The sequence below is a fragment of the Lithobates pipiens genome, unplaced genomic scaffold (assembly GCF_037356315.1).
Source record: "Lithobates pipiens isolate NorthernLeopardFrog02 unplaced genomic scaffold, aLitPip1_a1.2 Scaffold_8, whole genome shotgun sequence".
Taxonomy (NCBI): Eukaryota; Metazoa; Chordata; class Amphibia; order Anura; family Ranidae; genus Lithobates; species Lithobates pipiens.
The window spans coordinates 71,215,644-71,359,822 of record NW_027507903.1 but is presented as its reverse complement, the minus strand read 5'-3'; positions in this window follow the sequence as shown (position 1 = coordinate 71,359,822).

Genomic DNA, 144,179 nt, shown 5'->3' with positions numbered 1-144,179 from the left:
CTCTTGCTTTAGCTGGCTTCTTCCAGCGCTGAATGGTTCCCTACAGAGCTTGTGTATGTTTTACTGACTATGGTGTGCTTTTATGAAGCAGTGAAATCTATTCACTGCTTCATTCTCCGGAATTCACAGAGGAGATCTTTCTCCTCTGTATGCCAGTTTATAAAGCGGAGTAGATCGCTTCACCCTTGGAGGAGTGAAGCCATCTACAAACGCTTCTAACACTGGAGAACGGCCCCTAATACTGCAATCTCGTGAGACTTTACGAGATTACAGTACTAGAAATTCACCAATACACAAAGATGTCAATTTATTAAGCAGTGATAAATTATCACAGCTCAATACACTGACACATGGTGTGATTAATGTTAGTAAAATAAAGAGTCCCCCTACATAATATATACATGTATACACACACACATTACATATATATACATATACACATTATATATATATATATATATATATATATATATATATATATATATATATATATATATATATAATGTATACACATAAATATGACAGGGGGACATGGTCACAGTGTTGGGGGGTCTGAACGAGGCATAAGGAAGTTAATTATCTTCCTCTCTCTTCCTCAGATCCCCCCACATTCCCTCTTCACTCCCCGATTCTCCACCACTGAGATGGTGAATCGGGGAGTGTGAATTCTGACACAGATCGTCAGTGAAGCGCTCAGATCGCAGCTTCATAAACTGGCCGTTACTGTGTCATTCAATGAGTATTCTCAGTGTGTGGAGATAATCGGCGGGAGAACAAGTTCAAACACTTCTCCCCCGATTATCTCTGGTTCATAAACTGTTTATGGGAGTGATCAGCGGTGCTCCTCTGGATCACTGCTGATCACTGCTTCATAAACGGACATCTAAACCCAGTTGCTCACACTTCAGCCCTCCTGCAATGTGATGAGGCTGAGGTTTGGTGGAGGAAGAGGGCTCTGTAGCTGGCTGGAGCATGGAAACAGGTAAGTGAAAGAGTGTATTCCCCCCCCCCCCCACACACACACCCACACACTGCAAGGTTGGACTTTATTTCATTTCCTGGAGATGGGCTGTATTATATATATATGTATACACTTTCTTTGCTGTTAATACTCAACTTTATGAATATGTTAGGAATATACTGGGACTTTTCAGGTGCTATATAAATATATTCAACATACACATATATTAAAATAATGATTTTGTGAAATGCATCTGTGTGTAGTACCTGAAAAATCCCATTATTTTACTAACATATTCATGAATTTAGCTTTCACTTCCACCAGACCTGTCCTGCTGAGGTACGGGGCAAGTTTACAGCACAGATTTGTACAGAGGCAGAACAACGGTGATCACAGGAGAAGAATGCAATCTGTCACCTGTTATCTTGCCTTGAGGAGAGCTCTGGTGTTCTGTCCTTCCCGAGGAGGGGGGAGGGAGGCTTGGGTGCTGATAGGAATACATGTCCGCTCTTCTCTTATCCATAGACCCCTGTTATCTGAGAGTTGGTGATATCCAGGCTCCTGGGGTGATGCTCTCCGCCTTCCTCAGTCAGCCCTGTGCAGTCAGACTTTTTTTTTTTTATTATTCTAAATTCTGTTAAGATTGCTCGCCCCCCCCCCCCCCCCGCTGGCCGGGCCCGGTACAACAGGGTCAGTTGTACTGGCTTATCAGCGGTCCTGGTTATATTTCTCACGCTATGCCAAAACCTATGCAGATAATGTTTTCATTTCAACAGACATTTCTATAGAGTAACTGTCAAACCCACAACATTTCTTCTGTAAATTTTCATCCTCTTGCCTGATTTCAACTTTTGCTTTGTTTAATTGATCTGTCAATTCACAAATTACTTAAAGGAACTCCGGCCAAGATGTCCATATTAGTAATTCTTTATCCCTCATTGTAGTGGCTCGGCCCATAAGAAGGAAATAATTTGTTACCCATGATTCCTCAGACCAGATATCATTTACATAATTTTCAACCCTACTCTGTATTTCAATTTCCCATTCATTGATCTTCTTTTTAATTTCCAATTTTTCCTTGACATAAGACATCACTTGGTATTTTACCAATTCTCTGATATTTCTGTTATGCAGACCAGTTTCATTTTCTGTATTAACATCAGGACCAGCTACATTAGAAACACCTTCAACCATTTCCAATATTGCAACCAATAATAGCAATAACCAAAAAAGTTTTTTTTATATAATTAAAAAAAAAGACAACAAAATTATATAATTTCAATAATTATATTCCTTGTTTCAAACTCTGTCATATCTCGGTGGGACCTCCAAATATGTCAGGGTATTTATACTGAAATATTAAACAATATTATGGAAATATGCAAAATTTATTATTTGGAGATTTCCATGTATTTCCACAAATCAACCCAATGACTCAAATTTGTTTATCTGCGCTAAGTTGAACAGGAAGGAATACAATATTGTGCAAAAAGATATATATTTATTGCTAAAATCAGTGCAAAATAATATCACAATATAACTGGTGATAAACACAAAATTGAATTTCAAATATCAAAACTATGGGTATTACAGGTGACGAGACAACAACCATAAACTCTCTAGTTTTAAAATGCCAATATCTTAAAACTTAGCAACTGCTTTGTAAATGGTTAACAGTTTCTCAATGACACCGCAGCCTAAGAAAACAAACAAGTGTTGAAATTGACAGATCTGCAAGCTCAAACATTTTGGCCTGTCTGACTATCTGTTCTGGTTCCTGAACTCTGGCTATGTTTTGACTACATTTACTCTGTTTATCTTTTTTTATTACTATTAAACAAGTGTGATTTAACTGTACTTTTGTCTCAGTCTGATTCATGGTTTCTGACATTAGGTGAAGGCCATGAATTCAGAAGATTCAGTCAATCCACTTGCTGGTAATATTTTTTTCCAGATTGGATGAACAGGATCACCCCATGGATCAGTTTTCCATGGCGTTACCAATGCTCCTGAGTGGCATGGCTCATCTGGGAACTCCCACTGTGGCTGCTCTGGTACAACCTATAATGCAGGCGTCCCTGCTGCTGCTCCAGTCTCTGTGCAGGCACCCACCTCGAGAATTACCTCTATAAGAGGTATGTCTGGTTCCATTCCACTTCCCCAGCAATTTGGGGGTTATCCAGTCCAATGCAGAGGGTTTCTCAACCAGGTTGAGATAAACTTTGAGATGCTGCCCCAGGCATTTCCCACAGACAGAAGCAAAGTAGGTTTTGTGATATCTTTGCTTTCTGAGAGAGCCTTGGTCTGGGTAAACCCTCTATGGGAGAAGCAAAAACCTGTTGTCTTGAGATACCCTGAGTTTGTAGCTTCTTTTAAAATGGTATTTGACATTCCTGCATGCTCTGTTTCTGCTACCAAGTGCCTCATGTCCATCAAACAGAGTACGAGAACTGTTGCTGATTACGCCATTGAATTACGTACTCTGGCAGCAGAGATTGCGTGGAACAATGAGGCCCTCATGGCTGCTTTTTCTCATGGTCTCTCGGATAACATCAAGGATAAGATAGCAGCCCGAGATATACCCACTGAGCTGGAGAAGTTGATCACATTTGCCATCCTCATTGACTCCAGACTCCACGACAGATTCTCTTTTAAGAAACGCTTGCTGAAGACTTCTGTACGTTTGCCTCTGAGCTTTGCAGTCCCACCCATGCCTCCCTCAACTCCTATGCCTCCTGGTACCAAGTCCCTTTCTTGGGCTGAGTCATCCGTCGAATTACAGGCTCTAATTGACTCTGGGGCTGCGGGCCTGTTCAGTGATGCTGCCTTTGTATCGAAGCACTTGATTCTGCTGCAGTTGCATGACACTCCACTCGCCATTAAGGCTCTTGACAGGAGACCCCTACAGCCAGCCCATGTGACTCATGAGACGGTTCCATTGTCCATGGCCGTAGGGGCTCTTTACCATGAGATAATCCAATTCCAAGTTATTTCCTCACCTAAGTTTCCGCTGGTTATTGTTATCATTGGTTACAGAAGCACATCTTCTTTTGATTGGCTCCATGCTGAGGTTCTCTCCTGGTCGCCACAATGCAATAAGATATGCTTCCAGAAGGTAGCCAAGGTCCTGTATACCTCTTCACTCTCCTCCCTGCCAGAAGAGTACCGTGATTTTAACGATGTCTGTGACAAAGGTCAAGCCAGTAGTTCCCACACTGCTGTATGATTGCGCAATTGATCTTCAACCTGGTGCCATACTCCCTCCTTGCTGCATTTACACTTTGTCGGTCTTGGAGGATAAGGCCATGGAGGAGTATGTTGCAGACACACATTCTTGAGATTTTATCCGCAAATCCTCATCTCCTGTTGGTGCTGGCTTCTTCTTTGTGAGAAGAGTGGTGAACTGATACTTGTATTGATTATAGGGTTTCAATCGTTTCACTATTAAGAATGCCTATCCGATTGCATTGATTAGGGAGTTATTCAACCGCCTCAGGGGAGCAATGGTTTTCACAAAGCTTGATTTGAGAGGGGCATACAATCTCGTAAGGATTAAGGAGGGCGGCAAGTGGAAAACTGTGTTTAATACCAGAACGGGCCATTATGAGTACCTTGCTTTTTGGCCTTTGTAACTAGGGATGAGCCTGATGTTCAAGTTGAAAGTAAGTTCGACTCGAACATTGGGTGTTCGTGGAACAGCAAACAATATGCGGTGTTCGAGGCAAATTCAAAAGCTGCCGGAACACCGTTAAAGTCTATGGGACACTTACATGAAAACTCAAAAGTGTTAATTTTAAAGGCAAAAAATGCAAGTTATTGTCATAAAAAGTGTTAGGGGACCTGGGTCCTGAGCCCAGCCCTGACACCCCGCCCCCCTCTGATTCCTTCAGGGAAGCCACGGGGAAGCCCTCCGTTAGATAAGAACTGTCACAGAGAAGATGCGTCAGTCAGCGGGAGCCTCCCATGGATGTGGATCGGTTGCAGCTTTTTTTTTTTCTTTTTCGGTCCATCGGGTGGTGTGAACTTACATCGCGGAACATTTATGTTTATTATTTAATAAATGACTTGTCTTAAACTGTCTCTTTTCTAATTTTTTTTACACTTTTTTTGTCAAATGATAGGGGTACGATGTACCCCATTAGCAATTCACACAGGGGGGAGGCTGAAATCTGGGGGTCTCCTTGTTAAAGGGGGCTTCCAGATTTAGATAACCCCTGTCCGCATACCCCCACAACCACTGGGCAAGGGTTGTGGGGATGAGGCCCTTGTCCCCATCAACATGGGGACAAGGAGCTTTGGGGTTAAGAACAATTGGTGTGAAGCGTTGTTCCTTTTCCAGCAGGTGGAGCATCGGATACCCAGGTAATAATAAATTGTTATAACTATTGTTATATTGTATATTGTGGGGTTATCCTTTATTGTTAGCTTCACACCAACATTGCACAACAGCTGTGTCAAGGGGATTGAGCCAAGTCATTGGGGGTATAGTAGCAGAGTGCAGGCCCCATCAAATACTAGCAGCTCCTTCGAGGGGTCAGTGTTACATGTGGGGGCTCATCCAGGATCCTGTCACTCTGCAAGAAAACCCACCCTCTTGGCACCAGCATGGACCCCGCCGCCATACTTCAGTGGTGCAAAGAAGAAATCACCCGTAGAAAGGCGAGTTGTGACCATTGAGCTCCCTGGAGAGGTCTGGGAGAAAGGATGTCAGTCCAGTGTCCTGAGAGCAACCGCTGACACAATATCTTGGTCTCCACCCATCCAACAAAGCAGGAGGAGCAACCCTGAGCTGGAAGAGTTGACGCTCCAGCTGCAAAGAAAGATGTCCCAGATGGCCGAGATGGTGAACAGATTGATGGCAGAACATACTGGGTTGTCCACCCAGAAGTCCACGAGTCAAGACATCTGTCAAAATTGTGGAGGTTTAGGTCACCACCAGCGAGTTTGTCCTAGTCCACGAAGAAGAACTGAAGACTGGCGGAGACCCCAGAGAAGTGACCCAAGGATGGAGAGAAGATCCGGGCCCTCAAAAAGAATTTTCCCTGAGTCCAAACGGGAATCATGGAGAACACCTGCTGTTTATACTGTTTTGTGGGAAATGCCTATCAGTCTCTAACCGACGACGGAATCGGTGTGCCCGGCGCCAGAAGCTGAAGAGACCACGAGTCCAAATATGTCAATCTGCTGTTACAGATGTTTCTGACAAGACTCCTACCCAGTTGGTAAGCCCTCTGCCTGTAGTGCCTGTTCTGGTTGAAGGAATCTGTACCAGAGCCATCCTTGATACAGGTACTCAGGTTACCCTGATGACCAGAGACTTTTACAAGAAGAAAATGTCAAACCTGCCCCTGAAAAAGTTGTGAGGCACCAGGATTCAGGGTATCCAAGCAGAAGAGTATTCTTGTAAAGGATGTTTGTGGATCAAGTTGTCGTGTGATCCATTGAGGGCTGGGAAGCCTCAGAACTTTGAGACACTGGCCATTGTCTGTCCTTGACTACCAGGGTCCTCCAGAAGTTTGTTGATCATTGGGACCAATACAGATCTGGTGAAGCGGCTGTAAGCCTCTGTTGTACCCAGATGTGACCCTCTACCCTCACTGCCAGAAGAAGCATCTACTTTTCCCACAATGGATGGAGAAGTATCCAAAATAGAAGCAAGAGAAACCGATCTGCAGGAGGCAGAAGTGGTTGAAAAGAAAGAGAAGACTGGTCAGCTTATCGAGTCAGTGAATCAGAGGAAACAAAGAGTCATTTCCAGATTCAAGAGACCGACTTGTGATGTGCTGGGTGAATGTCCTAAAAAAAGTCAGAGTTGCCGCAGAGAGAAACTCTGAAGTGCCTGGTCCTTCTACTGTTGACACAGGAAGGAGCAACCCCATCTCACCCTTGACACATCTGTACCAGACACCACGGTGTCTGCTGTGAGTTCACAGAACAGCTCCCCATCACATGAGAATTGGTGTTTGTATTGTGCAATCGCCTAAAGGCAAAATACAGAATAGAGCTAAGATTTTGAATATCTTTGGGGGCCAAAGAGTCAAAGCAGGGGGAGTATGTAGCGCTGCTATTTTTGCCTGTTAATTTTATATAATGCTAATCTATGGACAAGTGTTATAAATTGGCAATAATTTGGCACCATCTAGTGGCCTAAGCGTTAAATGGACTTCATTTATATTTTCCTTTTCAAGAACATGAAGAAATGTTACAGGAAGTGACTGTTGTTTACATTATACAAGTGACCTACCTACTCAGAATGCCAAGCGACCTACCCATGAACACTCAGTACTGAATTGCATGCTGGGTAGGATATAAAAGGGCCCACGCGCCCATTTTATTTCTCTTCTGGATGCATGGCCTGCCTGCAAGGAGCTGTGGGTGTGTGTGTCCCACAGCACTGTGGCCTAGAGCTCCTGAAAGCTCCTAGTGACCTTGTGAAACAGAACAGCGTGAAAGTGTGGTCGCAGTAAATAGACTGAGATCTTGTGGAGCGGAGACATCCATCTGTTTGGACCCAGTTTGGTGAGAGGGCTGCCGCCCATAGTTATTAACACACTTTTTTACACTTAGACCCTAAGCATGGTGTTGCTGGGACCTGTAGTCCCATAGAGGAGATCATATCTAAAGGACTGAGTTTAAGCAGGCCTCAAGCCTACAATCCATTGATTACTGACACTGTGTGGTTCAGAACGAAATGCACTGGAGGCAGTTATAAGTGTTCTGCACTACAAGAACAGTTCTAACACTCACCCTACAATAATCCTTGTTTGTTCAACTGTTTGGATTACAATTTCTACAACACAAATAGCTAGCAGAAGACAGAAGACCAAAGACTTCATCTTTCATTGCAACTCCTTGCATTTTATTAATGCTAAGAGGGATTGCATTATAAAGTAGGGGGAGATCCCTAGTAATTGTGTTGTACTTCATTGAATAACTTTGCATTTCTTTGGTCACCAGAGAGTGCTGGATGTGGGAAGGTGGCCAGAGTTAAGGCGTTGTCACTCTGAGCCCTAGTCCCAATTGGGGACGCATTCTCAGGGATCATCTAAGAAAACTTCAAATGTACAAACTGTTGTGAATACCTATTGTGCTGATGCATTACGTTTGTGCGACAGTGCTAATACTGTAATTACTGTTTTATATCAGTTCCAGTAAAAACACGTTTCTGGTTAAGTACAATTGGTGTGAAGCGTTGTTCCTTTTCCAGCAGGTGGAGCATCGAATACCCAGGTAATAACAAAGGTATACTATGGTTATATTGTATATTGTGGGGTTATCCTTTATTGTTAGCTTCACACCAACATTGCACCACAGCTGTGTCAAGGGGATTGAGCCAAGTCACTAGGGGTACAGTAGCAGAGTGCAGGCCCAATCAAATACTAGCAGCTCCTTCAGGGGTCAGTGCTACATAAGTATTGCTATATTAAATATTGGGCTGCATGTGACCATGTGACTATATGTATTTCTATGTAAATATATATACTTCTTTTCAGTGAGATCTTTATTCTGTGGCCATGTCTAGCCCATTTTAATTTTAGTAAGCACTAAAGTCTTTCTTTATTTCTCCTTTTCAATGCTCCAAGGTATTGGGTAGGTGGGTGGGCATGGGTGGTGTATTGGGGTTACAAGTGAATATACTAATGCACAAACCAAATAACTAATAAATATAAATAAAGCTGACTAGCTGCCAACATGAAAAGGTGTTCCCACACAGTGATAATTGAATAAAGGTATATGTGGCGCTCACTTAATGGGCAATGACATCTAAATAATTTTCAATTGATCATAAAGTGCAAAATACAAAATGCAAAAGTGACAGCGCAACAAATGTCCACTAACGTAATCTTCATGCACCATAAGATGCTACAGTGTTTAAAGTGGCAATGCAATATATTAAAGGTGCTTCAATCAGAAAAAAAGTTCATACATAAAAGTGATTGTGTGAAGAAAAATAGAATCCAATATATCCAGATCATATACAACTTCCACCATCTTTAGTGCACCAGTGGTTTGCCCCAGCCTCTTACCTCAGGTCAAGACCTACAGGTCTAGTTTATATTATAATAGCCAGGTCAGGCTTATTATAATAGCCAGCTTAGCAGTCTGTTGGACTTTTATGCCCCACTTAAAACGAGAGCTGTTACTTTTACTCACTCAACCCCGTGGTATACAGATGAGCTTCGTAAGATGAAGGCAGTGGGACGGGTTCTTGAACGGCGTTTTCGAGCCTCTGGCCTCACTGTCCATAAACAAATTTACCGGGAGCATCAACATCTATATGCACAGTCCCTTAAGGAGGCTAGGTCGCAGTTCTATTCTAAAGTTATACAAAATAGTTCAGGAAATTCTAAGCAGCTCTTTTCAACTATAAATCAATTGCTTAAGCCAAATTCGCCATCGACTACTGCTATTTCGGAAGAGCGGTGTAATGAATTTATGGATTTTTTTAGATCCAAGATTGATCATATCCGTTCCTCTCTGTCTGGTCCTTTGGCTCAAACTGTCCATTTAAACTGTTTTGTGCCACGACAAATGGATCATTTACCAGAGGTGTCATTGGAAGAGGTACAGGGTATTGTTAAGCGAATGAAGCCCACAACCTGTTCCTTGGATCCTTTTCCAACTCCACTGGTAAAAACGTATGTTTTAGTTTTAAGTCCATTGATTACTGCTGTTGTTAATTACTCTTTTCGAACTGGCCATGTTCCTTCCATTTTAAAAAGTGCTGTTATTAGACCACTGCTTAAAAAATCCACTTTTGATCTGGAAGTCCTTTCTAATTATAGGCCTATTTCTAATCTTCCCTTTTTATCTAAGGTACTTGAGAAAGCAGTTGCAAGTCATCTCCAGGATCATCTCAAGCATAACAGCCTTTTTGAAAAATTTCAATCAGGCTTTCGTTTTGCTCATAGTACGGAGACCGCTCTTGTTCGGGTTACAAATGATCTTCTTATGTCATCTGATGCCGGTTCTCCGTCTTTACTTATTATGTTGGATTTGTCAGCTGCGTTCGACACTGTCGATCATGGCATTCTTTTAGATAGTCTTCGTGATAATGTTGGACTAAAAAATTTTGCCTTTAGTTGGTTCGAGTCATATCTTACAGATAGGATTGAACAAACTACATTGGGTCATTTTAAATCTAAACCGCATATGGTTACCTGCGGAGTTCCCCAAGGGTCAGTGCTTGGCCCGATTTTATTTATTCTATATCTTACTCCCTTGGGCCATATTATAAATCGTTATAATATTTCTTTCCATTGTTATGCTGATGATACACAGCTTTATGTAAAAGCTGCAGCTGAAACTCCTTCAGTGCAGTCACCCCTATCAGTCCTTACCGCCTGTCTGGAGGAGATAAAGGAGTGGATGGAACAACATTTCTTGCAACTAAATAGCTCCAAAACTGAGTTTATTATGATTGGAACATCTCACCAGATTAAATCATCGCTGATAACAAGTATTGCCTTTTCAGGCTCTAAAATTCCAGTTTCGTCTGTTGTCACTAATCTTGGTGTAAAAATGGATTCCCAACTCACTTTTGAAGCTCATATAAATCAAGTATGCAAGACTTCTTTCTACCACCTTCGTAATATCTCTAAACTTCGTCCTATCCTTTCTTTTTCCGATGCTGAAAGATTGATTCATGCCTTTGTCTCCTCCAGGCTGGATTATTGCAACGCACTTCTCATTGGGATTCCGAGAAAGAGCATGCAGAGGTTGCAATACGTTCAAAACTCTGCAGCGAGGATCCTAATGAGAGTGCGGAAGCATGAGCATATCACTCCAATTTTAAAATCTCTTCATTGGCTGCCGGTCTCTACAAGGATTGAGTATAAGGTCTCTCTTCTTGTGCATCAATGCATACATGGACAAGCTCCACCTTATCTTAAGGAACTTCTTAGATTGCAAAATCTACCGCGTTCCCTTCGCTCAACTAATTTGAATTGTTTAGAGGTTCCAAAAACTAGGTTGAAAACCATGGGAGATAGGGCTTTTTGTGCTGCTGCCCCACGTCTGTGGAATGCTTTGCCTGATAGTCTGAGAGTTTCTCAGTCTACTGAAAATTTTAAAAAGGGGTTGAAGACTTTTCTTTTTAGCAAATGTTTTGTAAATTAAGCGGTTTGTTTGTTTTTATTGTAATTATGTAGCACTTTGAGGTCTTTTGATGGAAAGTGCATTATAAATAAAATTTATTATTATTATTATTATTATTATAGTTGGGCTTCTATGTAATATGTGTCTCCAGGATTCAAACACTGAATTTCTACTCCTGGGATCTCCAATCAGACAGGAAAAGATTTCCACGGATACCAACGATATCTTTAGACAGGTCCTCAATTCCCTCCATATACAGTTCACATGTAACATAAAGGAATCTCCATGGTATAGTAGTACAATTAATTGTTAATTAAAATGTTTAAACAGCCCTGCTACACAGCACAACCCTGCCTATCAGGGCAGAAGTCCTGGATTTTCTCTGTTGCCACTCATAGGTCTTGTCTGTCTCCAAGCATGTGACTGGACAGTGAGAAGAAAAGCTGGAAACGAATAAGTTCATCCCTATGCCACTCTGTTCTCCTATACTAACATTTATTCTCTTTATTCGCTTGTGAATACTACAAATGATCCTTGTGCTGATTCTCCTTCCCCCAGACTGATCTGTGCTGTACAATTGACCACAAGAGGCTGATAATAAGTCAAATTCTAAGTGCTTCCAGTTAAAAAAGAAATTAAAAATAATGATGGATTAATTAATAATTTATACAACGTTTCTGTAATTTTTTACTTTTTTTGGCTGGAGATCAACTTTAAACATTACTAATGAAAGCTTAATGCTATATGCAACCAGTGGAGATTAGACATGTGTGCCTTCAATAAATTAGTTTTGTTTCGTTCTGTTCCATTTCGTATTAGCCGTTAATTCGTGTCTGAAATTCAATTTGGATTCGTATGAAATACGAATTTTTGTTAGGTTTGTTAACTTTTCATAACGATTACAAGCATTTGTTATGATGAATTTATCATTATGAGGGGCTCCCAGCATCCCTGCACTGTGCTCATTATGAGGGGATCCCACCATCCCTGTGCTGTGCTGACTTCCTGGGGTTTTAACTTCATCATAACGAATAATCATAATTAACAAACATTCTTATTTTGTCCAATTCTGAATCTCCCATTGACTACCAGTACCAGTCTCCCACTCATTAAAAAGGGTAATTTTCCCAACCCTCACTTAGCAGCGGAAGAAAACCTCTGATTGATCAACAAAACACCAGTCACGTTTCCCTTATAATAGAATTTGGATCCAAAATTCGTAAACGAAATTTCGTATTTCGTACAAAATTCGGAAGCATAGCAATTCGTATTTCAGATCCTTCTGAATGTACGAATTTACGGAAATTCTTACAAATTTTTGATTTGTGCGAAACGAATCACACATGTCTAGTGGAGATTAGCCATGCTCTTATAACCCCCACAAGTGTCATCAAAACATAAATAAACATACAACTAAAGAGTCCATAAGTAAAGTTCAATTAAAGTGCTCAGTGCAAAGAAATTCCAAAAATAAAAAGGTGGCACCAAGATAGAATGAAATTGTGATCTTCCTCTCCAACCAATAGGTACACAGTGCACTCACCAGAGATCCATGACCCCTTTTTTCACAAGTCACACAACTCTTAACAGATCCCCAACTGGCGGTCTCTCATACCAAGCAGTTCATCTCTCTGTTCCATCTAGTAGAGAATCCAGTACATATGGATAAATGGGTACCAGCATACATTTATTGGCACTCTTGCACCTTTAAAAGACTCTATAAGTAGTTCAGTAACATGCAGAAGAAGGTAAAAAAAGGCTTCTCATAGTGAAGTACTTTCAGTTTATTAAATAAAAGGTTAAAATTGCACTAAGATTCAAGACCCAGACATTGAAAATGAAACTGAAAACGCCAGTTTGCGTTCCTTCTGCCTTCCAAATACTGAACAGTCTTGGAAAGTCCTACACAACACATTTCGGCAGGTATATCTGACACCATCTGGGGTCACATGCCCAGACAGGTTTCATCCTTTTATACACTGCCGACATATTGCACCACCCAATCTAATCAAGATCTTAACCATTCTTCATCTAACATTAACCTATTCTAAATAAAACCTAAATATAATCAATATACTTAATATCATACTTCATTTTTGTATTTTGCTGTTTGAATATCAAACAAAATGATAAGTTTTAAAATAGGCATTTCCAAATAGGAAATCAGGAAAGGGGACATCTAGTGGCCAAATAGAAAAAGGCATAAACTAAACAACTGTAACACCGGCTCCTGAAGAACACGCGCTATATGTTTTCTCATTTAAATTAACCCTTAAATCGCAGTTTGGTTTTGGGTTTAATTGTTCTAAATTTTGACTTCAGCACCAGTCTGACTGGACTGCAGGATGTTCTGCCCAGCCATAGGTGGTGCTGTCACTTTTGGCAGGTATTGAAACACAGTCTAGTTGGGTGTATTGAGATTATTCTCTCTCGGGACCAGCCCAGTGGGAGTGTCAATCTTGCTGTGTTTCCTGGGAGAGGGTACTTAAGGTGTGGATGTCACGTGTATCAGGGTTTCCGGTCCAGAAGTGTTTCTGGCTGATGGTCCTGGCACTCCCGACCAGCCCCCAGGACTTCCATGGCCTTAGGTGCGGATCCGCCTGATTTTATGTCTTGGGGCTGGCTGGCCTGAAGCGAGGAAACAGAAGGAAGGATTCAGAGGTCGTCCGGTACCGTCTCGGTTATTGGAGAGGCCCAGCAACTGTAAAGGTATCCAGGGGAGAACTCTTTGGGAGAAGGCCATGCAAAGGTTGGCTTCTCAACAAGAGCCTGGACAAGTTGAAAGACCCAAGTGAATCTGATCTTGTGTGGTATCATCGGACCAGCTGCAAGATACTGGTACCATATGAGGGCTCTACAAATTTTCAGTTTACCAAGGCGACCTACATAAAGTCTGTGGCAGAGACTTGTTCTTGATGTGAGCACCCTGTTGGTTTCTAGGACTGGTGAGAGAAGGACTATCCACAAGGGTGAAATTCCAGCTGCGAATGGCCATTCTCTGGATTTGCTGATACGAGAGACTTTTTTTACACTAGCACTAAATTAAAACTCACGTGCTACTTATTTAATACCTTGGAATGCCTACTTTCTAAAAAGGGGTCATTTGGGGGGTATTTGTATTTTCCTGACTTGTTAGTGTCTCAAGAAATGAGATACACCTGATGTACTGAAGGCCTGATTAGATGTGATACATTTTCAGTGATTGGCACCATAGATTGTAGACTCTATAACTTTCACAAAGACCAAATAATATACACTAATTTTTTTTTTTTTTTTACCAAAGATATGTAGCAGTATAAGTTTTGGCTACTAATTAGCAAAATTTTATGACAGAAACAAAGAAAAAGGCAATTTTTTCACAAAATTAATTTTTTTTTAAATTCATAGCACAAAAAAATAAAAAACTCACTAGTGATTAAATACCACTAAAAGAAAGCTCTATTTATGTGGAAAAAAGGACGCAAGTTTCATATGGGTACAGTGTTGCATGACTGAGTAATTGTCATTCAAACTGTGAGAGCGCTGAAAACGTGAAAATTGGTCTGGTCAGGAAGGGGGTGTAATTGCACTGTATTGAGGTAGTTAAACAAGCGGGTGACATCGGAGTATGGGTTTGAGTTCCCTTATGTGCCTAGAGATGTGATGGACATTATTGAAAAACACAGTGAGGAATGGTATGCGGAGGATGTTTGGAACTACTTAAAAGTCCTGAAAAAGATTTTCTCTCTTGACATGTATGAGAGATTCACAGGATGCCTCCAGCAGTGGAGCTATGGAAGGCATGTGTACTCGGACAAAGTGGTGATCTGCAGACCAGGGAGAGACAATGTTGTTTATTTTATGAACGACAATAGACGCCCAAGGAAAGTCTGTAACTTTGCCGGATCCCAGATTTTACTGGTGAGGACAACTGCCGGAACTGTGTTGCTAAAAAAAAACTTTTGCTCCCCCTAATTTTTTTTTGCGTGAGATCAAAAGACTGTGGGTAGATAGCTAGACAGTAGGTTCTGGAAAGACTACGGGTCAAGCTTGATACAGCACAGCAAGCAAGGAAAGGAGAGTTAATTTTGTGGAGTAGCACTTATGCCTTTCACCACTAGGTGGTGTAGGTTTGCAAGAGCACGTTCTAGTATTCTAATCTTTTAAGCGTTTGGTACAGTCAAGAAGGAAGAGAGGGACTCATTCATTTCTGATGAGGACTTATCTTCCTACAATAATGGTTTATTGTGTTTTATGTGTTTTTTCCTCTGCAGGGAGATCTCCTATCAAGCTACCGGAGAGTGGGTGGTTTAGGTAGACAGGTTTTGGGATGCATTGTGTGTAAGAATGATCCTATGTTGCTAAAAAATGTTTTATAATGTTTAAAGTTTTACTGTTTTCCCCCTTTTCCCCATTCCTACCCTAAAGTTCAGGTATTCCATTTTGATAGAGTTAGATTTTTGTTTCTGTTTTTTTTTTTCTGTCTTTGCCAGATGATGGGGACATTGTCTAAATTGGCAGGTGAGTATGTATCACCGGCTTCTGAAGAGCACGCACTATGTGTTTTGTCATTTACATTTACCTTTAAACCGCAGTTTGGTTTTGGGTTTAATTATTCTAAATTTTGACCTCAGCACCAGTCTGACTGGACTGCAGGATGTTCTGCCTGGCCATAGGTGGTGTTGTCACTTTTGGCAGGTATTGAAACACAGTCTAGTTGGGTGTATTGAGATTATTCTCTCTCGGAAACCAGCCCAGTGGAAGTGTCACTCTTGCTGTGCTTCCTGACGTATCGGGGTTCCGGTCAAAAAGTGTTTCTGGCTGATGGTCCTGGTCCTCCTGACCAGCCCCCAGGACTTCCATGGCCTGGGGTGAGGATCTGCCTGATTTTATGTCTCGGGGCTTGCTGGCCCGAGGCGAGGAAACAGAAGGAAGGATTTGGAGGTGGTCCGGCGCTGTCTCGGTTATTGGAGAGGCCTAGCAACTGTGAAGGTATCCAGGGGAGGACTCTTTGGGAGAACGCCATGCAAAGGTTGGCTTCTCAACAAGAGCCTGGACAAGTTGAAAGACCCAAGTGAATCCGATCTCATGTGGTATCACCATACCGGCTGCAAGATACTGGTACCATACGAGGGCTCTACAAATTTTCAGTTTACCAAGGTGACCTACATAAAGTCTGTGGCAGAGACTTGTTCTTGATGTGAGCACCCTGTTGGTTGCCAGGCCTAGTGAGAGGAGGACTATCCATAAGGGTGAAAATCCAGCTGTGAATGGTTATTCTCTGGATTTGCTGATATGAGAAACTTTTTTTACACTAGCACTAAGAGTACCTGTATTTCCTTTACCTAACCCTCTAACCCTATGTTGAGAGACTGTGTTCTTAACAAATTTTCGCAAATAAAAATCCCTTCAAGTGGATCTGGCGTCAGTCTCTACAGTTCTTGGGCCATCTACCTCGGGAAACCCCTAGATGCACACAAGGTGAAGAAGGTAACGGTAATCCCAATAAAATCAGCCGCTCTTTTGGGAGTCAGTGCTACACAACAGTCAAAGGAAAAAAACAAACACTAATGATCAGACGGATCAAATACATTACACATCCAGTAAATTTAAAGAGTGACAGGTTGTGTTGAAAAAATATGCTTGTTGTATGCACCTCTGCTGGTTTGTTCCAACCTCTGAAACTTACTAAATGTAAATGTAGATAAAATAAATAAAGGCATGGACAAAAGATATGTATAGAAAAAGGCTAATGGTCATATTCATATAAATAATAGAGGGGTGCCACATCCCAGTTAAAGATTATTTAAGAAAAAGGGGAAATTGAGAAAAGGGACTGGAGGGTAACCAACCCCCGGGACTTTTTTAACGGCACCAAATATGTTTAAACAATAAGTAAAATCAATGAAATTTTTATTTTATTTTTATTTAGTGTACAAAAAACATTTTTCAGACAAAATAGACAATTACATCCATTTACATACAAAGTAAAAGGTACGAGTATACAAAAGTTGGTATATGAGCCTACAAGACTCCATGAGTTACCACATTCATATAGGATTTAAACTGCATTGTTTCTTTCCTACATGTTTCGCTCTTCAGAGCTTCCTCAGGACAATAGCAGCATACAGCAATCAATAGAAAACTGAAATTATACAAAAAAATTGTTTGAAAATGCAAATAAAACACTTCGTACCAAACAGGTAACACATTATTGTGGATGTTTGATAACTGGCGGACTGTGGTGAGAGCTCCATGTTTGAAAGGGACCCTCCAAATATCCTTGGGCCCCTTGGGTCTGTACGGGCACCCCGGGGGCGGGTCCGACCTATAACCCTTTCTAACCAGTTAGGGGTTTGATCAGCCCGCCCCGTTTCTAAATGTGAGGTTCCCCTTCCTTTTTTGCCGATCTGTTGCAAATAATTTTTCTTTTTTTCCATCTTTTGAAACCAGGGATGCATGGTGATTGACATTTTTGTCGGCCCATTTTCATCCCTGTTTATTTGCACTTTGATCTATCTGAGAGGAAGACCAGGGCATATTGCCCTTAACCATCATGGTCGCCTGTCTCTGACTAAATGTCAGGCAATTGTCAGAGTACAGGCATCGATGGATCATTACTGGCAAATTTCCTGACTTTGGCCAGATTCCAAAATGGCCGACGCGCTGTATGGACGTGATTCACGTCCTCCGCGCATGCGCATTCGACATCTGTACGCACACGAAGGGGATCCTCCCTATAGGTGTGCCCGCAGCCCGGCGGTGACGTCAGACGCCGCCGGGCTGGAGGCACGAGTTATAACGTGGGTCCCGGTCAGTGTCATCTAAACAAGCGATGGAAGCTGACACATGGAGCTGCTAAATGGACGGAGAAGCACTTAAATCTTCCTGACCATATTACATTGCTCTATTTAACAGGTAGGAATTGAATGGATCTGATGGGACTAGACGGATGTTCCTGTAGTCCAAGTTCAGAGCTATGCATTCTATACTTTTGGGATGGATATATAATATTGATGGAGATATGGCTTTTCTTTTTACTCTTTTGTTTCATAGACCAGCACAGAGAAATCTCTCGTGTTCAGAAACATATTTTTTTCAATTTCCATCTGACAATACATGGTATTCGCTGGTACCGGGCATGTTTAACTGGTTCTAGTTCAGTCACCGTCTTGGTATCACCAGGTATGTCTGTAACATTGATTGTGCCATTTTGAAATTATATTTAAATGGCCTAGATATATTATATATATGTTTCTCGTGCCTCTGCAGATCCTTGGGGGGAGGAATGGGGGATCCCTAATGGTGCTCTCGCCGCGATCCGCCTGCTTGATGATAAAGGAGGAGAAGACAATTTGTCCTCACTTAAGCACTAATTGATGCATATAATATGTGAAAACAATGATAGATAATTATATTAACTTACCAGATATATGGGGGTAAGGTGTTTTTCCTGTTTTTGTCTGTTTTATTTTTTTATATTTTATTTTTTATTATATATATATTTTTCTTGTTTTTTGGTTTTGATTTTTCACAATTCTATCCGCAATCTCCATGAAGGAGAATTATATTTCATATTCTGTGTACTTAATCTTGGGATGCCATTCATAGGAATGGTTTGGTTGTTCCCTTTTTAAGAATCAATATGTTACTCAATATCGATATGTAAATTATGCCCTTGTGTTCTAATACTTTAAGGGTGATGGTTTCGCTCCTCTCCAACCAATATGTTGGACATGAGTGAATCCACCACCAGATTTACTTAATTGGATGTGCCAACCTATGTGGGTAGACACCTCTTGTGCCCCTTCGGGGTTCTGTGTGTACAGAATAATCTGTGTATTTGCATTTTCAAACAATTTTTTTTGTATAATTTCAGTTTTCTATTGATTGCTGTATGCTGCTATTGTCCTGAGGAAGCTTTGAAGAGCGAAACATGTAGGAAAGAAACAATGCAGTTTAAATCCTATATGAATGTGGTAACTCATGGAGTCTTGTAGGCTCATATACCAACTTTTGTATACTCGTACCTTTTACTTTGTATGTAAATGGATGTAATTGTCTATTTTGTCTGAAAAATGTTTTTTGTACACTAAATAAAAATTTCATTGATTTTACTTATTGTTTAAACATATTTGGTGCCGTTAAAAAAGTCCCGGGGGTTGGTTACCCTCCAGTCCCTTTTCTCAATTTCCCCTTCTTCTTAAATAAATAAAGGCATGTAAACTAAAAATAAAAATTGAATTCATATTCCAAATACTATCATTACAGGCAGTGACACCACAATGTAAACAATATGTGTTACTATAGTAGACCTTTAAAGCTGAACTCTGGGGAAAAGCCCAAGGAGACACTCCAAGGTAGGTGTAAGTGGAAGTATCTAAGAATGTATCAGTATGAGGACCCCTTTCTCAAGTCAGATCCCACCTATAAAAGTGTGCGACCATAGGTCTTTAACCACTTGCCGCCCGCCCTATAGGCAATTGACGGTGGCAAAGTGGTTGCATAATCCTGACCGGGGGCGCGCATCGCGGCGATCTTTGTTGCAGGGTGTCAGTCTGACACCCGGCAACTACGATCTCGGTAAAGAGTCTCCGACGGAGACTATTTACCACGTGATCAGCCGTGTCCAATCACAGCTGATCACAGTGTAAATAGGAAGAGCCGGTGATCGGCTTTTCCTCACTCGCGTCTGTCAGACGTGAGTAGAGGGGAGCCGATCGGCTGCTCCTCTGACAGGGGGGTCTGTGCTGATCGATTATCAGCACAGCCCCCCCGAGGATGCCCACACTGGACCACCAGGGACGCCACCAGACCACCAGGGATGCCCAGCAAAAGGTAATCCTCCCTAGACCACCAGGGATGCCAGTCAGTGCCACAATGGATGCCAATCTTTGCCCATAATGGATGCCAATCAGTGCCCACAATGGGCATCACTGATTGGCATGCATTATTGTTTGGCACTGATTGGCATCCATTAGTACAGTATAACATAATACAATGCCGCCTATGAGTGTCCACCTGTGCCGCCTATCAGTGCCCACCTGTGCCGCCTATCAGTGCCCATCCGTGCCGCCTATCAGTGCCCACCCATGCCCATCTGTGCCGCCTATCCATGACCATCTGTGCCGCCTATCCATGCCCATCTGTGCCGCCCACCCATGCCAATCCGTGCCAGCTATCAGTGCCAATTTGTGCCACCTATCAGTGCCCATCCGTGTCGCCCATCAGTGCCACCCATCAGTGCCACATATCAGTGTCCATCAATGCCACCTCATCAGTGCCACTTCATTGGTGCCACATCATCGGTGCCCATCAGTGCCCATCAGTGCCGCCTTATCAGTGCCCATCAGTGTAGCCCCATCAGTGCCCATCAGTGAAGGAGAAAACTTACTTATTTACAAAGTTTTTTTTCAAAATTGTCCGTATTTTTTTATTTGTAGCGCAAAAAATAAAAACCGTAGATGTGATAAAATACCACCAAAAAAAGCTCTATTTGTGGGAATAAAATGATAAAAATTTCATTTGGGTACAGTGTAGCATGACCGCGCAATTGTCATTCAAAGTGCGACAGCGCTGAAAGCTCAAAAATGGTCTGGGCAGGAAAGTGTTTAAGTGCCCGGTATTGAAGTGATTAAATGCATCATATTAGAACCTTACACAGTCTTAGTCATGCCATGCTATTGTTATGCCAGGCCACCTTGTGTTCACCAACTGATAAGTTCTCCTTTACCAGCAATAACCTCCATCAAACTTTTTTCATAGGTTATGATCAGCATTGTACAATGTTTGGGAAGAATTTCATATCAGTACTGCTTATGAAACAGTTTTTGTCCGTTGATATTTCTGGGCTACTTTGCATGAACAGCTCTCTTCACAGCATGGATTGTTCTTTTGGACTCTGATTTGGCTATTCAGGAATACAAATCTCTTGATAAAGCTTTGAATTCATTGTTCTTTGTATGAGAGCATGCAGCTTTCCAAGCATTGAGCCAGCAAGGCAGTCCCAAATGATTATATTCCCTCTACAACACTTGACAATTGGGATGTAGTTTTGTACTGGTGTGCAGTACCTTTTCCTTTCCACACAGTTTTTCATTTTTGTCATATATTTCAAGTTTTGTTTTTTGTTCCCTACAGAACATTATCCTAGGTAGGCATTTAGGCATATTATTATGCCCTTTCCAACCTCATACAACTCTACAATTCTTCTACTTGATGGAATTTCTTTTTCTTTGGACATGAATGGGTCTATTTTTAGAAAAAATGACCATATAACCAAGCACTTATTACTTTCTTAAAAGGCAGAACACCTTCAAACAACACCATGTATGCATAGACCAATTCATCTCTTGAAGAACCCTAATGACATATTTCTGTATTGTTAAAAAATATATTTTTTTAATTATGCACTAGATTAGTGCTGTCCACCTGGGAGCCCGTGGGTCTCAAGCCACCTGCAAGACTTTGTTTCTTTATCGTACATCATAGGACACAGGGTCTCAAGTAATTACTTGGTGGGTTATGGGCCTACCTTCAGGTGTTGACACTGGTATAACCAATACAGGAAGTTGGCTTCCCTATATAACCTCTCCTCCTTCTCAGTTTTTTTGTCAGTGTCTAAGGTGTTGGTCAGGAGTGAAGATGTGCTCTGAGGAGCTCCAGGAGGGATCCATGCTGGATTTAAAGAACCTCCACAATCAGATCTATCCTCACCACTGATGCCATAGGATGGTACCTGGGCCTTGATGCAAGAACAAGGTTTTGCCTGTAACGCTTCTCTTTGAGTGCTGGACCCTAGGAACCAGGATGCTTTTTGGTCTTGCTACATTACCTAAAGCTGTCCTGAGGGGTGCTATACAAGGCCAGCTGAGGGGAAAAGTTATCCCATATCATGAAGGCTCTGCAGAGTTTAGCAGCATGCTGACAGAACCCCCTTTCCTCCCCCTCTTCCCCTCTCCTCCTTAGAGTTATTTTGGCGTATTTTTACTTACAGTTGATAGTAGGTATCCCAGCCTGCTGTGGAGAGGCATACCGGCAGTTTTTTCAGCAGCTAGCTTCTCTCTCCCTTCAGGTCTGCATAATGCAGACCCGTATGCCGCTTGCGCGCACGATCTAGGCATATTGAAACTGAATAGGGGTTGCCATAGGACGCAGAGGGGCATGGCTGTAGGTCATGTGATGCTATATATGAGACACAACGTCTATCCACACAGCATTGGATTACTGAGGGGAAGCGCTGTGGATGCCAATCCGGTCCACCTGTGGCTTACACATTGAAGCACTCTCTGTTACAAGGAAACTCAGCCATAGTCCACTGAGGAGAGGAGTCTGTTATACTAAGAGACATCTAGAGCGGGGCACGTAAGGGTGTAAAACAGGCATTTCCTGTACAGGAAAAGAACTGTTGTTAGCATGCATTGTTTGGCTAGAACTATCTTTAGCAGATAATATTGTGTGTACCTCTGATTTTGTACTTAGCATTATGTCTTCCAGACCTACCGTAAAGGTACCTAAGGTGTGACCCTCAGGTGCTGGGAACCCCAGTCATGCCTCCATACTGTCTTCCTCTTCAGAGAGATCAGACATGGCGAGCCAGGGTGAGTCATTGGAAGCTAGCGGTGGTGCAACTGCTTCACACACTTCAGCCCCTGTATATGTGACTGAAGAAGCACTTTCCTCTGCCCTGCAGGGCTTAGAAGGAAGATTAGCGACTTTAATTGCATTGGAGAACACCTTTTTGGAGATAGTTTGGATAAATACATTCAAACTATTTCCAGCAGAAAGAGTACTCTTTTGCCAGTCAAAAGAAAATATAAACGTCCTTCGTTTAAACAGACTTTTTCCCCAGCGCCAAGGGCATCCTCCTCTAGGCAGGGGCGACGGCCTTTATTCTGCCAGAGGGTCCTAAGAAGGGACAGGCAGCGTCAAAATCCACTGTCTCTAAGTGGATTCGGCAAGTTATAATTCAAACTTATGATTTAAAGGGAAAGATTCCCCCTTTTCAAGTTAAGGCGCACTCTACCAGAGCGGTTAATGCTTCTTGGGCAGTGCGTCACTAGACCTCCATGTCTCAGATTTGCAAGGCCGCGACTTGGTCTTCAGTACATACATTTGGAAGTGGATGTAAGATGGAATGCGGATATCGCCTTTGGGCGCAGTGTGCTGAAGGCAGCAGTATAAATCCTCAGGTCTGGGGGTTACCCTACGGGTTGTGTCTCCCTCCCCTCAAGTAGCATTGCTATGGGAGGAGACAAGGTGGAGGGCGAGGGGCGGGCACCGGACAAGCAGGTTGATGTCGGAGCTGTCTCTTCAAATGCTGTTACTACATACAGTCTAATACGAGAAAGAGCCATCTTTTGGGATCCACACAACCATAGAACGCTGAACCAGTGCCCCTGAATTTGGAATCTTAAGCGATTTGTGACCCCTTAGATATACGTCTAATCGGGTCATTTTCATCTGGTAAGCCTGCGATTCTTATGGTGGCGGGACTCACACAGCGGTGAATTTTGTGATCACATCCGATTTGGATAGCTTTTTTCACCATACCTTTTTTGGAACTTTCAATTTTGCACCATTGTCTTAGGATATGGACCTTACTTAATTATTATCTATGGTCATATTTTACAAATTATTCATGGATACATGAAACACCGTATAGGGTTTCTCACACCCCCTTCAATATTTATATATGTACATTCTTCTTCATTTATGTGTTTTTTTCTGTTTGCACCACTTTGGATTTAATTATCGTGGTATTATATATTTAGCGCTTACACTTTATATTTAGCATTGCTATGGGACATTCCACCAAGTAATTACTTGAGACTCTGTGTCCTATGATGTACGATAAAGAAAATAGGATTTTTAAAACAGCTTACCTGTAAAATCCTTTTCTTGGAGTACATCATAGGACACAGAGCTCCCGCCCCTCTGTTTTTTGGAGTGAGAGTATATTACTTATATTGCTTGGCTACAAAAACTGAGGTATTCCTGGAAGGAGGAGGGGTTATATAGGTGTCATGAAAATCGCATGAAGAGACTGACCTCCAGGTCTTCTGGTTTACGATCGCGGGCTTCGTCGCGGGTGTGCACGATCGTACGTACGCGGGCACGTGCGCGGTCGCGTGCGTGCGTCTGTGTTGGCGCCAAACGGCCTATTCAAACTAGCCTCTTGCTAATGGTCTCTGCTGTCTGCTCTACAGCGTTATACCTGTGAGACCTGATCCGTAGCATTCGTTCCGGCCTGCCTGTGACCCATCTGCTATCTGCCTGTTCCCTTGTACTTCGCTTCCAGTCTGATATCTGACCCGGCTTGCTTTGACCATCCGTCTGCTAAAGGTGAACCTGCTTACATTGAACTGTGTCATCTGCTGCAAGTAACCTGCTTGTATTGAACTATTCACCTGCTGCAAGTACCTGCTTATATTGCACTGTTCGTCTGCTACAAGTTACTTGTCTTATTGAACTGTTCACCTGCTGCAAGTACCTGCTTATATTGAACTGTGTCATCTGCTGCAAGTACCTGCTCATATTGAACTGTTCATCTGCTGCAAGTACCTGTGTATATTGCACTGTTCATCTGTTACAAGTTGCCTACTTCCTTGCACTGCTTTTCATCTGCTGCAAGTTACCTGCTCCATTGAACCGTGTTATCTGCTATAAATTACCTGCTGATCCATTCGCTGTGATTACCTGCTCCACTGAACTTCACCTATCCATCTTTCTCATCTGTTGATCCTGCCAGGCACCTGTACCCCTCCTTACTCCTGTGTTCCCTGTTACATTGCCAGGAAACCGGTAGTGGGAGTTGTAAGGGCTCGCTACTAGAAGGTACGTGACAATAGGGGAGTCAACTTCCTGTATTGGTTATACCAGTGTCAACACCTGAAGGTAGGCCCATAACCCGCCAAGTAATTACTTGAGACTCCGTGTCCTATGATGTACTCCAATAAAAGTATTTTATAGGTAAGCTGTTTTAAAAATCCTATTTTTGCAGCCTGCAAGGCAGCTGTGTCCTCACACTGTGTAGGACATTCAGTAGCTATCCTACTGTCCTACTGACTGTTCAGTCCTTGTGGATTACATAGGGATGCTCTCCCTGTGTAACCATTGGATCTCTGCTGTCACTAACAGTTGCCTGCTCTGCATCATAATAAGCTCATGCTGTCACTTTTAATACAGGGAGAGCCACTTTCCCTGTGTGATTGTTTTATTTAAACACCATTTCTGCCCCCTAGGGGTCTATTTATATATATATATATATATATATATATATATATATATATATATATATATATATATATATATATATATACAGTATCTCACAAAAGTGAGTACACCCCTCACATTTTTGTAAATATTTTATTCTATCTTTTCATGTGACAACACTGAAGAAATTACACTGCTGCAAAGTAAAGTAGTGAGTGTACGGCTTGCATAAAAGTGTAGATTTGCTGTCCCCTCAAAATAAGTCAACACACAGCCAGTAATGTCTAAACCGCTGGCAGCAAAAGTGAGTACACCCCTAAGTGAAAATTTCCAAATTGGGCCCAATTAGCCATTTTCATTGTCATGTGACTCGTTAGTGTTAAAAGGTCTCAGGTGTGAATGGGAAGCAGGTTTATTAAATTAGATGTTATCGCGCTCACTCTCTCATATTGGTCTCATACTGGTTACTGGAAGTTCAACATGGCACCTCATGGCAAAGATCGCCTAGGCTATAAGAAGATTGCCAAGACCCTGAAACTGAGCTGCAGCATGGTGGTCAAGACCATACAGCAGTTTAACAGGACAGGTTCCACTCAGAACAGGACTCGCCATGGTTGACCAAAGAGGCTGAGTGCACATGCTCAGCGCCATATCCAGAGGTTGTCTTTAGGAAATAGACATATGAGTGCTGCCTGCATTGCTGCAGAGGTTGAAGGGGTGGGGGGTCAGCCTGTCAATGCTTTTTAAATTGTGGAATAAAATATGTACTTTCCCCTAATTAATCTTTTTTAACTACTTCATCCCTTCCCCTTTTGTTTATCTTGTCTGTATGTAAACTTTAAAATATTGTATTTTTCAGTTTTTGTGGCACTGGGTACTGCATGCATAGGGTATCATTTAATCCACTGGATATGTGAATACAAATGTGGACTATGGGCCCTTTTAAGTTGAACACCACTGAGTTAATGCGTTTGTTACCCCAACATTTCATATTCCTGGTATTCCTGATATGTACCATGTACCATGTACTTGTATGAGAAAGTATCCTGTTCTCTTTGTATTGCTTCCTTTATGTGAAATCCCTGGTGTTCCTGCTAGTTCCCTTACTTTTCTATTAAAAACTGAGCACACTAAGCAGGAGAGCACATTGTGGTCAGTTCTCTAGCTATGCTGGGAATTCAGTATGCTCTCCTCCAATGATCAGACTTTTCCTGACACACACCCCCTGCACAGCCAATCACTGGGAAGCTCGGTGTGCTTCTGCTTTTCCTCCCCCCAGCTCTTATGCAGCTGAGAACAGAGGGAAGGTGATTACTTACAAAAAAGGTAAATAAAGGTATCTATAATGGTTTTTTTTTTTATATCTATACAAAAATGTTTTGCATTACATCTCTATTTTAAACGGAATGGGTTGTTTACACTTTAAAGATGATCAAAACACATTTTATAAGCCATTGATGCCGACCAGGCAGCTTGCAGCAGTTTAGATCAGGCATGCTAAAGAGAAATATTAGGGATTTCATTGTACTGGGTGAGAACCAGAAGAAGCACAAAAAGTAATGGAGAAATTCTTTCATAACCAAAATGTTAAGTGGTTCTAAATGCAGAAGGATTTTTAGCTTAGACAATGCATCTCTTCTGTGTACAGCAGCCCCCCTCACCCCCCTAATACTTACCTGAGCCCCTTCTCAATCCAGCAATGTTGCACGAGAGGAACAGCTGTTCAGGACTCTCTCTCCTGATTGGCTGAGACACAGCAGCCGGCACAATTGGCCCCCTATGCTGTCAATCAAAGCCAGTAAGCCAATCAAAAGAGAGAGGAGGAGGGGCCAATACACAGCTCCATGTGTGAATGGACACACACAGCAGCAGCTCGGCTCGGGTTCCCCCATAGCAAGCTGCTTGCTGTGGGAGGCACTCAGCAGGAGGGAGGGGCCAGGAGCAATGAAGAGGGACCCAAGAAGAGGAGGATCTGGGCTGCTCTGTGCAAAACCAACTGCACAGGGCAGGTGAGTATAACATGTTTGTTGTTTTTAAACAAAAAAAAAAAACAAGACTTTAATATCACTTTAAAAAAAAAATCCTAATAGTTTTCCTAAAAACATTTGTGCGTAAATACCCTTGTGTGTGGGAGCCGATGACTGTACTTAGCAGGCTGTGCAAATCTTAGGAACACTGTGTATAATGTGCTATGGCTAAATTGCCAAGCAGAGAAGAAAATAGGGCATGTTGTACTCTCCATTCAGTCTTCAGTCTTGTCATCTGCGTAAGTAAACTCTATTTTTTTTAGTTTTGGTCAGGGTAGGGAAAGTTTTTTTTTTTTCTTTTTGCTTGCTAACATTTCCTTTGTTAGCCTGAGCCTTAGTGTGTAGAATGTAGAGGAATATGAGCGCTCACATATAGAGTAATTAATGCTTGCAAATAAAATTACAGTTTTAAAAAGTATTTAACTGGATTAAAGAATGTTTTTTTTATTTATTTACAATCATCAAATCAGCTATAATTTAAAAAGACCCCCCCCCCCCCCCCCGCAAACAAAATAGTCTGGAGCCTTAAATCTCAAAATAAAAAAAAATAAAAAAAATAAAATAAAATAGATGTAGGAAAATGGAAGCCTACGAAGTGACACTGTACACATTTATCCTTCCTGTAGATGGCAGCAGAGTGACACGGAACGGAAAGTGTGGATATTCCAAGGAAGTGACTGTAGACAAAATGATCTCCCAAGAATAAAAGAATACGTTTATTTTGTACTTTAATAAATCAATTCCAGCATTGTTCTTTCAAGCCCAATCATATAGTACCAGGTCACAGATTCAATATTTTTCACATCTGCTGAATTGTATTGCTTTAATTTAAGATTTTTTTTTTTCCGATATGGAAAAAAAAGCTTTTAAGTTCTATAATAAATATTTTCAGTGACATTTGGCATAAATATAGAAAAAGGTGACATAAATCCCGTTGGATCCATAATTTAGCTTTTGCTTGGCTGTCTGTTTTTTTTTTTTTTTTAACTTCACAATCCTTTTTGTGCCCTTAACTTCTTTGCCTTCAAGCAAATCTGTCTACTATAACATGGATAGTTATTAGTTGTGCTTGCTACCGCTAACTGTTCAAAGTGTATGGCTGGGCGAAAAAAAAAAAAACATGCTTAGGGAATCTCAGCAATAAATATACCTTTCCCAATGTTTTGTCTTTTTAAGATTCAGTACAGAAAAAATCCTGTGGATTTGCCAGAAATTCTGTGATCTTCTAACTTCCTGTTTCAAGTGACAACACTGTCTTCACTGCACTCTAATCCAAAGCAGTAGCAGTGTTGTCAGCTCTGCCTAAATTCTCTCCTGCTGAACTACAGAACCTCCCCCCTCCCATCTCTAAAACATAAATTGGATATGTCTTTTAGTCCAGCAGTTAATAATTTAAAGCGGTGTTCCACCCAAAAAAAAAAAAAAAAATCATGAATGTGCATAAAAAAAATAAAAAAACAACATTTGTAAAATATATATTTTTTTTACTCATCTCTAAATGGCTGTTGCTAGGGGGTCCCTCGTAGTCTGCCTCCTTCAGTGCCTGGACTCTTGACGTCACTTCCCCTCGGTGGAGGAAGGGCTCAGCTCTGCCCGCTCCCTCTTGTCAATCATCTGGGACACGTGCCAGGTCCCAGATGATTGCACGGCCAATCACGGCGCATGCACAGTGGGTGCCCGGCTGTGAAGCCACAGCTGGGGCGCCCACAGTTACAGTGCTGGCAGCGCCGAATGGAGTGGGAGAGGAGCGGGGCTTCGATCCTCCACATCGCTGGACCTTGGGACAGGTAAGTGTCCAATTATTAAAAGTCAGCAGCTGCAGTATTTGTATCTGCTGACTTTTAATTTTTTGGTTTATAATGGGAACACCACTTTAAGCGGGGATGACAACTCTGCTTGTGATTTCAATTCACCAGAAGCAGCGTGGTCAACTCACTACAGGAAGTTAGGAGCTCATTGTCTTTCTGGTATTTTTTTCTGTATTTAAAAAGCATAAGTTATTTCTTTTTATTTTGTTGAGACAAACAAAAGAGTCTTTATGGAAAAATTTGCACAACTTTTACCTAAGATTCACACATTTTTCTAATTGGATTTAATTAAAAAAAAAATTTAATCTTAGGTGAAATTTGTGGGAATCTTGTGTGAAAACATTTATGGATAAACCCTTTAAAAGCAATTTTGTTATCGTTGAGTTCCTATTCTTGATATTCTTGAAGACCATTTCCATTTCCAATGATGAAACCATTTATTGGTCCTGTGACATTTTTTTAATTTATTCTTTTACTTTTAGAGGTAATACGTTTTTCTATTTCTTTATACTTACATAGTTACATAGGTAATCAGGTTGAAAAAAAAGACAAAAGTCCATCTAGTTCAACCATAAAAAAAACTAAAATAAAATAAAATAAAAAATATCATATAGTCCCATATATGCAATTCTATACCTGCAGTTGATCCAGCATAGTAAATACAGCAATGAATAATTATCCACGTTCAGCTAAAAAGTATAAGCCCTTGTACACACGGTCGGAGAATCTGTCGGGAATGTGTCCTATCGGACCGTGTCGTCGGATAATCCGACTGTGTGTGGTATGCATCGGACTGATTCCGTCGGAATATCCGTCGGACCCAATTTTCCAACTTGTTGGAAATATTTTCCGACAAACTGGTCCGATAGGACATACTCCGATCATGTGTAGAGAATTTTGATCGGACAAAGTGTCACGCATGCTCAGATCAAATTCCTACATCAAAGCTATTAGCTACTAGCCTGAATATAGTCCCATCGTAACGAAATTACGTCATCACGTTCTGAAAGATCAGATTTTTCAACAACTTTGTCCGACCGTGTGTATGCAACAGTTTCGTACAAGATCCGACGGACAAAATCCGACGGATTCGGTTGTCGAAATCTCCGACCGTGTGTACAGGGGCTAAGAGTCATTCAGTTGGGGTTAGTAATTGTGCCTCTCCCATTAGCTGCTAAGCTGTAAAACCTTAGCAAGAGACACTTATAATGGTAAGTGCTGCCTGAAATTTACTGCCCATTCATAAAAAAGCAGGCCACGGCGTGGAGCCTGTAATGTGTCACACAATTTTCTCTGTTTAATACAGCAGAGAGAACTCCATGATTGGAGGGGAGTTCACATGGCCAGGTTCACCATCCTGCTTTCTTGTTTTCTTTTTCTTTTTTTATTAATTTAATTGCACTCCCTGAAGCAAGCGGAGCACAATGTATATTTGTAAAACACAAGGCTGTGCTTTTTACTTTTTTTTTAAATGAAGGAAAAAAAAAATACAGTACTAACTGAAAGGATTTTTTTTTTTTTATAATGTGAAAACTATTTATGGAGGTCACATAGCCCTGAATCTATTGTACTGTGGGCCCTGGATTATTTTTATTTTACAGTTCCAGGTTCATTGGATCATGCATGAGGGTCGGTAGGGATGAGCAAATCTGCCCATAATTGGTTCAAGCAGGGTTTTTCAAATCCAGCTTAAAATCTGTGAAACCCAATTTTAGCATCAAACCCCACTGAAGTCAATTATACGTTAATCTTGTTAGTTCTGGCCATTTTCAAAGCTGGCAAGGCAAGCTGTTGGTGATAAAAAGACATGGCGATCTGGGCACTACCATAGGAGACAAGGACAAATGAAAACATTTTTTTTTATAAACACTGTACAGCATGGAGAGGGTCTTTTAATGCAGTAATTGGTCTTTGCTGTGTAGATAGGTTCTGGGCTACAGCAATATGGAGAAGAAGACATTGCCTTTTATTCTCCTCCACCTCTACTGAGATACTGATGTTATGGTGCACCATTCTCTTCCAGCCAGCAGAGCGGGTGGGGGCAAAAGCCAAGCAATCCTATAGACTTCTATGCAGAGCGCTGAGAATCCTGGGAGTTGTAGTTTGAAATGTAAGCCATGTAATGGGATACATAGATTCCTTACACTACAGATCCCAGTAGGATGCAGTAGGAGGAATGGAGCGATGTTTTTTTAAATTAAAATGAAAGTTCTTCCTCTTGAAAGCAAGGGGAGCCACTCTGTCTGGATATTCGCCTGCCAGTGGGAGACCATACCAGCTGAAATGCTACGATATGCTGATCTGATGCCAAATTACACCTTTTTCCAAGTTCTTACTGTTAATCACTTTGTATGGTAAATTGTGTTATTATCATTGTTAATCCATTTTATGCTTGCCTAGTTTATTGGGTGACAATGGGGGTTATTTACTAAAGGCAAATCCACTTTGCACTACAAGTGCACTTGAAAGTGACCTTGGAAAGTCACTGTAGATCCGAGGGGGACATGCAAGGAAAATAAAAAGCAGTATTTTAGCTTGCACATGATTGGACGAAAAAATCAGCAGAGCTTTCACTCATGTCAGATCTACCTCTTAGATTTAGAGCGACTCCTGGTTAGGAATGTGACCAAAGGTCGAGTGCTGCAGGAACGCATGGGAACGGAGTTCCTGCACTTTTTCCGCAGCAGGAACGCCGTTCCCATTTGCATCCCTCCTGCAGAACGCAGCTGCTATCAGTGGGGTGCCACAGAATGGGGGGTGTTTGGCTGGCACTGCTCAGAGGTGCCCCCACTGCCGCATGTCCATGTGGGGAAAGCAGCTGGGCTGCTCCTTCAGCCCACGCTGCTCATCCCGCCTAATCGGTTCAGCAGGCGTGGCAGGGTGCTGAAACTACCCAGCTGCCCTGTGATGGTGTGAAGGGGGAAGGAGCTGCGATGGATCCCGATCCCATCACCTGTTGTCACCTGCCAGACAGGGAAAAAGTAGGTGCTCACTGTGCAGCAGCCTCCCTGTATGCCTGAATAGGAGGAGTGTCGGGAGCAGCGGCATATAGAAGAATTGATCTTTCCATATTCCTCCTGCAACTGCTGAATGCCTGCTTCTCCTTCTCTCCCTCTTGCAGGCATTTAGCGGCTGGAGGAGGACTATGGAAAGATTAATTCTTCTATATGCCGCTGCTCCCACCACTCCTCCTATACAGCTTCCGTTGCTGCCCCCATGCTCTCCCCCAGTGTTCTCTGCCCCCTGTGCTCACCCAGTCCTTTCCAGTTCCCCCCAGTGCTCTCCGCCCCCGTACACCCCCGCAGTGCTATCTAGCCTCCCCTGTGCTTTACAGTCCCCCCTCCCAGTGCTTTCCAGTTCCCTCTGGTGTTTTCCAGTTCACCCCTGTTCTCCCTTTCCTCCCCAGTGCTCTCCAACTCCCCAGTGATCTTCGGCACCCCTGCGAGTTCTCACTGCCACCATGTGCTCCCCCCAGTTCTATCCAGTTCCCCCTAGTGCTATTCAGTTCCCCCAGTTTTCTCCTTCCGCCTCCCAGTGCTCTCAGCCCCCCTCCCCCGGTGCTCTCTACCCCCCACGCTCTCCAATCCCCGGTGCTCTCGAGCCCCAGTAGTGCTCTCCAGATCCCCCCATGCTCTCCAGCTCCACCAGTGCCATTCGGCTCCTCAAGTGCTCTCCACCCCCCAAGCTGTCCGATACCCAGTGCTCTCCACCCCCCCCCCTTCAGTGCTCTCCACCCCCCCCCCCCCCTTCAGTGCTCTGGCCCCCTAGTGCTCTTCTATCTTCTAGTATGTCTGCAGTCTCTGACCATCTCTTGCATCATGTTCTCAGTCTCTGACCATCGCCTGTACTATGTCCTCAGTCTCTGACCATCTCCTGTACTGTGTCCTCAGTCTCTGACCATCTCCTGTACTATGTCCTCAGTCTACGACCATATCCTGTGCTATGTTATCAGTCTCTGACCATCTCCTGTATCATATCTGAATTGTGAAAATGGATGAGGAGGACTTCAGGTGGGGAAGATAGTTACATTGTGGAGAGCCTCTTCACTATGTAACTCTCATCCCTACCCAGAGTCATCCACGTCCATTTTCACAATCCAACTTTATCATCCTCATCCCCACCCAGAATCATCCATCCCTCTCCACAATGTATCCCTACCCAGAATTATCTCCATCCCTCTTCACAATGTATCCCCATCCCCAGGGACAATCATCCATCCCTCTCCACAATGTATTCCCCCCCAGCATCATCCATCCCTCTCCACAGTGTATCCCCACCCCCACCCAGAATTATCTTCATCCCTCTCCACAATGTATCCCCTTCCCCAGGGACAATCACCCATCCCTCTCCACAATGTATCCCCACCCAGCATCATCCATCCCTCTCCACAGTGTATCCCCACCTCCACCCAGAATTATCTCCATCCCTCTCCACAATGTATCCCCCTCTCCAGGGACAATCATCCATCCCTCTCCATAATATATCCCCCTCCCCAGGGACAATCATCCATCCCTCTCCACCAGGGCCGGACTTACTATTGGGCTTGACTGGGCTCAAGCCCAGGGGCCCTGCCCAATAGAGGGCCCGGGGGCCTCCCTGAGATACATAGCCGAGTGTACTCGGCTTGGCTCTGCTCACAGTCACGCCCAGTCCTGCCTTATGATGGACATAACACAGGGACTGTAAGCCGACCCGAGTACTCTCGCCTCTGCTCGGGACTGCGAGATAACCCGAGAGCCGCAGAGAGGACCCGAGAGCCGCCAAGAGGACCCAAGAGCCACGAGAGCTGCCGAGAGGACCCGAGAGCCGCCGAGAGGACCCTAGAGCCGCCAAGATACACAGGACTCTGTATCTCGGCAGTGCCATTTTTAAACTTCAAGACTGCAATGACACTCGGGTAAGGCTGCAAATGACAAGGCTACACTGACAAGGCTGCAAATGACACTGACAAGGCTGCAATGACACTGGACAAGGCTGCAGATGGATGGGCAAGGCTGCAGATGGACACTAAGAAGGCTGTATTGATGGGCATTTAAATGTAAGTTTTTTCCTTAAACTTCCCTCCTAAAAGTTTTTAATCCTTAAAATTCCCTCCTAAACTTGGGGTGTGTGTTATACACCGATAAATACGGTAATGTATAGAAGGTATTGCCACCCCACCACCCTAAGTCCTGCCCTGCTCTCCACAATGTTTCCCCATCCCCAGGGACAATCATCCATCCCTCTCTACAATGTCAATCATCCATCCTGGGGATGGGGATACATTGTGGAGAGGGATGGAGATAATTCTGGGTGAGAGTGGGGAATACATTGTGGAGATGGATGGATGATGCTGGGTGGGGATACATTGTGGAGAGGGATGGATGGTTGTCCCTGGGGATGGGGATAATTCTGGGTGGGGGTGGGGATACATTGTGGAGAGGGATGGATGATGCTGGGCGGTGATGGGGATATATTGTGGAAAGGGATGCAGACAATTCTGAGCGGGGATGGGGATACATTTGTTTTTTGAGGTGGGGACGGGGAATCTTGGGTAAGTTCCCACACTTTTTTCCCCAGGACTTGACCCCTGAGTGTGACACGTAATTAGCGGCAGGTGACGGGTCATAGTTTTTTTGTAATGAAAATACTTTTTTAAAGAGTGTGTTTATTTACTTTTAAGTTTTGTACAAATGGGTAAGGGGTACTAATGTACCCCTATACTCAGGGCTTTTTTTCTCAGAGAATAGGTGCAGGAACTCAACCAGGCCCGCCACATACACATACCTGCCAAATGGCATCAAATAGTAGCTTTTCCCTCTTCGTACAATCCCCTCCCTCCACTGCCCTTATCTTCCCCACCCTCCTTAAAAGCTCCACCATCTTCCACATGTCTTACCTTTGTTGCAATATTAAGTTGAAGCACCCATCCAGCTTTAGTACCTCCCAGCATACTATACTATACTATACTATACTATACTATACTACAGTCAACAACTGGTCACTAGGGAAAAATGAAGACCACAGAAAGTGCAGCCTACCATGCGCCCTCTCCCGCCCATGACTGCATTGAACCCAGGGCACTTGTTCTGTATTCTCCTTGTGCCTGTCAGGCACTCAGTGGGAGCTGCTGGGAGATAAGCTATCACTTGTAAATGCAGAAGCTGGACTGTGTTACCAAGTGATAGTGGTGAGCAGGGAGCAGAAGACCTGAGCCAGAGGTGGTGGAACTGAGTTCCCACTGGTTCCTGCTGAAAGAAAGCCATGCCAATACACATTCCCTGGGGGGGACAGATATCTGGGCATACTTAATTATGCAGGGAGCTCCCAGATTGCATAGTAATTCAGTCATGTTACCCCCACCTCCTTGTTAGGACACTAGAGAAGGGGACATGGGAGATTGGGGCAAGAGTGTTTAGCAGGGGGAGGCACAGCTATCCCCCAAAGTTAAAAGAAATGTGGCTTAGTCTGCTAAAAGAAGGGGGGGCACACACTCTGCTCTCCATTTCCTGGCTACCAATGCTACATGCCTGGATAAGGTTCTGGTTGGTTTATGAAGAGCACTGAAGTGCAAAACCTTTTTAGCATCCTGTAGCATGTAAAAATCCGGAATATTGCTGCACTCCTTGGTATCTTTATGGAAGCATAAAAATCACATCACAGGTATGACAGGCACAAAAAAGGTAACGTGTTTTGTGCTAGGGTCAGCGCCTACTCAAACCTAAACCTTAGCATCCTGATGGACCCCCCCCCCCCCCCCCCGGAATCTGGGGCTCCAGGCAACTGCCCATTCTGCCTTTAATATAATCTGGAAATAGGAAGTCTACAACCCATTGATCTTGCTGTTTTTTTCCTTGGTTTGCAGGAAATAGAAAGATAGAAAAGATTGACTGTCAGTGTTCTAAGCTCTGTGTTGTTTGCAACAAAGAGTTCCTTTCCCTGAATGATGAAGCTGATCAATGGGTGCTGGTGGTTAATGATTGACCGACACCTGCCGATCGTCATGTTCTTTAACAAATCACAGCACAGCGGTGGTGGCAGGCACGTGTGCACCCCCATTATCTCAAAGCACTGATCATGTATCAGACACGTGATCCAGCACAGAGAGGCCCCCATACAGCAGCATATCTCCATGGGGAAGTTGGCAAATCTTTAAAAAAACAATGCTCACTATGTTTAATAATTATTGTGTTTTTAATAAAATGGCGGTGAAGATGTGTATCCCAAAACAGGTTACATTAAACAGGCTAAAACCATGTGGAGAAGACTTAGCTTTGTTCTAATAATTGGTTATGCTTAAGAAATCTGCCAACAACATACATTATTTAAAAAAAATAGGTATGAACAAGAGCTTTTTCCAAAGAGTAAATATAATGACACAATAAGACTAAATGACAGCTTACAACACAATGAAGTAACATTTCACATTTTATCATTTAAAGGGGATTTCCAGTTTTAACTTAAATCCTCAACTGTTATTAACTTCTCAGTGTGGTAAAATAATATCTTTGTAGAAAGTCATTATATCAGATTATCATTACATCAGATTATCATTCTTTCAGACTGCAGGGACCACAATACTGGATTTCATCTGCAGGTGGTAGAATTCACAAAAGCAGACCCAGCCCTCAGAAAAACGATGCTGATGAAAGAGATAGGACTTCTTCATGTTACTATACAGAAGGGTTAAGAGAAAACAGGGATGTAAAAAAAGTACATCTCATAAGTATAGTTTAAAGTGGTACTAAACAATATCCTAATTTTTCCAAAAATAAATCATACACATCCACTACTTAAAGAGGAAATAAACCCCGATGGGTTTTACTTCCTCTTTTGCTCTCTGCAAGGCCTGCAAATTAAAAGCATAATGGACTAGTATGCATTGCATACTAGCCAATTATATGACACTTAACTGCAAACGAAGCCCACGCGTCCCCTGTGCAGGCCGCGACCATCTTCCACCCTCTTCCTTCTGGGGCCACGGACTCTGTGATTGGCCGGAGCCGCGTGACGTCACTCCCACGCATTCGTGCGGAAGCCCTAAGTCACGGCACACGCTGGGGGAAGAAACGTCACGGTGGATCGTTTCTCCACAGCGCATGTGCCGATGATGACATTGGCGCACTACAAATGAAGTATCTTCTAAACTGTGCACATTTAGGAGATATTTCCACTACCTATAGGTAAGCCTTATTCTAGGCTTACCTATACATAAAAGTAAGACAAAAGGGCTTACAACCACTTCAATGGCCTTGTAATCTATTTTTAATTAAATAATTTCTTACTGTTTTTATGCCTTCTCCATGAGCTCCCAAACCCCTCCTTTTCCTTTTCACTTCTCTTTGGAATGGGCAGTGCACATTGATTGCAGTCATCTATACTGCTCCAAGCACACTAGAAATCTCATACTCCATAGTCTCTAGTCCTTCTTGGGAGAAAGCAAGAGAGGGTGGCTACATTTCTACAATCTACATACAGTGGGACCATGGAAAAAGAAACATAGCCACCCTCTACCAGGAAGTCAGATTACAGCATAAAAAAAGAAGACATTTGGGGTTTTGGAGGTACTTTTCTGAGTTAAGAATATATATTTAAATACAATTTTCTGTTTTTGAACCAGAGTTTAATGCCACTTTCCTTTCTGACTATATCAGATCTCGATCTCTCTTGTACCTGACCTTTGGCTTGCTTCTTGACTCCACACCTTGCTTCTCTCTTTGGCTCATCTCCTGCCCATGTGATACTGACCTTGACCTGACTCCTATTTACGATGAAGCGTATCGTTATTCCTGCGCTACCATATAAGGAGGGTAATGGAACTGCTACAGGCACCGAATAAGGGTCAAACCCTACCCGTAGTAAATAGAATCAAAGAAAGGTGAAAACAAACAAAAAAAATATCACTGCTAAAGGTAGCAGTATATAGATATTATTGATAAATCAACAATGTGAATACAAAATCGTTATATAAAATAAATTTAAAGAAGAATTCAAAACAGTAGTCAGGGCAGTGCAAAAAGCATAGATAAATTGTTAATACCACTGTAAAATATACAATACGCAGTAGTGAAAAACAATGTGCAAAAATTACAATTTTGCAAAATAGCAAATGTGCAATAAAGCAATATGTGAAAATAGCCTGTGCAAAGGTGCAAGCAACAAGCACATAGGCGCAAATCTTCAATTATATATAAATATAAATAGGGACCCAGGTGCTACCTCAGAAATATGTGTTATAGGGTGCACCCTTATCATATAGAGGTGTTCTTAGGTCTCTCTGCTATGTTGAGCCGATGGCCCACCTAAGACAGGAAGAAGTTACAGAGTCCTCCACATTATCAGAAGTACATTGATATCTAGAACAGGACTATATAGGCCAAAAGAGACATAGGAAATTCTATGTACTTTTCTGTAACTTAGGTGTATGGTGATTACCACAGGGAGTAATCCGAGAGACCCCCTATTTTCTATATGCACCTACTAAATATATGATAGTATTGTGTAATAGGGATAATTTAGGCTGGTGAGGTATATTACATCATTACTGCATAATTAAAACATAGAGAACATTTTGAAAAATTAAAAAGAAGCAATAAGGTTAAAGCGGGAGTCCGCCGGGAGTCTGCCTTTTTATTTTTAAAAGCCAGCAGCTACAAATACTGCAGCTGCTGACTTTTAAAATAGTGACACTTACCCGCCCAGCGCGCCCGCGATGTCGGCACCCGAAGCCGATCTCTCGATCGTCTCTCGGGTGCTGCCGCTGCCATCTTGGGTATGGGAATCAGGAAGTGGAGCCTTTCGGCTTCATTTCCCGGTTCTCTACTGCGCATGCGCGAGGCGCGCTGCACAATAAGGATGGTCCCCGCTGTCTCTGGGATCCATGTGTTTCCCAGCAGGCAGCGGGGGACTTTCAGAAAGGGGCGTAGATTCTGCGGAAAGGGGCGTACCTTCTGCAGAATCTACGCCGGAAGTGGGTGCAGATACCTGTACTGTACAGGTACCTGCACCCCCTCCCCCCTGAAAGGTGCCAATTGTGGCGCCGGAGGGGGGGAGGATTCCAATGAGTGAAAGGCCCACTTTAGGGTGGACCTCCGCTTTAAAGGGACAGTATTATCCTATGTAAATCAGTGTAACTTCACACTTTAATGTCTCTATATAGTTCATTCAGTCCGCATTAAGTGTGGTTCATTCAATCCGCATTAGGAATCTCCAAAAAAGTGTAACTGGTGTCTTAATCAAATCCATTGAAGTGATTGGATACTGAATAGAGTCCACAACAAATGTGCAAAATTGCAAAAAGATCCAAAGTGTGCAAAAATGCAAAAAAAAAAAGAAAAAAGTGTATATATGTGCATAAAAATAAAAATAAAGAATGAATGAAAACATAAACCTGTGCAAAACCAAAGTGCAGTAGGAGCTGTGTTCAAAATTCCTTATATTCTAATGTGAAAAATCTGCAAAATATCATAAAAAATTCCATAGAAGAAAGTTCTATATGTACAAATTTTATCAATTGTGTAAGCTGCACGTCTATCATAAAGTCCAACCAAGTTCCAAATGTGCAGAAAATTAAAATCCAGTAATACAATTAATATTTTTCTTCCTTTGTGCGGCCTCATTGCCGCAAGGTAAGAGGCCACTTTTATTGGTGTGTATCTTTGCATGAAGAGGAGATGTGTACCTTTCCAGCACGCTTTTTGTACATTTGAATGCTTATTTGCACACTAGAATACTGCAATCACTGAGCAGCAAATGATATCACCTGTGATGTATTTCAGTTATCTTGCAAACCTGGCCTGTTAGTGGGCCCTGAGGACAGGGTTGATGACCACTGCTCTAAGGGGTGGTATGGATGGAGGGGTCCTCCTGCAGTTTCAAGTTTCCACTAATGATAGGGGGGTCTTCTTATGGTTCTAAACTCGTGCTAATCATGTCCAGGACAACCGTGACAACAGCCATGAAGATTGGTATAAAGAAGAAGAAACTCCAATAGTGTGATACCGTATGAGCTACTTTATTAAAATAGCATTAAAATGCACATTCCACAAGTAAAATAAAAGCCTTGGTTTAAAACTGGTCATTTTCTGGCAAACAAGTAAAACATCTGCACTTTCAGGATGAGGGAGGATGCAATGACATCAGCATGTACTGTAGCTCCATCCGACATGTTTCGTCACATACAGTATGACGTCTTCCAAAGCCAAAAAATACACAAATGCTTTATTGTTTTAAATTCTTTGTATTCATTTTGAATAGTTAACATATAAATACATTACAAAAACATTTAAGAAAAAGACATATAAGACTAAACCAAACATATACGCATGTATTGTAGGACCCTATTCAATTACCATAGCAACCGTGTTTATTCCCTAAAAGGGAGAGAAGGGACAGAAGAAGAGGTATGGTCTTCCAAAATCTAAATCTTGTAACTGTACTGTCTGCCCTAATGTTGTAAAGCGCTGTGCTAACTGTTGGTTGGCACTACATAAACCCTTTATAATAATAATAAATAATCCATCAAAAGAAAAAACTTTTCCTCTTTCCTTTTGCCCTCTTTTTCTCTTTTTCTCCTTCCTTTTTCCTTCACCCCCCCCCCCTTTCCTTCTTCCCCCTCCATTGCCTCCTAACCACCCCTTACTTCAAGTGTATAATGTGGAACAAAGGAAAACAAAATGAATACAATAGTGATATTGGGAAAGATAAAAAGGAGAATAACTTTCATCCCTCTCTCTGTTCAACTCCATCTTGTTCTACTATGCCAACCCCATCCTTATAGTCACACTCATCTCTCCCCTGTACCCTCCCTCCTTATCACCTGTTCTGGCCCATAAATGGGCATTTTACACAAATCCTTTAACCGCTTGCAGACTGCCCATCATAGATATATTGCTTCGTAGGTAATCTTACACTTCCGGGGAGTGTGTGCGCCTCTGGTGACCTGCTCCTGCTGTGATTGGACACAGAAGGAGCCAATCAGTGGGTCCGGCAGACACGATATCTGCTGGGACCCGCCCATTGTTTGGGAGACAGGCAGAACGACTATCTGTATCTTTATGTAAACAATGCAGATTGTCGTTCTGTAAGAGGGGAATGTCCTGATGCTGCGTTTCTGCTAAGCAGGAACACAGATCTTTACCTTCCCCCAGTCAAAGCACCCCCCCACCACACAGTTAACAAGCACTCCTGGGGAACACATTTAACCCTTTGATCGCCCCTGATGTTAACCCCTTCCCTGCCAGTGTCATTTGTATAGTGGACATGCCATGAAGCTGGCTGCACGTGAAGTTACAGAGCAGTACAATTTAACCAGTTGCCGACCGCCGCACGCCGATGTACGTCGGTAGAATGGCACGGGCAGGCATAAGGACATACATGTACGTCCCTTGCCTCCCGCGGGTCGGGGGCCCGATCGGGCCCCCGCCCGGTGCCTGCGGCGGTCGGTTTTCGTCCGGGAGCGATCCGGGACGAGGGGGCGGCCATTCATTCATGGCCACCCCCTCGCGATCGCTCCCGACGAATAGAAATCCCCGGTGACATCACTTCCTCTCCTGTAATGTAAACACAGGAGAGGAAGTGATGTATTCTCTCCTCCGTGTCGGTATTTTTCGTTCCGACACGGAGGAGAGCGGATCGGTGAGTTGCACCAACACTCTACACACACAGTAGAACATGCCAGGCACACTCACACCCCCCCTTTACCCCCCGATCACCCCCCCAATTACCCCTGCCCCCCAGTCACAGTGACACCAATGTCATTTTTTTTTTTTTTTTTGCATTGGTGTCATTTGTGACTGTAATAACTGTTAGGGCAGTTAGAGTTAGCCCCCTTTAGTTCTAATGTACCCCCCTAACCCCCCCAATAAAGGTTTAACCCCGTGATCACCCCCCGTCGCCAGTGTCACTAAGGCTGGGTTCACATTGCAGCGGTTTATGAGAACGAATGTGATTCGCACCGCACTGCAGTGCAAATCACATCCGATCTCTGTGCGATTCGAGTTCAGCCATTCGCCGCACCCGCCGCACCCGCCGCAAATTCGCACGGGATCCTTTTTTTGGCCCGCAGCAGAATCGGATCGCATGGGTGTTCACACCATGCGATCCGAGTTTGCAGATCGCACTGCGATATGCGAACTGATCTGGGGGTGTCAGTAACATTTCACTGACACTCCCAGCAGTTCGCATAGGGCAGTGTGAACTGCCGCCGGGAGGCATGCGATGCGGGAACCCGCCGCGGATTCGCGGCGTTTCCGCATCGCTCCAGTGTGAACCCAGCCTAATAAGCGATCATTTTTCTGATCGCCGTATTAGTGTCACAGGTGACGCTAGTTAGGCAGGTAGGTATTTAGGTTCGCCGCAGCTTTTTATAGCGCCAGGGACCCCCATATACTACCGCATAAAGCCCCCTGATTGCCCCCTAGTTAACCCTTTCACCAGTGATCACCATATAACTGTTACAGGTGACGCTGGTTGGTTAGTTATTTTTTTATAGTTTCAGGGCACCCGCCATTTATTACCTAATAAAGGTTTAACCCCCTGATCACCCGGTGGGTGTCATTTGTGACTAATAACTGTTAGGGCAGTTAGGGTTAGCCCCCTTTAGTTCTAAGGTACCCCCCTAACCCCCCCAATAAAGGTTTAACCCCGTGATCACCCCCCGTCGCCAGTGTCACTAAGGCTGGGTTCACATTGCAGCGGTTTATGAGAACGGATGTGATTCGCACCGCACTGCAGTGCAAATCACATCCGATCTCTGTGCGATTCGAGTTCAGCCATTCGCCGCACCCGCCGCAAATTCGCACGGGACCCTTTTTTTGGCCCGCAGCAGAATCGGATCGCATGGGTGTTCACACCATGCGATCCGAGTTTGCAGATCGCACTGCGATATGCGAACTGATCTGGGGGTGTCAGTAACATTTCACTGACACTCCCAGCAGTTCGCATAGGGCAGTGTGAACTGCCGCCGGGAGGCATGCGATGCGGGAACCCGCCGCGCATTCGTGGCGTTCCCGCATCGCTCCAGTGTGAACCCAGCCTAATAAGCGATCGTTTTTCTGATCGCTGTATTAGTGTCACAGGTGACGCTAGTTAGGCAGGTAGGTATTTAGGTTCGCTGCAGCTTTTTATAGCGCCAGGGACCCCCATATACTACCGCATAAAGCCCCCTAATTGCCCCCTAGTTAACCCTTTCACCAGTGATCACCATATAACTGTTACAGGTGACGCTGGTTGGTTAGTTATTTTTTTATAGTTTCAGGGCACCCGCCATTTATTACCTAGTCTCACTAGTGTACCCCTAAATTTAGGGGTGTCTACTTTCCAAAATGGGGTCATTTGGGGGGGGTTTGTGCCATCTTGGCATTTTATGGCCTTCAAAACTGTAACGCCCTTAGAAAGCCTGAAGGCGGTGCTTGGTTTTCGTGGCCCCGTACGCGGCTAGGCTCCCAAAAAGTCCCACATATGTGGTATCTCCGTACTCAGGAGAAGCAGCAGAATTTATTTTGGGGTGTCATTTCACATATGCCCATGGCATGCGTGAGCAATATATCATTTAGTGACAACTTTGTTAAAAAAAAAAAAAAAAAGTTTGTAATTTTCCCGCAACTTGTGGCAAAATATAAAATATTCCATGGACTCAACATGCCTCTCAGCAAATAGCTTGGGGTGTCTACTTTCTAAAATGGGGTCATTTGTGGGGGTTTTGTGCCATCTTGGCATTTTATGGCCTTCAAAACTGTAATAGGTAGTGAGAAGTGAACTCAAAAATTTACGCCCTTAGAAAGCCTGAAGGCGGTGCTTGGTTTTCGCGGCCCCGTACGCGGCTAGGCTCCCAAAAAGTCCCACATATGTGGTATCCCCGTACTCAGGAGAAGCAGCAGAATTTATTTTGGGGTGTCATTTCACATATGCCCATGGCATGCATGAGCAATATATCATTTAGTGACAACTTTGTTAAAAAAAAAAAAAAAAAAAAAAAAAGTTTGTAATTTTCCCGCAACTTGTGGCAAAATATAAAATATTCCATGAACTCAACATGCCTCTCAGCAAATAGCTTGGGGTGTCTACTTTCTAAAATGGGGTCATTTGTGGGGGTTTTGTGCCATCTTGGCATTTTATGGCCTTCAAAACTGTAATAGGTAGTGAGAAGTGAACTCAAAAATTTACGCCCTTAGAAAGCCTGAAGGCGGTGCTTAGTTTTCGGGGCCCCGTACGCGGCTAGGCTCCCAAAAAGTCCCACATATGTGGTATCCCCATACTCAGGAGAAGCAGCAGAATTTATTTTGGGGTGTCATTTCACATATGTATATATATGTAATTTAGCAGTGATAACACTACCACTGCAAAATAACCAATCCCCGACCAACTTCTGTTTGGGATTAAATCAGCCAGGAATCTGTCATATAGTGGTGGTAGCAATACTGGCTGGATTGAAAAATTCAGGTAGAGATAGGTTGTTGTTAGGCTGCTTTCAGACTGAGGTGCTTTAAAGGCGCTATAGCGCTAAAAATAGCACTCTGGCTTTCACACTGGAGCAGTGCAGTTGCAGGACGGTATAAAAAGTCCCGCAAGCAGCATCTTTGCAGCGCTGTGTATACACCGCTCCCAAAGCACCCCTGCCCATTGAAATCACTGGGCAGCGCCGCCGAACTGCAAGCAAAGTGCCGCTATAGTTTTAACCCTTTTTCGTCTGCTAGCGGGGGTTAAAAGCACCCTGCTAGCAGTCGAATAGCGCAGCTAAAATGGCGGTAAAGTGCCGCTAAAAATAGCAGCACTTTACCATCGACGTTCCCAATGCCTCAGTGTGAAAGCACACTTATTGATGAAGTTCAACTTTGCTAGACAATGGGGGAGATTTACTAAAACTGGAGCACTCAGAATCTGGTACAGCTGTGCATAATAGCCAATCACCTTCTAACTTAAGCTTGTTAAATTTTAGGCCGGGTTTACACTGGTGCGACATGACACTCATCCTACATTGGATCCGACTTTGCCCTGCAACTTGAAGTCAGAGATGTATCCAACGTCAGTGAATGGGGATCCAACTTGGATCCTTGCCAATACCAGGCACTGTGCTTGGTATGAATCTTGAGGGGGAACTCCACACCAAATTTTTAATAAAAAACTGGCATGGATTCCCCCTCCAAGAGCATACATATGGATTTTAAGGGGGACCCCTGCGCTGAAAAAACGGCATGGGGGTCCCCCCAAAATCCATACCAGACCCTTATCCGAGCACGCAGCCCGGCTGGTCGGGAAAGGGGGTGGGGATGAGCGAGCATCCCCACCTCCTGAACCATACCAGGCCGCATGCCCTCAACATGGGGGGTGGGTGCTTTGGGGCAGGGGGGTGCCCTGAGGCCCCCCACCCCAAAGCACCTTGTCCCCATCTTGATGAGGACAAGGGCCTCATCCTGACAACCCTGGCCGTTGGTTGTCGTGGTCTGCGGGCTTATTGGAATCCGGGAACCCCTTTAATAAGGGGCCCCCCAGATCCAGAGAATGAGTATGGGTTACCCATTCACCTGGGGGGAAGTGTCAATAAAAAAACCACACTAGACAGGTTTTTAAAGTAATTTATTAGGCAGCTCCGGGGGGTCTCTTCCGACTTTTCTGCTTTCTCTGGCCTCTTCTCCCGCCTCTTCTCCCGGTCTCCAGTTCTTCTCCCGCTCTCCAGTGTCTTCTGCTGGGCTCCTCCGCTATCTTCTGCTCTTGTGCCCACTCTTTTGCTAGCATTGGCCCGGTCTTCTCCTTCGTCTTCTTCCCTACAGTCTTCTTCAGATGTTGACACAACACTCTCTCCTGCTGTAATGCCGTGTGCGCAGTGCGCACCGACTTATATAGGCATGGGGCGTGGTCACCGGGTAATGTCATGTCGCCTCTTATGGCATCACCACCCAGGGCATGATGGGGTGGTGATGTCATAAGGGGAGGGGTCACCAGATGACATCACCCAGTGACCACGTCCCATGCCTATATAAGTCTTTGCGCACTGCGCACACGGCATTACAGCAGGAGAGAGCTTTGTGTCAACGTCGGAAGAAGACCGGAGGGAAGAAGGCGACAGAGAAGACCGGGCCAACGCTAGCAAAAGAGCGGGCAAAAGAGCAGAAGACATCGGAGGAGCCCAGCAAATGACACTGGAGAGCGGGAGGAGAACCGGAGACTGGGAGAAGAGGCCGGAGACTGGGAGAAGAGGTTGGAGAGATCGGAGAAGGATACCAATTTTGTTTGGGTGCACCGTTGCATGACCACGCAATTGTCAGTTAAAGCGAAGCAGTGCTGCTCTGGTCACGAAGGGGGTAAAATCTTCCAGGGCTGAAGCGGTAAAAAAAAAAAACAAAGGAAAAAAACATGGGGTTCCTCCTAAAATTCAAACAAAACATTTAACAGGCATGCAGCCTGAGTGGCCAGGAAAGGGAGGATAGCGAGGATACTTCCCATCCCTCCTGAACCATACCAGGTCACATGCCATATTAGAAAAATAAGTAAACAATGCCCATGATGTAAAGGTAAGGTTAATCATGTTTGCAGACCCTTGCAGATCACAACAAAACACTGTCCAGAGATGTTGACCCTCTGACATAGGATGATGTTCTCTTGTAGCACCCCACTCAAAACAATGGATTCCCTGCTGGCTGCTCTATGTAAACAAACTAGCCGACCATATCCACTTGCCCTCTGGATGATTTACCCCACTTGCTGACCAGGACACTTTTTGCGATACGGCACTGCGTTATTTTAACTTACAATTGCGTGGTTGTGCAACGCTGTACCCAAATACAATTTATGCAATTTTTTCCCACAAATAAAGCTTTCTTTTGGTGGTATTTGATCACCACTGCATTATATATTTTGTGCGCTATAAACAAAAAAAGACAGACAATTTTGAAAAAAACATATATATATATATACATATTTTGTAAAATAAACCCCAATAAGCGTATATTGATTGGTTTGTGCAAAAGTTATAGTGTCTACAAACTAAGCGATACATATTGGAATTTTTTAATTTTTTAAAATTTTTTATACTAGTAATGGTGGGGATGAGGAATTTATAGTGGGATTACGATATTGCTGTGGACAATTGGACATTAACTGACACTTTTGATGCTTTGTGGGAACCAGTGACACTGATACAGTGATCAGTGCTAAAAATATGCTCTATCACTGTATTAATGACACTGACTAGGAAGGGGTTATACATCACAGATTAAATGTGATTCAAGGGTTAAATGAGATCAAAGGGTTACATGTGTGCCTAGCCAGTGTTTTTGTGTACTGTGTGAGGGGCTTTTACTAAGGGATGTAATGGGTTTTCTTTCCCTGCTTTGCAGGGAAAGAAAATCCATCACTTCCCCCCATCACTTCCCCCCCAGTCAGAATGTGGCGCTGCCTAGTTTGTTGCCTTCCAAACGATCGGTAGGTGCCAGTGGACATCCATTGGCCAGCTCCCACTGATCAGCTTTTGTGCCTCGTGAATGGTCCCGTAATCTTCTGGGACCTGTGATGTGATGAAAAAGGGGGCCAAACTTCCGGCTCAGATTGCTGCGGCGATCTGAGCAGGAAGTGGGAGCAGGTACCTGTCAAAACCAGGTACCTGCTCCTCCCAAAAAAGTATCAAATGTGGCATTGGAGGGTGAAAACCAGTGGAGCTTCCCCTTTTGGGTGGAGCTCTGCTTTAATAGCCCTGCACTATGTGTGATGACACAGAGGTACTGTTCACAGCCAAGAGCTTGAGGACAGCAATGAAGCCTACTGGTGCCCTCCTCAATGTAAGCGTACATTTTGCCTGCCTCTGTCAGCTTTTGCCAAACATTGTAGTGCACAATAGAACATTTTTTTTTTTTTTTTACAGTTTTGATCTGATTAATTGTATTAGGTGTGATATGCAATTACTGCTGTTACTGACTGTCTTGTTTAATTTATTCCACTGACTGTATTAACCTCACTCAAACCTCTTTCTTAAATGAAGCTCGCCATTTTGCCTGTTTTACTCTTTCTTCTTTTTGTTCACTTTTTACTGAGCGCCAAAATGATATGGAATCCTTTGGCTCAGATACAGAACTTTTTTTTTTGCCTGTGCAGGTGTTACCGATTAGTACATTACAGCAAGAGGTACAAGCTCTTTTAAATACATAATCACTGAAGCTAAGTTTTGTATAGTTACATTGCTCTCTGAAAGGAAGTAAGCATCATATTCATCACAGATAACTGAAATAGTGAAGGTTTCGTGCAGAGCTGGCTAATTTGCCAAGAAATAAGATTTTTCTTTAATTGTCGAATTTGCATCTAGTTTCCTCTCATCTGCTTTTCTAAGTGTCAGTCACAAACAGCTGTATGTGCTTTACTGCTTAACCCAAAAAGCAACACAACTCTAGACACCTATAAACATCTATACATTTCCAGGGAAACTTTCTTACTAGCATTTTATTAACCATGTATAGTTATGGCCTTGTGGTTTGATATGGTTTTTTGTTTACATGCCCAGGTAAAAATGGAAATACATGCTTATGATGCATTTAAATTTCTAATGATTTTGCTGTCCTGCAGTATATATTTACAGCTGAATAAATACAGGATACACACGTAGCACTATCCCCGCAGGGGCTGCTGGTAACTGGCTCCCCTATTCCTGCACCAGGCAACATTATCTACTTGCCATGGGCTTGTTTTTGTTGTTTCATTTGGGGAAACAACATCGATAGGGTATCGGGATTATTGGCTGCCCCTATTTAACTTAAAAAACAACAGATGAGGACAACTTCCTTCCAATGTACCATACAGAGAAACGTTTCTGGACTGCTCTCCTTGCCAGAAACACTCAGTCTCTTACATCAGTGGCAAGATCAAGTCCCTTACAGACCATGAGCTCTCAGCCCCCTTTGGAAAATAGCACAAAATGTTGCAAAACTGCATACAGGAGTATCTCCTCTCCTCTTGTAGAACTGTTCACTGCTCCACCACTTGCAAGTACTACCAGCCCTCCTGGCTGCTTATCTACCAGCCCATCTGGTTGCGCAGAACATCTCCCAGGTCAAGGGATAGAGGGTTAAGCACAACACTGTCCTTTGAAAGCTTGCTACATGTGGCAATCTTTCCTCTTATAAATCCCTGGGTGTGCTAGTGTACTCATGTCTTCCGTGCTCACTGTTGCTTTTAGGCAAGATTCCTTCTCAAACCATTCTGCTGAAAAATCCTCCTAAACCAGCCAGGCCCCCAACCTTGAGGCAGAGCCCCCCTAGACCTGGGGGTGCCTTCCTAGGTCACCGACAGCCTCCTCAGCACTCCGTCTTCCACCCAAGTCCCCTGCTGGCTAGGTTCCATATTTAAGGGGTAACCCAGCCACTCTGCCAAGATCTATGTCTGGGGATTGGCCAGATTCCCTCAAGTATGCAGACCAGGACCTCCTGCCCTCCACCAACTTACTTCCAGAAGCTTCCCCAAGCTTCTAGACCCAAGGGGAGGTACCAGAAACCTGCACTGTAGATCCATCCAGCCCTACCTACAATAGCCCAATATAATTATCGATCCAGATCATAGGTCAAACAATAAATTTACCTACAGTGACACTAGTAGCACACTAGAGGGTGCGACACGCAGTTATAGTAAATATCTATGTTTTATCATAAATGTTTGATTATTCTGATATATCTTGTTTTTCAGTATGTCTGTTAGTCATTTACATGAAATACAGGTGCCTGACTTTCTACAAACAGGTGTCATAAGACTAATGACGCGTACACACGGTCGGATTTTCCGACAGGAAATGTTGGATATGAGCTTGTTGTCAGAAAGCCTGACAGTTTGTATGCTCCATTGAGCATTTGCTGTCGGACTTTCCGCCAACAAATGTTTAATAGCAGGTTCTCAAATTTTACGCCAGCTAAACTTTGTTGTCAGAAAGTCTGATCGTGTGTACACAAGTCCGTCGCACAAAAGTTTACACATGCTCGGAATCAAGCAGAAGGAGCCGCACTGGCTATTGAACTTCCTTTTTCCTGGCTCGTTGTACATGTTGTACGTCACCGCGTTCCCACCTTCGTAATCGTTGACCAACGTTTTTGTAACCGTGTGTAGGCAAGACAAGTTTGAGCCAACAACCTTCAAACAAAAATCCATGGTTTTGTTGGCGGAAAGTCTGGTCGTGTGTACGCGGCATAAGACTATCTTCTGTATCCAGGGGGGCTTTGCCAATAGGAATGGTTCATACCTCCCAACCTTTTTCTATTCTCTAGTGGATTTCCATACTAACAAGTACACATCATATTTCTAACATATGATGTGAAGCCATCAAATAAACAAATGGTTGTATTTGTCTACACCAGGGGTGTCCAAACTTTTTTCAAAGAGGGCCAGATTTGATGAACTGAACATGCTCGAGGGCCGACCATTTTGCCTGACATTCTTTGAACCATTAAAATTCGGTCTAAGTGTGTTCGGCCGAGCACTAATACACTACCCAACAAGAATTCTCATGCCTTTGTGGCTGTGTGTGGTGAAGACATGAACTCAAGTGTATTATTTGGATACACCGTATTTTTTGGGGTATAACACGCACTTTCACTTTAAGGCTCCATGCACACTGAAGCTGATAAACTGCAGTTTATTGGCGTTTGGGCGTTTTTTGTAAAAGCCCATAAACTCCACTCTATGTTAGCCTATGTGTCCATGCACACATGGACGTTTTTCAGCTTTAATGAGCAGTGGAGTTTATGGGCTTTTTTCTGAACGCCAGAAATTCGCGTTCAAAGTGCCGTTTTTCAGCGGCAAAAAACGACAAACGCTCATTAACGCTCATTAACGCTCATTAACGCTCGTTCATTAGTGTTCAGCATTCTATTTTTCAATGCATTGTGGGATTTTTGGAGTGTCCTCTGTGTATTTTTATAAAAAACGCCCATTAACGCTAACGCTGTAAAACGCTCATTAACGCTCATTAACGCTAGTATAAAACGCTGTTAAAAGCAGGTTTTTCAACCAGCGTTTTCTGCCAGAAATCTGGCGTCCAGAAATAGCTTTTTTGAGCTTCAGTGTGCATGGAGCCTTAGAGGGAAGCTTCAGGAAAAAAAAAATTAAATTTTAAATAAAGAACTGAAGCAAAATAAGGGTCAGTGCCCATCTGCAGACCCACAATTGCCAGGAACGCAGCGCCCACCATTGCTAGGAACGCAGCGCCCACCATTGCCAGGAATGCAGCGCCCACCATTGCTAGAAATGCAGCGCCCACCATTGCTAGAATTGCAGTGCCCACCATTGCCAGGAATGTACCCACCATTGCCACGAATGCAGCCCCACCATTGCTAGAAATTCACTCACCATTGCCAGGAATGCAGCCCCACCATTGCTAGGAATGCAGTGCCCACCATTGCTAGGAATGCAGCGCCCACCATTGCTAGGAATGCAGCGCCCACCATTGCTAGGAATGCAGTGCCCACCATTGCTAGGAATGCAGTGCCCACCATTGCCAGGAATGTACCCACCATTGCCAGGAATGCAGCCCCACCATTGCCAGGAATGCAGCACCACCATTGCCAGGAATGCACCCACCACTGCTAGAAATTCACTCACCATTGCCAGGAATGCAGCCCCACCATTGCCAGGAATGCAGCCCCACCATTGCCAGGAATGCAGCCCCACCATTGCATGGAATGCAGCCCCACCATTGCACGGAATGCAGCCCCACCATTGCACGGAATGCAGCCCCACCATTGCACGGAATGCAGCCCCACCATTGCACGGAATGCAGCCCCACCATTGCCCGGAATGCAGCCCCACCATTGCCCGGAATGCAGCCCCACCATTGCCGGGAATGCAGCCCCACCATTGCCGGGAATGCAGCCCCACCATTGCCGGGAATGCAGCCCCACCATTGCCGGGAATGCAGCCCCACCATTGCCGGGAATGCACCCACTATTGCCAGGAATGCAGCCCCACCATTGCCGGGAATGCACCCACCATTGCCGGGAATGCAGCCCCACCATTGCCAGGAATGCACCCACTATTGCCAGGAATGCAGCCCCACCATTGCCGGGAATGCACCCACTATTGCCAGGAATGCAGCCCCACCATTGCCGGGAATGCACCCACTATTGCCGGGAATGCAGCCACCATTGCAGCCACCATTGCCAGGAATGCAGCCACCATTGCCAGGAATGCAGCCACCATTGCCAGGAATTCACCCCCAATTGCTAGGAATGCAGCCACCATTGCCAGGAATTCACCCACCATTGCCAGGAATTCACCCACCATTGCCAGGAATGCAGCCACCATTGCCAGGAATTCACTCACCATTGCCAGGAATGCAGCCACCATTGCCAGGAATTCACTCACCATTGCCAGGAATGCAGCCCCACAATTGCAGTTGCCAGGAATGCAGCCACCATTACCATCAGTGCAGCCATGGAGGGCAGGACGAGCGCCAAAGACATCCTACAGGAGAATTTCCTGTTTACACAACGGCCCCTTTAAGAGAAAGTCCCGCCTCCTCTGATGGACAGAACAGTCGTCCAATGGCAGAGATGGGACTTCCTATTACAGCTGCCATGTACACAGGAAATTCTCAGCCTGTGTGCACGGCACTCGTCCTGCCTCCTCCCTCCAAGGCAGCTGGACTATATATCTTTTGTGACCCCGGCGCTGGGAGATCGCCGGGGGCCACAAAAGATGTATATGTTTAAATAACCAGGCGGGCCGTTCAAAACCGGGCCGCGGGCCGCGATTGGCCCGCGGGCCGGGCTTTGGACATGCCTGGTCTACACCAAATGTAAAGAGCACATTTAGATGCTACATAAAATAGAATTTTATTGTTGACATTTTAATATTATTGCATCTTTTTATATATATTTTTCTTAATATATTTTAAATTGATGATGTGTTTTTATATTATATTACTGATGCTATTGCTTTATATATGGATTTTTAGATTTAATATTATAGGACATTATTTTAATACTCATTATTGCACACGCCATTGCTGGTGTCTATTTTACCCGATTTTCTTTTATAAATATCAGTCCTCCGTTTAATTCATTTTTATATTTCTTACCTATGTTTATTAAGACCCCTTTCACACCACACCGCCCTTTGCGTCGGCGGTAAAACGCCACTATTTTTGGCGGATTTGCGGCTTTTACCCCCCGCTAGCAGCCGCAAAAGGGTTAAAACTGCCGGCAATACGCCACAATAGCGGCGTTTTGCTGGCGGCATTACAGCGCTGCCCCATTGATTTCAATGGGGAGCAGCGGTGGAGGAGCGGTAAACACACCGCTCCTTCACCGCTCCAAAGAAGCTGCTGGCAGGACTTTTTTCTGACATCCTGCCAGCGCACCGCTGTAGTGTGAAAGCCCTCGGGGCTTTCACACTACAAACAATGCTGCAGCTTCTTTAGGGTGGATTGCAGGGGCTATTTCTAACGCTATAGCGCCTGCAAAACGCCCTGGTGTGAAAGGGGTGTTATAGCTTGATAATTTACCATTTACAATTTACAATCCTTCTATTTATTCAAGCTATCCATACAGTGTATGCATCGTTTTTCAATACACAGCTTGTGCATACACTTTCTTGTTGATAGCAGGTTACCACCAATCAAATGGCTGTGCATCATAGCATTAGGAAACCAACAAAATGGCCGCACTTCCATTGTAGAAACGATCCCTCAGAAAATGGCCACTATGTCATTTATGCATTGAGCCACAAGAAAATGGCCGCCCATTGGTATACCAATGGTATAGACTATTTAAAAAAACTTCTGTGCCTTCCCATCCCCTGATGAAATCCAGTGATGCCACACGTAGGGACAGAAAGGCACTCAGAATGATCCTGGCAAACAAGCTTGCCGCTCATGGAGTATTGTCCATGATTTGTTATGTAATGTGAGTTCCCTCACTGTTTTATATTAATAAAAGCAACTTGATTCGAAATTTACTACACAATCCGAAACCCCTTTTCTTTTCTAATATTCTCCTTGCATCCACTGAGAGACAAAGACAAGTCCATATCCATACTGCTCCAGGATTATAAGAAAGAAACAGTCATTACAGATTTGTATACACAAGTTATCCGCAAGGTAAGAGGCCACTTTCACTAGTGAGTGTCTCTGCACGAAGAGGAAATTATTACTTTTTCCTCAGCACCTTCTGTTTGCACATTTGATGTTCTTTGCACAAAGAAGAAAGGACTGTATTGCTCTTTTGTACAACCTATTTGCACTTTGTACAGGAAGACTTTTGCTGGTTTTGCACAGTTTATTTTGCAATTTTTTGCACAGTTCATTTATATATTTTTTGCACATATCCTATACATAGAAGAATTATTACAGTGTTTTAATATATATCATTAGTATTAATTATGCACTTTTCACTTTGAAAACAGTCACTTTATTATTTACCGTGGATATTGTTTTTATTTATTTATTTACGTCTATATATTTGCATATGTACTGCTACCTTTAGCAACACATTTCTTCTTTATCCATTTTCCTTTGAACAGTGCAGTGCCAATCCCCACTTGTTTTAATCACTGTATGGGTATGGATTGACCCCTATTCGATGTTTTCAGCAGTTCCATATTTATCTTCCACCTTTACATGGTAGCACAGGAATGAATACATATTCTATTACTGCTGCCAGAGTTGCTGCAGAGGTTGAAGGGGTGGGGGGTCAGCCTGTCAGTTTTCAGACCATAGGCTGCACACTGCATCAAATTGGTCTACATGGCTGTTGTCCCAGAAGGAAGCCTCTTCTAAAGATAATGCACAAAAAAGGCCGCAGTTTGCTGATGAAAGGCAGACTAAGAACATGGATTTCTGTAACTATATTCTGTGGTCTGATGATACCAAGATAAACTTATTTGGTTCAGATAGTGCCAAGTGGCAACCAGGTGAGGAGTACAAAGACAAGTGTGTCTTGCCTTCAGTCAAGCATGGTGGTGAGAGTGTCATGGTCTGGGGCTGCATGAGTGCTGCTGGCACTGGGGATCTACAGTTCATTGAGGGAACCATGGATGCCAACATGTACTGTGACATACTGAAGCAGAGCATGATCCCCTCCCTTCAGAGACTGGGCCGGTGGGCAGTATTCCAACATAACTACCCCAAACACACCTCCAAGAGGACCACTGCCTTGCTAAAGAAGCTGAGGGAAAAGGTGATGGACTGGCCAAGCATGTCTTCAGACCTAAACCCTATTGAGCATCTGTGTGGCATCCTTAAACAGAAGGTGGAGGAACACAAAGTCTTTAACATCCACCAGCTCCATGATGTCGTTATGGAGGAGTGGAAGAGGACTCCATTAGCAACCTATGAAGCTCCAGTGAACACCATGCCCAGGAGGGTTAAAGTAATGCTGGAAATTAATGGTGGCAACACAAAATATTGACACTTTTGGACCAATTTGGAAATCACTTAGGGGTGTACTCACTTTTGTTGCCAGCAGTTTAGACATTAATGGCTGTGTTGAGTTATTTTGAGGGGACAGCAAATTGACACTGTTATACAAGCTGTACACTCACTACTTTACTTTGTAGCAAAGTGTAATTTCTTCAGTGTTATCACATGAAAAGATATAATAAAATATTTAAAAAAACTGAAGGAGTGTACTCACCTTTGTGAGATACTGTATACTCAGACAAAAAAGTTAACAGAAAACTTTTCTATGTTTATGTAAAAGCCCAGCTGAACCTTCTGTTTAAATAAGGTCAGTACATTCCAAGTGCTTAAAAACAAAAAATGTTCTTACGGTTATTTGTGTCTCTCTACAACAGCTACAGCTTGAGTAGAAAAGCCTGTGCCTGCCATCAGTGGCAGAATGGCATCCTTACTGTCTATTGGGATGCTTTGAACTCTTTGCCATGGTCTAATTTGTTCCACTTACTGTATGAGCATGAGCTTTGCTGATAGCAGACCTATAGATGTGACAGTGTAGTCAGCACATCAGACTTCCTCAGAAAGAGCATAGGTTCCACAGAGCAAGGGCCCGCAGCTGGCAGATACTGGCAGGGGACAGGCTCTTCTACTCACACTGTAGCTGTTTTCTACAAAAAGTGAACTGCGAGATATTTCACACGATTCTGGAATGTATTTAGCAGACTAAAGGCATGTACACACCTTTAGAAAATTGTACAAAAAATACTGCTTTCAAAGCAATTGTACGACAAGCTGATTGTCAGTACACAGCTCTCATCCAAAATTTTCCGAAGGTACAAACTAGAAAATGTTCTTGTATGCTTCTCCCCTCACTGCCAGGATGACGGGTCAGGGAAAGATGGGCCCCCGTTCGGCTTCATATCTTTTGAGGGTGGAAGCAATGTCAAATGTCACTCTTAAGGGGGACATTTTTTATTTATTTTTTCAAAAGACATTTTTTTTTTGCATTGCATTTTAGTGTAAATATAAGATTTGAGGTCTTTTTGACCCCAGATCTCATATTTAAGAGGTCCTGTTATGCTTTTTTTTCTATTACAAGGGATGTTTACATTCCGTGTAATAAGAATAAAAGTTACCCAATTTTTTTTTAAAGAACAGTGTCAAAATAAAAAAGTCAAATAAATAAGAAAAAAAAAAAAGCGAACGCAAACGTAAGTCGCGCCCACATATTAAAACTGTGTTTAAACCACACATGTGAGGTATCACTGCGATCGTTAGAGTAAAAGCAATAATTTTAGCCTCAGGCCTCCTCTGTACCTCAAAACCGGTAAACTATAGAACTTTTTAAACATCACCTGTGGTGATTTTTAAGGGTAAAAATTTTTCGCCATTCCACGAGTGGGTGCAATTGAATTGAAGCATGACATGTTGAATATCAGTTTACTCTGTGTAACATTATCTTTCACAATATAAATCAAATTGGGCTATCTTTACTGTTGTCTTATTATTTAATTAAAAAAATATATTTTTTCAAAAAAAAAGTGCGGTTGTAAGACCACTGAACAAATAGTGTGACATAAAGTATATATAATATTTGGGGGTTCTAAGTAATTTTCTAGCAAAAAAAAAAAAAGTTTGACTTGTAGACTTGTAAAGTCTGAAAAATAGACCGTTCCCTAAGTGGTTAATCAGTAAAATTTTCATCCAAAAATACATTACATCACTTCTGAATTTTTATGCCCTGTGTGGTCAGACTTTCCGATGGAAAATGTGTGATTGGATCTTGTTGTCAGAAAATCCGATCGTGTGTGGGCTCCATCGGACTTTTTCCGTTGGTATTTCTGACACACAAAGTTTGAGAGCAGGATCTAAAATTTTCCAACAACAAAATCCGATCATTTAAATTTTTGATCATGTGTAGACAATGCCGATGGACAAAGTGCCACGCATGCTCAGAATAAATTACGAGACGAAAGCTATTGGCTACTGCCCTCTTTATAGTCCCGTTGTACGTGTTCTATGTCACTGCGTTCTGAATGATCGGATTTTCCGACAACTTTGTGTGATTGTGTGTATGTAAGACAAGTTTGGACCAAAATCCGTCCGAAAAAATCAGACGGATTTTGTAGTCGGAATGTCCGACCGTGTGTACGGGGCATTATTCTGTTGTATGAGAATTTTCATACTTTAGTAACTGTTTATTTTCGATATGGAGACTGGTATGCAAAAAAAAGCCCAAAAACAAAAAAAGGACAACCATTCATCCGATAATCTCGTTGTGCTTTAAACTGAACGTTTAGATATTTGGAGGCTGATTTACTAAAAAGGTTGAGAATATCCACACAATAAATTGCACTTTTATTATCCAATCATGTAAAAAGAAAAATCCCATTAGCTTACTTCATCTGCATAAGACTGAATAATTGACATGAATATTCACATAATTTATTGTGTGACGATTCTCGACTTCTTTAATAAATCAGCTTGAGTGGACTTTCTGATATTAGCACACGTGCAATATCTTTAGAGAACAATTATTAGTTGAATTATTGGTTTTACATATTGCCTGAAGCTGATTTTGAATAAGTTTCATAGAACAGAGAGGCACAATAATCAACTACCAATCCTAAATCACCTTTAAAGTGGAAGTCCATGCAAAAAGTAAAATCCCTGCATCTATAGCCACCAACATTCTAACAGTAACCTCTCTAGCCCTGTAATGCCTTGTACACACAGTCAGACATTCCGACCACAAAATCCGTCGTATTTTTTCTAACGTATTTTGTCTTAAACTGGTATTGCATACACACTGTCAGACAAAGTTGCCGGAAAATCTGATCGTTTGAAACGTTTGTTCGTTACGTTGAGGCTAGTAGCCAATAGCTTTGGTCTTGTAATTTGATCTGAGCATGCGTGGCACTTTGTCCAATCGGAATTCTCTACAAACGATTGGAAAAAGTCTGATTGGATTTTTTTGTCTGAAAATTTGAGATCCTGCTCTCAAATTTTTTCAAATGGAAAAAGTCCGATAGAGCCCACGCACGATCGGATTTTCTGACAATATAATCTGATCGGACCTTTTCCGTCTGAATTTCTGACCGTGTGTACAAGGCATAAAGATAAAATCGCTATACATACCTTTTCTGAAGCCGATCCGACCCGATCTCCAGTGGCGGAAGCTCTGCTGAGTGTCCCACAACGGCTGTAAAATGAATGGGAAGTGACGCCACCCATAGAATTACTATGGGGCTTCTGTTGGCGGACATGTCCTCTGCAGCCGCCCACACAGCGAAGCCGCAGCTGACAGCTCAACGTGGGATCAGAACTTCCACCGCTGGAGATCAGGTCAGATCTCCTCTAGAAAAGGTATGTATAAGATGTATCATTTTTCTTTTCGGGGCTAGAGAAGTTAGTGTTAGAATGTTGGTGGCTATAGATGCAGGAATTTTTGTTTTTGCATGGACTTCCACTTTAAGTCTTGTGATTTTGACAGTTTGAAAACAAAAATTAAAAGCCAGCTTTAATAGTTTTAATAAAAGGACACTTACCTCTCCAGGGATTCAGTGCTGTCCTCACCTGGGCCAGTTCTGCACTGGTATTTGGGTCCCCAGCATCGGGGATGCTTATTACGGGAAGACGGCTGTGACTCCCTGTGGCTTTGCAGCCAAGTCCATACTGAGCATGTGCGAGTCGTATTGTGCTTTGTGAAAAGTTCCACAGCCTTCTGAAGCCTGTGACATGTCCTAGGAGGTTGCAGTTCCACTTTAATGAAAGCTACTATGAGTCTGGCTGCCGTGAGTTTTTTGCACAACATTGCTATTTGCATCATGTTATTAAATTATATTCTATATAGCAGGGATATGCAATTAGCGGACCTCCAGCTGTTGCAAAACTACAAGTCTCAAATACGGTAGCTCTTTAAATTTATTTCCCATTGGGATGCACTGGCTAATGCCCGTATTGCCTCTGGGTGTCATACTTGTGCCTGTCTTGCTATGCCTCATGGGACTGGTAGTTCTGCAACAGCTGGAGGTCAGCTAATTGCTTATCCCTGCTATATAGTCTTAAAAATCTAATGGAAGGTGCCTTTTAGATAACAAGTCCCAGTTGCCTACACATACCGTGTTTCCCCTGAAAATAAAACCTAGCGTTATTTTCCAGGAGAGCTGCAATATAAGCCCTACCCCGAAAATAAGCCCTAGTTTAAAATGCTTGTAAAATCCTATAATCTACTCTTTTACAGTAGTGTATAATGTACAATGTGTGTGTTTCTGTAATATAAATGCGGGGATGAGAGCTCCGGTGGGTCACAGAAGCGCAGATCGGCGCTATAAATGAAGGTATTTGGGACGATTATATTACAGAAATACATTGTACATTATATACTACTGTAATAGAGTGGATTATAGGATTTTACAAGCATTTTAACTCAGTTCACACTGGGGATTCCTCTCATGCAGGGAGAGAGAGGGGGAGAGAAGACAGCACATTACATGGTAAGACCTACCCCAAAAATAAGCCCTACTGTTGTCAAAATGAATATAAGACTCAGTTGCCTACATATACCGTGTTTCCCCGAAAATAATAACTACCCTGAAAATAAGACCAAGCGTTATTTTCCAGGAGGGCTGCAATATAAGCCCTACCCTGAAAATAAGCCCTACTGTGTCTTTTGTTGCCAAAATTAATATAAGACCCAGGCTTATTTTTGGGGAAACGCGTTAGCAATCCTACTCTATCACACAGATTTAGGATACAAAGAAATATCCATGTAAACCCACCAACGTCACCACTTTTACTAAACTTCCAAAATGTTATTGTCATTTTGAAAGCGATGAAGACAAATCATTTCTTGAAAACACTCCTCTCAGTGATCTGTGCAGCATTAATGCAAATTGATTTGGTTTTTGCTTTGTGATGCTGAGAGCCATCCAAGCTGGCATATCAAACAATTTGTGCTGCTATCCCAAATTCTATATACATAAGCCATTGCTAAATAAAGGTCTAAATTAAATCTGTCATCCTAGCTCATAAATAACAGATGTCCTACCTTTTTAATTATGTATGGTCTTGAATCTTTCAAAAATGAAAATGACTATACACATTTTTAATGTAGTTCTTGGTAATTTGCTGCTTGAATGATAAGGTTCCAGATAATCCCAGCACACCAGCTTGAAAGCTAAAACACTGACAGACTTGTGTATCTTGTGTGACTGCTTTCTTTATCCCTTCTGACACTTTTAAAATTAAAATATAGCTTTGGATCATACAATGATGTTAATAATGCAGCTTTCAAAAAACCTTACTAAATGCAGGTATATTAAATATTAATTTATGGAAAAAAGTTAAATTGCCATTTTTTTTCCCCATAAAAAGATTAAATGGAAAAAAGGGTTAACCACTTAAATACCGGGCACTTATACACCTTTTGCCAAATGCGCGGTCATGCTACACTGTATCCTATCATTTTTATAATTTTGTTCCCACAAACAGAGCTTTCTTTTGGTGGTATTTGATTACCTCTGTGATTTTTATTTTCTGCTAAACAAATAAAAAAAAGGCCGAAAATTTTGAAAAAAATATGTTTTTTTGTTTCGGTTACAAAACTTTGTAAATAAGTAAGTTTTCTCCATCACTGATGGGCACTGATGGGGCTGCACTGACGGCAACTGATAAGGCGGCACTGATGGGCACCGATGAGGTGGTACCAATGAGGTGGCACTGATGAGGTGGCATTGATGTGCACTGATGATGGACACGAATATGCAGCACTGATGGGGCACTGATAGGCGGCACTGATAGGTGGCACTGATATGCAGCACGGGCGGGCACTCATAGGCGGCACGGATGGCCACTGATAGGCGACATGGATGGGCATGGATGGGCACTGATAGGTGACACTGATATACTGTAATGTAATGGATGTATTGGCATCCATTGTGGGCACTGATTGGCATCCCTGGTGGTCTAGGGTGGCATACCTGGTGCTGGGCATCCCTGGTGGTCTGGAGGCATCCCTGGTGGTCCAGTGCGGGCATCCTTGGGGGGCTGCGTTGATAATCGATCAGCACAGACCCCCCCTGTTGGAGGAACAGCCGAACACCGGCTCTTCCTGTTTACATCGTGATCAGCCGTGATTGGACACGGCTGATCACGTGGTAAAGAGTCTCCGTCAGACTGACACACCGAAACAATTTTTGCCAAGATGTGCGCCCCTGAATATCTTGAAGAAGTCATATGACATCCAGTCAGGATATTGAAACCACTTTGCCGCGGGCGGCAATTGGTTAAACTATCACATTTTTATCTTCTGAATGAAATTCATTTTAGTATTTGAACATTGTTGAGAGGATGAATGTATGCAAATATGTACATTATGCAGATTTTTTTCAACGAAACCATCTTGTCTATAAGTTAACGCCATAAGAGGCCTGCTGTTTTGTTAGCCAGAAAAGCCTCTTTCATTCATCTTCCTAAAGGGCCCAGCTTCCCGGAATTCTAGGCTAGGCCTTACCTACTGACTACTCTGTCTAACGCAGTGTTTCTCAATTCCAGTCCTCATGGCCCACTAACAGGTCATGTTTTCAGGATTTCCCTCAGATGAAACAGCTGGGGTAATTACTAAGGCAGTGAAACTGATCAAATCACCTGTGCAAAATAATGGAAAGCCTGAAAACATGACCTGTTAGTGGGCCATGAGGACTGGAATTGAGAAACACTGGTCTAACGGGAACACCTTAACTGGTTGCTTGCCAGTTGGACAAATAGATGGCAATAGGCAGGGTTTACACCCAAAGTTATTGAAGTGAAGCCCTATGTAACAAAAGAAAACCAGGAAAGAGGCACACAGAAGAGACAAAGAAGAGATACTTCTGGCAAGTGAAAATAATAACAGGATCTTTGTAATTCCTGCTTTTTGGCAAGACTTTTACTTTTAAAATGTTATATGTTAATATGGCTTACAGAACTGGCTTATCCAAAAAAAAAAAAAAAAAAACCTTTTGGTTGCTCTAAACCTGCTAGCCATAGATTAGAGGTCATGCAAAACATTATGATTGAGAAAATAATTCTTCTGAGCTAATCTGCACAGAGATTTGCTAGGGCCGTGAATCTCAAATCTGCAGGACTTGCCTATAAACCTTGGTAGCAGCAAACCTGAACCTCATACCTTCTCAACGTTGTCCAGATGACAAACTGCACGACAGAACTAGAAATATTCAGGTAAATTAGAAATAAGTGATTTTCCTGATAGTATAACTCTCTGCAAAAGTAAATGTGGGATTCACTTTAAATCCGCTGGGTAATCAGATAAGTGAGGCCAGACTAAGTTCATTTGAGTTAATTGGGGAAGCAAATTGCTACCAACGGGGGATTTCTCGCTTAGAGCAACCTTGACAGATTTGAGTTCTGACCCATGAGAATTCACTCATATGACAACTGCTGTGCTGTCTTTTTAGTTAACCATTGGTGCTCTGTAAATCTTTTGTCGTGTAAAAATGTTTATTTGTAAAAGAAAAATTATATACCGTATTTATCGGGGTATAACACGCACCGGCGTATAACACGCACCCCAAGTTTAGGAGGGCATTTTAAGGAAAAAAGTTTTAGGAGGGAAGTTTAAGGAAAAAAAAACTTACATTTAAATGCCCGTCAATGCAGCCTTATCAGTGTGCATCTGCAGCCTTGTCCATCATTGCAGAATGATCAGTGTCATTTGCAGCTTGCCCAGCGCTGTTTGCAGCCTTGCAGAGTGTCATTTGCAGCTTGCCAGTGTCATTTCCAGCTTGCCCAGTGCCGTTTGCAGCCTTGCGCATGTTTAAATATCCCGCTGCCGAGACAGACCGAGCGAGCGCCGCCGAAAAAGACCGATCGCTGCTGAAAAAGACTGAGCCGACTCTACTGTGTATTCGGCTTGGCTCGGCTCGCAGTCCCGCCCAGTATGGGCGGGACTGCGAGCCGAGCCGAGCCGAGTACACAGTACAGTCGGCTCGGTCTTTTTCGACAGCGCTCGCTCCAGAAACAGCAGGGAGGCAGGACTATGAGCGGAGCCGAGCAGACGGCTCGGTCTTTTTTGGCGGCGCTCAGTCTTTTTCTGCAGTGCTCGGTCTTTTTCGGTGGCGCTCAGTATTTTTGACTCACAGACAGTGGGGATCGGCGTATAACACGCACCCACGACTTTCCCCCGATTTTAAGGGGGAAAAAATGCGTGTTATACGCCGATAAATACGGTATATAGAATGCATACACAATGTATGAAGAAGTTTGTGAATTTTAAGTGTTTTTCACTATGGAAACTCTCTATTCTTAAACAATCCTCCTTCAGGCTGGGTTCACACTATTGCGAATTTGATGCGGGTTTCCTGTCACTGCCTATTACTGTCACAAGGGATGTTTACATTCCTTCTGACAGTAATAAAAGGGATCTGATTTTTTTTTAAAGAGGCAGTGTAAAAATAAAAAAAAAGGAATAAAATAAATAAGAAAAAAAAAGAAGCGAACACATATGTAAGTCACGACCACAAATGCAAACAGTGTTTAAACCACACATGTGAGGTATCACTGCAATTGTTAGAGCGAGAGAAATAATTCTAGCACAAGACCTCCACTGTAACTCTAAACTGGTAACCTGTAGAAATGTTTAAAGTTTTGCCTATGGAGATTTTTACCCACTTGCCAACCAGCCACCTGCCTTATAGTAATCGCAGATCACCGTCATTACTAGTAAAAACAATAAAAATAAAATAAAAGTCCCTAAATCTATACCATAGTTTGTAGACAAGATACGTTTTGTGCAAACCAATAAATATACGCCTGTTGTGATTTTTTTTTACCGAAAAATATATAGAAGAATATATCAGGCTAAACAGATGAATAATTTTGTTTTTTTTATATCTTTTGGATATGTATATGAATGATAAGGTTCCAGATAATCCCAGCACACCAGCTTGAAAGCTAAAACACTGACAGACTTGTGTATCTTGTGTGACTGCTTTCTTTATCCCTTCTGACACTTTTAAAATTAAAATATAGCTTTGGATCATACAATGTTGTTAATAATGCAGCTTTCAAAAAACCTTACTAAATGCAGGTATATTAAATATTAATTTATGGAAAAAAATTAAATTGCCATTTTTTTCCCCATAAAAAGATTAAATGATTAAATGGAAAAAAGGGTTAACCTCTTAAATACCAGGCACTTATACACCTTCCTACCCAGACCAATTTTCAGCTTTCAGCACTATCGCACTTTGAACGACAATTGTGCGGTCATGCTACACTGTACCCAAACTAAATTTTTATCATTTTGTTCCCACAAACAGAGCTTTCTTTTGGTGGTATTTGATTACCTCTGGGATTTTTATTTTCTGCTAAACAAATAAAAAAATTAAAAAAAAAATGTTTTTTTTGTTTTTCGGGGGCCTGTGTAATGTAAATGAGTCCGGGTTGTGTAATGTTATAATAGCCTGGTCATTAAGGGGGCAAATCCTTCCGGGACCAAATTTTGTCGCCATTCCACTAGTGTGTGCAATTTCAAAGCATGACATGGGGGGGGCTTTGTATTATGCAGGAGGGGGGCTGTGTGATGTGCAAGGGGGCTGTTTAATATGAAGGGGGTCTGTGTAATGTAAAGGGGTCGAAAGGTGCAGGGTGGTGTAATGTAAAGGGTTCCAGAAGTGGGGGGGCTGTGTAATGTAAAGGGGTCCAGAAGTGTGGGGGCTGTGTAATGTAAAGGGGCCCAGAAGTGTGGGGCTGTGTAATGTAAAGGGGTCCAGAAGTGTGGGGGCTGTGTAATGTAAAGGGGTGCAGATTATTAGCTTAATTAATTAGTAGGTGAATGTGGCCCTCTGACAGCGGGGAATCACGGAAATCTGGTACAGCGTGACTGGGGGGGATGGGGTCCAGTGTAAGGTCACCTTACAGATTTTCTGTAAAGGTGAACTTACACTTTAAAGTATTGATGCTGATTTAAGTAATCTGGTTACCAGGCAGGTTATTTCTATGCCCTGGAGGATCTGCACAGTCTCCTTGGTCTGTAGAGTAATGTAACAAAAAAAATGGAAATGGTCCAGATACAATTTTATTAAAATAAAAGTCAGATGGCAATCCAAAGAGAAGTCAATGTGGGTTATTAACTAAAGACATATCCACTTCGCACTACAAGTGCAAACTACAAGTGCAAAGTGTACTTGAAATTGCACTGAAAGTGAACTTGGAAGTGTAGTCTCTGTAGATCCGAGAGGGACATACAAGGAAAATAAAAAACAGCATTTTAGCTTGCACATGATTGGATAATAAAATCAGCAGAGCTTCCCCTAATTTCAGATCTACCCCTCAGATTTACAGCAACTGCACTTCCAAGTGCACTTTCAGTGCAAAGTGGATTTGCCTTTCGTAAATAACCCCCAATGCGTTTCAGGAGCTGCCAAACCAGCTGCTAACAAGGCTTGTGTTTGCAATCACAATGGAAGAAATAACATTAAAGATCCAGTTTACTTTTAGTCCATTCTTAGCAGTGGTGTGGCACTTCAATTTATATTTTTGTAGCAATAGAAACATTGCAGAGGTTCTAACAGTTCCTCATTCCATCCAAAAGTAAACAAAATATCATGGCTTTAGATATACTTTAAGTACACCATCAGCATTTTGGGTGATCAGATGTGTAGGCACAATCTTACTTACCTCAGGCACCTGTGTAGTCTGATGGTTCCCAAACCACAATCAGTGATGGTGAAAGTAAACAGTAACAGCTAGGAGTTTCTAAGCAATATCCTTGTAACATGATAGCATGGGATAATGCATCTCTGGGAGTCTTTCAGTCAGGTTTCAAGTTTTTTTCCAGAGATGCCCCTTCCCTTGAATACTGATATTCAGGCAAATAGAAGATTATGGATGCAATGGCTCCTTCTGCTATGTCTCAGCGAATGAGGAGGCAAAGACCCAATGCTCTTGTGCACATCGTTGGATCGGGCTCAGGCTTGGGTCAGTATTAGAGGGGGGCTGGGGGTTGGAGCTGAACACTGAATGTTTTTTACCAGCATGCATCTAAAAAAAAAACTTCAGCCTTTATAACCACTTAAACTATTAAGAAGTTATCATTAAAAGTGAAAGAAAAAGAAAATCTCAAATTTTGGGATGTTTTCAGAACAGGAATATTGGGGATATCTACACATTGGAACACTAATTCTGATGACCCTGGGGACAACCAGGGATTCCCTTACTTTAGAGGGGTTTTCTCTCACTTCCTGTTTTGGTTATGGGACAGGAAGAGAAGGGAAATATTCTCAATGGGACACAGATGACAAAAATAAACCTTACAGGGGTCATAACTCGTCCTTACTCTATTCAAAATTTAAAAAAAGTTTTACTTTTATTTCTAATTTAAAATGTTGAGCATAATAAAATAAACATTCCCCAGTAAACTATTTGTAAAAATGTTTACCCTAGCACTTGCAGTTTACAACTTTCATTGATGCTGGCTCCGACTATCTTATTGCTGCTTTCTTGAACATCCGGTCTTCACATGAAAGAGTTACCAGTGGACAGTCATGTCTCCAGCCCGTTTTTTAGCTTGGAGAAAGGAAGGAGTGCCTTTCCATCTTAGGATACGTGTTTGTATATTGATGTACATAGTGTAGGGAGACACAAATCTGGTCCCTGCGTGTAAGGATGACTCCATAGGAAATTTTAAGATAAGGCAGCCACCCTGAAACAGAAAACCTGAAGCAGTGGTCATGGCATCAGCTTAAAGTGGTTGTAAACCCTTACAAACCACGTTGATCTACAGGTAAGCCTAGATTAAGGTTTACCTGTAGGTCCAAGAAATATCTCCTAAACCTACGCGGTTTAGGAGATATTTACAGAAAGACAGGCACCGCTGTCGCCGGCGCATGCACCATAGACAGCGGTGCGCAAGCGCACTGAGCATGCCATTGCTAATGGCGGTATATATGCGGGAGTGACGTCATTGCTGCTCCAGCACTGTGAGTGGCTGTAGCTGCGATACCCGGAAGAAGATGGACGCTCCGTGCTACAGGGGACAGCGATGACATCGCTGGCTCTTGTGTGAGCTAAGTGACACATAATGGGCTACTATGCGATGCATAGTAGTCCATTATGCTTTACCTTTGCTGGGAGACAAAGAGGAAGTAAACCCCATCAGGGTTTACTTCCTCTTTAAACTGGAACAAAGGCAAGGATTCAAAAATATAGAAGCTGCATACTCAGTAAGTGATTGAATCAAGCATTTGTTACCCCAGCATTTCATATTCCCTATATGTGCCTGCTGTACTTTTATGAAAATGTATCCTGTTATCTTTGTGTTGCTTCCCTTGTGTGAAATGCCTGGTGTTCCTGTCATTCCTTCTGTTTTCCTATTAGAAACTGACCACACTAAATAGGAGAACACAGTGTGGTTGGTTCTTTAGCTGTGCTGGGAACTCAGTGTGCTCTTTTCCAATGGTCAAACTTGTCCTGACATCCCCCGCACAGCCTTTAACTGGAATTTCAATGTACTGTTGCTTCTCCTCCCCTAGCTCTTATGCAGCTGAGAACATAGGGAACAGAGGGAATGTGATCACTTATAAAAAAGGGAAATAAGGTATTTATACATTTTTTTTTATATCTATACACACGTTATGCATTTCATTTCAATTTTAAACTGAATGGGTTGTTTTACAAAGTGATCATTTACAATCACTTTAATATTACTTTAATTTACAACATATCATCGTTTTTATTATGAAAAAGATAACAGATCAACTGCAGTTATTTAAAGTATAGCTAGACTATTGATGAGAAAAACAAATTCCCTCTGATGACCTATGTACATAGCAGGGATTTTAACCGACTGCAGCGTCATGGGTTGCCAGGAGGTTGTCAGCTGTGAAGCTAACAGTGTCCTTAATAACCAATGATAGGGCGAGGGTAGTGGCAGCAAACACGCCTCTCTGCTACATTGCATACAGGTACAGGCTCTCTGCCTGTCTCTGTTCACCAAGTAAAATCTGGTCTTAATTACCACTAGTTTCCTTATCTAAAAACTGGAGGTAATTATTTTTTAATTTGGTGCGTTAATTAAGAACTAACTGAATCTGATGCACATGTTGGTAAAGTTACCAAATAGGAATTTTTGAATCTTGTGCAGACCATTTTATAGGGCCATACCGGCAGAAAACTGTCAGTAGTGCTTTACCGAATTCCCCTGTTAGTGTTTTTTTTTATAAAGAGTCAGAGTACACAAGCCTAAGCCCCTGGTCATACTGAACACGACATTGAAATGGAGTCGGAGTCGCACTGATGTGACCGCTTCCATTGCAGACAATAGGGTGCGACTTGTCATGTGATTTGAAACCGGTGTGACCGAGGACTTAGGTACTCTCTCCAAAAGAGAAACTACTATTGCATGGCATGGCTAAAATATTATTTGTATCGTAGTGCAGACTTCTGAGACTTTTAATCCAATCACACAAGAAGGAAATAAAATTTCTGTTGGCTTTCCATACACCAATGCACAGCAGGTTGCCATATTGTATTGGATTTTTTCAAAAGTTTTAAAACATTACAGTGCAATATATATAACATTAAATTATAATATGTATTGTGTAGCAATTGTATATGTTATATTGTTTTTTAAGCAAAGTAGAGCTCTTATTTAACCAAATTATATATAGTGTTACAAAGAAAAGAACAAGAAAACTTTGTTCGGCCCTATTAAAACTGAATGAAAATATTTATAAATAATAAAGTGCATGGTTGTTTTTCAAATTGCTATTGCTGTGGGCTACAGTGTGTTTTCAGCAATTCAAGTGCTGAAGGGGTAGCCAAGGTAGAAAAAGGGAATAGCTTGAATGCCACATAGAATATGATGTTCATTTGATGGAACGTGATCAGTTTCCTAAGAATACATCAGGCAGATTTGTAGCTGTAAGAAATTGTGTATTCCAGCATGTAGGTAACTGATTGAAACATTCATGCGTTGAGTCAAATCCAGATTAATGTATAGGAAAAATCGAAAATTATATAGAATGTATAAAAAAATACCACCATCGATTTTTATCCCTTACATCAAATCTCAGTTATTCGCGAACCCAATTCCTTATCATTGTTAGATATTTATTTGTCCTGAATTAATTTACTCTGAACAATGGCAACTGTTAGCCAGCCCAGTGCAATACGGTACCAGCATTGATTGAAAGATTGTCTGTCATATATGCAGCTTCTACACTGGAGCGTCCAAAGGAGAATTCTCTCAAAGGAATAGGATGCTCAACATTCCTATCACATTCTTTTTACAGCAAACATTTTCAATCATTTGGACGTTTCATTTAAATACAATAGAGAAGATGTTTGATATCCATGTACATGACAAATATTATTTGTTTGACTTTGAAATACTATTAGAATGCACATTAATGCACAGTGACTGAAGTGCTAGGTGGTGTGTGCCTGAATATTCATGGCTTAAGAAGCCCATAGAAGAACAGCTAGTAAAGTATAGAAGGGATTGACCTTATAAGGTGCAAATTCCCTGCTGTGTGGCACAGAATAATTTACTAGAATGAAACTTACTGAAATGTCTTCTGTATGTCAGATAATATCAGTACTGCTGTTAATTCACTTACTTTTCAATATAAACCACTGTATGGTATGCAAGCAAAGAGGAAGATTAGATGCATAGGAACTATATATACATATATGTATTTCCAGTATAGGGCTTTTTTGTCAGAAAATAGATGCTGGAACTCAACCACGACCCCCCAAAACCCCTATCCCCCCGCCCCCCCCCCCCCACACACACACACACTTTCCAAACCACATCAAATAGTGTGTGTGGTCAGATTTTTCTAACAGTAGGAGGGTCCTAAAGGGGCATTAAATGCCAGGAGAGCATTACACACAAGTGTAGAGTTCAGGGGCATGCTACGTGCAGAGTTCAGGGGTGGGTTACACACATAGTGTAGAGTTCAGGGGTGTACTGCATACGGTGTGCAGAGTTCAGGGGTGCCGAGTGCAGAGTTCAGCCTTCTTCCACAACTGCTCACCTCTGCATCCCCCATCCACATCTACTTTGACAAGATTTAGTCACTAGGATCTATAATTTTCACAGAAACCAAAAAATATAAACTTATTGGGATTTTTTTTTACCAAAGACATGTAGCAAAATACATTTTGGTCTAAATTCATGGATAAATTAGATTTTTTTTTTTACATTTTTTATTTGATATATATATATTTTTTCGTTCGTATAAAAAATAAAAAACCCAGTGGTGATCAAATACCTCCAAAATAAAGTTCTATTACTGCGTAATTGTCAGTTAAAGTAGAGGAGCTAAAAATGGCCTGGTCATGAAGGACCTTCCGGAAGGCAAATGGTTAATCATAGTGCCAATTCTGTACTTTAGCCACTTAAACATTTTGAATATAGAAGATGCATCCTAAAAAAGTCAACAGTTCCTAGGCTGTATCTCCTACATTCAGTTCCTCTCCCCTGGTGCCACGTTCAGCACTATTACCAGTCATTACCAGCTGTGAAAATGACAGCTTGGAATTGCTTTTTGTTACATAGCAGGAGATGCTGTCAAAACGCAGCTGCTGTAAAATGACACTTGCAGATAGTAAAAAATGGAACTTCCACTTTAAGGACTCCTGACCCCCTGACATGCCACATTTGGCAAGTCATTTTTAGGGGGAGGGGGTACGGTGCTGTGGTCAAGCGGAAGTTCTCCTCTCTCCCCTACCTCCCTGCAATCTTCTGGGACACGTCCCAGAAGATGGCTTGGCCATTCAGGAGGCGCAGCGCAACTCAAGCATGGCTGTGAAGCCGCAAGCAGTCACAGCCGGGTGCCCACACTTGCAATGCCGACGCTGCGGAGAAGAGAAGGAGAGAAGCAAAGCTTTGAGCGGCCACATCGCTGGGCCGTGGGACAGGTGAGTGTGTGTTTATTAAAAGTTACCAGCTACACTTTTTGTAGCTGCTGACTTTTAATAAACACAGAAATGGGTGGAACTTAAATTTAATTTAATAAGCTTTAAGCTCTAAAATGTAATAAGCTTTAATATTGTCTAATCTACCCCAATAAACCCCTTTCTCCTCTTTTCCCCTTAGCTGTCATTTGTCTGCTGATATTTTTATTTCTATTTTTTTTTTTACCATTAATAGATTTTTTTTTTTTATCCAAAGAAAAGTTTATTTAGTTCAACATGAACAAACATAACCAGGCTTCAACATTTCACAGTTACATTGCATGGTCAGTACATTTGCATTACATAATCACTGCAAAACCATCATAGATGAGACACACCCCACTCTTCTCTAACTTTTTATTTCCCGACCCCATGTTTCTAGATGGCCAATATTCCGTATGAGTTCACTCAACCAGCATTCCCTCCTAGTAGTCTGCCCATTACCAGATCCACCGGGACCAGCCCTGGTACATCCAGCCACGGGCACCAAAGCTTCTCAAACCTCCGGGAGCAACCCCTGTGTTGATATACCATTTTCTCCATTCTAATCATATTCCCAACTGCGGAAATCCAATCCTCCGATATCCAATGGAGCATTATCATCTTTCGTGCTAACTTAAGATTCTAATAACAGCTATTCTGACACCCTCCTCCCATTCAAAGACTTCCAAAATATTTAACAAGCATTGTTCGGGGTCGGTGGGCATAGAGATCCGAAACACCCTATTTATGGTGTCCACCACGCCACCCCAATAGGAGTGAAGCTTCGGGCACCTCCACAGAAGGTGGATCAGGTCTCCGTGATCCCTCTTGCACCTGGTACACAACGGGGTAGGCATAAGACCCATTTTATGCATTTTATGTGGGGTATAGTAAATCATTAAAATAAGATACAACTGGGTTAACCTCTGTGACACATTCAGGGAACTCATGGGCACTGCCTACAATATTTCCTCCCACTGTTCTCCATCTTTGGGTCCTACATCCCTGTCCCACCCACTCTTCATTTTCAGGGGGTGTTTATTCAGGAGACTCTGCAGGAGCATATTGTAGCATTGAGAGATAAAGCCTTTAGTAGTGGCTGCCCTCAGTATTAAATTAAACACCGGTGTTGGCGAAGAAACCCACTCAGAGGCTCTACTCTTCGCCTTCACTGCGTGCCTCAATTGCATATAGTAAAACCTCATACTGGGCGGCAAGCCAAATCTGTCCCGCAGAGCCTAAAAAGACAGTAGGACCCGTTTTGAAAGATCTCCCTACCTGTTCCACAATGCCCCATGTTGTATCTGTGCTATGTCAAGGTATGTTCCATTGGACCATATTGGGCTAAACTCTGTGTACCCTGTCACTCCCTGCAGGTATCTACTTTTGTTCCAAATTTTCTGTATGAGGTTGTAGGTCGGGTATTTCTTATTTGGTTTCCCAAAAGCTAGAGCCTCAAGTGCGCTGTAAGTGCTCGAGTTTTCCCAGGGGGGCGATTTTTCCAGATTAGCAAGCGGAAAAGGAAGTTTCCAATTCTAAACATTTTCAGTGGGACCACTACTGGAGAGTTGGGGAGTACATATAATAGCTGGGGCATAATATCATCTTAATCAAGTTCACCCTGCCCGCTACCGACAGGCAGAGTGAGTTCCATGTCCTAATCCGGTCTCCAAATTTCTGCAGCAGTGGGGAGATGTTCAACACCCCATAATCCCACACCATGGGTGAGACCTGGACTCCCAGATACCTAAAGGATGTAACCAAGGGTATGGAGCTATCAGCGGGTGGCTCTCCATTTTCCTCCAGAAGCATCAAGGAGGATTTTGTCCAGTTAATCCGGAGCCCAGAATACACCCCGAATTCCGATATGGGCGACATGGCCACTCAAAGGGAACCTACAACGTCTCCTAACAGAATCATAGTGTCATCCACATAGAGCATCAATTTCTCATGCACGTCCCCATATCAGAAGCCGGTAATACCCGGGTGGTCTCTAATTGCAATGGCCAAAGACTCAATAGCTAGAGCGAAGAGCAGGGGAGACAGCGGGCATCCCTGCCTCGTGCCCCGGCCCAACGCAAAGGTATGGGATACTCTCCCCGCCTCCCTAATTGCTGCCTGTGGGTGACAGTAGAGCAGGCGGACCCAGAAAACATATGTTTCCCCAAATCCAAACCTCTGAAGAACCCCCCATAAATATTCCCATTCGATGCTATCGAAAGCCTTCACAGCATCCAATGAGAGCAAGGCCCTCTGTCCCATGTTATCTGCCTGAGACTGAATATTCAGATCTCCTGAGGTTTACCGCTGTGGATTTATTCAGCATAAACCCAGCTTGGTCCGGGTGTATTATAGTTGCAATGACCTTATTTAGTCTAAGTGCAAGGACTTTAGCCAGCAGTTTAACGTCACTCTGCAACAAGGAGATGGGCCTGTACGATCCCGGATCAAGGGAATCCTTCCCTGGTTAAAATAAGAACAATATTTGCCATGGACATCGAGGGGGGCAAGGTTCCTTGTTCCCTAGCTGCCACAAATACCTCTAGCAGCCTAGGAAGAAGGATTCCAGCGTATTGTTTGTATATTTCTATAGGAAGTCCGTCCGATCCAGGGGCCTTACAGTTAGGGAACTCCGCTAATGCTGCCTGCAACTCCTCCACTGTAAGTGGGGCATCCAGTACCTGTCTGTGCTCCTTGGTAAGTTGCGGGAAGTTAATACCCTGTAGGTAACCCATAAGTTCCCCCATGGTATACTCCCCGGTTGGTAGGTATAGTCTCTCATAAAACCCTGCCAGTTCCTGCAAAATTTGGTCAGGGGTGCTCACTATTCAACCCTCCGGTGTTCTAATTGCCCCTATAACAGGGGACCTTTGCTGTGAGTTTGCTATCTTAGCTAACAGGCGACCCATAATTTCCCCCTCCTCAAAGAATGTTACCTTTGAAAAGAACCTTTTCCTCTCTGCCGTAGAGGACAGTAGACGTTCATAAGTGGCCTGAGCCGACTGCCATGCCTCCTTGGCAGTGTCATTGGGGTCCCGAACATATCGTTCCTCCAGGTCCTGCACTAGCCTCTCCAGAGCATCCCTCTGCCCCGCGGACTGTCTTTTAACCTTTGTGATTTCTGCGATTAATAGCCCCCTTATGTAAGCTTTAAAGACCTCTCATTGAGTCAAGGGGGAGTCCGCAAACTCCCGCCTCTCCAATAATTCCTGCATGCTCCGCTCCAGCTCAGTAGGAGATAGAAATAGTTTCAGCCAGGGGGCGTGGCCAGCGCATGAGCTGAATGGAAGCTCTGTGAGAGAGCTCTGTGACACGAACGGGCATATTAGCGACAATTCACAGCGAATATCGGTAAAAAAGATACGAACAGACGACAGAAGAGTTCCTGAATCCGAAGGTGATGTCAAAAAAGCGGAAAGACGAACGGAAAATGAAAAAACTAACGACATTCTCCTCTCAGTCAGCGGGAGGGAGAAAAAAAGATGGCACAGATCCTCTCACAGCTGCTGTACCAGCAACAGCCTCCTCAGGGAGAGCGCAATACACTGACAGGCCTGATGCTGCTCTAGAAGAATCACCTCAGAAAACACATCTGGAATCTCCTCATGAGGAAGATTACCTCAGCCCTACATGTCGCAGCCCGGCTAAAACTCGTATCAAACTGGATTTCACAGGCCAGGAGGTAAGCCATAAATTACCTCATATTAGTCAAGATAACACAGTCATAACTCCTATAGCTTCACCTATAGCCGCATTCCCCACTAATAACCAGCCTATTCTGGACACCCAATTAAAAGAAATGCTATTAACTTTACATACTTCGCTTCATACGGATATTTTACAACTCACAAATCAATTCTCCAAAGCAGTGAACTCCTTAGGTGAAAGAATACACACTATTGAGAACTCTATGGGAGACATGGCCAATACTATTAATAATTTAATAGATGCTCATGAAGAAAATAAAGCTGAAAAAGAGTGGCTTAAATTTAAAATCGCAGATTTAGAAGACCGCTCAAGGAAGAACAATCTCAAAATCAGGGGTATCCCTGAAAATATACAGCAGTCTGATCTTAAAAAATATGCCACTGACTTATTCTCCAACTTGCTGCCAGCTATACCAGCCTTAGAGCTCACAATTGATCGTATCCATCGGATTCCGAAACCGTCATTTCTCCCTCCACAGATACCACGTGATGTACTACTTAGAGTACACTTCTACCATGTTAAAGAACAAATCCTATATAAAGTGCGACATCTAGGACAACTTCCACAACCATATAATACAATCCAGATTTATGCTGACTTGTCTAAACATACTCTAGATATGAGAAGACAACTTTCCCCAATTACAAAAGCTCTGCGTAATCATAAAATTGAATACCGTTGGAAACAACCATCTAAACTACTGATACAGAAGAACGACACCTACCATACAATCACTTCTGTGGAACAAGGCATTAAGTTACTTCACGCATGGGGTATTATCCCCGAACCAACTCCACCTATCGGAGCTAAGAAGAATCCGGAGAAACTTACGCCACAATGGCATTAGCTTTCATTGACTAGATTCGGTCAAAATACAATCCTATCTATAGGAAACCGATCTATCAGCTTGCCCGCCGTGCCGTGCGATACTAAATCTTTGGAACAGCTGACCTTTGAACTAATTCCCCATTCTAATGTTGCAGTATACATTGAAATGTTTACCACTGCAAGTTAAGTTTAATGTTTGGTTATATTTTTGTTTGTGCTTTTACTTTTATTTTTTTCTTCACAGTATCCTATACACAACTCATAGCATTCAAAGGGACAGGTATGTTGTGAACCTACAAAATTTGAATCAAAACTTTTCAGTCACTAAATTTTTGGACATTCATAGTCATTTCAGACTACAGATTGTTCACATGGAAGTAGAATTTAAAGCTATTATCAGGCTAGATGTTGGCCTAGGTACTCCAAGACACAGATAGATCCCTGTGAGGGGTGTCTTGGGGTCCAGAAGTGGCCATTATCCATATCGCTATTTATAAATCTTACAATAATTATATTACGGACTTTATTATACAAATTCTAAGAGACTTAGGCCGCGTACACACGGGCGGACTGTTCGCCCAACCTTGTCCGCTGAACAGTGTTTGGGCGGACAGTCCGCTCGTGTGTGGGCTTTCAGCGGACAGTTTCAGCGGACAGTTGGACGGACAAAGTCTTTCGGAAATTCCGAAAAACTGTCCGCTGAAACTGTGTTTGAGCGAACAGTCCGCCCGTGTGTGGGCTTGTCCGCTGTACTTTCGAAATGAGCGGACTGTTCCCGCTCGGAAAGTCCGCCCATTTCGAGCGCGTGTACAGGTAGGCGGGGCCCGCGAAGGAGACGTCGCGGGCTCCGCCGCCTGGAATGGGCTTAAAGGGGAACCCCAACGCCGAAAAAAATCGGCGTGGGGGTTCCCCCAAAGTCCACACCAGACCCTTGTCCGAGCACGCTACCCGGCCGGCCAGGAAAGGGGGGCGAGCGAGCGCGCCCCCCCTCCTGAGCCCTACCAGGCCGCGTGCCCTCAACATGGGGGGGTGCCTTGGGGAAGGGGGGGCCGCGCGGCCCCCCCACCCCAAAGCACCTTGTCCCCATGTTGATGAGGACAAGGGCCTCTTCCCGACAACCCTGGCCGTTGGTTGTCGGGGTCTGCGGGCGGGGGGCTTATCGGAATCCGGGAGCCCCCTTTAAGAAGGGGGCCCCCGGATACCGGCCCCCCACCCTATGTGAATGAGTATGGGGTACAATGTACCCCTACCCATTCACCTGTGAAATAAAGTACAAAAAAAAACACAACACAGGTAAAAAATATTTTATTGCACAGCTCTGGGGGTCTTCCGTCTTCGGGGGTCTTCTCGCCGGACTCCTCCGCTATCTGTGTGTAGCTCTTTTACTAGCGGAGGAGTCCGGCTTTCTTCCTCCCCGCCGCCGGCCTCTTCTCCCGACTTCGGGGGTCTTGTCCCCCTCTTCGGTTCTTCTGCCGGGCCACCGCGCCTTCTTGTAGCTCTTTTACAGGCGGTGGCCCGGTCTTCTGTCGCCGCTGTCGTCGTCGCCGCCGCCGCCGCCGCCGCCGCCGCCGCCTTCCGTTCTTGTTCTTCTTCTTGTTGTTCTTCTTCTTCTCCTGGAGATGTTGACTCGACGATCTCTCCGGCCGGAATGCCAGGGACACGCTCCGCTGCCACTTATATAGTGACAATGGGGCGGTGTCACATGGTATATGTCACATGGGTTGGTCACATGGGTTGATGTCACATGGGGACTATGACATCGTAAGGGGGCGGGGTCACCATGTGACCAACCCATGTGACATATACCATGTGACACCGCCCCATTGTCACTATATAAGTGACCGCACAGCGCGGCTCTGGCATTCCGGCCGGAGAGATCGTCGAGTCAACATCTCCAGGAGAAGAAGAAGAAGAACAAGAAGAAGAACAAGAACGGAAGGCGGCGGCGGCGGCGGCGACAGCGGCGACAGAAGACCGGGCCACCGCCTGTAAAAGAGCTACAAGAAGGCGCGGTGGCCCGGCAGAAGAACCGAAGAGGGGGACAAGACCCCCGAAGTCGGGAGAAGAGGCCGGCGGCGGGGAGGAAGAAAGCCGGACTCCTCCGCTAGTAAAAGAGCTACACACAGATAGCGGAGGAGTCCGGCGAGAAGACCCCCGAAGACGGAAGACCCCCGGAGCTGTGCAATAAAATATTTTTTCCCTGTGTTGTGTTTTTTTTTGTACTTTATTTCACAGGTGAATGGGTAGGGGTACATTGTACCCCATACTCATTCACATAGGGTGGGGGGCCGGTATCCGGGGGCCCCCTTCTTAAAGGGGGCTCCCGGATTCCGATAAGCCCCCCGCCCGCAGACCCCGACAACCAACGGCCAGGGTTGTCGGGAAGAGGCCCTTGTCCTCATCAACATGGGGACAAGGTGCTTTGGGGTGGGGGGGCCGCGCGGCCCCCCCTTCCCCAAGGCACCCCCCCATGTTGAGGGCACGCGGCCTGGTAGGGCTCAGGAGGGGGGGCGCGCTCGCTCGCCCCCCTTTCCTGGCCGGCCGGGTAGCGTGCTCGGACAAGGGTCTGGTGTGGACTTTGGGGGAACCCCCACGCCGATTTTTTTCGGCGTTAAGCCCATTCCAGGCGGCGGAGCCCGCGACGTCTCCTTCGCGGGCCCCGCCTACCTGTACACGCGCTCGAAATGGGCGGATTTGCCTCCTTACGTGGGCGAGTCCGTTCATTTCAAAAGTTGAGCGAACTGTTTGCCCAACCTTGTTCGTCAAACAGTCCGCTCGTGTGTGGGCAAGTCCGCTCATGCAAATTTTGAGCGGACTGTTTGCCGAAACTGTTTGACGGACAAGGTTGGGCAAACAGTCCGCGCGTGTGTACGCGGCCTTACTCTTGTTCGAGTCCCTTTATGACTATGAATATTAGATACTTGGGAATACTACTTTATTCTTTATTGTGGATTATTTGTTTATATGCTATATTGTGCTGAGAAAACCCTGTCACTACATTATACTGTGTTATGTTACTTTTATTACTATATATTTTTTTTTTTTGTTTTGTAACCCTTGTTGTAACTAACTCTGCTAAAAATCTCAATAAAAACATTTGAAAAGAAAGAAATAGTTTCAGCCAGAAGGCATTACATTTCCACATTGCCCTGGGCAACCCCGACAGCGGAGCCACAATCAAGCTAATCACCAAGTGGGAGTGGTCCGATACACTGCGTGGTTTGTATATCATCTCCGAAATGGAGGGGAGCATGGCAGTGTTACCCACTGCTAAGTCAATCCTAGATAGTGTGCCATGCGTTTTGGAGAAACAGGAAAACTGCCTCTCCAAAGGGTTTCTGTGCCTCCACATGTCTATCCACCCCACCTCGTTAAACTCCCTCAACGAGGCAGGCCCCCCCAAACTAGGGTGCTTGTCCATCGAGGGACTCTGCCAGCAATTAAAATCGACAACTATTAACACCGGGAGGTCCGGCCACCCAGCCAAATAGGTCAGCAGAGTCCGGAGCACCCCTACTGTAAATGGGGGAGGAATATATATGCATGCCAAAATACAGTAACAATGTAAATACAATAACGACCCAATACGACAGTGTAGGAAAATATACCTTCCCTCAGAATCTATACATGTGTCAAACTTCTGAAAATCAATGGCATTGTGCACTAACACACTCACCCCCCTAGAAAAGGAGCCGGACCCGGCCCCAGCCCACATTATTGGGGATGTGCCCCAGTTCAGGGGTCTCAAATTTACCCATGTTTGCATAGCGACAGTTCCAAAGCTTGGTGTCCTTCATGTGAAGCCTGTGTGTAGAAAAAGTTAAACACAAAAAACAAAAAACAGCAGTCCAGGCTGTCAACGTGACAGACCAGATTAAACTAACTAGAAACCAAAACTGTTTGAGCTCTATTTTCCCACTTCACACGTAGAAAGAACGCATTTTTCTTGCATCTTCACAAGATAGCTCAAGACTCACATGGTAATAGTATGTCTCCCAGCAGAGCCAGTCCTAAGTATCCCCGCTTAGACTAAACACTTCTTCGGTGTCAAAATGAACAATACGTCTTCTAGCCACCCATGGCAAAGATGGGTGGAATTGTAAGGGTAACATAGGGATAAATGAAAAACCCAAAAATGAGCACTCCATAGAAAGCTTGTCGGTACATCCAGCATGGTGATTCTTTGGCGTGGTTTCCGGCCTTGGCTGTCAACAAATCAATCCCCAACCTCCTCTCCCCCTCAGTCATTAATAGGTTTAAAAAAATATATATATATTTGTTTTTTTTCTTCAGTGTCATGCTTTGTACCAGAAACATATTTTAAGTGAATTTTAACCCTTTTGCTGCAAGGCCCTGCTTCACACCAGATGCAGTTCCGTGTAGTTCCGTTTTTTCTGCACCAATACAGTCAGTTTCCAGTCAGTTTCTGCACCAGAAACTTACTGGAAACTGACCAGAAATTTACTTCATGGTGTGAACTATAGCCATTGGAATACATGGAAAAAACTATACATGCATTTTTAGTGCAGAAAAAAACACACGGAACTGAACGGAACTGTGTCTGGTGTGAAATACATGTGACCAGACCATTTTCCCTTTTTTCATTTTTTATCATGCTTCACCATTTTTAGCTACAGCCTAAAATGTTTGTTAAATGCCCCCAAACCATACATTTTCTGAAAGTATAGGACCAGTAGAATGAAAAAAATGGTGCTGCTGATTTTACACACTCTGCAATAGTAGTGAAAATGTATAAAATACACAAAAAATGTCATTAGTGCACACAAACACACCATAACTTGTGTAGCCCTCTTTTGAGGGCGGTATTAGAAATGGCCCTGCCCACACAGGATATTGCGCTAAACCTGTAGGTAAACAAATATGGCAACGTAAGGCTTACTGAGCAACAAAAAAGCTCCAAAAAGCAACAGCATAGAGATTCTTTATACTGCTCTTATGAAGCTGCTGGGCAAAGTAACCACAGATTTTTTTTAGCATAGATCGCTGTATAAATGCCAATGGTCCCAAAAATATGTCAAAGTGTCCAATGTGTCCTCCATAATGTCGCAGTCCTGATAAAAATCGCAGATCGCCGCCATTACTAATCCAATCTATATATGCTTATTGCAATTTTTTTTTCTTACCAAAAATATGTAGAATAATACATATTGGCCTAAACTGAGGGAAAAAAATATATATATTTATTATAGCAAAAAGTATAAAATATTGCCTTTTTTTCAAAATTGTCGCTCTTTTTTTGTTTAGAACACAAATAAACAAAACACAGAGGTGATCAAATACCACCAAAAGAAAGCTGTATTTGTGGGGAAAAAAAGTACGTCAATTTTGTTTGGGCGCAACATTGCACGATCACGCAATTTTTTGTTAAAGCGACGCTGTCCCGAATCACAAAAAGTGGTCTGGTCAGAAAGGGAGTAAAATCTTCCAGGGCTGAAGCGGTTAAGTATCTGAATAAACAGGCTCATAGTGGAAATATAAAAATTGTTCTGGTCCAAAAGAGGACATAAAGGTTTCAGAGCTGAAGTAGATAAAGAATATGGGGTTCTTGTATAATATATAACTCATGGGTAACTGAGATCAAATTAAAAATGGAAGATTCTAGGCTGTTTTCTTTTATTCCTATAAGATATGGGTTTGCTGCAACCCCTTATGGCAGGTTGTGCATGATGCCCCAGTAACCATCCCTCTGGTTCACCGCTTTTCAGGTTCTTTTTCCTCATTTCAGTTATTGGGCCATGTCAGGAAACACTCATCCACACTCAAACACTCATCCCCATACTTATGAGAGGCCTCTCTGTCTACTGTGGTTCCTGCTTTGGAAAGTTTGCTGGGCGTTTGTACCCAGGGGTATTTTTCCTACCAAACTAGCAGATCCTGCTTCACACTTGTTCCTGACAAGAACCAGTTTTAATATTGTCAACTTCCCCAAGTATAGACCATCTTGCATAGGTAGCATATAACAAAAAGAGACATAACCTCATTTCCATTTTCCAAGGTGTTTACTTACCTTCTTATGGTGAGTAAATCCAAAGATATAGTAATAGCAAAAACACAGTTAAAACATTTTCAGAAACAATAATCTTTGTGTTGCTGGCAGTGCAAGCTTGGAATAGTGATGGCACTCTTAAATCACAATTTTCATAAGATACAGGTAACCAAAGTCTCATCACTGCTGCTTCAACTCTATCCCATCCTGGAGGGTCTCACTCTCCAATGCTTTCTCCCTGGGGTAAAAAAGTGTACGAGAATGTAGTTATCTACATGACCATGTCTCTTTCCTGTTTCTCTCTTCCCAAGAACCTCTTGAATTCTCCCACCAGGTCCTTTTATCTCCTTCTGGGGAGCATAAGTTCCTAAAAGCTACCAAAAAAACCCTAAATAGGACAAACCATAAAAAAACTCACCTAATTGAACAAGAACAAAACCCATAAAGAGAACTGTGATATCCAGTGGAGCCTGTAGACACTACAACAGACATCCTTCCAGATGTACCCAATACGGTTCTAACACCCTATTACAAGTTTTCAGTTCAAAACATCCAGCAAGGGCAGATTACTTGTCCCTGTGGGTTTTTTTTTTCACAGATGTCCCTACATTTTCATAACCATGATTAAGTTTCAAAATAGGAATCATGGATAATGGATATGTAGCTTAAATTTAAAGCCTAGCCCTACACGTTATTCACTGATTTAAAGGAGAGGTACAGCCAAAGCTTGTTTGGCTGTACATCTTCTGTGGATCATGGGAGTGTAGTTTGTTCTACACTCCTGTGACCCCTTTTTCAGCAGACAGCGGGCTGAAGCCCACTGTTAGCTGATGTCATAGAGCCAGTCCAGGCCCAGGCAAGATCCCAACAAATGATCCACCTACCTACCTGGACTGGCACCCAGCTGCTGAGAGCCTGACCTAAGTGGGGGGGGGAGGGGGAGCAGAGCAGTCACCAGCTCTCTGCTCAGGGAGCTCTGAGAACTGGGTGATCGGCAGTGTTCACTTGGTTCTCAGTCTAAGCCCTTGTACACACGGTCGGACATTCTGACAACCAAATCCGTTGGATTTTGTCCGACGGATTTTGTCCGACGGATTTTGTCCGAAACTGTTGCATACACAAGGTCGGACAAAGTTGTCAGAAAATCCGATTGTACATAACTTGATGACGTTATTTTGTTGGGACAGGACGGGACTAGGTTCAGGCTAGTAGCCAATAGCTTTGGTCTAGGAATTTGATCTGAGCATGCATGGCACTTTGTCCGTTGGAGTAGGCTACACATGATCGGAGCATTTTGTCTGAAAATTTTACGGACAAGTTGGAAAACTTGGTCCATCGGATACTCCGACGGAAACAGTCCGATGGAGACCACACACAGTCGGATTATCCGACAAAGCGGTCCGATAGGACACATTCCGTCGGAATCTCCGACCGTGTGTACAAGGGCTTAGAGATGGGCGAGGACAGATGCAACATCAGAACGATGCTGCATCCACCTACTGTAAGTAGGTATGATTCTGAAAAAAACAAAACCCATACTTCTCTTTTAAGCTCAAGGTTTTGTTACAACTGGAAGTGATTTAGGCTTGTCGACTGGGTCCAAAGGACCCACAATAGCTTCAGATTTCTTAAAGCATGTTATAGTTGCTTATCAAGTGAGCTTGTGACTCATCCATGCCATAGTAGTTCTTAGCTTCAAAATGCCAGTAAAATAGAGTTCCAATATGTATGTTTGGAAACCAGCCCTTAAAACTATATTCCAATGTATATATCTTTGGCACCAGCATAAAAGAAAAAAGGCAAAAATACATTTTGGAATGTGATATTCTGCCTCTTATTGTTAGCCTTTTGGGATATTTCATTTAATTAAAGATGCTTACGAATATAATAATGACCTTTTCCAGGATGTACTCTAGAAGCATTTACATTATTACCTTTATCTGTTTTTTTCCTTTTAATGACTAAAGCGGTTTCTTATGAAGCTATCTCATTATGTAGAATGAGCTGAATTCCTCTTAAGATTGAAACAATTCCATTAACTATAATAGCAATGGGCCTTGTATGATGCTTGATTTTATTAATGTAGCAATTGTCATGCAAGATAAACCCTAGAAAAAAAATGGACATTTGGGATCGGGGAAACGAGGAAGTGTTCAATCATTTTGTGAAAGAGAACCTCTTTATAAAAATGGCCTAGTACAGATATTGAAAAACAGGCTACAATTACCTTAGATAATAAAGGAAAGAGTTGTGTGAGTTAGCAGGTGTCTATTTAACAATGTTTGTCTGGGGGGAAAAAAACAGTACATTTCTGAAAAATGTGCAGTCTGTCTGCAAGTAAAGAATAATACCAATTTTCATTCCTTGGGATACTTTTTGGGTTCATAAACACAAATATATACAGTATATTACATAATATAGACTGTGGCAGATTAAAAAGATGTTCTAGAGCACAATACAAATATATCAATTAACTTTTAAAAGGGATGTATAGGGTACAGAAAAGAATGATTCATCAGCAGTGACTCATGACTACAGTACAGCTTGCTTGCCTCCTTAGTTAACCCATTGTGCTCTTAGAATCCTTTGCCATGTACAAAATGCTTATTTGTAAGAAAATATAATACATTTATGGTGAAAAAAGCAAATAAAATAACAGAGTCACAACTGTTATAAAAACAGATATAAAGACAATTAAAATACAACTGACCCAAAGCAATTATAGTTTGCATTAAAGAACTCACTGATTTCTCACTGTCTGAGTATTAGGTAAGAGTTCATTCAAATGTGGGGTATTGCACAGTGGTGATGTGGTTTGATGGGAAGAGTTATTTGCACTTTTTGATGTCACTGGTAATTGGAGCTGGTGTATATTAAAGTGATCCTAATGTCTTGCTTGTTTTTATTTAAAAATAACAAACGTCATATTTACCTGCTCTGTGCAGTGGTTTTGCACAGAGCAGCCCAGATCCACCTCTTCTTAGGTCTCCCGCAAGCACTCTTAGCCCCTCCCTCCTGCCAAGAGCAAAAAGCTTGCTATGGGGGCGCTCGAGCTGAGCCGCTGCTCTGTGTGTCCATTCAGTCTATTATGTGTGTGGTGACACACTAATATATCCTCAAAACATTGTGTACTCAATGTGAGTAGTGACACTCTAGTCAATGAATACTACATATAAAGAAAAAAACAGGTTGTCCCAGGCATTTCCCACGGATAGAAGCAAAGTAGTTTTCGTGATATCTTTGCTTTCTGAGAGAGCCTTGGCCTGAGAAAACCCTCTATGGGAGATGCAAAAATCTGTTGTCTTGAGTTACCCAGAGTTTGTGGCTTCTTTTAAAAGGGTATTTGACGTTTTTGGACGCTCCGCTTCTACTGCCTAGTGCCTCATGTCCATCAAACAGAGTACGAGAACAGTTGCCGATTACGCCATTTAATTTTTTACTCTGGCAGCAGAGGTTGCTTGGAACAATGAGGCCCTCTTGGCTGTTTTTTCTCATGGTCTCTCAGATAACATCAAGGATGCAATAGCAGCCGAGATATACACACTGAGCTGGAGAGGTTGATTGCGTTTGCCATCCTCATTAACTCCAGACTCAGAGAAAGATTTCCTTTTAAGGAGCGCTTGTGGTAGCCTCCTGTACAGTTGTCTCCAAACTTTGCAGTCCCACCCTTGCCTCCCTCACCTCCCCTGCCTTCTGGTACCAAGTCAGTCTGTGAACCCATGCACTCGGGCTTCACGTGTTTCTCTGTAGATGAGAGTTCCCTTAGGATTAGGGAGAGATTGTGCCTTTATTGTGGCCAGGCAGGCCACTTTTTGAAGTCTTGTTCTACCCATGAAGGGAACACCCAAACCTTGAGGTCCTGTCATGAACAGACCTTAGGTGGCGTTGTTTCGTCCCCAGTTATCCAGAATGATAAGCCCCTGGTTTTGGTTAACCTTTCTTTCTGAGTCATCCGTCGAGATACAGGCTCTAATCGACTCTGGGGCTGCAGGCCTGTTAATTGATGCTGCCTTTGTATCAAAGCACTCGATTCCGCTGCAGCTGCGTGACCCTCCACTTGCCATTGAGACTCTTGATGGGAGACCTCTACAGTCTGCCCATGTGACTCATGAGACTGTTCCATTGTCCATGCCCATAGGGGCTCTTCACCTTCAGATAATCCAATTCCATGTTATTTCCTCACCTACATTTCCACTGGTTATTGGTTATCCTTGGTTACAGAGGCACAACCCCTGTTTTGATTGGCTTTGTGCTGAGATTCTCTCATGGTTGCCATAATGCAGTAAGACATGCTTCCAGAAGGTAGCCAAGGTCCTGTGCACCTCTTCACTCTCCCCTCTGCCGGAGGAGTACCACAATTTTAGCAATGTCTTTGAAAAAGGTCATGTTTGCCTCCACACCGGTCATATGATTGCACAATTGACCTTCAACCTGGTTCTGAGGATGAGGGGTCATTAAGGAGGGGGTACTGCCAGGACTGGGCTCAGTCCTTCCTTCTCAAAGCTGGCTGCTCAACTGTTGGTGAATTGCCAGCTCCTTTTCTCTCCACAGTGATCCTGCTCGTCAGTCCTGCCTACTTAAGCCGTCCAGCCCAGATGATCTCTGTCTTCACCTTGGTCACATCTCTAGAGACGCTTTCCTGTGTTCCTGTTAAAGACTTGCTTGGCTGACATTCCTTCTGGCTCAGATACTGCTTGCTGTTCTACTGCACTCATCTCTGGCTCCCTGACGATTTGGCTTGTCTGACTATACGCTACGGTACCTGAACTCTGTTTACCTTTTTATTATTGTTAAATGTAGCACTAACTCCTGAAGGAGCTGCTGGTTTGATTGGGCTTACCGTTACCTTCTTCTCCTCGATTTGTGTCTAGGGGTTTCCCATGGTAGATACCCAGTAACTCTAGAGACTGATGACAGATCCGCATGAAGGGATTTTTATTGCAAAAATAGGATCAGAGGGTTTGGAAGGAAGTTCAGGTACTCTTATTGTCAAAGTCAATAATGAAGGCCTTGCTTACTTTGATTAGATCCAGAGAATAGCCATTCACAACTGGATGTTCACTGGATGTTCACTCATGTTGGATAGTCCCTCTCTCACAAGGCCTAGCAGCCAACAAGGTGCTTTACTCAGGAACAAGTCTCTGCCACAGACATTGTTGTAGAACTTACAGAAATACGTCTCTGCCACAGACGGTGTTGTAGAACTTCAGGAAACTAAAACTTGTGGAACACTCGTGTGATACCTGGATCTTTCAGCCAGCTTGGCGATACTCATGAGACAGGATTCACTTAGGTACTTCAGCCCCTCCAGGCTCTTGCTAAGAAGCCTCCCCTGGATAGCTACGAAGTTACTGGACCTCTCCAACTACCAGAGATGGCACCGGACCACCTTGAAATCCTTCTTTAGTTTCCTTGCATTGGGCTAGCCAGCCGAGAGACAACAAGTCGGGTGGATCCAACCCCAGGCCATAGCCTTCCTAGGGGCTGGTCAGGAGGACCAGGACCATGAAGTCAGAACGTACTTCTGGACCAGAACCCCGAACAACATGACATCCACATCTTAAGTACCCTCTCCAAGAAAGCACAGCAAGAGTGACACTCCCACTGGGCGAGCTCCGAGAGAGAGTAAACTTAAAGCACCCAACTAGACTGTGGTTCCATGCCTGCCAGAAGAGACAGTGCCCCTTGTGGCCAGGGTGAAGTCCAGTCAGACTGATACTGAGGTCCAAATTTAGAACAATTGTACCCAAACCTAACTACAGTTCAGGTGTAACATTAACTTTCAAAACATATAGCGCGTGCTCTTCAGGAGCCAGCGCTACATAAACAAGTGTGATTTAACTGTACTTCTGTCTCAGTCTGATTCATGGTTTCTTATACAATATTTCTGTGGATAGGTAACAAACAGTAGCAATATATATGTTCAAAGAATGCACTAGCAGAGCAATAACTGAGGCTATGAGCAATATAGCGCAATACTATATTCAGGCTGCTACCGAAGCTGCCGGAACTTCCAGCTATGGTGGAGAAGGGAGGACAGCGGAGGGGTGCACAGTGACAGCATGTGTGAGCATGTCCACATGTTGGAATTCTGTGGAGCCCATTTTTGGATACATGTGATCTACATTGCTCAGAAATACACTACCGTTCAAAAGTTTGGGGTCACATTGAAATGTCCTTATTTTTGAAGGAAAAGCACTGTACTTTTCAATGAAGCTAACTTTAAACTAGTCCTAACTTTAAACAAATATACTCTATACATTGCTAATGTGGTAAATGACTATTCTAACTGCAAATGTCTAGTTTTTGGTGCAATATCTACATAGGTGTATAGAGGCCCATTTCCAGCAACTATCACTCCAGTGTTCTAATGGTACAATGTGTTTGCTCATTGGCTCAGAAGGCTAATTGATGATTAGCAAACCCTTGTGCAATCATGTTCACACATCTAAAAACAGTCTAGCTCCTTCCAGAAGCTACAAAACTGACCTTCCTGTGAGCAGATTGAGTTTCTGGAGCATCACATTTGTGGGGTCAATTAAACGCTCAAAATGGCCAGAAAAAGAGAACTTTCATCTGAAACTCGACAGTCTATTCTTGTTCTTAGAAATGAAGGCTATTCCATGCGAGAAATTGCAAAGAAATTGAAGATTTCCTACAACGGTGTGTACTACTCCCTTCAGAGGACAGCACAAACAGGCTCTAACCAGAGTAGAAAAAGAAGTGGGAGGCCGCGTTGCACAACTAAGCTAGAAGATAAGCACATTAGAGTCTCTAGTTTGAGAAACAGACGCCTCACAGGTCCCCAACTGGCATCTTCATTAAATAGTACCCGCAAAACACCAGTGTCAACATCTACAGTGAAGAGGCGGCTGCGGGATTTTGGGCTTCAGGGCAGAGTGGCAAAGAAAAAGCCATATCTGAGACTGGCCAATAAGGACAATGACCCTAAACACACCTCCAAATTGTGCAAGAACTATTTACAGCAGAAGCAGGCAGCTGGTATTCTATCGGTAATGGAGTGGCCAGCACAGTCACCAGATCTGAACCCCATTGAGCTGTTGTGGGAGCAGCTTGACCGTATGGTACGCCAGAAGTGCCCATCCAACCAATCCAACTTGTGGGAGCTGCTTCTAGAAGCGTGGGGTGCAATTTCTCCAGCTTACCTCAATAAATTAACAGCTAGAATGCCAAAGGTGTGCAATGCTGTAATTGTGTAATGCTGCAAGAAGGAGGATTCTTTGACGAAAGCAAAGTTTGATGTAAAAACAATGTTATTTCAAATACAAATCATTATTTCTAACCTTGTCAATGTCTTGACTCTATTTTCTATTCATTTCACAACGTATGGTGGTGAATAAGTGTGACTTTTCATGGAAAACACAAAATTGTTTGGGTGACCCCAAACTTTTGAACGGTAGTGTATATCCCTAGTGTTTCAGATGTTAAAGTGGAACACTACATTTACCCTTTATTAAGGGAATGCTTGTTTGACCCTATTTACGCTCAGGGGTCCATCATATGAGGTGAGCTGCTATCACTCTCAATTGGTGGAAGAGATCACTTGGTCGAAGAGAATGTCTCACCGTGCTTGTTTACTAATAGGATCATCCTGTATGGACACTTGTGGGTGTTTCTATGGACTATGGACTTTCTTTTCCTGCATATTATATATATATATATATATATATATATATATATATATTTATATATATATATATATATATGTAATGTTGTAATGTTTTTCTGTGTTTAATTGTTTTGCGCTTTACTGCTTTTTATTTAATACTATATTCAGCCTGCTTTCAGGGGATTCAAACCCTAAGAATAACCCCAAGAGCAGAGGCTTCAGTAACAATAAATCATAATATGGCAATCCGTACCAGAATGGTTACCTTTACTCAGGTTGGCTCTATGAGTACAGGCAGGAGAGCAGAGGAATGACCATATTTAGGTCAGGCCTCTCTCTTCTGTACGCTGACACAACAGGCTCAACTTTAAACACTGTATTCAAATCAACATGTAATGGCTTGCTTTCCAGATAAACTGTCCTGCACACCAGCTGCATATACAGATCCCTGAATATGTATGTGCGAGTCTGTATGGCTTTAGTAACTTCAGTCCCTTTGAAGAAGGATGAGCCTTTGTATCTTCAGCTAGCCACTCCCGTTGGTGCACTTAAACTCCTGGATAGCAGGGCCAAACAACACAACTGGCCCGAATTATCAAGTGAGGAAAACAGGATCTTTCTCAGCAAGGTGAAAGGACAATGGTGTCTTTATACAGTGTCACTGGGAATGGATGACCTTATCCTTTAACCCTGTGGTACTACAAGTTTCAGAAAGATGATTACCAGCAATGATGTCTGTATACAGTGTCCAATTAACAGGAAAAAGCCCTCTCCCCCAATCCTGCAGTAAGGCCCAAATGAACATCCTGGAACATCCTAGAACGTCGGTGTAGGTGCACCTGGATCCCCCTCTCTGAGGCTAATTGTCCCAATTGGCAGTGAATGATTTTCTTTGTTTGTAAACACTAATTTGTGAAAACAAGGACTATATAAAAAATTTTGCTTATTTTCCAGTGGCATCACTGTTTTTAAATCACAATATAGCACTGGTATCTTTTTAATCATGTTATTGCAACCTTATCCAAAATTTTGCACAAAAGTAAGTAGTACCTCATGTAGAAATTAAGTTTGTTATGCCATTTATGTTCATGGCAGAAGCAGCAAGCAGTTAATCTACTCTAAAGTAATCTATAATTATTTATTGCAGCTATTTTCATAGCTGAAATTTGTAATGCAGTGTAATATGTCATTTTGATACCTTTGTGTATGATCCTGAAAATTAATTCATAGATGTTCTTTATAAAATCTCACATGATTTTTTTTCTATATCTTAATTATTAACATAGGGAATTCTAATGAGTGGATTGAAAGGAAATAAGCAAAATGAATGATACAAGTTGAGAAGTAATGTTTGCATAAAGCCCAATTAGCACATGTTTTGAACAGTTAAGAATAATTGTTCAAAGCCTTTTACAGAGACAAATGAAACATTATCATAATTGAACAACACATTGTCCTTTCTAGAGGATATGCAAAGGTGAAAAACTTTGACTTACTAAGCATCAAGTTTGCCAATTCTACATTAATATCACAATGATCTCTGGAAAATAAAATAATTTTTAGTTTGTGAATATCATTTTTTATTTTCATTCTCAAGGTACCCATACATAAACGATTCCCTTGATTTTATAACTATCATTTTAGAAGATGACCAGATTCTGTTTGTAATACAAAGGCATCAGTAATGCAGACAGTGGTCAAATGCAGAGATACTGGGTTTGGATTTTCTTTTAGTTGGTTCTCAGTTGTATTCCAGTTTGGGTGAGACAATAAAATGATGGTTATAACTTGTCTGACCCATAGAATATAAATGTGTGTTCATAGGAGCATGTAGTTATTGGGGGGTTGATTTACTAAAGAGAACTAGACTGTGCATTTTGCAAAGTACAGTTGCTCCAGAAATTACTAAACGCATGCAAGGAAAAAAAAAAAATTTTTTTTGCTTGCCCATGATTGAATGAGGGGAGTCAGCCGAGCTTTTGTTCATTTACTACGTTTTGGAGCAACTGCAGTCTATTTTCCTATAGTAAATACACCTCAAAGTCTTGATAATGACAAAATCCCCATCTGACACATCTTGGCTTCACCCCTTACTTTACAGCCATGAAGAATTGGATTTTTGCTGCAGATTAAATCTTTACTTTTTTTTTTGCTCCAGATTTTGTAAGTCAACATCAACATACCCAATTCAGCCAATAAAGGTCTCTCAAAGTGGTATTAAACCTAAAACCAAAAATGTATTATATTAGAGCTTACCAATCATTAGATGTGGTGGATGTTTTAGTTTAGTTAGCCAGTCTGTCCTCAAAGTCAAATGCCTACTTAGGGCTCATGTATCTGCTGGTAGTTTGTCTTCTAAAAAGATGACTGAGCTGTATAGTCAGCCTTTGGGGAAAGAGGCCTCTGGAAGGTTTGAGAATATAGTGAGTGTGGTACCTTTTCAGTTCTGTGTAATCTATCAGACCTCACATGTATGGGAATACTAGGTAAGAGGTATGTAGCATGTGTCAAGTTTTGATTTTCAAAGCCTAAAATTTTAAACAGACATCATCTATGGAAAAATAACCTATATAATATGACTATATTATGCTGTGAGGCTGGGAATTTGGTGCTGTGTCACTATATCATATGGCCCCAGTACTGGAGATGCAGTGAAACCTAAAATGGAGCTTAACTCTGCAAACAAACTTTTGCTCTATGGCTTGCGCCCTCCCTCCTGGCATTGCAGATAGCAGGTTTGCCATGGAGGGGGAAACTTTTTCTCTGGTGGCCTCACCCCTACCACCATTCCAGCCTAGGCCAGACTAATGTATCCTGCTCATACAGCCCCCTGGGAAAACCCCATCACATATTACAGGCTTCGCAGAATGGTTGGGGCACAGAGCTGCTGTGTCATTTGGGGGCTGGGCTGCATGAACATGGAAGTGGCAGCTGGCCGAAGAGGACTAAGATAGCAACGAGGGACCCATGCAAAGACACCTGAATGGCACTGCAGGGCAATGCTAAATTCTCTTGACAGGAGAGTGTTTATTTTAAAATTTCTCCATAAAGGTAAGGGGGATGGGCAGATGTATGGGGGAATTAATTTCCTCTTTTAGTCTACCTACATACTGACAGTATGTAACCTCAACTTCTGTGCCAGTATAGCATTCAAATTGACTGTTTTTGTGTCACTTATCTCCTGAGACAAGTCTACATATTGCTAGATAAGCAACCTTCAATACTGGTACATTATTATTATACAGCATTTATATAGTGCTGGCAGTTTGCACAGCACTTTATAACATTAAGGCAGATAGTACAATTACAATACAATTTAATACAATAGGAATCAGATGGCCCTGCTTGTTAGAGCTTACAATCATTCATTTAGCTTCAATGACAGTGACATGCCTGTCCCAGAATGCTTTGGGTGAGGTGATGACTGTTTTAACAGAGATTAGCTACCTTGGATTAGCCAGGCCAGAAAAGACATGACAGTTTTCCGTTAAGAGCTGATGACAACCATTTCTGGAAACATAACGGTGAGAAATAAAAAAACTTTGGAGGTAGCAGAGTTGCTCAGGTCATAGAAAAAGGCATCTCTTTGTGGGTCATCAACATTATTAGGTTACATTTTATTACACACCAAATAACACATTTAATGGCTAGTCAACACTTCTTTAGAAAGGCTCTACAGTAAAAAAGTTGACAAGAAAATTTAAATGAATGTACTGGTAGATGCAATGTGATTTGGATAGTATCAATGTAGCACCTGCCCAATATACAAATTGAATAAGAAGATAATTTAGATTGTTGACAGCTCAGGAATACACGTAAATAATGTACATAGAACACCAGCAATTAAATGTATAATAAATATCAAATGGCATACAATTTTAAAAAGTATAAAAAAAATACATATAATATAAATGTACACAATATATAAATATAGAAAAGGAACATTTTATTATACAGGGAATATGCAGCTAGTAAAATATTATTAACTTAGTGTGTGTCCAAATAAACAGATTAAGAAGTGAGGTATAAAAGATTGGCCATATAAATCTCATTTGGGATTCACATTGTTAAGATTATCTTCAACACAATTTAAATATTTGCAAAACATGTAAAGTAAATTGGGTAACATAAACAAGAATGCATAGTTCCTAATGGGTAGTTTATGGTACGTTCATTAAAAAATAATTTCAACAGCATTGGTTAATACATAAATGTGAGCACTTATGTAAATGGAGACAGGCTGCACTGCATTTCTCTAAGGAGTAGTATCACGTACCGGGTTCTGGAGGCCAATGGAGAGAGGGCTTCCCTTGCAGCTATGTTCCGGACTCCCCTGGAGGTGAGACAGGAGGTGTCGGGCACAACATAGCACAGGGCGCCTGCGGAGTTTCTTGCAGAAGGATTCAGGAAACTGCAGATGTAGTGAGCAGAGGCTGCAGGAAGATGGCGCCTGTGAGGTGTGGCAGGTCAGCAGAATCACAACGTCAGAAGAATAGTCAGTACAAGCCAGGATCAGGAGCCAGGCGAATAACAGAGCAGGCAAAGTCAAGTGGATAGCCGAGATCAAACACAGAAGCAGGCAGAGGGTATCCATAAGACCAGCCGGGGTCAAAGACTGGAGCAAGCAGGAGACAGGTCAGGAACAAGCCGGGTTTGTAACTAAGGATCACAGGAGAAAGGGAACACAGGAACACAGGTAACAAGCTGATGATCAAACATCACTTCAGCCAAAGGGCTGGCTTTCTTATAAAGGTCCATGTGATGTGCTGGCAGAGACATTGGGTCCTAGAGCCTGTCTCCTGCCCTGACAGATGCTTGGGTTCTAGAGTCCTCCTTCTGCCATGAAAAGTAGTTAGCATGAACAAGGCACGGAAAATGGTGTTTAAATTGCATTATATTTCTCTATGCTTCGCATGAGTAAGGCAGCCCAAGTCATTAGTAAATTTTTTCATTCAACCTGAGAGTTGAAAAAAAAAAAAAACAAACCCGATTCCCCCACTATACATTCAAGGTAGATGGAGGAATCCTGCCCACTGAACTATTGTATCCTGACAGTGACAAGACTTCACCACCATCAGAATACACTGATCAGTGCTGGAGACTATAGCCTGTGGCACTGAACAACTGGGGAAATCCAACAGGGTGATTGTACAGAAGTCGATCAGTACAACCACAGTGCCCATACATCAATTAAAATCTAGCTGGTCCCTGCTAAACCGGCTGAATTTTGATCCATGTACAGCCAGCCTTTGACAGAGGGACAGAGGATGGGGTATGAGACCTGAAAAATCTTCAAGAAATTGTGGAGATTTAAAAATCATAAAGGACCGTTCAATTGTAAAATATGGATTAGGACAGACACTGATAGATTAGTGAAGCGCTTATTGGAAGGATGATCTGCAGAGTGCTCAGGGGATTAAAGAATGTGTTTGTGTAGGCTTTATGCTTATGGATTCCAGCAACCCTACTACTTCCGTGTTGTGGTGCACTGTACAGCTACTCAGGTGCGCATGTGCAGTGGGAAGCAACATTCGATCAACACAAATTGCTGTGTGATTAAACGAGCACAAATAGAGCATTAATGCAATTGAATGATGCTGAAGAATCAAAGAAAATTCAGATTTTTTGTGGAATAGTTTAATAGAACAACATAATGGTGATACCAAAATAATATGAAAGATAAAAAGAATGCTGAAGTATTAGGCTGGGTTCACAATTGAGAAGCAGCGGCTCACAGCAGGAGTCTGGTGTGTCTCCATTCCCTGTTTCAGGTCCGATTTCAGACCGAATTTTGGGCTGAATTCGGACCTGAAACGGACAAAAGGACGCATAGGACTCCTGTGCAATTTGCTCTGGAGCCACTGTGGAGATGTGTGAACTGGCTCCACGGAGACCCGGTCACAGTCTCCTGCTATGTGTATTGGAATGCGGGGAAAGCCGCATTCCAATTTGCATAGGTGTAAACCCAGCCTGAAGAAAACAAAAAGTAAAATAGAACTGTAAAAATAAAATAGAACAAAAAGTAAAATAGCGTTGGTCAAATTCAATCTTGTTGAATGAGAGTACTCATAACAGTTATATGGTGTAACCATACAGTTGTGTTTACTGGATCGGTGAAAATAATAATGATCAATGTAAATGGTCAATGAATGGTCAATCGTAATAGAATTGCAATCATATGCAAGCAAATAAAAAAGATAAGGGAAGAAGTCATCAGGGATTCACCTTATGCACCAAGCTAAGATAACATTCCCTTGGAAAGTGCACAGCCTATTTGCTTTTAGTAAATCAACCCCATTGCGTCCATCTGGATATAATGTTTTTAAAGTGTAGATCAAGCAATATTTACATGCTTTTATTTTCCTGAAAGTATTTGTTGAGTTAGGGATGTGTTCTGTCGGTGTAACTTTAAGATTCTCCTCTGATTTAACATCAAAAAGTGTGAAATGCTGGGATACACTATAGCCTAAAAAACCTTTTTGGATGTTCCTTCTATGCTGTCCTGAGTTTTAGTTTTGAGTGATTTGCCACTTCTACTAAATTCCACATATGAACAGTCTGTTCTCCACACGATGATTGTTTTTACAGGATGAGTCTCTTTGGTGCAAAAGTTTTTATGCTATTACACATCAGGGGGGTCCGATAGTCAACTAGGATGTTGACAGATGTAACAGCCTGTTAAAGAGGAACTGCAGTCTGCTCACATAATTTGTAACAAAAACATCTTTGCCATTCTGAAGCTTCCCTCCAACCACTTTGCATGTTATTTTAATTATACTGTGATTCTATACTTGCCAAATATGCTGCAGAAATCTCCCTCCACTGAGTCTGGCTGCATCCATTTCAACTGTGGGCAGCTGAAGCTGCTGCCTGTTCACTTCCTGGATTTACAAAGACACACCTCCATCTCTGCAGCCGTGCAGCTCTCATTGGCCTTCTTATGATTCATTTCCCCATCTCTTCCTGGCAAACTCTCATGAGAGTGAGAGAGATAGAGGTGTGCATGATGCCAAAAGCCTAGGCTAATGACCAGACAAGAAAAATAAGTGGGCTGCATAAGGTATTTACTGACAGAAAAAAATATTTTACTATCCAAATTTGAAACAACAAGGGCAGAAGATTTAATAGATGGAAAGTTGAAAAAAATGACTGAGGTTCTGCTATAAAGATTCCTTACGGAGTTTTTTGGTAATGGTTTTCATTTTGAAGTCTGCTGGGTACAAGGCAGTTCTTGATTTTTTTGCCCTTCTAATAGTACAAACTGATTTCTTAGGCTTCGCATAAGATGTGTCAGTGGGTGTGTAATTTTTTTTAAATTGTCTTTATGTTTTTAATTATACCTGGTTAAAAAGTTTAGTGTTAGCCCTTGTACACACGGTCGGACATTCCGACAACAAAATCCGTCGGATTTTGTCCAACGGATTTTGTTCGAAACTGGTGCTGCATGCACACAGTCAGACAAAGTTGTCAGAAAATCCGATCGTTCGTAACGTGATGACGTTATTTAGTTATGACGGGACTACTAGTAGCCAATAGCTTTGGTCTAGGAATTTGATCTGAGCATGCGTGGCACTCTATAAATGATCAGACAAAGTCTGATCAGATCATGTTGTCGGAAAATTTTATAGCCCAGCTCTAAAACTTTGTCGGTCGGATATTCCGACGGAAACAGTCCGATGGAGCCTGTGGCAGACCTAGCCGGGACCGAGGCTCTTGGAGGGGACTGAATGAGAGCCTCTTGCCTTGTGATTATGGGCCCTGGCATTTAGGGGAATGGTGTTCTTTGTGAGCTGTATGCCTGGGGATCCCTGAGGTGGTTTTACTTGGATTCAGGTCCGTGCCCCCCCCCCCCCCCAAGACACACAGACTCTGGATATGTAAATGCCATGTTAGCAAGAGACTAAATCACACTATTGGGACACAAACTCTTAGATGCTGATATCATCAACTCCAGCCACCTGTCTGTTGTCTTGTATAATGTAAATGAGCCTAGTCTGGATTGACACAGATTCTAAAGAGTATTTCACCTATTGTTGTTTTGTTGTTTGTGCTAATTAATCTGCACTTGAATGAAGGAGTCCAGTGTTGATTAGATACCGTATTTATCGGCGTATAACACGCGCTGGCGTATAACACGCACCCCAAGTTTTGGAGGGAATTTTGTGGAAAAAACTTTTAGGAGCGAAATTTAAGGAAAAAATACTTTAAATGCCCATCAATGCAGCCTTATCAGTGTCCATCTGAAGCCTTGTCAGCGTCATTTGCAGCCTTGTCATTGCAGCCTGTCCTCATTGCAGCCTTGTCGTGCAGCCTGTCCTCATTGCAGCCTTGTCATGCAGCCTGTCCTCATTCCAGCCTTGTCATGCAGCCTTGTCATGCAGCTTGTCTGTTGTTGTAGCCTTGGTGCATTAGCGATGTCTGCTTATTTTTTTGAAAATGGCGCCGCTGAGATATCCTGTGTATCTCCGGAAGTTCTTCGCGCCTTTCGGCCGCTCTCGGTCCTTCTCAGGGGCTTTTGGCCGCTCTCGGACCTTCTCGGCGGCTTTCGCTGAGAAGGTCCGAGAGAGGCTGAAAGCTGCCGAGAAGGGCCGAGGCAGGCTAAAAACGTCGAGAAGGTCCGAGAGCGGCCGAAAGCCACCGAGAAGGGCCGAAGGCGGGTGAAAGCCACGAGAAGGGCCGAAGGCGGCTGAAAGCCGCCCAGAGCCCAAAAAATTGTGCCGAAAACGCTGAGTATCGGCGTATAACACGCACCCACGATTTTCCCCTGATTTTAAGGGGGAAAAAGTGCGTGTTATACGCGATAAATACGGTAATTAGTGTGACGGAACGTCCCCCATACTCCGCTTGAGTGCTTCCGTCAGTATACCACTTCCTGAGTCCTGGAACACGAGTCAAATGGGTCTGGCTATAGGAACCCCCAAGAACTAGACAACACCAGTCTTGGAGTGCATCAGCAATACCCTTTATTTGAGATCTCACACAAAATATATACAGCGTGGTGACTAAAACCTAACCTAATTAACATGAGCTAATTGTGACAGAACGTCCCTACCCTCCGCTTGAGTGCTTTCATCATATACCACTTCCTCCCAGCCTGAATATACATATCAGATATGTGTGTGCCCCAACAGCATGAGACAACACACATTATATATACATATATACAGCATTGAATCTGACTAGCACAGATTATAGTGGGGTTCTCATTCACCCTGTGCCCCTTAAAATCCAGGGCCCATTATCGGTCTCCAAGAGGCTCGCATTCAGTCCCCTCCAACAGCCTTGGTCACGGCTGGGTCTGTCACATTTCTCCCCTTTTGGCAGGAGACTAACAGAGGAGGAGACCCAGACGGGTTGACTCCGAAGGTTAGTCAAGGGTTCCAGTCCTCTAATGCTGGTATCCACACAGTACCCCAAACAAATTGTTCCAAACAGAGTATTCCTCATCCAGCCAACCTCTGCCTTTCTCATAGAACATATCCACCGCTGGGGAGAGGCCCGGACTGGCCCTTCTCCCTGGAGTCTTTTCTGCCGCTGGAGAGAAGACAGGGTGACTGGGCTCACTCCATCATGCTGTTGGGGATTTGGGCCAACCGCCCAGCATCCCTGGAGTATACAAGTGGAGACTGAAGTCCCATCTACCAATATCAGCTCAAGCTGCAGTTGTGAAGTGCAGATTGCATTCTCTCCTTGGGTCCTGATCTGCTGCTCAGGAGTGACCACCACCTCCTCACCCTGGGCCTCCAGAACTGCCACAGGTGTAGGGCAGAGGTCTTGGACCCTTTGTCCGGTTGCCAGCACTTTAGCTGGGTTGGTGTCCTCATTCTGGGGTGCAGTCTGCTGCTGGACAGTGTGACTGATTGCCCCAGCTTCCTGAAGCTGTGGAGATATTGTAGGTGCTAGGCAGAGGCCAGCGGCGCTCTGCCCTGTTGCCAGTGATTCGGCTGGGAGTAGCGGCTTTACTACCTCAGCTTTTTGCTGGAGAGAGAGGCCGACTACCCCAGCTTCCTGGAACTCCACAGTTGTTGCTGGTGCTGGGCAGAGGTGGGTAGCACCCCACCCTGTTGCCAGCACTTCTGCTGGGGACTCCACATCCACCGCTCCGGTCAACCGCTGGGGTAGGAGGATGGCTTCCTCCACTCCCAAATTGTGTAGCTGCCACTGGGAAGGTAGAGCCGGCTGCTTACTTTTCCATTCCCTGATCTGGCTGCTGGGATGACATATCTGTGGTACCAGGTGCACGGATCTTTGCTGGGGAGGAAAGACCGCTTTCTCCATCCTGGCGATTGTTGAGGAGGGACAACAAACACCTCCTCTCCCTTCTCCCCCTGTATCTGCTGCTGGGAAGTGATCGCTACCTTCTCACCCTGAGCCTAGGGAACTGCCACAGGTGTGGGGCAGAGGTCTTGGACCCTCTGTCCGGTGACCAGCGCTTCAGCTGGGGAAGTTCCTTGTAATTCCACAGATACTGCTGTTGGTGTTGGGCAGAGCACAGTGAAGTTTGTCGCTCATACCAGCTCTTCTGCTGAAGGCTCACCGGGTTCTTCTTCCTCAGCATAAAAGTCTATCAAATCCCATGTTACTGCAACTGGTGTCTGGGGATAGAGTTTCACCATCTCCTGTCCGTGGAACCCAGAAGATGCTATCGGTGCTGAGCATAGGTTAGGAGACCTCTGCCCTGTTGTCAGCACTTCAGTTTTGGGGATGGCAATCTCCAGATTTTCCACTGCCGATTCTCTGGCATGCTGCTGGACAGGCACATTCCTCCATTCAAGATCATCCCATGCAGAAACAGGATCATCAAGGTGAGTCAGCACTTGCTGCATCCGCCATAAGACCTCTGCATCCATAGCTGCAGGGGCAGGTTGGCAAAGCACACTGTTACTCTGCCACATTGTTGACTCTTCAGCCAGGATTTCAGAGTTGTCCACTGGTATTTCCTTATAGTCCCAGGCAAAGGGAGCCCAGCCCTGGCACTGAGCAGAGTCTAGCAGCCGTCTGTAGGCGATCTCCAGCTCCCATTCCAGAAACTCCAAATCTTCCAGTGCCCAGTACACTTCCAAGATGTTCAGTAGCCCTTTTCTGAAATCCATGATTGCGTCCAACCGCCACTCCAAATCACTCCCAAAGTTAGAGTCTCATGTCAACTTCATATACAACAGTCCCAGGCCGCCGTAGCTTAAGCCTTCCATTGGGCTCTCATCCGCTATCCAGGGACCTGCTTGGAATACATGCCACTGGAGGGCTCTGTAACTCTCATCCAGCTTCATCTCTGCCCAGACCAGCCTGCTTAATTCAGCTGTCTGCTCCTTGTGCGTTTTTTCTTCCAAAAACATCACCCACAATCCATACTGTGACCAGTACCTTTCCTGGTTGGAGGGGAGAACTTTTACCTGGTGACGCTGCTCACGGCTAGCACTTCCTTCCAGAGTTCGCAGCGAATAGAATCAAACCATCCTAGCAGGACCTCCTCTGATACTGGTCCTCTGTGCTGTAGCTGCATCTCTCGCACCCTCCTTCTGAATTCCTCTTCCATGGCGGCTGTTATCTGTACCTCTCCTGCTATCCAGACCTTGGATCCAGGTGGAGGTTTGGATGTCCCAGACTGCAGGAAGCATCTCACTGCTTGCCAACAATGTGACAGAACGTCCCTACACTCCGCTTGAGTGCTTTCATCATATACCTCTTCCTCCCAGCCTGAATATAGATATCAGATATTCCAACCGCTCACAAGCACAAAACAAGACGACACTTGCTTAGCTGCTCAACATGGACTGATTTATTAGAAACAAAATGGCAAGTATTTATAGTACAGTAGAAGAGGAGGTCCCCCCCTCCTGCTTATATTATTCTAACAATACAACTCTAGCCAGAAACAGAATTAACCTGAGCTAATTATCTAAATCAACACTGGACTCCTTCATACAATTACAGGGTTAATTAGCACAAATAAACAATAGGTGAAATACTCTTTAGAATCTGTGTCAAGCCAGACTAGACTCATTTACATTATACACGACAACAGACAGGTGGCTGGAGTTGATGGTGTTAGCATCTAACATGTGTGTGTCCCAACAGCATGAGACAACACACATTATATATACATATATATAGCATTGAATCTGACTAGCACAGATTATAGTGGGGTTCTCATTCACCCTGTGCCCCTTAAAATCCAGGGCCCATAATTGGTCTCCAAGAGGCTCGCATTCAGTCCCCTCCAACAGCCTTGGTCACGGCTAGGTCTGTCACAGAGCCCACACACGGTCGGATTATCTGACAATACGGTCCGATCGGACATTTTCCATTGGAATGTCCGACCGTGTGTACAAGGGCTTATATTTAGAGGTAGCATGACCATTGTTAGGGTTTGAGTTTAACCACTTGCTTACTGGGCACTTAAACCCCCCTCAGTCCCAGACCAATTTTCAGCTTTCAGCGCTGATACACTTTGAATGACAATTGCGCGGGCATACAACACTGTACCCAAATGAAATTTTTATCATTTTTTTCCCACAAATAGAGCTTTCTTTTGGTGGTATTTAGTTACAGCTCGGAGTTTTATTTTTTGCTAAACAAACAAAAAAAGATGGAAAAAAAAAAAAAAAAAAAAATCATGTTTTAATAGTTTATTATAAAATTTTGCAAACGGGTCATTTTTCTCCTTCATTGAAGTGCGCTGATAAGGCGGCACTGATAGGCTGCATTGGTGGGCACTGATGGGCTGCATTGGTGGGCACTGATAGGCTGCATTGGTGGGCACTGATAGGCTGCACTGGTGGGCACTGATAGGCATAGTTAAGGCGGCACTAATAGGCACAGATAAGGCGGCACCGATGGGCACAGATAAGGCGGCACTGATGGGCAAAGATGGGCACAGATAAGATGGCACGGATGGGTGGCACGGATAAGTGGCACGGATGGGTGGCACGGATGGGCACTGATAGGTACCACAGATAGATGGGACTGATGGGCACTGATAGGTGGCACTGATAGGTGGCTCTGATAGGTGGCACTGCTGGGCACTGATGGGCGGCACTGCTGGGCACTGATGGGCGGCACTGCTGGGCACTGATGGGCGGCACTGGGGTGCAGCACCTTTGAGGCAGATTGGGTGGCACTGTGGGTGGCACTGTGGGTGGCACTGTGGGGTGGCACTGTGGGTGGCACTGTGGGTGGCACTGTGGGCACTATGGGCACAGACGGGGGGCACTTACTTTTACTTTTATTTATCCTTCAGGATGGCACTGCGGGAGGCAGGTGGGCACTGGCAGGTGGCATGTGGTGCCTTGCATTGCTGGCCGTGATCGGGACTGATGTCCCGATCACGGCCGCCGGTGATCGGCTTTTTTTTTTTCTCCTTGCGCTGTCAGCGCGAGGAGGAATAATAGCCGATTACCGGCTCCGTTCTATCACATGATCAGCTGTCATTGGCTGACAGCTGATCACGTGATAAGGGGTCGGGATCGACCCCTTGCACGGATCGGTGATCAGGCGAGTCTCACGGACTCGCCGATCACAGAGCGCGCCGCGCGCGCCCCTCAGGGGGCGCGCAGGCCGCTCGTAACCGGGACGACGTCAATAGACGTAGTCCCGGAAATCTAGGTCCGCGCTAATGCCGTCATTCGGCAATAGCGCGGTACCCAAGTGGTTAATAAAGGTTTCCTAATTAAGTCCCTGGCTATTTTTCTAGAATATTGAATGAGAGTTGTGGAAAAGTGCTTTTATTTACATTTTTTGTCAATTGAGTCAAGCAGTCTATACTTATTCTTTTAAATTGGCTGTAGTTATTGCTTTTTCAATTCTTCAGATGTCTACTTTTAAAATCAATATACATGTTTTAGTGAATTTTCTTCAAAAATGCCCTAGATGCAATGGAAAGATTATTATGTGTAATTGTAAACCAAGAAAGTCTATGGTATGTGGGTCAGTGTGGCCTGTAAAAGCGAGGGATGTTTTGTCTGTGTTGACGTAGCCAATGAATTCAGGAATGATATCAGGGTCTCCATCCCAGATGCAGTTTTCCTTGTTACAAAAATTGAGGTTGCCCAGTAATCAAGTGTTGCGTAAAAATGTCCTATACATACGAGTTATATAACTGAAAATTGCAGCGCTGTAAATTAAAATAAGTGTTAATTGATACAAAAATACATGTACCACAGCTATATATTAAAGTGCAAAAGTGGAAATATTAACCATGATTTTGAAACATTGATCATAAAAAAATCAATACAGTGCGCAGCGACAATTGATTAAACAAAAGTCCAATGCATCAAAAAGTGCACCAAACACACATAACCATACATCTATATAATTGATAAGGGACTAGAGTTCATGAAGTAAGATCCTGGTGCAACGTGAGCTCAGTGAAGTGGATCATTCATAAAATGTGGAACATAAAACTTAGACTTGACCACGTGAAACCCATCACCACAGATAGACAAAAGGCTTACTGGAAAGCCAGCGACAGCCCTTACTCAGGGGGGGGTCATATAATGCTTGTTGGGTCTGGGATCAGTTGATATCCTGTTGTATATTGCTTTTCTCCACTGCAAAATTTCCACAGATACTGGGCGATAATCCGATCCAATCCCACAGCCAAGTGCAGATGAGTGAGTATGTAAAAAATAAGGAAAAAATGCCAATAGTGCAACACTGCTATAAAATAATTTATTGGAGGGTGATGCAATGCTGCATATAACAAGATAACCCACAGCCGAGTCACTTGATCAGTAGCATAAAAATTGGAATTCCAAACACAATAAAATCACATAAATGTATGCGGGCAATTGTGCATTGCGCAGAGCGCGTGTGCATAGCGTCCCATCGATAGTTTTGTCATATACTGTAAGATATCAGAAGTATGACCACACGCCTGCACCAACGCTCTAAGTAGTCCTATGGCAGAACAGAGAAGCACTGCAATTGGTCAGATCGCATAATCCAGAGGCACTCATTGGATATATATGGTGAAGAATGTAAAGCACAACACCTGCAATACTAAGCAGGCAAAAAGATCCCTTAACCAGTAGAAGAGCACGCTGATTAGAGCATGACGTGCACATAATAAAAAATAAAAAAAATCTTTATATATATATATATATATATATATATATATATATATATATATATATATAGCCCTCATGTGGCCAAAAAATATATAATGGTGAAGGAAGTACAATACCTGCAATGCTAAGCAGGCACGTATTTCATTTTTTCTGTTTAGTCCCATACAAAATGTGAGGCCCAAAAAAATGTTAAACTCCTCCACTGTTAGGGCTCTCCACTCATAGGGACAGGCATAATAGGACGTTGGGTTGCTTGCAATAAATTATTGGGCATATAGGTTGGACTGGACCACAATCGATTCAAGCATGTCCTCGGTAAAAATTAAGTGGAAAAAGTACATCAGGTTAAAATTGTGTGTGTCCACCTGGACTCCTGGGTTGGCAGTGAAAGAGGGAACGTTAGCTTCTCCTGAGTTAGGAGGAAGCCACAAGGGGTTCTGGAGGGAATAGGGAAGGCTGGCACGGGACCTAACCCTTTGGGGCTGAGTTGACACACTGGTACTCTGCCTTTGCCGAGGTACTGTGGTGCTGGTGGATGGCACTGCGTTGCCGGTGGATGGCTCTGCGGTGCTGGTGGATGGTACTGCCTCCTCACCAGTACGCCTTCGTCTGACAGGAGGAATATCATCTTCCTCCTCTGAGGCTGTCATTTTACCGCTGCTGAGGACAGGCTCGTAGTCCACGTCAGACTCACAATCTGAATATGAGGAGGAATCCGAAGGGGAGAGCTCCCCGTTGCTCTCGTCGGCTGCAAGAATATCGTATGCCTCCTCGGCTGAATATAACATTTGTGACATTCTTAGTGATCACAAATGGCACTGACAGGTGACACTGATGTGGCAGATGACACTGACAGGTGACGCTGATGTGGCAAGTGACACTAACAGGTAGCACTGATCACAGGTGATGCTGATGTGGCAAGTGACACTAGCAGGTGACACTAACAGGTAGCACTGATCACAGGTGACACTGATGTGGCAGGTGGCATTGACGTGGCAGGTGGTACTGACATGGCAGGTGGCACTGACGACACGTGGCACTGATACATTGTACTGACACGTGACACTGGCAGATGGCACTGGAGGCAGGCAGATTGCTCTGTCAGATGGCACTGGGGCTGGCAGATGGCACTGGCACTGACAGATGGCGTTGGCAGATGGCGCTGGCAGATGTCACTGGCAGATGGCGCTCGCTATTTGCTCTGGCTAATTGCTCTGGCAGATGGCGCTGGCAGATGGCACTGGGGCTGGCAGATGGCACTGGCACTGGCAGATGGCACTGGCAGATGGCACTGGGGATGACAGAGAGCACTGGGGCTGACAGAGGGCACTGGGGCTGACAGATGGCACTGGCAGATGGCACTGGCACTGACAGATGGCGTTGGCAGATGGCGCTGGCAGATGTCACTGGCAGATGGCGCTGGCTATTTGCTCTGGCTAATTGCTCTGGCAGATGGCGCTGGCAGATGGCACTGGGGCTGGCAGATGGCACTGGCAGATGGCACTGGCAGATGGCACTGGGGATGACAGAGGGCACTAGGGCTGACAGAGGGCACTGGGGCTGACAGATGGCACTCCTCACACGCTGTCTCTGTGTGAGGAGAGAGAGACAGGGCAATGAAAGATGATCTCATATGTTTACATTTGAGATCATCTCCTATTGGCAGCTGCGATCGCGCTGTAAACGGCCGCTTTGATTGGCCGTTTACAGCGATCTGTGATTGCCTGTCTCCGGGGGACACGGCAAACAGAAAACTTCCCCGGGACATCAATTGTTATTGATAAAACAGTTGATGTCCCATTCCACATTTAGACTCCCAGGCACATAGGACCCCAATCTAAATATCCAATTGGTCTCAGCCTTAGAGATATTTTGTTTACCATTACTACTGCACCAATGAGGCACGTATATTTCGTATAAGAGCAACAAAAGTACCTCTAAGGCCACAGCTATGTTTCAGAGCATAATTCTTTGAAACATTGTGCTTATCAAAGCCCTTGCGAATGTTTGCTATATGTTCCCCTAATATAATATGCAACATGCGAATAGTTTGCCCCACATACTCAAGGCCACAGGGGCACCTGAGAAGGTAGACCACACATTTTGTCGTGCATGTGATAAATGTTTTTATAGGTTAAGTGACCTCTATGCCAGCTGAGGTAAATTAGGTAATCCTTCTACCTTGGCGAGTATTCATTCTTCAAGCATTTACCACATAGGTAGTAGCCCTTCAGGTCACCAAAAAAAGTTGGTCTAGTGGGGGGGGGATCGGGAACAGGTGCTACAGAGTTCCTCATATTAGATGCCCCCCTAAAAATGACACGAGGTTGATCAGACAGAAGGGGACCTAACACCCGATCATTCTTAATGATTGGCCAATGTTTTTTAATAATCCTTTTAATCACCCAATGTTGACTACAAAAAGTGTTAAAAAAGGCTAGACCATAATCCTCTGCATTGGCACCTAGCGCTACTCTATCACTCAAGTGTTCCTGGCGATCTTTATTGCTGACCTCCATTATAAGGGAGTCTAAGGTCTTACCATCATAACCTTTAGCTAAGAACCTTGTTCTCAGGACTGAGGCTTCCCAAAAGCAGTTGGCAGAGTTAGTACAGTTTCTCTTTAGACGGAAAAACTGACCTTTCGGTATGGCTGCCAGCTATGAGTGATGATGGCAGGAGTCCAAAGGAATGTATCCGTTCCTATTGGTTTGCCTAAAAAAAGTAACTATCCTACCATCTTGTATTGAGATCCTGAGATGCAAAAAATGTACCCCTGTAGAAACCAACTCATATGTCAGGTCAATTCCTCTATCATTGTCATTTAGATGGGTCAAAAAAATTTGAGCGGATTCAAAGATAATATCATCGATGAATCATTTCCACACAAGCTCTGAATGCCTGTTGTGTAGAATCACATACTCATTTTGACATAAAAAGATTGGCCATGCTTGGAGCAAACATAGATTCCATGGCCATTCCATTCAATTGGAAAAAATAAGTTCCATTCTGCCAAAAATAGTTGTGGGTCATTGAAAAATACAGCAATTCCAAAATGAAATTGCCTTGTGTAGTCGAGATGGAAGAGTCTCTATGGAGAAAGTGTTGTACCGCTTCGTATACTAATTGATGCAAAATTGCCATATATAAAGATGCAACATCTGCCGTCACCAATAGCTAGGTTGGTTGCCACTCTATGGTATTTAGGATATTGATAATGTGCTTTGTGTCTTTTAAGAACGAAGGGGTACCCATCACCAGTGGTTGTAGATAAAAGTCAATGTATTTTCCAATACGTGACGTAATAGAATCTATACCACTGATGATGGGTTGGCCTGGGGGATTAGATAAGGTTTTATGAACCTTAGGTAATGAGTACATTTTTGGTAGATGAGGGGCCAAGGGCACTAAATGCTCTTTCTCCTTTTTATTCAAAATCCCCATTTTAAAACCCTTCTCTACAAGTTCTCTTATTTCCCTTTTATATTTATTCGTCAGGTCCATAGGTAAGGGGTATACAGTGGTGTGAAAAAGTGTTTGCCCCTTCCTCATTTCCTGTTCCTTTGCATGTTTGTCACACTTAAGTGTTTCGGAACATCAAACCAATTTAAACAATAGTCAAGGACAACACAAGTAAACACAAAATGCAATTTGTAAATGAAGGTGTTTATTATTAAAGGTGAAAAAAAATCCAAACCATCATGGCCCTGTGTGAAAAAGTGATTGCCCCCTAAACCTAATAACTGGTTGGGCCACCCTTAGCAGCAACAACTGCAACCAAGCGTTTGCGATAACGCAGTGAGGCTTTTACAGCATCCTGGAGGAATTTTGGCCCACTCATCTTTGCAGAATTGTCCTAATTCAGTTACATTAGAGGGTTTTCGAGCATGAACGGCCTTTTTAAGGTCATACCACAACATCTCAATAGGATTCAGGTCAGGACTTTGGCTAGGCCACTCCAAAGTCTTCATTTTGTTTTTCTTCAGCCATTCGGTGGTGGACTTGCTTGTGTGTCATTGTCCTGCTGCAGAACCCAAGTTCGTTTCAGCTTGAGTACACGAACAGATGGTCGGACATTCTCCTTCAGGATCTCTTGGTAGACAGCAGAATTCATAGTTCCTTTTATCACAGCAAGTCTTCCAGGTCCTGAAGCAGCAAAACAGCCCCAGACCATCACACTACCACCACCATATTTTACTGTTGGTATAATGTTCTTTTTATGAAATGCAGTGTTTCCTTCTACGCCAGATATACTTGGACACACACCTTCCAAAGAGTTCCACTTTTGTCTCATCGGTCCACAGAATGTTGTCCCAAAAGTCTTGGGGATCATCAAGATGTGTTGTGGAGAAATTGAGACGAGCTTTGATGTTCTTTTTGCTCAGCAGTGGTTTTCTCCTTGGAACTCTGCCATGCAGGCCATTTTTGCCCAGTCTTTTCCTGATGGTGGAGGCATGAACGCTGACCTTAACTGAGGCAAGTGAGGCCTGCAGTTCCTTGGATGTTGTTGTGGGGTCTTTTGTGACCTCTTGGATGAGTCGTCGCTGCGCTCTTGGGGTAATTTTGGGCGGCCGGCCACTCCTGGGAAGGTTCACCACTGTTCCATGTCTTCGCCATTTGTGGATAATGGCTCTCACTGTGGTTCGCTGGATTCCCAAAGCTTTGGAAATGGCTTTATAACCCTTTCCAGACTGATAGATCTCAATTACTTTCTTTCTCAATTGTTCCTGAATTTCTTTGGGTCTCGGCATGATGTGTAGCTTTTAAGGATCTTCTGGTGGACCTTACTGTGTCAAGCAGCTCCTATTTAAGTGATGCCTTGATTGTGAACAGGTGTGGCAATAATCAGGCCTGGGTGTGGCTAGAGAAATTGAACTCAGGTGTGGACAACCACAGTTATAGTATGTTTTAACAAGGGGGGCAATCACTTTTTCACACAGGGCCATGATGGTTTGGATTTTTTTTCACCTTTAATAATAAACACCTTCATTTACAAATTGCATTTTGTGTTTACTTGTGTTGTCCTTGACTATTGCTTAAATTGGTTTGATGTTCCGAAACACTTAAGTGTGACAAACATGCAAAGGAACAGGAAATGAGGAAGGGGGCAAACACTTTTTCACACCACTGTAGGTATTTACGTCAGATAAAATTCTGATCATTTCCTGTGTATAAGTTTTCTTATCAAGGATTACAGTTGCCCATTCCCCCCCCCCCCCCCTTATCCGCGGGGCGGACCACTATATCCTTCCTCTCACATAAGGTTTGTAATCTTATATTGGTCTCATGCTGTAGTTGTACAGGCCTCAACCTTAGGCTTTCTAGGTATTTTACTAGTAGATCACGAAAAGACATTGATATTAGGGACAACATTCCCTGGAGGGTTGAACAGTGATGCATTAGACAGGCCCAAATGCACAATGGCTGATGTGTCTCTAACCAATTGTCTAGTGGGATTACTCAGAATATACCTTTTGATGTTCAATTTGCACATTTACTTCTGTATGTCAATAAAGGTCTGGAATGTATTCAGATTACATGGGGGAGCATATTTCAGTCCCCTATTGAGAATTACTAGCCCTTCCTTAGAGAGTTCTTTGGTACTAAGGTTAATAATGCCACTGGCATCTATGTCCTTCTTTTTAGGATGAAGACGCCTCCCCACTCTGCTCCCTCTCTTGCATCCCCATTTCTTTTGTGTCCCCCTATGGTTCCCTCCTGAAAATCCAGTTGGTAATAATTATCTAATGAGTGTTGATTATATGAGGGGTGGGGAACAGGATGATTACTGATAATCCTAGGTTCTAAATCTCTCATATTACCAAGGGGAGCAAATCTATTGTGGGTATTGACTCTAAATCGGTCCCCCACATCATAGGGGCCTCATGAGTCTGAGTTAGTATGGTGTGTATAGTTCCCTTCTCCATGGTGCCATGGTGGAGAAGATCCTCCATACGCTGACTATTAATTACAGTGGGGGCCCTGTTTCCCCCTGCCACCACAACCTCCACGAGCACTAGGATACTGTTGTGAACCCACCCATCCCCCATGAGAGTTGGAGAATGCAGGACGTATGTATCCCTGAAGGTCCCGTGTGGCAGATTGATTATGATCACCACCCCTAGAACCTGAGCCAATTAGCGGGGGTACTATGTTCTATCCCCCAAAATCAGAGGGAAGATTAGAGGGTAAAGAATTGGGGATAGATGTAACCTGCCATTTAAAGACATTGTCCTTATAGTCTTTCGTATCCCTATTATACTTCCTTTTTTTTTATTTTATTTTGCTCTGATTCCTCCTTAATCAACATAGCTTTCAAGGATTCTGATCTTTGAGCATATTCTGATTCATTTTGGAAGGGGATCAACTTATTCTTGATGATAACGATTTCTGAGTCCAATAGGGACAACTTTCTCAACTTTTTTGCTATTACAAACCTAAAAAAGTTCACCCCAGCCTCATTGAAATACTTATACCATTCAGCAATTTCACTGTCTTCTTTCTGGGGATTGACCTCCCACCTAAGACTTCTGGGAACCATGTTCTCCTTAACATACTCCTCCAAGTATGCTATATCCCATCTAGTATGGACCTCCGTAATGGTTAAATTCTTTAGTCTTGGAAAACAGCCTGGTAAATCATCTCTAGGATCCTCATTACCATCAAAAACCCCAAGGGTGTCTGTACTAAGCTGATATCTATAATCAAAAACATTCATTATAGCTGCATATGAGTTATAAATCATCTATACTTCATTCCCTGGAAGTCACTGGCCTGGAGAAGTATCAAATATGGGAGCTTTCGTTTTTTACACTGCATTGAATGATTGAAGCCAGAATCAGGAATACAACCTGGAGTTTTCATCACTGACATTAGGTCAGCAGAAGCTGCTCCTGTATTACTATGCTCATAGATTTACTTGAAAACTAAATTCAAAGAAAGCTTCCAAAACACAGTTAACCACTTTCTACCCATGCTATAAACAAAAGATGGCTACAGTGCTGGCTTACTTTGCTAGGAGGGCTTACATGGATGCCCTCCAATGATCACACTGCCCGTGCGATCTCTGCAGCATGGGTGGAGCGCTCTGTGGTCGCTGAATTCTTCAGTCTCAACTGATCACAGATCGGGATAAAGGGCAAATCACAGCGGCATTTTACCATGTGATCAGCTGTATACAATGACAGGTGATTACAGATGTAAGCCGGTTGTCGGCTTTTCTTTCCTTATGTTGACAGCGTGAGGATAGGAGAAGAGAGCGGATAACTGGCTTGTGATAAAGGGACATCGACACTGATAATCAGGGCACTGATCATCAGTGTCCTGATGATCAGTGCAGTCCCAGAAGGTGCCCACCAGTGCTGCCAATCAGTGCTCATCAGTGCTGAAGTATATTGTAGGTTTGAGGCTTAAAATTTGTATGACAAGCTTTAACTGTTGTTGGTTTGTGAGTATATTACTTATTTTTATATACTAATAACGTTTTTTTTTTTAGGATAATGCACTAGGCTGGTGCCCTCTTTGTTTGTTCTATGGTTTGGCTGCCTACTGTTGTACTGTGTGCTATTCAAAATGAACTGTGGTAACGCTCAGTAAATTATCCATTGTATTGCGCTATTACTGGAACACACCAGTGCAAATAGGCACTTAATGATTTTTGAATGAAACTATAACACTATCTATTGGTGTATTTTTATACATGCATCGGAATTTGTTTTTGAGTCAACATTTTATACTCTTGAGAAACAGAATGTAAAAATAACCTTTTTTTCCTTTCACGATCACAATACAGAAGCATAGAAAGCAGTCGCTTTCCAAATATCTTATTCAGCACTTTCTGAACTAATATAGTACTTTTCCATCTGGCAAATTTCATTATCCTGTATTGGAAATGCCTGCAATTGCAGAGATAAAGACTATAAAATAAATGTTATAATCAAAGCGCTTTCTAAGCTGCCAGTAAGCTGATTTACATGCAGTAGAGAGCAGGCAAACTGAATCAGTAATTGACCCAATTGACCTGTTCTGATTATTAAAGGTGGAGTAATCTCAAGGGGACTCATTCATCTCCTTACTATAGTCCTTTGCTGACTGTGTTATAATTACTGAACATTCAGGTATAAGTTTATAAGGTTTGTCACTGGCCACATACTATAACTAGCTCACTACAATCAGCAGGCTTATAATTAGTCTGCTGTCTGCAAAAATCTAATTAGAAAATGCTAATAGTGCACATAGTGACAATAACATACAGAAAAATAAATGAGATATTAGTAATGCAGGTTGCATTTAGTGTGCAGATCTTGTACAGCTAGGAGCTTTTTCGTGCTTGAATAGGCTTAAAATATTATTATTACCGTTGTTGTAGAGATGAGGAGAAAGAAAAAGATTGTTTACATCAGGCATGTACTAAACAAACAATCGTGTTGACAGAAAAAAAAAAAGATTTAAACTAGTTTTTAATTCAGAAAACAGTAATTTTGGCATAATAATAACATATAAACTAGCAAATGTGTGCTAATTTTGGAAGCAGGAGGATTCATGGTGATAGAAGCAATCAAATGTTGAGCATTTCAATGAGGGAAAAATAGATAAACAGTAGATGGGGACCAGCTGTATGGATAAATAGTGCCCTTTCCCGCAAAGGCGTAGATGCATAAAGAGCTACAATGCTTTATAACCAGTATAGTCATAGTCATTGTTAGTCTGATTAAAGACACTGATCCATCCAGTTTATTTATCCAGTTTTTTCCAGTTTGTGTGTAGGTGTGTTTATGATAATACAATTTTCCATATCCCTGTACATTATGTAAGCTAAAAAACACATCTATAAGTTTTTGGAATTTATCTACACTCCCTTCACTTCCTTCCTGACTCCATCAATTGTGGAACGGAGTCCCACACCCTTATGCCGCGTACACACGATTGGAATTTCGGGCAGCAAAATACCAATGAGATCTTTTCATCGGAAAATGGGACCGTGTGTAGGCTCCATCCGAATTTAGCTGGTCGAATTCCCACCAGCAAAAATTTGAGAGCATGTTCTCAATTTTCCTGACTGAAAAACTTTCTATCAGAAATTCCTATCGTGTGTATGCAATTCCGACGCGCAAGAACTCACGCATGCTCAGATTCAACTACAAGATGGAAGCTATTGGCTACTGGGTATTGAACTTCCTTTTTCCAGTCCCGTCGTACCTGTTGTACGTCACCGCGTTCTTGGTTGCCTACCGTGTGTAGGCAAGACAGCTTGAGCAGAATTCCATAGGAAGTCCGTCGGGAAAACTATCAGGCCCTTTTCCGACCAAAATTCTGATCGTGTGTACGTGACATTAGAGTAAAGTAAAAACCTTACATAGTTTCAGTTTGAATCACTTCTTGTCCAACATCAATGTGTACGTCTTCTATAGAGACCTTAGGTTAAAAAGTTTCCTCCCAATGATAGTCACCCTTTGTATATTGTGGTCATATCATCTTAAGCGTTTCTTTACCAGGGAGAATAAGTTTAATGTTTGTTGATGTTCCTCTCTCCAGTTCAAACACATCCTTCCTGAGGATTGAAGATCAGAATTGCATGGCATTCTCACTATGTGGCAGTTTTGTAAAGTGGTGGTAGAATGATAGTTTATTGCTTGAGTAAATACACTTTAATATGATGCACAACGCAAACATGAGGACAGTAAATATAACTGCTGTATCATAGATGGTATAGTGTACAGATGTGTTTTCTCCATGATATATGTGTTTATGAAAGGCAAGCCTTAGTATATAGCCCCTGGTTTGGGTGACCTAACAGCCATCTATCCTTGACTTGAATACATTAATTAATAGTATAGTTGGTCAGAAATGTCTTTCTAAAAATCCAATGTATTTCTAAATGGCTCTAAATATGTACTAATATACAGTATTTTATATATAATTTATATAGGTATATATGATTTATTCTTAGTTAACAATGTAAACTGTTATGGTAAACCTATTGTAAGAAGTAGAGGTGCCCCCTGTACTCAGGCATAAACATAGCACCATTTGTAAGCAGTGTAGTATAGTGGTAGTGTGTATAATGTAGAGCATAGACTGTATGGTAAAGTAAAATTGTGTACAGAATGAGAATTTAAAGAACACACCCTGTCTATTTGTAAGAACTAGATAACAGAATTTTTTTTTAATCAACTGATTTTTATATATCATGTGTTTTACGGGTACTATACAGAACAGACAGTGAAAGAAAATTCCTCAATGGGACAGAAGTCGCAATAAAACACATTCTCCATCTCTAAACAGTAGCTGGTTGGGTAGATCCACCTTATTTATAAAAATAATTGACACTCACATCTTTATATGGTGCTTTCATGCCTTGTATAACTATTCTTATGAAGGTTTTCAACATTGTTATATTGGCCGATTATACATGTTGGATCTGTTCTTCTTTGTAAAACATAATTAACATTCTTGTTTAACCACTTAAAGATCAGCAAGATTTACCCCCATAATGACCAGGCCATTTTTTGTGATACGGCACTGCGTCACTTTAACTGACAATTGCGCTGTGGTGCAACATTTTACCCAAACAAAATTTATGTCCTTTTTTTCCCACAAATAGAGCTTTCTTTTGGTAGTATTTGATCACCTCTGCGGTTTTTGTGCTATAAACAAAAAAGAAAAAAAAATTTGAAAAAAAAACAATATTTTTCACTTTTTGCTATAATAAATATAGCCACCCCCCCAAAAAAAAACAAATTTCTTCCTCAGTTTAGGCCAATATGTATTCTTCTACATATTTTTGATGAAAAAAAATCGCAATCAGCATATATTGATTGGTTTGCACAAAAGTTATAGCGTCTACGAAAATAGGGGATAGATTCATACCATTTTTATTATTATTATTTATTATTTTTTTACTAGTAATGGCGGTGATCAGAGATTTTTAGCGTGACTGCGACATTGCTATTGGACAGATTGGACACTTTTTTAGGACCAGTGACATTTGTACAGTGATCAGTGCTATAAAAATGCACTGATTACAGTATAAATGGCAGGGAAGGGGTTAACACTAGTGGTGACCAAGGGGTAAATGTGTTCCCTGCAGGTGTTTTCGAACTGTATGGGGGACTGGGGAAACACACAGATCCATCTTCCTACTCAGCAGAAAGATGGGATCCGTGTGATCTCCCATGTCAGAACTGAGATCTGCCTATTTACACAGCCAGATCTGCATTTTGTCACTGTGGGGAACAATCGTGGATGGCTGGCAGACATCGAGTCCACCAGATCCACTGATTGGCTCTCCCCGCTGGCCAATGGGAGCACACGGAAGCCCACAAAAGCGAGTTCCAGAGCCGACGTACAGCTGCGGCGATTCGTGGGATCGTACCACTTTGCCACCTGACACACCAGGTTCACCCTGGGTGTGAGATATAAAAAAACACCATTGCTAGACCTGTTTCCTGCTTCACCTGGAAGACAGAAGGATTACTGTTTATATTGCACCAATAAGGTATGATGGAATACTATGCCACTATCTGGTACCAAACCTTTGTTACACTGATGGGATATTTCTCCCATAGTAACATTTTTTACTCACTGTTTATTTTCAGGTGTTATTGGTCACTACAGCCATGTTGAATCATTGATAGAATTTTCTCTGTGAATGTTTTTAAATGTGTTTAATGTATGAAACAAACTTTTTTGCATTTTTGAGCATGTTTGTAATTATGTGCAATTTATAATTATAGACTAAATGTACATTTCCGGAATTCTTCTGTCCATTGACCCTGAAGAAGACTTCTACCTTAACTGTTGAAACGCGTTGGACTTCCTCTGTCCTCTGATAGTTGAATTGCAGCAGTCCAGCAATTGGCTCCCAGCTGTCTCTTCTACTATGTATTTGTTTTTTTCTATTCTTGTATTGTTATTATGTGATGATTTTTTTGTATGCATAAATTAGAATTTTTATACATCAATTACCGTATTTATCGACATATAACACGTGCCGGCGTATAACATGCACCCCAAGTTAAGGAGGGAATTTTAAAGGAAAAAAACTTACATTTAAATGCCCATCAATGCAGCTTTATTAGTATCCATCTGCAGCCTTCCACAGCGTCACCGCAGTTTGAAAATGTTGCCGCCGAGATACACAGAGCCGGTCCTGTGTATCTCAGCTCTTCTTGGCTCCTCTCATAGTCCCGCCCAGTCCCGCCCTATGATGGACATAACACAGGTCCAATGGCGGGACAGGGCGTGACTGTGAGCGGAGCCGAGCGCCGCCCATATACATACATAGCCGAGTGTACTTGGCTAGGCTCGGATAGCTCCGCTCACAGTCACGCCCAGTCCCAGTGTTATGTCCATCATAGCGCGGGACTGGACGTGACTGTGAGCGGAACTAGCCGAGGATAGCCGAGTACACTCGGCTATGTATAGCTATAGGTGGCGCTCGCTCCTCTGCTCACAATCAGCGGGGGAGCAGCGGGATCAGCGTATAACACGCACCCGCTTTTTTCTCCTGATTTTAAGGGGAAAAAGGTGCGTGCTATTTGCCGATAAATACAGTACTGCTTATGTTCCGTTAAAATCCCACCCTTGAGGAACCTGTTTTTCACTCCTCGTCACAGTATAAGGATGGGGGCTGGTCAGCAAGTGGTTAAAAAATTCAGTATGTTCCTGTTTACATTATAGATTGGAATCAAAAACTGTGCTTTAGCATCATAAGGAATGCAAAATTATATATATATTTCTGACTTCCAAAGTATCTTAATCGGCATTTGGCCTGATAAAATGGTTTGCCTAAGCAATCCTTTTTTTATTTTTAACTACTGTGTGGTCTGGATGTCAATGCTCCCTATTTCAGTAAAATGTTACTACCAGAGTCATACACACAGGGGTTGATTTACTAAAGGCAAATAGGCTGTTTACTTTGCAAGGGAGCTTAGTGAATGTGGTGGAATTTCACTTTGTAAAGAATATCCACTAACATGTAGCAAAAAATGAAAAATAGCATCCGCTTGCACTTAATTAGATGATGGAAGTCAGTGGAGTTTCAACTCACTAAACTCTGGTGCACATTCCAGTACACAGCCCATTGGCCTTTAGTAAATAAACCCCACAGTCTTTTTGCATTGTAGTTTCTCCTCACCATGAAGGTGAGGTGAAAGGGGTTAATTTACAAAGAGCATTTCTTTGTCACCTAAAACATTCAGTAAGTGAGCTATTCCATAGCAAGACTGTAATTTTATAAGCCACCCTCTATACCTAGCAGCACAGAAGTGTGGAGGCTGGATGCACCCACACTATGATGTCTGTGTGTTCCTCCACTCATCAGATTTACTGAATACCAGTCACGTTTTCTATTTTGAATTCTGTCTTTAGAATTTATGAACAAAAGTGTCACTGCATTGGATAAAAATACATCTTTGATGAAAAACATATCAGATTTCAGATAGGGTTCTGGAGACGATACAAAGACATCATTTTGATTTCAGTAGCACCCACTGACTTTGAATGTATATCTAAGTGTATGTTTTAGAAGAAAACAACCATGGTTGCTCATTGATGTATTCCACAGGAGTCATTCATGTCTGTTTACTTTTCTTAGCTGTTGGAATTCAATATTGCTATCTAAAGTTTTCAAAATGTGATATGCACAGCAACAAATTTACTTCTCTAAAGTTATTGCCATTATCTATGAGCAGAATATTTAACAGTAAATCACAAATATCATTACAACTTAGAGCCCCTAACTGACTTGTATATCAGAATACAGTAGGTCATCTGCCAAAATAGTGCAAGAGACCAGCTTATGCAAGTTAAACTCACTGGATGATTACAGCGCAAAGCAAAACTTGGAATTTTATGGGTCAAGTGGTTTAACCTGTCAACCATTTCAATTTTTAAAAATCTTGCCAAAAGCAGATACAAAGCCTTCCTCTAGCCACTTCTTTGATTTAATTTGACTTTGTCTATAGGGTAGGCCTTGTCCGTTGCAACACCTTGTCTTGAAGTGCTCTCACAAGATAGGGGAATGTCAACTGGATGGAACCAAAAGTCAGAGAAGTTGTGCATTTGGTAACAAATAGAACCTAAAATAATAAAGTGCCAAGAGGAGAATACAATTTGGAGCAAACAGGGAAGGGATTATCACGTTGCCACAAAGAAATCGTAAAATAATAATAAATAATAATAAATAATAAAAGTACTTTCATAAAGAAAACTTTTATTCATAGAAAATATACAAAATGTGATTTAAAAAGGGAGCCATCACTACAAAGTAGTCACATATCAATAATGAAGCAAATTTTGATGACCAGCTGATAAGATTGTAAGTAGCAGGCCAACTTCTTCCCTACTAGTTTTGTCAACACATTGGCTTCATCGGGGGAGTAGAATAAAGTAATGATCAAAAATTGCTTTAGCACTTACGCATCAAGTGAGGCAGGATAGATGCTCCCAGGCATAAAAAAAAACAGCCAGCACACACAGCCAATACAAAGTGGCTGCAGGTGGCTTGAAGTGAAATACTATAAAAGCAAAAATCTATTACAGATTGGAATAAATGGGGTGATGATCAAACTTTTTGTTAATTGGCTCTAAGAGAATCAGGTGGTTCAATTATGAAAAACACCAGAATATTCATCAAAGTGAATATTCACTTGCCAGGGAAACACTGTGTGATACCAAGCCAATAATCATACATTCGTGAAGCCTTTGAAACGTCATGCAATGTATCAGTGCCCCGACAGCCAGCTTCTCTTGGGTACTTCAGCCCATCTAAGGTCCTTAAGGAGAAAACAACCCGTACGTGGTATTCTTCTGAAGAGTTCTCCCCTGGAATGCTTGAAGTCACTGGGTCTCTCCCAAACCAGAGACGGCACCCAACCACCTCAGAATCCTCCTTTAGTTTCCTTGCCTTGGGCTAGCCAGCACCGAGACATCAAAATCGGATGAATCCGCACCCCAGGCCATAGCCTTCCTGGGGGCTGGTCAGGAGGACCAGGACCATGAAGCCAGTGCATCATTCTGGACCGGAACCCCTAACCACATGATGTCCGCATCTTAAATACCCTCTCCCAGAAAGCACAATGAGAGAGCCACTCCCACTGGGCGGGCTCCGAGAGAGAGTAACTTAAGCACCTAACCAGACCATAGTTCCATGCTTGCCAGAAGTCCAGTCAGACGCTGATGCTGAAGTCTAAATTTAGACAATTGTACCCAAACCAAACTGCATTTCAGGCATAACTTTAACTTTGAAAAACGCATATAGCGTGCTCTTCAGGATCCGCCGCTACACACTCCCCCTGCTTATTTAGATGATGTCATCATCGTCTGGGAAAGACAGGAAAAAAGAAACCCAGAGATAACAAACTAGCTCTATCAAAAACCTTAGAGTACCTGAACGTTGGGGGTAGGAATGGGAAAAAGGGAATGAAACAACAAACTTTCTAGTATTGTGTGAAGACATTGTTAAACATAGAATTATCATACAGTAAAGATTACCACCCAAGCCTGTCTATCTAAACCACCCATTCTCTGCCAGCCTGATAGATGCTCCTTGGTGAATCCTGAAAGAGAAGAAAAACATGCAAACAATACACTGTACACAGACTATTAGAAGGCAGGGTTCCATCCAACCTCAATGGATCCCTCTCCTCTAAACTTTTAAACTTTTAAAACCCCCTTTTTTTTCCTCTACTTATAAAACAGTGCTAATTGCGCTGACGCATGCCACCTAGTGGTATACACTGCTAAGGTGCAGTCTCTTATTAGAACAGGTTATGTGTCCGGTAAAGTGATGTTGACACGACGTATGTTCCTTTCTCTGTGTAACTGGCCCTGTCTAACTACCGCATAGTTCAATAGTTCCAAAGAAAAATGCAAAGAGATGAAGACCAAGAGAAACTTGACTCAGGAACAGTTCACCAGTATAAACGGGGATCAGGCAAAGTTAAATCTTTCCCCTGTGCATCCACAGTAGTAATAAAATAAATGGCACTGTCTTTGTCCGGTCTGCAAATCACAATTTTGTCTCCATAAATGTGCCGACCATAACTCCAATGCTGTAGAAATCCAACAAACCGCTCATACAACTTCAGTGAAAAAGCCTTTTTGCGAAGCATCTTTGGTACTTTTAAGTAGTTACAAACATCGCCCTCATATCATGGCTCGTGGTTCTCCTCAATAATGGTCATAATGTCCCTTGGGACATAGAGGAATTATTGAGACCAGGATCGGTCTCGTCATAATCGGGCAATTTTTTTTTTCATATCACAGAATGGCTTAACAACTTAAAAGCCTTTTAAAGAAAAGTTCAAAAATACTCACGGCAACCTAGGCTCAAAATGGCAGTCATCTGCTTCGTCTGAGCCGGAACTAGTCCCTGAACTTTGTGACGACTCCCCTGCGGCCTGACAGTTTCCAGTGGTAACACCCGCAGTTTTCCGGTGCTTGTTCACGGATACTTTTTTCCAGATATTCGGCCTGGGGAGGCATAGGGACAGTCTGCTTTCATGATTATGGGGAGCACTGAGTTGTTCTCTGTCTTTACAAATGAGTACCTCCGCAGCAGTACTCACAGCTGGGGTCATGTCCACGACCTCCAGGCTATATGTAAATAACGGGAGAATTCATATGTAAATAGCGGTGGGATTCATATGTAAATAGCGGTGGGATTCATATGTAAATAGCTGAGGCTGCCAGCAGTCATATGTATATTGTGCCCCTCTGCAGTGAAGAGATAATATGCTGTAACCTCTAGAAACTAATCAGTGAGCAGTAATGTGTGATGTAACCTCTAGCAACCAGTCAGTAAGCAGTAATGATATGCTGTAACCTCTGGCAACCAATCGCAATCACTGCCTGATCTGATACAGTAAACTGATTTTAAGTCTAGCTGATACTTATTGTATGTCTCAGAGCAGGTGGAGAGTGAAATTGCATGGGGGGGGGCAAGAAATTTTTTGCCAAGGGTGCAATGAACATTAAAGACAGCCCTGCTCAGCACAATAATTTTTGCATTTCTTCATGCACAGCAGCTAGTCATCCTAGCCCACACGATTAGGTTGGCTTCTGTAAGCTGAGCTGCGCATGTTGAGCTCCACTTACATTCCAGGGATTGCTGTGAGCAAGCAGGTAGGTGTATTTTATTTTAGAAGAGAAATTGCATGTCTCTTCTGCAATAAAAAGCTCACCTGCTCGCAGCATGTAATGACAGAACTTTAGATCCACTTTAAAATGCACAAACTTTGGGACAAACTATAATCCAAAAAGCACAATGCAACATACTTTTCTGCACTCCAAAGGCTAATTTGCATTTGTAAGAGAAGGGGGAGGCAGGTCAGCACAACATGACATTTAGGCTGAAAGTTTGCTTTAATATTCAACAAGCTTTTTTGCAAGTAATGCCAGCTCACAAAGCCAGACTGCAGGAACAAACCCTCTCCTAATCCTTCAATGTGTTTCCCCCCCAACAGGGACTTAAGGTGGCTGTACACTACACAATATCCATGTACAGTCTCCTTTAGACTTACGAAAACAATGTAAAGTGAACAGTGAACAGTGAACAATCTATTGCATTCATATAAAATATGCAGGTCCTTACATTATATAGTTCTTGGCAGATCTAATGCAGGTTGTACAAGAAGCTTGTGTAGTGTATGGTCACCTTAAGTCCTTACCTGTGAAATAAAGTCAGCCCCATTGTTGGTGTCAGATCCTCCTCTCCCTACAGTCTTTCATTCCAAAGCTAATTGCAATAATGGGGGCTAAGAGGTTGTAGCACTATGGAGTCTACATGCAGAAGGGGGAACTGTGCACTGCAAAAATGCCACAAAGTTCTGCCCCCATGCAGACACTATAACACTACAGATCCCCAGCCATTTCCATGCAGCCACCTTTCCTGACCCTTTTAATTAGGCATTTTCATAACACAGACCTACTGAACTTCCCTGCAGCCTCCTGGCATTCTCTGATCCACACAGGGGAGAAGGCATGGCTCAGCTGAGACTGAGGGGGTGAAGTCCCTCTTTCTTCAACGAATACAGCCACCAGAAACAAGGAGGAGTGCTCAGTGGACCCCCCCAGGGGCAGTGACTGGAAACACAGGGCAGCTCCACAGGAACCAGCAAACACTTGCCATTTACAGGATGGGATCGGAGAGAGGAAGCGCTTCCCCTGGTCCATGTAGAATGACGTGTCTGGGATTCAGGTAAGTTGAAATCCAGACAAATGATTGAAAAACTGGACTGTCCGAGTGACAAGTGGCAACCCTATTTGCCATAAAGCTGCCCACCCCTCTATTTTTTTACTAGGTATTCTTGTAAAGTTGCTGTCCTGTTGTCATGCTTAGCTTTGTATTATCAACAAACACTGAGATTGAACCATTGATACCAACCTCTATACTGTTTATGAACATGTTCACTTTAAGGTGACTACAAAATGTCTCTTTTCCAACAGACCATCTTCACATTTGCTAGAAACTTATCTCATATTATCCTAGACTCGAGATTCAGGAAAGCTGGAAGAGGCAGATTTGTGAATATTGTGATTTAAACCCCATCTTCAGCCAGGCCAGTTTGTTGGTATGACACAGAGCACTTGCAGGAAAATCAATCAACTGCCTCCACAGGAGTACCAAAACCACTTACAGAGAGTGAAGAGATGAAAAATTTTAAGACCGAATCTATGAGAAATATTTTTTTTACATAGGTAAGTTGAGTTTTGGAATGTAACGTCATACTTGTTTAGCACCCTAAAGTTTAGACAGGGTTACTCCTCACAAATTTACTTTCCAGGAGTAGTTATCCTGGTTGATTGCTAGAGATCTATTTATTTATCCCTAAGTTTGGCCTTGTTGCACTTTTCTCTTCTACCACTAGGTGGCCGGGTACTTGCTGGTACTAGATATGAGAAGGGCAAAGCAAGGTCAGGTTATGGGTATATGGGGTATCTCAGCCAATGGGCAGGAGTTTTCTTGAATCTCTTGGTCTGCTGGGAGAGCCTATATATTCGGGTGAGGTCAGGTGATCTGTGTTCTGTGCCACCTGGACAGCTGCCTGGGTGGACGTGTGTTGCATTGTCCCGGTTACTAGGCCGGAGATGGGGCCTATCCTGGGCACATCTGACTGCTAGGCTGTCTGAGGGCCTATCCAGAAGCAAGAGAGCAGCGCAGGGTTGGGACTGCGGCTTGCAGTCCAACCAAAAGTGATGGTTCTGTCGGCCGGAGAACCTGTCATGGTCGGAGGTAGAGGGGAAGCTCTCGCCAGTTAGGGACTATCTGCCTTATTACCAGGGACCACAGAGAGTAACTGAAGCAAGTACCGGAGCAGCATTGTCACCAATCAGGCATGGTAAAGCATCGGGAAACTTCAGTGGGTATCAAGCCAGGGACCCAGCCAGCAGAGGTGACGCTTGCAGAGCAGCCTTGTGTGTCAAGCCAGAGACAGAGCAGGCCAGCATGGGTGAAGCTTGAGCGGTATCTAGAGTGCCAAGCTAGGGACCCAGCAGATAAGCAGGGGTGACGCTTGAGGAAGATACCACGTGAAGATTGGAGGAGCTCAAGGGATTCAGTGGCAGTGAATCAGTTGGTTTAGTGAGAGACCGGGAGCTCAGTGTATCGAAGAACTACAAGGAGTGATTGTAGTGAAAGTGAAGGAACTGTTAAGCCTCATGTTTGGAACTGTTAAAGACTGTTGCCATCGGAGACAGCTTTCCTACACATGCAGATGTGGCGTTTTGCCGGATGCCTTTCCCTTAATGGCTGTCCTCCTATTAAAGTCTCAGAGTCTGCCAAATAAACTTGCAACTTACTAAGGGTGTCCTGGCCCTAACCATCTCTCCCCAAAAGGTTTGTTAAGAGAAATAAACTCTCTTTTGCATCCAAGAAGTGTCTGGTTCCCAATAACTTTAACAACTATACACCCACCATGCCTCACAACACACTACATACAGAAGGATGTTAGCTGTCCCTGGCCTGGAGGTTCCCATTAGATCAAAGGAGGCCTGGGACCTTGCTACACTTGGATTGAAAAACATCTTCAGAAGGAGAATTATTGTCCCCAATACTTCCTATACTAGCTACACAGGCTATAAGAGGCAAGGATTATTGGAGCTGTGGTCAGGTCAACATTATGGTACACTAAGGTGCAATGTAGCAATAGTGAGCAGACCTGATATATGAGTTATACTGGACTTAGTTGCTTTGTGGCTTAGATACAGTCTACTTGGAGACTTAAATATAAGATTGCTGCTTGCTGATTTCCCACTGAACCGTTGACTTGCAATCTGCTCTATTAAACAGTGTGAGTAAATTACATAGCCAGGCCAATTTAGGAAAATGTACAAACCAGGGTTGTAACTGCAATCCATTACCACATTTTGCCTTCTGTAAATGAACATGCTTCCTAAGAGAAGACTCAGTAAGTGCTAACTGATAGTTTAAGACATAATTAGTAGAGGTGCATCAGTTAGTCAGTCTCAGGATTGTACAGCCACAGCAGGGAGATCCATCATATGCTGGCATACTGGCAGTTAGCAAAGTTAAAGTGGTCCTTTAAGACTGCGTTAACACTCTGTGACTTATTAAAAAATAAGTGCAGTCCAGAGTTTGCAAGCACCAGTGTTCAGGAAAGATACACTGGGGGTTGGTTTACAAGAGGCAAATAAGCTTTTCACCTTGCTGTTTCCCTTAGCTTTGTGAATGAGTTGAAGCTCTGCTGACTTCCATCCATGGGCAGAAAAATACAGTTTTTTGTTTCCTTGTGTGTGATTGTGTAATCTTTATAAAATTAATTCTCATCCTATTCACAGACAGCTATAAATCAATGTGTATATATTGGTTTTTCTGCGCTTGCCCAACCCAATGTGCAGGTGATGTATAGAAACAAATTCAAATTAAAAAGGTGAATAAGGTTATAAATGCAGCTATCTCCTGGCGAATTGAATACTCAATTAAAACAGATTATATCTATCTATCTATCTATCTATCTATCTATCTATCTATCTATCTATCTATCTATCTATATATATATATATATATATATAGGTGATGACTATCCCAGTGTAACAAAGCATTTGTGGAAGTCGGTTTTCGATATATACTGGTTTGAATATTTCCTCCTGCATCTCTTTTTATAGTGGGATCTAAAAAATGAACACTGTCATAATGGATCTCACTAGTAAAATACATACCAATATTAATGATTTTCAATTGGGCTACTAAGTCTGCAAAACATTCTTTAAGGCCTTTCCATAAGATGAATACATCATCAATGAAACAAACCCATAAGAGTATAGATCATGTAAACCCACTCATTTCATCAACAATTTGCATATGTAGGTGCACAAGCAGTGCCCATAGCAGTGCCTCTTTTTTGCTGGTAGATTCTGTCATTAAAGAGAAAGAAATTATGCTCCAGAATATATTGTAATAATTAAAGAGTAATTTCTGTATGTTCCTTAAAGATAGTTCTCTCTACTCTTTAAATTGAAAAAAAAAACAACTTTTTCTGCCATAGAGCTTTACATTTTAACTCCAGACATGATATAAGAGACTTATTCATGCAGCTACACATTTATTGACAAATCATTAAAAGCTCATTTACTTCTTTGTGATAGGTTAACATGTCATGCATTAATTAATGTGCATTGTATTTAGGCAGCCCATTGCCTTAATGGGACTGGGCTACCAACACACTGTAAAGTGTTGAAAATTGGATACAACTTTTTTTTTTCTAATGCAATGCAACCCACTACTGTACTTTTCTGTACCATTTGGTATACTGCAATTCAGGTGTATTGCTTCAATGAATGGCACCACAACCAGCAACACGCTTTGCGTGCATTACTGTGCATTGTGTAGGTGTAAATGTGCCTTCAATATATTTCTTTTTTAATCAAGTATACGTTTTATTAAGTATTAAATAACAAGAAACAGCATTACAGATTCCAAACAGTCTGCAGCATGTAACAATAAAACATATTCCCAAGCCCCCAATACAACAAACTTTCATTTTCCCTCTGTCAGGTCACCTTGAGGCCAGGTGACAGATGCACACTGTAGGGATCAGGAGTGCCCCGCAAGGTTGTGGACCCTACGGCTGACTGTTGCGGATGGGGGTCAAGGTGATAAGGAAGGCAGGGCCGCCAGAACACCAAGACGGATCCCACCGGGGTTAGAGCGTAAGTTTACCTGGGGCGCGGAGTCTAAGAGCCAGCAGGTGTTCACCAGAGCCTCCAGTGGTGAGGATGGACTGGGCTGCAACTGGCTCCAGGTCGTGACCCCCAGGGTCCCCCAGCTCACACCCACAGTAGGCAACAGGAGGATAGGGATAGTGAGGGATAAAGCCAAGGTCGGGGCCACAAGCAGACAGGAATAGTCAGGGACATGCCAAAAAGTCAGGATCACAGGCAAACGGGGATAGTCCAGGACACGCCAAAGTCGGTAACAGAACAGCAGAAGAGCACATGGCAGGTAACAGGAAGCCAAACACACAAAGGTTGATCAGCAGGGTTGGACTGCAGTGCACAGGTTAATATAGAGTTCTCTGATAGGAGCTAGGGTAGAGCCATGCCAGAGGATGGATTACAAAAGCAGTCAGGTGAGGGTCGGCTGGTCTCTAGATATGAACACATGGAGACAGGTAAGCAGGTGAACTCTATATCATAACCATGACAGTACCCCCCCTTACGAGGCCTCCCCCTTCCCTGCCTGGGACCAGGTTTAGAGGGGAACTTCAAATGAAACTTCCTCAACAGACGAGGTGCAAAGACCTCGGAAAATCCACGGGACCAAACCCTTTCCAGTGCACGTGGTACTGGAGAATGCCTCTACAGAGTCGGGAATCCAAAATTTGGCTAACCTTGTACTCCTGATCATCCGGTGCTACTGTACAAAGAGGACGAGAGAACTTATTGAGGACTAAAGGCTTCAGAAGGGCAACATAGAAGGAGTTAGAGATTTTGAGGCTTTTGGGAATCTGGAGCTTGAAACAAACTGGATTCAGTTTAGAAATTATGGTTTATGGACCAATGAATCTTGGGGCAAATTTGAGAGAAGGAACCCGGAGTTTGATGTTCCTGGTGGAGAGGCAGACTTTGTCTCCTGGCTGAAGAGAAGGTGGCTTATGCCTGCAACGGTCAGCAAAACTCTTGAATTTGTTGGCAGCTTTCTGGAGGGAATCATGAACGTCAGCCCACATGGAATTGAATGATTCCCGAACAGTAGCCAAAGCTGGAATGTCAGAAGAAGGGAAGAGGGAGTTGAGGATGTCATCCATAAACAGTGACAAAGGGTGTTTTCTGAGAACTGACGTTGACATGATTATTGGGGGAGAACTCAGCCCATGGTAATAGTGATGCCCAAACATCATGATGGGCTGAGACCAAGGTACGGAGAAAGACCTCCAACTCCTGATTAACTCTCTCAGTCTGGCCATTGGATTGGGGATGATAAGAAGAGGTAAAATCTAAGGTAATGTTGAGGGTTTTGCAAAAGGCTCTCCAAAAATGAGAAGTAAACTGCACACCCCTGTCCGAAACGACATGAGAAGGAACACCATGAAGGCAGAAAATCTCTCGTACAAAAATGGGAACCAAGGCAGGGGCAGAAGGGAGACCAGGAAGAGGAACAAAATGACCCATCTTGGAGAACCGATTGATTACCACCCAAATGGCCATATTATTCTCTGTCAGTGGAAGATCAGTGATAAAATCCATGGTAATATGAGACCAGGGCTCCTTAAGAATGGGCAAGGGCATGAGAAGACCAGCAAGGGCTTGAGTAGAAGATTTAGACTGAGCACAGATGTGACAAGCCTTAACACAGTCTTTACCATCCGAGCAGAGATTAGGCCACCAGTAGTGACGACTGATGAGCAGGAAAGATCGGAGGAACCCAGCATGACCTGCCACCTTGGAATCATGTCCCCAACGAAGGATCTTAGCTCTTAGCTCCGTGGGAACAAAGGTCTTGCCAGGAGGAATTTTTGATTCCAGGGTGGTAGAATGGGCAACAATGCATGAGGTAGGAATGATCGGCTCAGGATCAGGGTTAGACTCCTCCTCCAAAGTGTCAAATGACCTAGAGAGCGCATCAGCTTGACCGTTGAGGGAACCAGGTTTGTATGAAATCGTGAATTTAACACGGGAAAAGAAGAGACTCCACCTGGCCTGTCTGGGGTTCAGATGTTTAGCATTCTGTAGGTACTGTAGATTCTTATGATCAGTAAAGATCGTTATGGAGTGAGGGGAACCTTCCAAGAGATGACGCCACTCCTCCAATTTCAATTTAATTGTGAAAGGTTCCCGATCACCAATGGCATAATTTCTCTCTGCCTGAGAATTTTTTTTGGAGAAGAACGCACATGGTTGACATTTCTTCTCAAGAAGAACTGAAGAAGCACAGCTCCCACCCCCATCGAAGAAGCGTCTACTTCAATAAAAAACGGGTCCCCAGGATTTGGTCTCCTCAAGAGAGGTCCAGAGACAAAGGCCTGTTTCAGATCGTGAAATTTAGAGACAGCCTCGGGAGGCCAGTCTTTGGCATTCGCACCCTTCTTGGTCAAAGCGATAATAGGCGCGGCAATGGAAGTGTAATTCCTTATGAACTGCCTATAATAATTTGTGAAACCAAGAAAGCGCTGTGTGGCCTTGAGGCTAGTGGGAAGGGGCCACTTGGTAATGACGGAGACCTTTCCAGGATCCATGCGAAGACCCATACTAGAAACAAAACATCCCAGAAACAGGACCTCAGAACATTCAAAGAAACATTTCTCCATCTTGGCATAGAGATTATTCTCTCTAAGGCGCTGAAGTACGGTGCGTACATGGTTTCTGTGAACAGGCAGATATTTGGAAAAGATGAGAATATCATCCAGATAGATGACAACAAACTGGTACAGTAGACCCCTGAATATTTCATTGACAAAGTTCTGGAACACAGCTGGAGCATTACACAAACCAAAAGGCATAACCATGTATTTGTAATGCCCGTCCCTAGTGTTAAACACGGTCTTCCATTCGTCACCTTCCCGTATTCGAATGTGATTGTATGCACCTCTGAAATCCAACTTAGTGAAAATGGAAGCCCCCTTCAACCCGTCGAATAGCTCAGATATTAGAGGTAAAGGGTATCAGTTTGATAGTCACTGCATTTAAACCTCTATAGTCGATGCAGGGTCTGAGGCTACCATCCTTTTTGGCAACGAAAAAGAACCCTGCTTCTGCAGGCGATGAGGATTTCTGGATGAAACCTCTCTCCAGATTCTCGGCGATATACTCAGACATGGCCTGGGTCTCTGGAATGGACAGAGGGTAGGTACGACCCCTGGGCAGGGTTGCTCCAGGGACGAGGTCAATAGCACAGTCAAAAGATCTGTGGGGAGGAAGCACCTCAGCAGACTTCTTACAGAACACTGGAAATCACTGTATGCCGCGGGAAGATCAGATGATACGGATGTGGTAGCAATGGGAAGTTTCCCCTTGGGGGTAACCTTGAGAAGACAGGACGAGAAACACGAAGGACCCCAATCCAGGATCTGCCCAGAGACCCAGTCCACATGTGGCAAGTGGAGCTGGAGCCAAGGAAGGCCCAATACAATGGGGGTAGAGGCCTTGGGTAGGATGAGGAAGGAGATCCACTCCTGGTGGAGTATCCCTACCTGTGTGGGAGCACAGTGCCATCAATTGCCGAGACTACCAGTGGAGTAGCGAGGGGAGAAAGGGTAAGCTTCATAGAAGAAGCAGTTCTCCAGTCCATAAAATTGCCGGAAGCCCCGGAGTCCAGATATGCTAGGACCGATTGGGGAGAAGTGCCTACATGGAGGAACACCAGAAGAAGAAGACGAGAAGGTGATGTTTCTGGGTCCAATACTCCACCTTCCAAATGTATTAGACCCGAGCGTTTCCCGGACGAAGCGGGCAGGAGTCACGAAAATGACCCTTGCCCCCACAATAAAGACACAAGCCCAGAGATCTGCTTCTAGCACATTCTTCGGGGGTTAGTCTGGTCCGGCCCAGCTGCATGGGTTCCTCAGCAGACAGAGGATGCTCCACAGGGCGACAGGGGAAAAAGTTCAGGCTGACTAGGACCTAGGGGGTGCTGGTGTCTTTTTTCTAAGGGCCTCTCCTGGAAACGAATGTCAATCTGATTGCATAAAGAAATTACTTCGTCCAGACCGGCGGGGATAGCTCTTCCTGCTAATTCGTCCTTCACTTGGTCAGAGAGGCCATGTAAAAAGGTTGCGACCAGGGCCTCATTGTTCCAGCTCAATTCAGCTGTGAGGATACGGAACTGAAGTCCATATTGTCCCACAGAACAGAACACAGAACAAGATTCTTGGCGAAGGCGTAAAAGGGCACTAGCCGCAGAAGAAACCTGAGATGGCTCCTCGAAGATATTACGAAAGAGCTTCAAGAAGTTGGACAGGCTGGAAACCACCGGATCATTTTTCTCCCACAGGGGAGCAGACCAGGTTAAAGCTTCACCGGAGAGGAGAGAAATGATATAGGCTACCTTTGCCCGATCAGATGGAAAGTTTTGAGGCTGGAGCTCAAAATAAATGGTGCAGTGGCTGAGGAAGCCCCTGCAGGCCTTGGAGTCCCCAGAGAAATGGGACGGAGCTGGCAGTAATAAAGAATGCGTGGATGCGACTGGTGCGATAGGTGCAGCTGCTGACTGTACTTGAGGCTGCAGGTTCAGGGTTCCCAAGGAAGCCTGTAGCTGCTCGAAGCGAGAAGCCAGATCTTGAAGGAATCGCATCACCTGAGTCTGATTCGATTCCTGGGTCTCGAGTCTCTGAACTATGCCCTGCAAAGGATCGACTGCAGGAAGCGGCACATCAGCCGGGTCCATGGCTGATCAAACTGTCAGGTCACCTTGAGGCCAGGTGACAGGTTCACACCGTAGGGATCAGGAGTGCATCGAAAAGTTGTGGAGCCTACAGCTGACTGCTGTGGACAGGGGTCAAGGTGATAAGGAAGGCAGGGCCGCCAGAACACCAAGACAGATCCCACCGGGGTTAGAGCGTAAGATTCCCTGGGGCACGGAGTCTAAGAGCCAGCAGGTGTTCACCAGAGCCTCTAGTGGTAAGGATGGACTGGGCTGCAACTGGCTCCAGGTCGCGACCCCCAGGGTCCCCCAGCTCACACCCGCAGTAGGCAACAGGAGGATAGGGATAGTGAGGGATAAAGTCAAGGTCTGGGCCACAAGCAGACTGGAATAGTCAAGGACACGCCAAAGTTGATAATAGAACAACAGAAGAGCACACGGCAGGTAACAGAAAGCCAAACACACAAAGGTTGATCAGCAGGGTTGGCCTGCAGTGCACAGGTTAATATAGAGTTCTCTGATAGGAGCTAGGGTGGAGCCATGCCAGAGGATGGATTTCAAAAGCAGTCAGGTGAGGGTCGGCTGGTCTCTAGAGATGAACACATGGAGACAGGTAAGCAGACGAACTCTATTGCATAACCATGACACCCTCAAAGTGGGCCATATAGATATCTCTGCGCAAATTCACGTCATTCATCGTGTAATTAAACAAAACTTTACTTATTTATTCCATACCTCAACAGTCTATCTGAAACCAACGCCACTAGGGAGAGCCCTGGGGTGACTAACCATGGGTCCCATTCAATGTGTTTTTTGAATGCAACCATTGTAAGTACCTGCATTTGAGCCATCTATGACCAATGTTCAGAATCCGAATACTGTTACCTATCAGAAAAAGCTACGGAAGTGATGTTGCAAACAAAAATGCTTATTGCGTGTGCTCTATGTGTTCCAACATGGCTATGCGTTTCAAAAGGTTTCCTAATCCGACAGAACACTAAAGCGGTAGCAGACATCTAGTTACACCCAGGCAAGTCTTGAATTTCACATTTATTTTAGCAGTTAACTTGCGATCGAGTGAAATTGTCTATCTCACTATATAATGAGTTTGCCGATGAGCAGTGCGGGGTGTATCAAGATGGCTGTCATCACCTTCTACCTGCAGGCTTGTCACTGCTTTTCAGATGCAACATGGAAACAGTGTTACAGATTGAAAACTACTTTATATCAGATGAGTTTACTGCTAAAATAAGTGTGAAAATGAAGACTTACCGGGGATGTAAGAAGATGTTCGCTGCTGCATTCGTGTTCTCTCAGATTAGGAAACCTATTGGAACACATAGCTGCCATGTTGGAATGCATGGCGCATGTGCAGTAAGCATTTTTTGCTCGGAACGTCACTTCCGTTTCATTTTCTGATGGGTAGCGGTATTCTGACAGGACACTGGCTTTACCTGCCACAGTGGACTGTCTTAGCCTGTAATAAAAAAATAGGGATATTATTCTGCAGAGAGCTATACAACTTCCAGATATATGGGTGGATGGTTCAAAGATGCGTTTTTTTTTCCAGATTTTCTAGCAGCAGTGCAAAGTCAGAGGGCAGGATTCCTGGAGGTGAAGTGGCGATTGAGGCAGATGGAATTTCCTTATTTTATATTGTTTCCAGCTAACCTCAAAGTAACGGCACAGGGTACTACACATCTTTTTGCAATATTTTGTTGATATTTATTGTATCTGGTTTTGTTTTTCTGGGCCAGCATATTTTGATATTAGCTTTATATGGTTCCCTTGAGTGATGTCTTAATTTGATGGAATGCTAGGGGTCTTGGTGGTCCTTTAAGCGACAAGCAGTGTTTACTTCATTAAAGAGATTCTCACCTTCAATAAGATGTCTCCAGGAAACCCATTTAAATTCTGACACTCTGCATTACTTAAAAAGGAATCAGTTTAATACTTAATATCACTATATATATATATATATATATATATATATATATATATATATATACATATATATATATATATATATACATACATTTTTATTATCAGTTTACAGACAGAGTACACAGTACATTGCTAACAGGGTTTGGGTATAGCAGAATATATAAAACATTGGAACAAACAACTTGCGACATCATACACAATAATGCGGTTACAAACAAGCAAAAGGGTATGCCGCGTAGGACTGCTAGGAGAGTGTTTGCTTAAGCATATAGTCAAAAAATGAGACACTCCGGTAATATCGGAGTCAAAGAATTAAGCTACTCTCAACCTCTAAATAAGTAGCGAGTAAAAGAATAATGGTACTGCGTGGACAAAATTTTTCAAATAGAGGAAAAAGAGAAGAAAGAAAGAACAGCTAGAACACAACAGAAATAAAAGCAGTAGAGTTAGAAAGAAGGGAGAGGAGAGATGGAGAATAAGAGGAAAGGAAGGAAGAAGAGTCGGTCAATCGGTCCGCACAGACCCAGGCCTTCATTAGCTGGAGACCACCCCAATTTAGTGAGTAGTTTAGGGCTCAAGTAAATAGGGGTCAAAATCCGGGGGTAAAAAGTGTTGTATCCAGGGTTGCCAAACTTTGTAGAATTGGGGCATACGGTCCAAGCGTTTCGCCTCCAATTTGGAGTGAATCATGGATGGATTGGATTTTATATATACACACATTAAGAAGGATAGCAAAGGTCGATTTCTTTTTTTGTAATGTACATTATCAGGGCGACCATATGTGATAGGAAATATTTATATTCCCCCACCTTATTCATCAGAAGTATTTAAGGAGTATATTCAGTTTGTATCTGATAAACCAGATAGTGCATGCCTATTGGTCGGAGATTTCAATAATTATATTGATCCCGCAATAGATAAATATCATACAACAGATAAATATATACATCGGTGCTTAAGGTCTTTGCCAGATATGAAGCGGAATTGGGGTTGATAGATCTCTGGAGACAGTGTAATCCAGCAAACAGGCAATTTTCATGCTTTTTTAGTACTTATAAAACTCTATCTAGAATAGACGTGGCACTGGGAACTTATCAATTGATACCATATCTTTGTGAAATTAAATATGAGGCTAGGGGTATTTCAGACCACTCTCCCTTAGTGTTAAAGTTTTCTTTTATGACTAGTCCAGGGTGTACTTTATGGAAGGTGAATCCTTATTGGCTGTCACTTTTTCAGTCATCTGAAGGAATTATGACGGAATTAATCACTTATCGGAATATAAAGAGAACTTCAGTCTCACTTTTAATATACTGGGATGCACTAAAGGCTTTTCTCCAAGGCCTCCTTATAGCTCAGATATCGAAAATTAAGATACAATCCAGGCAATGGGAAAAAACCCTAGCTGATAATATGATGCAGGCCAAACTTTTATATATAACTAATCCAAATGGAGACACTGAAAAAGACTGCATCCATAGTCAACAACAGCATGCATTGGTGGCTATGAAGAAGGCAGAAAATAACAGATTATTTTTACAACAACCATATTTTGAGGAGTGAGAGGGGACAGGGCACCTATTGGCAACTCTTATAAAGGCCCAGCGACCTGCATCATATATAACTGAAATACAATTGTTGTTAAATAAGAGGACTGATACTATTATGCCCCATACACACGAGAGGGATTAAGTCTGACAGACCTCCAAAGGAGTTCCGACGGAGTTCCGACGGAGTTCTGGCGGACTTTTCGACCGAACGGACTTGACCACACACCATCACACCAAACTCCGACGGAGTCGAACGTGATGACGTACGACTGGATTCGACGTAGGAAGTTCATAGACAGTAGCCAATAGCTGCCCTAGCGTCGGTTTTAGTCCGTCGGAGTAGCACACACACGAGCGAATTTTTCGAAGGGGACCGGGTCCGGCGGAGTTCCGTCGGGAAAATTTGAAGCATGCTTCATTTCTAAAGTCCGTCAGACTTTTGCGAAGCTAAAGTCCGTTGCAGCCCACACACGATCGGATAGTCTGACGGACTCGGTCTGACGGACTTTGGATGTTGAAAAGTCCGCTCGTGTGTACGGGGCTTTACAGAGATACTGGAGGTATGAAGGGGGGATCAGTTATGTAAGGGGGAGTTAATAAAGTAAGGTAAGGAAGCACTGATATAAAGGTTCCCCCTCAGTAACCCCCTGTTGGTGCTGGCTTAGCCCTTCCTCCTCTGGACTGGCCGCTCAGCTGTCAGCTAATTGCCAGCTCTCTTCTCACTCCACAGTTACCAGCTGTTCTCGATGATGCTCGTCTGGCCTGCCTATATAGCAGTGATGGCGAACCTTGGCACCCCAGATGTTTTGGAACTACATTTCCCATGATGCTCAGGCACTCTGCAGTGTAGTGGAGCATCATGGGAAATGTAGTTCCAAAACATCTGGGGTGCCAAGGTTCGCCATCACTGCTATATAGAGTCTTCCAGCTAATTTCTCCATTGCCTTCACATTTGGTCGCATCACTAGGAACCTTCTCCTGCTGTTGTTTAAAGACTGGCTTGCTAACATCCCTCCTGGCTTCCATCCTGCTTGCAGTTGCTCTCCTTGGATCCCTGACGTCTGGACTGGCTGATTACCCGATCTGGTTTATGAACTTTGGACTGGCTGACTACCCAAACTGGCTACTGGACTCTGGCTTGCTTGACTACGCTTTTTCCTATTTACCTTTTTATTTTTATTAATAAACAAGTGTGATTTGATTGTACTTCTGTCTCTGTCTGTTTCATGGTTCCTGTCAGTACGTTAAGGCCATGAATTCACAAGATACAGTCAATCCACTTGTTGGTAATATTTTTTCCAGATTGGATGAGCAAGATCACCGCATGGATCAGTTTGCCTTGGCGTTACAAACGCTCCTGAATTGCACGGCTCACCTGGAATCCCCCACGGTGGCTGCTCCGATACAACCTGAGTCGAGGCCGTCCCTGCTGCTGCGCCAGTCTCTGTGCAGGCACCCGCCTCGAGTATTACCTCTATAAGAGGTATGTCTGGTTCTGCTCTGCTTCCCCAGCGATTTGGGGGCGATCCAGTTCAATGCAGAGGGTTTCTCAATCAGGTTGAGTAATACTTTTAAATGCTGCCCCAGGCGTTTCCCACGGACAGAAGCAAAGTAGGTTTCATGATATCTTTGCTTTCTGAGAGAGCCTTGGCCTGGGCTAACCCTCTATGGGAGACGCAAAAACCTGTTGTCTTGAGTTACCCTCAGTTTGTGGCCTTCTTTAAAAGGGTTTTTGACGTCCCCGCACGCTCCGCTTCTGCTTCCTAGTGCCTCATGTCCATCAAACAGAGTACGAGAACTGTTGCCGACTACGCCATTGAATTCCGTACTCTGGCAGTAGAGGTTGCTTGGAACAATGAGGCCCTCGTGGCTGCTTTTTCTCATGGTCTCTCAGGTTCCATCAAGGATGAGATAGCAGCCCGAGATATACCCACAGAGCTGGAGAGCTAGATTTCGTTTGCCATCCTCATTGACTCCAGACTCAGAGAAAGACTTTCTCTTAAGGAGCACTTGCGGAAGCCTCCTGTACGTTTGCCTCCGAGCTTTGTAGTCCCACCCATGCCTCCCTCACCTCCCATGCCTCCTGGTACCGAGTTGGTCAGTGAAGATGAACCCATGCACCTGGGATTCACGCGTCTCTCTGCAGATGAGAGAGCCTTTAGGAGGAGGATGAGATTGTGCCTTTATTGTGGCCAGGCAGGTCACTTTTTGAAGTCTTGTCCTACCCGTCCAGGGAGCGCCCGAACCTTGAGGTCCTGTCATGGACAGACCTTAGATGGCGTTGTTTCGTCCCCAGTTATCCAGAAGGATAAGCCCCTGGTTTTGGTCACCCTTTCTTGGGCTGAGTCTTCCATCGAGATACAGGCTCTAATCGACTCTGGGGCTGCAGGCCTGTTCATTGATGCTGCATTTGTTTCGCAGCACTCGATTCCGCTGCAGCTGTATGACACTCCACTTGCCATTGAGGCTCTTGACGGGAGACCTTTACAGCCTGCCCATGTGACTCATGAGACGGTTCCATTGTCCATGGCCGTAGGGGCTCTTCACCATGAGATAATCCAATTCCAAGTTATTTCCTCATCCAGATTCCCGCTGGTTATTGGTTATCCTTGGTTACAGAGGCAAAACCCCTCTTTTGATTGGCTCCGTGCTGAGGTTCTCTCCTGGTCACCACAATGCAGTGAGACATGCTTCCTGAAGGTATCCAAGGTACTGTGCACCGTTTCACTCCCCTCCCTGCCGGAGGAGTACTGTAATTTTGGCAATGTCTTTGATAAAGGTCAAGCCAGTAGTTTGCCTCCACACCGGACTTATGATTGCACAATTGACCTTCAACCTGGTGCCATACCTCCTCGTGGCTGGGTTTACCCTTTGTCGGTCTTGGAGGATAAGGCCATGGAGGAGTATGTTGCTGACGCACTTTCTCGAGGTTTCATCCGCAAATCCTTGTCTCCTGCTGGTGCTGGTTTCTTCTTTGTGAAAAAGAAGAGCGGTGAACTGAGACCTTGTATAGATTATAGGGGTCTCAATCGTGTCACGATTAAGAATGCCTACCCGATTTCATTGATTACTGAGTTATTTGACCGCCTCAAGGGAGCAACGGTTTTCACAAAGCTTGACCTGAGAGGGGCATACAATCTCGTGCGCATTAAGGAGGGCGACGAGTGGAAGACTGCATTTAATACCAGAACAGGCCATTATGAATACCTGGTAATGCCTTTTGGCCTTTGTAACGCCCCGGCAGTTTTCCAGGAATTTATTAACGATGTCCTCCGAGATTTGTTGCAGTTGTGTGTGGTGGTTTATCTCAATGATATCCTCATATTTTCCAAGTCCCTGGAGAGCCACCACACAGATGTCTGTCGTGTCCTTCAGAAACTAAGAGAGAACAATCTCTATTGTAAACTGGAGAAGTGACAGGTTACATTCCTGGGCTATGTCATTGCCACTGCTGGTTTTTCAATGGACCCAGAGAAACTTTCGGCAGTCCTACAGTGGCCTCGACCCGTGGGTTTACGTCCTCTGCAGCGTTTCCTGGGCTTTGCCAACTACTATCGGAAGTTTATTCGGAACTTCTTGTCTCTGGTCAAGCCTCTGACTGATATGACCAGAGAGGACGGTAACCCACAGAGTTGGTCTCCGGAGTCCATTAAGGCCTTTGAGATTCTCAAGGCTGCCTTTGTTTCTGCTCTTGTGTTGGCAAATCCTGATCCTACATTGCCTTTTATCCTAGAAGTTGATGCTTCTGAGACTGGAGTTGGCGCCCTTCTGTCTCAACGTCCTAACTCTGAGAGCGCTATGCATCCGTGTGGCTACTTTTCCAAGAAATTGTCACCTGCTGAGTGTAATTATGAGATTGGTGACAGAGAGCTGTTGGCGATCTTTTTAGCCCTGAAAGATTGGAGACATTTCCTTGAAGGTACCACTGTGCCCGTTCTTATTCTTACTGACCATAAGAATCTTACATTCTTGTCTAAGGCTAAGCGACTCTCTCCCAGAAGGGCGCGATGGGCTCTTTTCTTGTCGAGCTTTAATTACATTGTCTCATTCTTACCCGGTACTAAGAATGTAAGGGCTGATGCCTTGTCACGACAATTTTGCTCCACTTCCAAGTCGAAGTCGGTTCCGGTTCCTATGATTCCTCCTGATCGTATCTTGGCTACGGTTCGCACCAGTCTTACTTCTCCTTTGGGTGACAAAATTCTTGCTGCTCAGGTCCATGCTCCGCCTGATAAACCTTGTGACCGCTGCTTTGCCCCAGAGAGTCTCCGTACTGCAGTGCTCCAGACTTATCATTCTCCCAAGGCAGCTGGCCATCCTGGGAGGAATCCACTCATTTGGGCCATCTCCCCACAATTCTGGTGGCCTAGTCTACAGGCTGATGTTACTGCTTTCGTAGCTGCCTGTCCCATGTGTGCTCAGAGTAAGACTCCACGACACCTTCCAGTGGGCCTCCTACAACCCATACCCAATGGAGAGAGGCCCTGGACTCACCTGTCTATGGATTTCATTGTGGAATTGCCAAACTCCCAAGGCAACACTGTTATCCTTATGGTGGTTGACGATGTGTCATTGTATTCCACTTAAGAAGTTGCCCACCTCTAAGGAACTGGCTTTCATTTTTGCTCGGGAGATCTTTCGCTTACATGGGCTACCCAAGGTGATTGTCTCGGATAGAGGCGTTCAGTTTGTCTCCCAGTTCTGGTGAGCCTTTTGTGCACAGTTGGGAGTCCAGCTTGCGTTCTCTTCTGCGTATCACCCGCAGTCTAATGGGGCCACAGAACGAGCCAATCAGTCCTTGGAGCAATTCCTACGTTGCTATATTTCTGACCATCATAACAACTGGTCTGACCTATTACCTTGGGTAGAGTTTTCTCACAACAGTGCCTTGAATTCTGCCTCCAGATTGTCTCCATTTATGGTGAATTATGGTTTCCAACCTTCCATGTTGCCTGACTCATTTGTTCCGCAGAGTATTCCTGCATTAGAGGAGCATCTCCGTGATCTTCGTTCCACTTGGGTACATGTCCAGGAGGCTTAGCGTCATGCTAATGATAGGTACAGACTCCATGCTGACCGCAGACGCCTGCCAGCGCCTTCCTACCAGGTTGTGGACAGGGTCTGGCTGTCATCTCACAACCTCCGGCTTCATGTTCCCTCACTGAAGTTTGCACCTCGGTTTATTGGGCCTTTCCGTATCCTTCGCAGGATTAACCCAGTAGCTTACGCGTTGGAACTTCCTCCTAGTATGCGCATCTCTAATGTGTTTCATGTCTCCTTATTGAAACCATTGGTCTGTAACCGATTTACTAACTCGGTGCCACGTCCTCACCCTATTCAGGTTGAGAACCATGAGGAGTATGAGGTACAATCCATTGTTGACTCCCGTAGGTTCCATGGGCGCATACAGTACCTGGTGCGTTGGAAGGGGTACTGTCCAGAGGAACGCTCCTGGGTTTCATCTTCTGATGTACATGCCCCTGTCCTCCTCCGCGAGTTCCATAGACGGTTTCCCCTCCAGCCCGGTGGTCCTCCGAGGGAGAGGGGTCATGGGGGGGGGGGGGGTACTGTCAGGGCTGGCTTAGCCCTTCCTCCTCTGGGCTGGCCGCTCAGCTGTTGGCTAATTGCCAGCTCTCTTCTCTCTCCACAGTTACCAGCTGTTCCTGATGATGCTCATCTGGTCTGCCTATATATATATATAGTCTTCCAGCTCATTTCTCCATTGCCTTCACATTTAGTCACATCACTAGGAACCTTGTCCTGCTGTTGTTTCAAGACTGGCTTGCTAACATCCCTCCTGGCTTCCACCCTGCTTGCAGTTGCTCTCCTTGGTTCCCTGACGTCTGGACTGGCTGATTACCCGATCTGGTTTATGAACTTTGGACTGGCTGACTACCCGATCTGGTTACTGGGCTCTGGCTTGCTTAAATATATGCTTTTTCCTATTTACCTTTTTATTTTTATTAATAAACAAGTGTGATTTGATTGTACTTCTGTCTCTGTTTCATGGTTCCTGTCACCCCCCTTACCTTAGTGCATTACTCTATGGAATATGGTCTGTGGTCATCAGAGTCCCTCCACATCATAGTTCCCGTTGGTACTCTGTGGACCCTGATGTAAAAGGGAACTCTAATGTAAAGGGGAATGCTGTGCAATCTGATATAAGGTGATTTCTGGTCACCAGAGTTCCCTTTTACAAGAAAGTCTGCTGCATTCTCCAATATATCAAAGGTTCCCTTACACTGTAAGGAGGAATCCTGCAGACTCTGATGTAGGGGGGGACTCTGTGCTGGCTTGGTTACATTACCCTGACCTTCATGTAAGTGGAGAAATATTGTTTTTGACTTTTGTTGCTAGTTGCAGCTGCACACATTTTATCTATATTTGTGTGCATGTATTTATATATATATATATATATATATATATATATATATATATATATATATATATATATATATAGATACACACATTTATACACATACTGACCCTGTGTTTAATGATCTTTGATTAAAGAAGAATTTGTTAGAGAAAATTCTAGAAACTGTGAATTCATAGTTCAAAGGATTTAAGACTCTTAATATATGCAATTATACAGTTAATTTTTATCACTTGAATTATTTTTCCCGTTATGGGCGTGAGTGGGGCCTCATGTCCAAGTCTTGTCTAAGTCTTGCTTAAGGCCTCACAAAGCATAGAGGAATACATGTTCATCCCTGTCTACAGTTATGTCTTTAATAGAAGTTTATGGTTCCTTTTCAGGATTCAATATTAATTGGGACAAGTCCGTAATGTTGCCCTTGGACCCTATACCTTTGGAGCTTCCACACCAGGCTTGTCAGATAGACCTGGTTACATAATTGAAAGATTTAGGAGTGGTAATTACTTTGAATGTTACAGAATATACAGATAAGAACTTACTCCCTCTTATTGTCAAATTTAGACAATTGAGTAAAACCTGGAGTAAATTCCCGCTGACCATAATAAGGAGAGCGAATTTGGGGAAGATGATGTGGATGTCCCAAATGTTATACGTATTGCATAACTGTCCTGTTTGGCTGACACTACCTTTGTTTAGAACTATTGACATGGTTTTTAGGGATTTTATATAGAATGGGGGGAAACCCAGAACAGAAACATTACAACAGGCCACAGATAAGGGGAGAATTGCGATACCTAATGTAAGACTGTCTTTTATTGCATCACAATTGCAACATTGGCACGGATGGGAGGCAGTGGACATGCATGATTCCATACAGAAGATTATAATATCCCAATTTAAACCATACCCTTTAGTTCAATTAATACAGGCTCATCACTTTATAATAAAAGAAAATTCTCTACTTTTCATTTAATTCATAGGCTATGGGAAGCAGTGCGAACTATTACTCAAAATAAGGGCTATACAAAACACATGCCTATATGGGATAATTACTATCTTTATAAACTGAATAGACTCCCAGAAATGTTAGATTGAAAAAAAAGCAGGTATAATATTTTTGTATAAATTATATGAAGGGGATGTTCTACTACCCTTTAATGTATTGAAAAAACGCTATCAGTTAACAAATCATAATTTCTACCAATACCTCCAATTACGCCATGCATTACAAAGCCATAATTTAAAATTCAATTACAATATAAACACTCAAAAATATTATCAAAGGCAATTGCTGTAACTCGCATGGGAACAGGGATTAATAGGAGACCTTTATTCAAATTTACAATCAACAGAGAATAATGGGAAACAAATAAATAGCTTTTCTTGTTGGCAAAAGGACATAGAAGATCTATGTATGGAGGAATGGATACAGGCCATGGAAACTACCTAAGACATCCCTCTCGCCCTCCCAAAGGTTATCCCAGCTTTTTATTTTGCATAGGGCTCACTATACCCTACAAAAACTCTATGCTTGGGGAAAATATATAACCTCGTTATGCCTCGCTGCTCTCTATTTAATGGATCTCTTATCCACATGCTTTGGCGATGTCCGAAACTGCATCGTTATTGGGAAAAAAAATATTTATAACTCTAAATTTAGTATGCTCCACTAAGTTAACAGGGACACCCAAACTTGCATTATTGGGAATAATCCCTGATGGAGTGTTACCAGAAGAGATTCACTCTATGCAAGTTAATTTACAAAAATGGCCATCTTCTGTTCCTCTAACCCATAAGCAATGGCCTGAGAAACGTAATTACATGCTTAAAAGAGAAAAATTACATCACAAAATCTTGAAAAAATATGGTCATGCTGGATGGAATCCAGTAATCAATTATATGACGGTTTACGTGGTGGAGAGGAATGAAGGTAGAGGAGGTAGATAGGAGTAAAGAGCAAAGGGGAGGGGGGAAGGGATAGAAGAGAAGACGTAAGTATGCAAAAGTGAGATAAATTGAACAGACACAAAATGGGGGAGAGCTTCAAGGTTTAGGTCTGGCCAAGGTTTAGGTCTGGCCACTGACCTGCTATACAACAAAAACAAAATATACCTGTGTTCGGATCCCAATAGCTTGTACATGCATATGTATGGTCAGTGGCCAGACCTACACCTTGTAGCTCTCCCCCATTTTGTGTCCTACTTTGTCCTAGCTTGTAGGCGCAGGGGTTGTCAATATATACAAACCTATTGTATACTTTTTCTAAATAAGGGGCATAGTAAGTTACATTAAAAATACACCACACACTGTTGGTAACTTACACAACAAATTTCTTTGTATCATCTGTAAACAAAGAATCCTAACCACAGCCATCTTTTTTTAAACCAATGAAAGAAAACTCAATGTAATCAACAGTGCATACATCTTGAACAAGGATTGGTTTGACAGTTTTAGCGCTTTGCTTGACCTGTTTATACATTATTATTTTGTTGTTTAATGTAACTTTAAGTATTTTTTTAATCAGCACAATGGATGGTACATCATACCGTGCCTTGAAAAAGTATTCATACCCCTTAACATTTTACACATTTTGTCATGTTACAACCAAAAACATAAATGTATTTTATTGGGATTTTATGTGATAGACCAAAACAAAGTGGCACAAAATTGTGAAATGGAAGGAAATGATAAATGGTTTTCAAACTTCTTTACAAATAAATATCTGAAAAGTGTGGCGTACATTTGTATTTAGTCCCCTTTACTCTGATACTCCTAACTAAAATCCAGTGGAACCAATTGCCTTCAGAAGTCACCTAATTAGTAAATAAGAGTCCACCTGTGTGTAATTTAATCTCAGCATAAATACAACTG